Genomic DNA, 144,179 nt, shown 5'->3' with positions numbered 1-144,179 from the left:
TGACGGCCCTGACTGACACCGAAAACAGCCAATGGGAAAAGAAAAAAGTTTTCCCCTGCATCAGGTAGCATTTCATGCCAAAAACACCTTTGTAAAAACCTATGTGGCACGCTATATCTGGCTGATTATGACTGTAAATTCATTGTATAATAAGTACTTTATTAAGTAACTTAAACGTTTTCCACCAGACTTCAAGTTTAGCGATGAGCTGTATTCCTCTTGCAGCGGTGGCTCATGATCATATGCGTCAAGGATCATGACAAAACGTCGGTAATTGAAAAGCTGGTAATGAGAACGGGTTCGGGGAACATACCACACAACAACTTTTTTAGTCAGACCCACAAAATGCTGTATGAGAAACATAAACACTATCACATGCCAAAGCGGAAGTCAGATGTGTTACTACCATACAGCATCTAGGACTGTGCCTGACTAACACTAAAGGCATAGACCACCCAGTAATCTAAATTTGTCAGCTGTTTAATAGAAAAAAATAAATCAACATCCCACATCATCTCATTCAACATTCCACATTGTAGATCCTGTAGGCTACTGGTCCCTTTACCAAAATGAATGGATGAGATGGGACTCATCTATAGGCTCAAAAGCCAAAGCTAGAGTGACTCCTATCTTTTCCATTAATTCAGACGTGAGAAACATATGGCTCCTATGGAAAAGATCCTGTAGAATATGGATGTATTTTTTTCTATTCTTTTCAAGGTAAGAAAACAGCTGACAAAGTTTGATTTTTGGGTGGTCTATGCCTTTAAGTAGCTGCTGGACTAATGTCAGTCTTCAAAGTAGCCTAATGCAAAAGATTCTATCAAATCAGTCTTAACTCTTAAAGTCAGTCTTAAATTGACCACAGATGTTTGAACTAGATAGCTAGCTACTTACATTAACCTACTGCGTCTCCGTTGGCTTAGACTTTTAAGTAGACTCGAGCCACTGCAATGATGGGAGTGAGGACGAGACGTTCAACTAACGTCAAGGTTCAGAAATGATATGGTCCACTTAAGGGGTGTCAGACCCCCCCTAATCCCCCCAGAATATGAACCCTATCTATCTATCTATCTATCTAATCACAGTGTAGTCATGACTACCAGATGCTCATGTTCACAGTCGGGGGAATCAAAACTACTTCACCCAGTAGCACCCGTGTCTCTCAGCCTGCCCTAAAATAGGGTGTTGCTGGGGTGTCAGAGGATCACACCCCTGTATGCTTCCCACCTGCTCTAAAACCCACCCTATACTCCCTCATATTGCAACCACACACACACATGCATACATCCAGTCAGAGTACCACTAGACAAAGAGCACAAAGCACACAGGTGATGTAGTGACACATGCTCCTGCCACATACTTAACATCTCCACCTCCAAAATAGTGCAACTGCAGGTCTGTCTCTCTCACAGCGCTACTATTCATAACTCATTCATTTCCACTCCCTAACAGATAAAAGCAGCTCTTAAACTACAATCCTTCACCCAATATTTATCCAATCTGACCAAATATTATAATTAATGCCTCTGTCTCTCCTCTCCTCATCTCCTTCAGGCCAATATATTCCCCTCATCTCCCCTCCCTCCCACCCTGTCTAACCTTTCAGTGCCAAGTTCACAGATAGAGAGAAAGTACTTCCTGTGAGAGGCCGGGCCGGCTGCCAGAGAGACTGATCCACCAATCTGACACGTTAATGAGATCCTGGCCCATAGTACTGGAGTGTCAGGCCTCCTTTGCTGCAGCATCAGCCCTGCCGTGACCTGCAACACACAAACACACACACACACACACACACACACGCACGTCTTTACTCATATGTGTAATTTTTTGACACGTGCACACACACTCAGAAATATAAGCACACATGAATCTCTCTCCACACACACGCACTCTCTCTTTGAGATGGGGGTTCAGCTCCTTAAATCTGTCTAATTAAAACACCAAATCCCTCTACTCCCCTCACCCACCAACCCAATCCTCACTTCCCAGCCACACACACACACACACACACACACACACACACACACCACACCCCACCCTCCTCCATCCCCACTGCCACCACCCCCGATTCCGCAGGAGAAATGATTATTAGGAATTTAATGGGGGAACATTTCCCATCCCACACCATCTGGGGCTTGGGAATGGCACAAAATTTGAGGATGCTTGCCGACGTGGCGGGGAACATTATTTTCATTTTTCTTGACTGGTGCTCGGCTTTTCAGACATTGCAGGAAAAGGCTACTGATTACAATAAATTACCATAGTATATTACAAAATATTATACATATACAGATGAATTTGTGTTTGTTTTTCTTTGTTTCTGTTATAGGTGAAAACTTTTCTCAACTTATGAGATGATTATTGTCATTCTGAAACTTTATCCCTATAGAAACACAATGTTTGTTTAGCACTAATTATGACACCACATCTCAGATTGCAAATGCACCTCTATACGATAGAAATCCCCCCCCCATTCCTGTCCTTCACCTCCTACACAGAGCCGGGCCATATGCTCCTCTCTCTCGCTCCGCTCTCTCCCAATACTTCTTTCTCCCATCGTTCGTTCTGTCTCCACACATCTTAATGAGCTGCATGAATGTTGGGGTACGTGTACACGTTTGATCCCATGCTAAACTGCTGCACGCCGCCGTGTGGACCCTGTGGGCGTGACCCCCCCCCCAACTCCTCCTTAGCCTCTCTGTGAGGCTCCAAGAGGGATTTGAATCCACTTCTCCTCCACACGCATGCATACATATACATGCACACACAGTCTGGTAGAAAAAGCATTAAGACTGACAGGGTGAGAATTTGAGTGAATGAGATAAATAAGGCCTGGTGGTGAAGGACGGGGGGCTAAAGAGGTGATTTTAGGGCCCCAAAGGGACCTCCAGTAACCTGGTCTTTCAGTTTTATGATGATACAGAGGAAGAGAAGGATGAGTGAGGGAATGAAGACAGGAAAACAAGACCTTTTCGCAATTAACCCCCCTCCGATGTTTCTTATTTTCTTCTAAGAAGAAGAGTTGAATTTGTGATTTCCCAGATCTGCTGAATGTTTCTGTCTTGACTGCTGGAAACAGTTCACCAAAAGCAGCAACATTTATTTCATGAGCTAAACCAACATGATGCAAGTCCCAGCACAGTTTGAAATTCTTTGCAGTTGCATCAACAGAAGAGAAAAATAAGATGTTGTGCAACTTATGTGGTATTCATTCTTTCTATGAAAAGCTTCCATTAGACTTACTTTGTGTTTCCTGATTTTCTTTTGTTGTTGTTGCTCTTTTAACTTTCCACAATTAAATTAGACCTTAGTTCAAATGTTTGCAAAGCTTTTACCTTAATTTCATGTTTATCTGTAAAAATAATTTATTATTAATAACAATTAATAATTATATCTATTATATATATCTATTATTATATTCCAGTGGCCCTGGAATTACTCTCTACAGAAAATTAAAGAGAACAAGAACGTCTAATCTCTAATCTGCTGTGATGTTCTTTGTCATTAGTTCAACTTCTACAGAATTTAATGAATACTGAAATAAGTTCCTCAGTGGCTCATAAGTGGCTTGCCAGGGCTAAGATTGAAACTATTGTTCTTTACAAGTGTCATTCGTGTGTTTGTTACTGTTGTGAAGATAGACTCTCCTTTCTCTAAAGTAAATACAATAGCAGACAGGCCTGCAGGCCACTTCTCAAACTCAACTTTTCCTAGCTCACATACTATTTCTCACATATGTCATCTCCTTAGTTAATCAGAACATTTCAAAAAGACAGTCAGGGTTCATTACAGACAGGTGCTGAAAGTTGTTAAGGTTTTTTGTGTCCTTACAGGTTTTTTGTTGCTGTTAATTTTATTTTTATAAAAGTGGATGTACCAACTATCAATAGTCACAGCTTAAGCGTATGATTTTCTTTATATAAACGTGAATGTTGCTCCTGTGTTGTTTTAAAATTAATTTATGAATTAGGGACACATTTTATTTGGGACTTGGATAAAAGCAGGTACTTCAGTCAAATGTTTAAATGATCAGCATCTGACTGGCCTACAGTAATGGGACATAATGCTCCAAAACTTAGCATGAACAAGTGCTGTTCCTCGCGCATTTACTCTTTCAACTTTTCCAGTGATCGGAGTCTGGATCAAAAAATAATGAATTGAACTGTTTTCACCAGGTTTTGATGATGATGCATTTAGGAGAAATCAATCAATCAATCATCATTTATAACAGGATGTGAAACACAACTTAAGCAGTGAATAAACCAGCTCAAAGAGACACCGATATAAACACAAACAAAAATGACTTTCTCCACAGAAATTCATTAACATCGACTTTATCTTTCTTCCACTGATTATATCAGGTTATGTCATATAGTCCTGTGTACTACTAGTAAAACCGTGAGCAACCTAACAAATAGAATATAACATAGGTGCGTATGCCTTCATTTAAATCCTGGTTTTTAGCGTCAAAGTCAAATGGATTTAAAAATGCTGAAAAAAGAAACGGACTTTCATGTTTGTGTGAGTTTGACCACCTTTAACAGGAGATGCTGCATCTCCGGGGATTACCAGTTCCACTTCTCTCCTACAACTGGGAGGACTGGGATCAGTTGTCTGTGCTATGGCTGACATCCAACGCCTCGTGGGCATTTTTTTTTTGTCACAAATTGGCCATCTGATCGGCTGAAATTAAATCAATTTATATCGACAAGCCTCGTTCGATAAAGAATTTAAAAGACTCTGAGTAAGATTTGCATAAAGTTTCACAGCTTTATATTTTAACATCAACCGTTTAATTAATCCTAATTTAAATGAAGTTAAAACATTTGCATCGTTAGAGAAAATAATCAGTATTGATTTAAGTGCATTTTTACGGTTTGAAACTTAACTTATGTTGCTTCAGGACTAATAGAATTAACAATAGGCCTCATACGTACTGTGTCACCACAACCTCGGAGGTTATGCAAGATTATAAAAGGATTCAATTTCTCAAAAATAAATAAATAAATAAATAAATAAAAGTACGCCCGGGGCGTTTTTATCTTGATTTATTTTTCTAACTTTTTTTTAATCGCTGTCCGCCTGCTGTCGATCATTTTCACAGGAAGCTGAGAACCTGGGCTACAACATAAAGCCTCTAACAGCCTCTTTCATTTTATTGCGACAAACACATCACAAAACATTAACACATTACTTCACGAATATTTCGATCCATAACGAGTTTTCAGGAGTGTGTGCGTGCGTGCGTGGGTGTGTGTGTGTGAGAGAGAGAAAGAAAAATGTGAAATATTGTCCAATAATCATTCATCATTCGGGTAAAGTTACAAAAGCAACATGATTTATGAGTACAGTCACCAACATTGTGCAGAAATACATGAAGTGCATCACAGTTGCTCTTCAGCAGGAACAAGGAAGTGTAAAAAGTTCACATCAAACTATCCAAAATTGTCATTTCGTTGCATATTGATGGTCATCATCTCTTTTTTAAGGCATGTTGTTCGGATTCATATAGTTTTGAAACTTTTTGTTCACTTCACACAAACTGATTTTCCTTCCAGTCCTCGACTTTCAGCTGCGGTGAAATATACAACAATGCAAACATAAACAAACTTTAAATGTAAGGAAATTCACATAAAATGTAACACTTACAATATGTTTTTATAATATATTATCCACATTCAAATGACGGACGTATCATAAATAAGCTTAAATAAATAAATAAATAGCCTACAATAATAATTTACATTCACCTCGTTACCACACTATTTACTGCAAATACAAATGCATTTAGTTTTTAAGTTTTTTCCCCACAACTTATAGGACCAATTCAGATGACATCATCACCAGGTCTCCTAAACACATGCACGTCTCCAAACTGTTTTTTAATAATTAATTTTGTAGTTGTCATCATTTTAATTAGATATTAGATTATGAGAAACGCCCTGTGAGAGGAAATATACATATATAATTTTTTTTATAAGCGAAGATTGCATTTGGCTGCCTTGCATAGCTCAATTGACCTTTATTGCTAACAGACTGAATCTCTGAACTCCAATCATGTCTCAGCAAACTTCCCTGATGAAGTGAAACGTCTTTTGATTCTTCTTCCCCGGTTGTTTCATTTAGCTGATTTTATTTCGCCACGAAAACCATTTAACTGACTGCTGTGAACCTAAATAACCAGAAACATCTAATTAATTTTCCACTATATCCGCTTTATCTAACCCACATCATGACCGACATCTGCAGAACAGCCATTAACAAACAAATATAGTGCATTGTAACTGTAAACAATTTGCTTAAAATCTGCATCTTTAACAAAATAGTCTACATTTGTGGTTTCCCCCTGGAAAGAATTATGTGGCAGTGAGCCATTAAAATCTTAATTTTTCTTTAAATGAATCAGAAGATTTGCCTTCAGACTGAAGTCATTTGTTTCGAAAGCAAAGGCGTTCTTGTTGGGTGTCTTTTTTCTGCCTTATGTCGACACAAATTTTGAACAAGAATTGAGAACAAGTGAAATCATTATATCTAATTTGCAGACCTTTACCATGTTTCAAAGAAAAACAAGACTGAACATTTAACAAAAAATGACTTGTTAAAATGGGCATTTTTGCAGTGCAGCGTGTCTGGAGTCCATTTCGTTCCACTCTCGACATCTGCGGGGCAAATTGCATCGTTTTTGAAACTTGAACTGTGTCCAGCTGATTGATTAATTGTGGAAAGAGCCATTAACTTCCCCTTGTGCTTGGAAGGACTGCCTGCGGACGTGCAGATCGTAGGGGAAACGGGCCTCTGGAGAGACTCGGTACATGGAGTTGTGCGCAAGAGCCGTGCGCCCTGGCGCACTGCAGTAGCGCATGCCATAGTGGCTGCTTTTGCCGTAGTCTGGCGGATCGTCGTGTTTTAGGGAGAAAATCCCGTTAAAGTTCATCGGGGGGCTCAGCTGGCCGTCGAAATGCGGGCTCCCGCCCTCTGGGGACGGATTCTCGTAGTAGGGCTCGTACGCGCCGCTGTAGCTGTAGTGTCTGAACGGCTTGGCGCTACTGTCCAAGCTGCTCCCGCTGTGGCCGGGGGGCGTGTTCATGTCTGAGCCGGGGTACGAGTACATGGCATCGTATGGCGATCTGCCAGAGAACATGACCTCCCCGTTGTGGTCTGTTAGGAAATTTCTCGCGTTCAGCTGCAAACAACCGGCCACCAAGTTGGTTGTGGGCTGAGATAATCCTTTGCACAAAGTCTGTACGAAGGCGAGGAGGTCCGGTCTCTTCCCAGCGCTCAGAGTCTCTGATAGGGCCCAGATGTAATTTTTAGCCAGTCTAAGGGTCTCAATCTTGGACAGTTTTTGAGTTTTGGAGTAGCACGGCACAACTTTGCGCAGGCTCTCCAGCGCGTCGTTCAAGCCGTGCATCCGGCTGCGCTCTCGGGCGTTGGCTTCCTGGCGCCGTACTTTGGACCTGTCATTCGGCTCCTTGCCGTGCTTCTTTTTCCGGGGCCCCCGCTTTTTAGGAAGCCCGTCCTCATCCTGATAGTCCTCTCTTTCGTCCTCCTCTCTGTCGGAGATGTCGTCCTCGGCCTCCCTCATGTCTGAGTTGGACCTGTCTGGGTTGTGTTGTCGCTCCTGCTCCAGGCTCTCAGGTAAGCTTTCACGGGGATAATTGGCACCAAACCGCGGCTCACACATCATATGAGAATCCTCGAATGGCAGTGTCAACATATTTCCTGTAAAATCAAAGCAAAAACATAAACTATAAGGACAACACCGACGTCTTTTGAAGGTTGTCAGTTAATTACCGTGTGAATGGGTCCTCCCAAGAAGAAGAGGAACGAATTGGCAAGCGAGGCCAGTGTCACAGCTTGCTACCCTTTCAAAGACACTCAACTTCATTGTCTTTGGACCTTTTTTGTGCTGCGCTTTTTTTTTTAGCTAAAGCGCAGCACAAAATCCCTCTATACACATTTTAAGCAATACATCTAAATTCTAAAAGGTAACACATGCATAAGTAACAACAATACTAACCTCTGGTCAGCGTGCACCGTGCATGTTCCCAAATATCTCCTCTGAATCTGCGCTGCAGCTTCTTCTCTTGCAAAACACAAACCAGAGGAAAAAGCTTCAACCTGCGCACCCTCTTTTCTCTGCTGCGTTCTGCTCTTCCTTTTCCTCTTCTCTCCCCCTCACTCTCTCTCCCTCTCTCTTCCCCTTCCCTCTCTCTTTGAGGAATGACACTCATGCCAACAGCGGGTACCCATACCATCTGCCGCTGACGTCTTGTGGCAGCCGAGACCACGTGCTCAGTGTCCCATGGGACCTCCATTCCGTACCGATCATCTGGCAGCTACGGTAATGGGCACCGGGAGGCCCGCGTTTACCGTCAAAAACACAGACCGGAGAGGGATAACAACTAATATCTGCATCTCCTCGTGTAAGAAAGATGAATTAATGTCTTTTTGTCTGGAAAAAACGAGGGGTGTGCGAGTCTGCAGGCCTCAACAGGTGAGACAGACAGGCAGACAGATTTCATATTAGAATTAATGAACTCTGAAATGTATTTATTCAAGTATTTGTACATAGAAATGTAATAATGTAAAAGATGTAAGACACACACAGTTAAATACACACATAGCCCACAGTATAAAGCATGTGAAGGGGGTAGAAAAACTGAATCTTGTGCAAAGATTCAAAGCAAGATAATTAAATGACATTAAATTAAACCAATTATAAATGCATTTCTGACAGGAATAATAAGGAAAACAAAAGGCATGTTGGGACCAAGAGGATTTAAATTATACAGAGATATACTCCTGTCTATTAACCCTGATGTTCTGTCTGGGATCCTAGAGACAGCGGGCCCTCTTAAACAGCTCAAAAACACACCTAACACTGTTTTATCATCTTGACTTTCACAAAGTTTTTTTATGAGAATTGCTCATAAACATGATTTTGAACTGTTTCAGAAAATGACACACTACTTGTAAAACAATGTTAAATACAACTGACTTCTGTTTGCTCTGTATCTGTGATTGCTGTTAAGTCCTTTTTATGCAGCACTAACCCGCCCCAAACACAAGAAACTTCTCTATGTAGGATAATAGTGAAAATGTATTTGTCTACGAATGCCTTTTTTTGCAAACAAAAGGAATATATTTGTTCATACACAGCACATAGTATTGTCAGTATTTTGTCACTTTCACTTTTGTCAGCCCAGTTATCATTTCAATACTTTTCTACATATTGGACCACCGTGTCCATAAATATTACATTCAAGCCCTTTAGTGGCCTTTGTAATGTTTTTCTAACCTTAACTAAGCACTTGTTTTTACCCAAACCATGATCTTTCCCTAACCCTAACCTTCAAATCTTGTTTCTGCTTAAACCAACCAACCTGTAACAAGTGCATTTAAAACTGATTTATTTTACAGTATTTACAGTGATTTTGTAACATTTTTGGAAGGCACAAACAAATGATGTCGTCCTGCCGGTAGGGGCGTCTGATCAGTCCTCAACTCTTCTATATGGCTGGTACAAACAACATATTTTGTTGTTTAATTTGGATGACTTGTTTGGTTTTAATAAGGTCAGAAGAAAAGAAAGTATTGTTTAGAGAATAAAAATAAAAAAAACCAATCAGGAAGTTAAGCCAATCTCAACAAAACACAAGGGTTGACAGACAATGTGGTATATTATATAAAATTAGGCCTGCACATAACGATTAGTCTCATTATCAATTCATCTGCAGACCATTTTCTCGATTAATCGATTAAATGTCTGGTCTAAAACAGTGGAAAATGCGACACACATTTTTCTCTGCATTTTTCCTTGTTAACGTCATCAAATGTCTTGTTTTGTCCAACCATCAGTCCAAAACCCATAGATATTCAGTTTAAAACAAAGAAAACCAGCACACTGGAGAAGCTGCAACCAGAAAACTTTTGCCATGTTTGCTTAGAAAATGACAAACAATTAATCGACTAATGTTGCAGCTCTATATGAACTAGTTTAAGAAATTCCAGCAGGCACCTGACATGCAGAGGATGGTGTGAGCATACCAGGGGGGCGTGCACAGTGTTGGTACCTCAGGACCGTCGACATTAAGTACACCCCATGGAAAAGGCCCAGTGGCACGCTGCCAAATCCACACTGGGGCACAGCTGGCACTTGATATGGGTATATGCGCTCCTCAGTTATGTGGAACACACACACAAGTGCACACACAAACATATGCCTGTGAATGACCTTGTTGCAAGGAGAATCAATTAAAGCAACTTATCAATCTCTCTATATTGGACATTACAAGACATCGATCAGCAGTATATGGGCAGCGGGTTGATTACACCTGGGTGTGAGTTCAGATCGCACAAAGGTAAGATAGCAGGTTCGGCTGTGACAATGACAGCGTGTACACACACTGGTGACTGTGCATACACTTAACCTAATGTGTGTGAGACAGAGCACCAAACATGTGTTCACAGGCGAGTGTGTGTAAGCGTGCATGTGGACAAAACACATAACTGTACATGAATACACCCAAAAATACACACACACACACACACACACACACACACACACACACACGGACACATGAAAAATAATAATAAAAAAATAAAAACACAGTCCCTTCATCACTGCCTTCCCCCAAAAATGCCTCAGCTGGTCTGCTGATCGTTCTGGTCCAGCGCGCACACACACACACACACACACACACACACACACACACCAGCATCTGATGAGTCAAACTCCCCATCTCCAACTAATCAGTTGACTGCACTAATTGCAAATGCAAATATGCAAATTTATATTAATTAATTACTCCACTAATTAGTTCTCTTGTCTTTTCAGGTAATAAATCATGGTGTGGTTGAGAGAGAAAGAGAGAGACAGAGACATGGCAGTGATCTTTTGTCTGCTAGAAATCCTTGTTTCAGGTCTGAATCTGATCTTGTGATGTCGTTTTGGACGATTTTCATTAAAACTGTGCTGGACTGAGACTCCTTAACTTTTTTTTCACAACAATTCTAACCTAGTTAATTATTTCAATTGATATTTTATGTGTCATACTTCAAGGGTGGAAGCATTGTAATTTGAGAGGTATAACAAATAGCAGAGGTTGGTAAATCAGTGTGTCTCGCTGACAGTTCTTGCCTGTCAGCTCTTTTAATTATCACATTATCAGCTTTTATAGGCACGGCGCGTGGTGTAGAGCTGCAAATGAAGGCGCCACTGATCGCACGCTGAGTTGCAAGCATTTCTCAATTGATGTCAGCAGTTAAAGGGAGTTCGTGTCTGGATGATGAGTGCGGGGTGAAGTGGTTGAGGATATAGTAATGGTGTGGTAATTACAACATGATTCTGTTCAAAGTCTCATTCACTGCATGGCTTTAGAGTTATTTCTTATAGGTAATTACTTTAGTGAAACCCTGAGAGGAAGAAAAACGCACCAAAGGCAAAGTGTGTTTTTTGTTAGCCTGACACTGACTCTGTAATGAGAGTTCTACTGTTAAGTTTCAGTTTCTCAACGATCTAACAGCTCTCACTATTTATTTTGCAATGCTTTGTGTACAAACAACTAAAGCCAACACACAAAGGCTAAATAAGGAAGTGCTTAAGCAGTCCCAAATAAGTGCAAATAATTTATTTTGAATACTTGTTGATACCTAATACCCAGGTGAATATCTCAGTTGCTGTTAAATAATTTCAGATTCTTGTTCTCACACCATAAACCTTGTTGGCACATTTATTGTCTTTATTTATAATAAAATGCTCCCAAATTTCTGACATTTTGATTTTTTGCAACACCTCAAGTGTATCTAGTCTTTTCCTTTCCTTTATTTAACCAGATAAAAGTCTCTTTGAATCTTATTTCAAGAGAGATCTACGAAGGCTGAAGAAACTATGTTTCAACAATAAAACAGGCCATATTACCAACCCTGTCTCCTAGAAATTACATTCATATACTGCTAATTAGTTTTTTTCAAATACATTTTACAAGAAACATGATTGCTGCCTGGATTATGTTCACCATGGCAACATTTCTTTCAGTGAAATACATGCTATGTTGTATATTACGGAAGTCTTAGGTGTTCGGGGTGGATTGGGGACATTAAAACAGTCCTTTTACACTGGAGACTGGAGTTCACTTCCTGAGTTACACGTGTGGTTACGTTCAGACGACAAAACACCTTTGGCTAAGGTTAAAGAACGATTGTGGTTAAATGCTAATAAAGTAAACACTCCTTTCAGATACTGTTTTGCTGTGAGCAAATATTGTAGAAAACAAATGAAATGCAATGTCAGTGAACGTTTTGAAGATACGTTCAATAAGAAGATTTTGCAACTTGGCAGATAAGTTGGTTAAAAACATTTCCTCATTTTGTTGATCATCTTTCTATAGCACTAAATTGTTTTCCCAATTACGTTGTAGTCGCTGAATTATGTTCAAAAGCAAAATTTTTTCGAGCGGATGCTACATTTATCCACCACACAGGAGTCGTAGAGAGGAGGTCGGGATGGATGTTGGGTGTACAAAGTGCTGGACTTTGACACCACAGTCCAGAGTCCTGACTGTGGTTACATTTAGGCAACAAAAGCAGTGTGGTTAATGTTGGGGAAAGAGCGTGGTTTTTAGTTAAATGTTAATAAACAACGTTGTGTCTCAAGTCACTGTGGACTTTTTCTGTATTAAACCAAGACCATGATCTTTCCCTAAACTTAACCAAAGTGCTTTTGTTGCCTAAACATAACCATAAAAAAGTTTAATAATAAAAATAAAATAAAAAACAAAATCGTTGACCAAGCACTTTGCCTTGAATAGACCAAGAGTAATAAACTTTGATTATTTCAAGTCCTACATTGTTTCACATGTGTCAGGGCATTTAAAAACTTTTGTTGCTCCATCTGAACGCAGGGACCTTACGTTTGTAAAACACCATGAGAGCTCAGACCATATCTGTTCACAGATTTATATGATGGAAACATGACTTTAGGAATTTAGCATTTACATAAATTTACCCAACAAGTAATCAGAGTTTGGGTATAAGACATTTTTGAGGTGTGTTTAGTGATAATCAATAAGTAGTACGAAGAATAGACTAATTTAAAAAAAATGTGAAATTAAGTCTACATTACATTCATTTATCACACGACTTTGTCCAGAGCAACTTACAATAAGTAAATGAAGATAAATGTCATCAAGAATTGAAAGTGTAACCTGTGTTAGAGAAATACGCAAATGCTTTTTTCCCTCTTTTTCTGAAACAAGTGAGATGGAAGTGCTAGCGTGAGATGTCGAAGTGAGTCGTACTTTAAATGTGACCTCGATTCAAAACAGAAACATGTTGTAAAACACTCTCAGCAGTTAAGTTTTGTCTTGGTTTCTGCTGTGAAACACATCCAGCAACCCCCACCCACCGAAGGCGCACATGCGGCATGGTGAATGTGCAGAGGAGGGCTGAGGATTGTGGGACTGATTACCAGAGGCCAGGTCCTGGACTGGTGTCCTCCAGCTGTGCTGTTCTACCCAATTAGAAACTCCATATGCTGCCCCACTCAGCTGCTGAGTGGCCACACCTCCCACCCACACAGGTGGGAGCACGGTGTGTTTCTCTGTGTGTGTGTTGCTGTTGCCTATACAAACAACACAAACACTGGTGCCCATTTGTGTTTGGATCCAAGATTTTATAGCATAGTGCAATATTATCACCTCACAGACATAATTTAATTTTGTGTGATGGTTTCTCTGCTGCACTACTTTTTTAATCCCCAACTCATTTCTTTACACCCAAAGTAACGCCACTCCCTTGATAAGAAACACACAGATATTTAGATGGGTGGCATGGAAGTGCTAATAGTATTAAAATATGGGGATATGAATAATGGATATGTTTTTGAAGATGTATAATGTAAAGATGTTAGTCCCATTTTCAGACAGAGATGGGATGCAGACGTGAAATGTTGCTGGAGGCACCCGTTTGGTTTTCAAAGCACAATCTGTTCGCACGCACTCAAAGTGGCTGTGACAATCTGTTGTGGTTTCATACCCAGAAAGTGATAAGAGAAATAAAAATGTGTCAGATATTATATTTAAGTAAGAGCCACATCTTTAGTTTTATATATATTAAATGTATGATAAATTGACTGCACTGTAAACCAGAGGAGGTGGTGTCTGACAACAGTAACCTACAGTAACTATATACTGTGTGTCAAAATATGTGAATAAAATGAATAAACACATTATTTATATTCTCCAAAATGCCTCTAACACAGCTAACACGAGTGACATTTTCGCAGGTATTGCTCACAAAGAGGTACATAAGGAAACAAAAGGGTTTTTTTGTTGTGTGTGATTCTACCAACTTTTACGCATTTTTCATAGCAGGCCTGTTTTGTTTTTTTTCTCCAAGCATGAAGATGATTGACAGTGCCGTAAAGTTGTTTTCTCACCTAATTGACACTCTCAGTGTTGATAGGACATCTTTCTTCCTCTTCCCTTAATAACTGCCCTCAACTCCCTGTGGCCTGGGTGTGTTCGAAACCACTTCTCGTTCTTAACATAGCCAAGAGTTAAGAGATAAGAGTTTTTAGGTTATTTTTTCATTTACATCAGTGGCAAAGATTTTCGGTTTTGCTGCCCATAAAGCTGTTTTGTCACAGCTTAGCTTAGCATAAGACTTGAAACAGGGGGGAAACAGCTAGCCTTGATCTGTCTGAAGGTAACAAAATCCTCCTACCAGCACCTCTAAATCTCACAAATTAATTATTGATTGTATCTGTTTTTTTCTCAAAATGTCTAACTATTGCTTTAAGGTTAAATTTACAAACAAATATTTAAGAACAGATTTGCATGTGTGTTTGTGTCTTTCATGTTCTTATATCCCAGTGGGGACTTTAACGTGAATGCACACTAACCCATGGGGACTTGTGTCACCGTGGGTGGAGACTGCTTTTTGAGGGTTAAGACTTGGTTTCAGGGTACAGGTTACAATTAGGATACGGTTAAGGTTAGGGTAAGGGGCTAGGGAAAGCACTATGTCAATGATTGTCCCCCACGGGGATAGTGAAACAAACGTGTGTGTGTGTGTGTGTGTGTGAATTCTCCAAATTCCTAACCCCATTAATCGTACTTGAAACCTAACCTCAGCCACCCCAGTCCTTATTCTTGTCATCGCTTCATATAACAAAGTTAACGGAGTGACATGCCAGTGCGTTACCTTTAGTTCTTCATTCAGTCCAAGGACAACACTGGAAGAGTTGTTGGGAAATCTTATCCTAACCATTCGGTAAGTCAATATCCTGTATTAATAGAATAGTTTGACATTTTGGCAAATACGCTTATTCGCTTTCTTGGAGAGAGTTAGATGAGAAGTTCGATACCAGTCTTATGTCTGGAGCCAGGAGGTGATTAGCTTAGCTTAGCATAAAGACTGGAAGCAAGGGGGAGACTAGCTAGCCAGTCCCTTTTCAAAGTAAAAAATATACCTACCAGCACCTCTAAAACTCAGTAAGTTGGCATTCAGACTGAAAACAGTTCTGTGTTAAATCAATGCAACGAACAGCCTTGTTGGGAGCACATTGTTCAAGGTAAGAGATGAATTACGATTCAGGAAGTCCAGTTCAAGTAACAGATCAATGATTTGGAAGTCTTATCAGACTCTAAAACACTGCTCTGTGGTTTATAATATTCAGTTAGCGGTGAAGTATGGGTGTTGGATGCTATTAAACTGTAGGTGTTAACATAAAACTACCTGTAACACGAACAAAGGATATACTAAACACAATCAAATCAAATCAAACCAAACCAAACCAAACAAACAAAATCAAGCCTTCCCAGAGGGAGAGAGGGAGCCATCTTGGAATCAACCAGTTTATATAGGCTCCCAGCAGGTGAGGCCAGCCCCTCAATGAGGTGGGAGGTGCCAGGCAATCAGAGATAACCTGAAAGAGGGAAGCAGAAGCAGGTCAAAACAGGTACTCTCATATGGCTGAGGGCCATCATCTGAGACATCATTTTACAGCTCTGCAACGTTATCAAGGCAGCAATTAATTTATCTTTTGTTACGATGATCACCATGTAAACAGTAGAAATACAGTGCTCTCATTACAAGGTAATCTACCTGGAATGTGTGTTTACAGCGAATGTTGAGCCTGGTTCAAATTTTTTTCCTCAATGTCTTTTTTTGTTTTTCTGCTTTGTTTTTCTTGATTAACTGTTGTCAGTCAAGAACTATTACTCTACATAACTCCCCCCAAAACCACAAATTGTCCCTTTTACATGCCTGTTTTTGTACGGATTAAACAAACGGGATACCACATGTCAATTTGTGGGCTTTATATGAGTTTTTCTGTGATTTTTTTTAACTTTTGAGATAGCAATGCTAGCTGTTTACCCCTGCTTCCAGTCGTTATGTTAACATAGGCAAACTGCCTAGACAGACAGACACAAAAGTGGTGTCGGCCTTCTCATCTAAATCTCAGCAAGAAAATGAATAAACATACTTCCTAAAATATTGAACTATATTTTTAAGGAAAAAAAACAGCAAGAAGACTGGACACAAATACTGTATGTGAATACCTGTAAAATATCATATGACCTGTTGAGTTGAATCAACACCTCTCTGACAGCCTCAAAGAAGACAAAAAAATTAATGGGTGCTTTAAAAAGTTGTTACTGAAAGGATATTATGTTGGACTGTATTCATGTTATTGTTTCTACCCTCTGTATCTAAAAGGTTATGTTTTTCCTACAGGGGTCTATATGTTACAAAAGTTTAAATGAAATTGTAGCTTTAAAAAGCTTTTCTGAAATTTACGTAATTTTTTTACGTAAGTCCTTAAGTCCATTAAGTTTTGCATTCCCTCTGATACATAGAGAAAGGCTGAGCTGTATTGTGATACAGTGTTATATAGTAGACCCCCACTGGTTGTGACCACAGTGTGAGTGGGTTGACCCTCAGTGTCTGAGCAGCCAAGGCTGAGGGTCGACCAATAAGAGAGCCAAGGCTATCATTACAGCTACAAAGATAACTAACGGAGCTAGTGAACCTGATTGAGACAGACTGTGGCTGTGATTCACACTAACTGTTGTAACCTATGGATCAGAGGGAACGCAAAACTTATTGTGAGGAAACACAAAAGTAGTTCTGAAAACAAATCCCACCATAACCCTTTGGGAGCTCCGTAAAGTTGTGCAGAGCAATTAAATGTTTTTCAATTAAAGTGAAAATGAAAGATGAAGAACTGAATACATAGCGAGACAATTCACCCCTGGCTGTTCAGTGTAACTCCACCTACTTCTCCACTCCATCAAACTCCATTGTAACGTTGCTTTAAATATCTCAACATGACACCATGCAATCCAGTTTTAGCAAGAGCAAGCAACATGGTGTTGTGGTGTTTAATTGGTTTGAGGTTGATTCAAAGGGAAAGTGCTGCATGATGAATGGCAGCTCAAAATAGTCAACGCGATAAAGAAATGAAGTATTATTACTGATAAATGGAGTTTTAAAATCTTTGAAGTTCTTTACTAGTGGTTATGTGAATGTTGCTGGTTCTTATTCAGCAGCCAATAAGAGGTGTTTTTCTGTCGATTTCTTGTCATTATGGTGAAGTATCACAAGGGTGGAAGAAGTATTCAGATCTTTTGGTTAAGCAAACATAGTAATACAACAATGTAAAAAGTAAAAGTCCTGCATTCAAAATCTCACTTAATTAAAAGTACAGAACTATTATCAGAATTGTACTTAAAGGAACAAAAGTCATAGTTCTCATTATACCGCATGTTATATATATTATATTTTTAACACGGATGCATTAATATGTGAGAAGCATTTTTGTTGTTGGTCGAGGTGGAGCTGATTTTAACTACTTTATTAAGTATTGGGCAGTTTAACTTGAAAGAATTCAATCTCATGAAGACATTTCTGTCTGTAATTAAGTCCTAAAAACCGTATGTTTGCATCACAGTAAGACGATTTCAACCTGTTTTTAATTCAAATCAACTTGTTTAAAAAATGTTCTATGAGCAACGGTATCTTGAAACAAAACAGTTTGATTTGCGTTTAAAACATTTAAACTCAGGATTTAATTCCAAATGACTTGATAAGAGGGAGATTTTTTTGTACCGCGCAATGTATCATATTTTAGAAGCTAATCATATGATTTGTATGAAAACTAACAGTGGTGGAGTAGTTAAGTAAAAAAAGCAAAGATTAGAGAAATGTCCCAAAACTGAATAGCAGTTTGTGTAGCAGAACTTTGTTTTTTCTTTTCTCTCCTATTAATCATCTCACACCCCTCAGATTTATCTTGAGACCCTTTGGAGGGGCAGACCCCAAGGTTGGAAACCAACATAACTGAATAAAAAGTAGTTTAAAAACAGCTCCACTTCAACCAGCTACGACAGTTAAATCCTATTTAAACATTGAAGCATCAGTGTTAACAATCTCATAATGTCATGTGGTGCACTTTTACTCAAAGAGTAACACCTACGCGTCTGTTTACAGGTCTTGGGGTGTACTGCTGCTTATGTGAAGACCGTATAAAGCCGTTAGTGTCTCTAGAGGGAGCTGCGTGAAGTCTGATAAATTGCCTCAAGTGATGTCACTTAAAAATGATAAAAATCTGGCGGTGTGGAGTTAAAAAGAAATAAGTTTACCAGCCCTCTGTAGCCCGCTCCTCATCTCTGCTTGATGCTAGCAGTACTAGCATAACACACCAGAACCTCCAAACAAACTGCCAGCGGTCGAGCTGCTTTGTGGGTAATGTAGGCGTCAGGTTTTGACAAGGAAGAAGAATAAAAAAAGATGATATCTCTGATTCTGCAGCATCAATTGTGATGTTTTATTTTTTAAACTGTCCATCTTGAGTCTGACAATAGGCGTGTTCGGATCAAACTGTTCTGGGGAGAGAACTACAAACCTTCGAGGGCTTTTTTCTGATTGCATTCGCACCGCCAATAAGAATGCTGAAGTGACGTAAGCTGGCCAGCGGTTGGTATAGTAACGTCACTTCTGCACGTTGTATTTCCCTCATCCTATATACGCTCAATAACGCCTGGACTTTGCTGTCAGTCCATTTGTTATTTTTTTTCCATTTACACAGCTAACATTTTACACAGGTTTTAAAAAATGGCGTTTGCCGGTGTTGCATTGGCTCGTGTTAGACCAATCACTGTACACCTACGTCGCACACCTCCTCTTGTGCTGGGAGAGTATCTACTCTGAAGTAGGAGCTAAAACAGTCCCTCAAAACGTCTTTCTAAGAACTACGATCGTTCCCAGTTCTTGCAGCTGTTCTTAGAACTATGAAAATGTTCTTCTGGTCCAAAAGCGCCTAATGTTATAGAAGTGCGATGCTAAATGGTGAAGTTCTCTTTTAAGTTAAGGATCTGAGTACTTTTTCCACCACTGAAAAATAACTTGTAACAGATAAACATAGTGGCGTAAAAAGCACAACATTTCCAGAATAGAAGTATAAAGTAGTATAATGGAAATACTCAAGTAAAGTACAAGTAACTCAAAACTGTACTGATGTACAGTACTAGAGTAAATGTACTTAGTTACTTTCCACCACTGGACGCTAATGATTTAAGTGAGACTTTATTCTAAATTAGCTTCTGACAGTTTTGTAGCTGGAATATTTTTGTGTTTTCCATAATCCGTCACTGCTATGGAGCCGACTGGAGCGAGTGCCACTTTCGCAGCAGATCTTTGTCTGGAGGCATCAGGGAGCTCAATGCCTTCTGCATCATCTGCTGCGTGTCACAATGCTGGAGCCATGATGGGGGTCTGCCCTGCCCCTTGAGCCCACCTGAGGGGGTTACATTTGGCAGCCAAGGCTCCTCACCTGACAGGCTTCCAGAGAGGAACCACTTGGCTGCCAGCAGAAATAGCTTCCTCCTATTTGGAGGTCAGCCCCCAGTCAAGATGAGGGAAGCTTGGCTCTTTAAGAGTTGGGCCAATTCCCAGACACACTCGTGCCACAGGGCTCTTTGATTCTGGGCTCTCGATCAGTGACTCTAAATAGAGCTCTGTGCTCTTTCCAGTGGATAGACGGGGTTTAATTTTTATTAAACAGCTTGATATGCAATGTCTGCTTTACATGCTGCATGATGTGGCTGTGTGTAGTAAAGTGGCGAGAACATGCTGTCGGTTCTGGTTAGGTTAGAGGAGGCCAGTCATACTGTAGCCTTCTTGGGATGACAGCATCAGATTTTTTTTTACAGTCTTTGCTTTGAAACAAGTTAGTTAATCGATTAGTTAATAGATAATTGGCAACTATTTTGTTAATTGATACATTTTTATTAGTTTCATTCATTTTTCAAGCAAAAATGCCAAAAATTCTCTATTTCCTACTTGTCAGATATGAGGATTTATTACTTTTCTTTGTGTTATTTGATAGTAAACTGAATATATTTGGGTTTTGGAGTGTTTGTTAAAAAAAATAAGCTAACTGCAGACTTCACTTTGGGTTTTGGGAAATTCAAATGAAGTTTTTTTTTACTATTTTTTAGCATTTTATAGAACAAACAAGTAATCAATTAATCAGCATATTAATGAATGAATGAAAATAATCTTTAGGTGCACCCCTACTTTTCTTACTGGGTATATTGTGTTTGGGTGCCTCCACATTTGCATGCGTCCATATATTATACATGCGTCATGTGCAGTTGAGCGCATCCTTCCCACAGGTGTGTGGCTGTTTTCCTTTTGATGAAGGAAAAACCAAACTTATTAGCAGGTCCAGGTAACATCAGAGCAGCCTTTCCCACCAGTGGCCGTGTGATTAAAATCACATAGAGTGAGTCTCAGGGAGCCGGGTAATGAAGGGACAGGCTGGCGGATGCCTTCACACCCTCCTCTTCCTCCTCCTCATCCTCCTCCTTCCCCTCCTCCTACTCTTCCTCCACCAAGTCATACTGGAGCTCAGCCCGAGCCTGGGACAGGAGGTGGGGTGGAGCAGGAATAGCAACACTCGCATAAATGCATGGACAAACTGCATTTGCATGTGTGGGAGCAATTGAAGACCTAGACATACATGTTGTCTATTTTTTATGCTCAAAATATACACAAAGTCATGAGCATGAATCCAAAAAAATACAAACATGCATACACACAAGAAAAAGAGTTGATGTATCTGTAAATGTGCTGTTACGTACCAAAATGATGGAGCAAGCATCACAGGACACACACTCGTATCTATCCAACCACCCTTGACTGGAGTTCATAGAAAAATTACCTCATTTGCACATTTTATTTCCGAGCAGATTGACTATTTAATAGAATAATGACCAAAATCAAAAGCTCTGTAAATCAACAGTGAGCCAAAATAGAAACACCCCCACAAATCTTACTTTGCAGCCTCACAAAATTCCTCAGTCACGCCAAAAATAAGCATTAAAGGCTCTTTACAATACTGTTGATGGCTTTTGGTTACAGGCAGTCCCCATTCTCATGCCTGGCAATGGTCTTTTATGGCGAGGGACCTAATACAAGATTTCTGTTCTAGTGCAAACACAGTGGCCATGGGCACCAAGGAACAGCTGCCGTATAATTGAATTAACATTCGCCTTCTGCTTCGGCACTCAGCGCTGTGCTGAGAACTCATACACATCCCTCCACGAGCTCCATCAACCTGCCCATGAATATGCATGCTGCTTGTGATAAATATGCGTTCTGTGTTTAATGTTTGTGGAGCTGCATATATGCTGGATAAAGAGCTATACGCTGACTATCTTGGGAGAGTGACGAGGACATACATCCAGTCTGTTGATCAGTTTTAGTGCTGCAAGCCCTCTGAGGCTGAGAGCTGTGATGTTGTGGAGCTTTGGTGTAATCTGAAGTCTAATGGAGACATCTAGTGGATTATTGACTGAGAGACATGTTCATGTTACAGTACAGTAAATACTACAGTCTTGTGCTAATTCTTGTAATAAAAGTCAGCTCGCTTGCTCTTCAAAGATCTAATGTTAAGGCCTGAATCCCACCTGTCAATCTACCACTGGCTTTGTTTATATAGTGGTTAAAAATATTTTCTTATTTAGAAACCTGTAATCTGAATTTTCAATGTAAGGAAGGCCAAATTACACAAAAAAAGTCTATTTTAAAGGTGGTTTAATCTAATGAGGTTTAAATGTTATTATATTGTGAGCTATTAACAGTGCAAGTTTAAAACAATAGTTTAAGAACCTTTTATTTCACTTTCAAAGCAAATTTTTCATGTTTATGTTAATCTCTTTGAGCATGTGTCACAAACTAAGGCCATGATAAAAAAAAAGGAGACACACTAAAGACATAACAAAGTTGCAAAAAAGCATGGATGAGTGCATCAGATGTCTGTGGTGTAGAGTGGGCATGAAGCTGGGAATGGTGTGTGAACGTTGAAAGAAACAAAAGGGACTATGGCCACAATAAAATCAAATGGATGCCTGTGGGGGAGGAGGGAGAGAGTGAGTCTGGCTCAGGTGTTTCAAGATGGCACTGACGACCCACCTGTAGGACAAAAACATCAGGAGCGCGTTCAGCCCTGATAAAACATTTATTTAAACGGAAACGGTGGTTCGTTGAACACGCTGTTGTGTTACGCAAGCGTTGTATTTAATACTAAAAAGACAGTAACCTTGAAAGCTGTCCAGTTGATTTGACTACATATTAGCTTCAGCTGTCCTTTAACTATTTTCTGACATTTTACAGACAATTAATTGATTAATTGAAAACAGAGTTGCAGCCCTACAGTAGATCCTTCACAACTCACTTGCATCTTTTCATCAGACCCTCCCAGTTTGGTAAACACCTACATCTTTTAAACTCCACACCCTTACTTTGTAATGAAGAACACAGAAGACAACTCTTTCCACAGACAGATCTTTATGTGTAAAATCAGCAGAGCAAACCCTTTAAATGTGTCACATACTGTGTTGTTGTAGGAAATGAAGACAGGCAGACATGATCTGAGCCCTTTGAGTCCAGATTTATTGATACGGCTGTGCAGTCACAGAGCATGGTGGCACACACGGCCGCCTGGCCGGCATGGGACAGTAACACACACATGCATGCACATACATGCATACACACACAACCCCCCCACACACACTCTCTTACTCCCTCTGACTGTTCAGGGATGTAGTGAAGGTTAAACGTCAGGCGGTTTACTACTGTTAGCTGGTTTGACTACCCACCTTTTCTTAATTGTTTCATCCACTTTTTAGGCCGATATAACTGTCTATAATTTGACCTTCATAATATGTCTATTACTGTTTTATATATGTAAACATATTCAGTTGAATCAGCCTCAAAGAATATATAAAACATATGAGAGTTTGATCTTTAAAATGGAAAAAAAACTGATCTGAAATGTATTTTCTTGATAATGTTTTTGGTGGTGAAAGTTGTTTACCCAGCTTTATACAGTCCATCACTTTCTGTTTATCTCTCTCTCTCCATCACACACACACACACACACACACACACACACTCATCTCATCACAATCTCATCGATAGAGCAGGTCACAGTGAGGAGATCAGAAATGCACATTAAGTATTTTTCGGCAGTTTCTCACACACACTCACACACACACACACACACACACACACACACACACACTTTACGTCTGTCTAACCTCAGTCACTAGAACAGTTTGAGATTAGTCATTACAGAGTGATTCAGACTAAACAAGTAAACAAAGCATTAAACAAACAACAAATAATCTGTTCCATAGTAACCATTACAAAACACCATGTTTAGAAGTCTTTACATGTCCTAAATACAGCTATGTTTCTGATTATGGTTGGTATAAAGTCTTGTTAAATATTCATACTATCACAATAGCAAATGAAAGATAGAGCAAACTACAAGACTGTACATGTTTTGGTCTCTTGGTACAGAAAATATATTCTGCTTTACCAAGTACCAGGCAGGCTATTTTGAGGACACAATGAGTTTTTGTTGTATTCATAAATCTAATTTACTATGATTGTTACACTTTAAATTTACAGTTTTGAGTTTTGAGCCACTGTAATTTTTCTGACTTCAGAGTTGGTGGAATAAAACTATCGAACAGAAACACAAGGACAAATATAACCAGAGAGGAAAGACAAAATGAAAAAGAAAAATTACATGTTGAAGACATACTTTTTGGAGTAAAAAAAAAGCAGCGAACGGTACAGTGAAACAAAAAGCTATACAGCTACGAAACAGATTTTTCTAAATGAAAAAGAGCAACATATACCATTATAAATACTATACTTCTGCAACATCAAACTCCTGACTTAACAGACAGACTTTCCAACAATGTCTAAACTAAACGTCTTTACTCAAGACTCTTTAGTGTGAATTCTTGTAGGAAGATATTAACTGGTTTGTTTGACTGCATCTGGATCAGCACAGATTCAAATGACATCACAACATTTGTTTTCCTACGGGTGAAAGGTGTCAAATGGAAAGTACATATATAGGCACACATTCAGCCAGCTGGCTTGCTAACCACTGACTGTATTTTCTAGGTAGAAAGTAGTATGTGGTTACATAGCGTGACAAACTGCTTTATATCTCAGCACGATACTAAAGTTCCTGTTTTAATATAAAATGGGGAGCGTGTATTAAAACAAAGAGACTAAAAAATAATTCAGAATTCCTACATTTTTATATAAATGTTTGTGTTTTTTTGAACCCCCTTATATACTATATGTATTAGTATATGTAGCAGTATACACATGTACAGTATACTTATAATAAGCTTAGAATGTGCCAAGAACTTGATCTTGGCACAATAAACTTTGTGATTTTCATGCCAAAACATAAGGAAACACTAAATAAAAGTGCAAAAGTTTTAGGGAAAAACATATCAATCATTATGCAAATACTGCCAAAATGCTTCTTTTCTTCCAATTACACATAATAAGTATAGAGTAAAAGCTGAACCAGTGTTGCAGAGGTTCAATATGTTATATGCACATATGCACAGTAAGCAATATTTGCATCTCCTATACACAACATAACAAGCCGTAAAAACCTGGCAAACGACCAAGAAGCAGATACAGTTTAGACTCAGCCTCGGATGCATCACAAAAGCATGATGGATTTAACTGGCTAATAGGTGTACGAGCACACTGTAAACACACTGATTAAACATTACACCAACAACCTCTAGGTGAAGCTGCTGTAACATAACCGTACTGCAAAATAAAATAACGTACATATATACGATTTTTCTCAAATTCTAATGAAACTAATGTAGACTTTTTGCTACAGCTTAAATACATATAAGAAGGCATCGTGAAGAAGTCTTTTGACGAAGAAATGACATACAGTGTGAGGATATTAGACACATCTATTGCATGATTCATATAGGACATAACAAATGCAAAACAAATGAGAATGTTACAAAATAAAAGGTAAACAAAAAGATTTTTAAATATTACAAAAACTTGAATGCATTCGTGTGTGTGTGTGTGTGTGTGTGTGTGTGTGTGTGTGTGTGTGTGTGTGTGTGATATGTTTGAAATGCAAAAGTTGCATTCTACTTCTTGGACATTTTTCACTACAATATCTTACATTATATCCACACAAAAAAAACATTGGTGGATTGTGGATTCATAGGACATTTACTCCTCCTCAGATCCATACATATACAAACCTTCAATATATACAGTAATGAGGACAAAAACACACAAAAAACAATATAAACCTGGCTGCAAGGAACACATTAGAATTGCACAATGTCTGAGGAAAGCACTAAGACAGTAAACATGTTAAGGGCAAAAAAAATTAGCCACAACTGGTGGTAAAAACAGTTTTTTGTAGTAGCTTCAACAAACATAAGAGACTCCCAACAGGAGTTAAGTTTTTAGATAGTGAGGATTTGTATAAGTACTACTTACTAGTTAAATAGTACTCATATGCTCTACATACTGTGTAGCAGTTATAGTCCCTCTTGATATACATCTGCACAATCTGTTCTGCATTTCCCACAAATCTGCACTTATGTATTATTCAGTAAAATAAATTGCTGTGACACAAAACTTTATGTCTCTAAATAAATGTTTTTTATCAGACTTGTGTTGACAGAAATAACGCAGCAGTGAAAAGTAGGACGTGTACAATGGCTACATGTTTGTGGCTGAGTTAAACATATGACTTAGAGCGAAGTTAAAGATTGGCAAACTTAAAAAAGCAACATTTTCGGTGTCAGTCTTTCAAAAGCTCCTCTTCATCCTCACCATCGTGGCCGTCATCTTAACGTCATTAAATCTTCTTCTGTACCCTCTTTATCAGTAAGCAGGAAGGGAGGAATAATGCACGTGAGCAGAGCCACAAGCTCTGCATAAAAGGACGCGGGAGTATAAACATGGTTAAAAGTAATAACAGTAGATCATGGAGGCAAAAAGGGACGTGAAGGTGTCAGTTTCTTGGTGTCCTGTAGAGGGCGATGCAGTCCAACTAATGGACTTCCCTCTGGTGTGAGTCTGAGTTCTCCCATCTGTGTAAATGCAGGTTCAGGTCGACAGCAGCGCAAAGATGCAACAGTGTGGCCTTGATTCTCCACAGCTCCATTATTCCATCTCTACCTCTGCTTTGGGAAAACAAAAAAGGGATATTAATAATTTAGGTGAGATTATACATCAACAAACTAACAATGTATTGTGGGGAAATCTCCATGAATTTCTATTTAATCTTCTGATCAAATAACAAAAAGTCTGGTCCTGTTTTTCACATGATTAATAAGTTGTCTTCAGCTTATTAAGTATTCTTTAATTGCAGGGGAAAACTGTTTACACACTGCAACAGCTACATAGGGAAACAGTATATTCCTCTTAAAGCAGAGTAGTATTTCCTTGCAGATGCTATCCCTCCATATCCAAGGTCATGAAATACACTCAGTGCCAGTTTATTAGGTACATACAAGTGTTTCTATTATTTTGTCCACCACATTTATATCAATGAGGGTAAGCCAAATATCAGAAACACCTCTCTATATAATACAGCCCCACAAACTGTAGCCTCCAAAATGACCATACAGTTGAATCAACACCTCTCTAAAACGGTTTCAATAAAAACAGAACATTACAACCTTCATGAAGGGAGGATTTAATAAACTGGCAACTGAGAGTAGACACTTCAGTTTATTTTTTTTGTCGACCGTCGTGGGCTGCAGGAATAAACTCACCATCGACTCCTTTGTTTTTGTTTTCGTCACTCTCTGGAGATTCAGCTCCTTCAGACAACTCTCCTGAAAAGTCAGTAAAGTTATTTGTCATACTGACGCAGGTACATTCAGTGGTAGCAAACATGCACTCTATCCAAACAAGGCAATGAAACCCTCAAAGCATCCTCTCTCCTTAATGAAACATCTTCAACCTTACTGACCTGCCAGTGGGTCTCGTCATTACAAACTCATGCTGTGCAGCCAAACATTGTTCAAACACACAAGGCCTAACAAATGTTATAGAAATACACATATATCCTACAAACATTGCATTAATATACGCAGCCCCCAAAGGGTCACAGTGGGAAATTCTTTTATGAACTATTTTTGCGTTGCCTTGCAATAAGTTCTGTTTTTAAGTTTTTTGAGTTCTCTCGCAATATTTTTTGCATTCCCCTGATCCATAGGAACAGTTAGCGTGTTGGTCCAGTCCAGTTATAAGTTATCAGTTTACGGCTGCATTTGTAGTTGAATCTATGATGCTATGGATGTGGCTACGATATGGTAGCTGTACTGTGACTACTCTTTACTGCTCCAATTAACATTTGCCAAGAAAGCATCGTTAAGCCACACAGGATTTGAACACGCGGTGCTTCTATCACATGTGACAGATGTGTTACCACTACACTACAGGAGTTCAGGAATACAGTCGCTTTAATACAACACTCCAACGGCCAAAGCTATGTCATCCCATGGTTACAGCCACAATCGCCAGCGACAGCAACAGCAAAAGGTCTACTATATTATACTGTTTCATAATACAGCTCAGCCTTTCTCTATGGATCAGAGGGAATGCAAAACTAAATACGAGGGAACACAAAAGTAGAAAAATAAGTTCAGAAAAATAATTCCCACCGTGACCTTTCGGGGCTCCGTATTAATACACTTGGAATTATTTATCAGGTTAAATGAAGTGAATGGCTACTAAAGGTTGGGATAAAAATCCAAACTGTTTCACTGATATTATCATGAAAAAGGGTGGAGACAGGATTACAGAAATGTTAACTGTAGCTTTAATGATCACTTAGGTATGCAGAATTACTTCACGTCAATGTACTGTATGTATAACCCATTTAGTGAAATGTCACGTCTTTTAAAAGCGGACCATGCTATGGGATTCCACAGTTAAAGGGCTGTACCATTCTGCAATGGAGGATTCTCGTGTGTGGCGCTCCCAGGCTGTGCTCCCTGCTCTGTTTCCCCTGTGTTACCATCCGGTGGTCTGCTGGCCTCCGTTGACTCGGGCTCTTCCCCCTCCAATTGGTCCTCCTTTGGTTCAGGCTGTTCTGATTCTGTGTGGACCTCCTGCGGCTCCATAGCCTCTTCCTGCTGGGCTTGCTCCTCCGCTTCCTTTTTAGCTCTCTCCTCCGCCTCTGAGGTCACATGGAGTGCGGAGGCAGATTAGCATGTATGTGAGTGTGTGTCCATGTGCATTAATTCACCACTACTTTAAAGCCAATAAAGGTTGAGAAAGGTCATTGGACCGTTTGTGCTGTTTCTGACCTGATATGAGGCAGATCTCTAAAACCTCTTGATGAGTGTTAACTTAAACCTGCATTAACTGAGTTTTTGGCCACTTGAGGGCAATGGAAACAAGCGGCAAACATATTTAACACCTTTTAAGTTAAGCAAACAGTTGCCTATTTACACATTCAGCAGTGACAGAGCTACATTATCATTCATTTGGAATCGTGTTTCTGGCTACGTGACAAACGGAAGTCCAATATTTACTCTCTGTTTAGCTCTGTTTTGGTAGCCACTTTAATGGTCCTGGTTTCTAACAAGGCACACTTTATGAAGGGCTTATATATTGTAATAATTTATAGACTGTTAATAAGACTTGGGCAAAACATTTGGGTTGCCAGGTGGCTGGAGTTTATCCTTTCTATTTGGTAATAAAAATTGGTAATAAATTGATTCTTGATGAATTAAAGAGCTAGCTAAAAAGATAAAAAAGTGTCATGCAAGAGGAGGATAAATACCAACCACAGGACTTTTACACAACCTGGCAACCTAAATGTTCTTATTAATGACTTATAACTGATGTATAAAGCATACGTATAAAGTTAATAGTTTATTACAACTTATAAACCCCTTATAATGGGTGCCTAATTAGAAAGTGGTACCAACTGAATTAAAAAAATATTTAAAAAAAACTGATGCATGTGGACATACTGATCACTGTGTATCCCACAAAAGCCCAAACTAATACAGGTCAGTTAAAATCCCCCTCTGAGTGAGCTAAGAGCGTTGCAGCTTTATAAGCCAATTTTCCCAATTCTGGTGGATCTCGTGATCTGTTTGGACAGATCACTTTTACCAGGGCATTAATGCTCCCAGAGTCCCCAAATCACCTCAATTTTACTGTAATATATTTTTGGTTGTATGGATGTACCGTACCTTTACTAGCCTGTGCTTTCCACCTCTCTCTATTCTGATAAACCTCTTCATTCCACAACGCCTTGAAGTTCTTCAGGTCCACCATCAACAGAGAGCTTTGTCCCGACGAGCTGCTGTCGGAGCCCGTGCTCTTCACACTGTGCCTCTTGGCCTCATCTGAGCTAATACTGTTCAGACTGGACAGAACAAAAAATATAAGGTGAAGGGAGTTAAAAGTTAAACAAGACTAAGAGTCTTCAGCCATGCTAGCAGCTCTGTGCGGCTGTATTGACACAGCTGTGCTTTAGGGTTGCCAACTTCCTGAAATGGAAATATGGATGGGGTGGGGGAGGTGAGGGGGTAAGGCAAGAGAGAGTGGAACAGTCGAAACTGTTGTTTTCCCCTACTTCACTTTTTGTGTAGTGGAACATAACATGACAGACAGGCTGAGGTATCAGTTTAATACAGAACACATCTTTTAGTTTCCAATTACGGGATGATTCCGTATTTTATGGGACAGTTGGCGGGACTACTGTGCTTTAAACTAAATGCTAAGCATGCTAACATGCTCACAAAGGCAATGCTAAAATGCTGATGTTTAGCAGGTATAATGTTTACCATGTTCACCATCTTAGTTTAGCATGTTAGCATGCTACCATCTGCTAATTAGCACTAACACAAAATACAGCTGAGGCTGATGTGAATTTCATTAGTTTTGCAGGTATTTAGTCATAAAACAAATATTTGTATTTTTTACTGAGCTTGATCCACACTAGGGACTAAAAGTCAGAATATCTTGCCCCCTGCTGCTTCCGTTTTGACCATTCTTCTTCAAATGTGTCTCGTGTGAGTACCCCAACTTTATGGAAGTGCAATACTAAATGCCTGGAGTACCCCTTTTAGTGATGACCAAAGTTATTCCAATTCATCACATGGGGTACATGAATGTCGGAACCAAATCTCATGACAATCAATGCAATGACTGTCAAGACATTTCACTCAAAACAACAAATTATCAACCTCATGGTGGCTCTAGAGGAAAAGTCATTAGGATTCATCCTGTGGGGACCATTAATGTCTGTACAAAATTTCATGGCAATCCATCAAATAGTTGTTGAGATATTTCTGTCTGGACCAAAGGGGTGCACCAACAAACTGACAGACCGAGATTGCACTCCCTTTGTGATGGCACTAGCTTGGCTAAAAAAACACAAGCTTTCATATTCAGAGGCAGAATGAAAGAAGAAAGAAAGGAAGACAGGTAGATAACCAGAGGCAGACAGCGAGAGCAGACATAGTTACAGATGACTGAAATCAGCTATAAATGCTGTGAAGACACAGTCCAAGAAAACCCATAAGCGCCCAGGTGTGTATGTAGACAACGAGACAAGTGGCAACACTATCTGAGATTTCCACTTGGTTAGCTCTGACTGGAGGCCTACTGAGTGATGCTAATGGCTGCTGTTGAGGAGAACAGGGAGGCTGATATTGATGTGCAGGTGCAACGGAAGATGCAGAGCCAGACTCCCCAAGTACTGCTTTATTTTGAAATGAGCTCACTTTAAAAGACATAAATAGCAGACTCAGATTTTGTAAATGATCTCAATCTGGATAGTTTAAATTAGTAACGCAAGAGGAAGTGGAATGTACTTTTTTATTTGTTTGGTTTCAAAGCCCTGCACATACCTGATTTAGTATTTGGCTGGAGGAAAAGTACTGGGCCAATTAATTACGCCAGTGGAGACAAAATCACTTCCTTTTGTTTCTCGAGAGGCTGTTGTGTATGCCAATCCAGCACTGAGGACCATTCTTGATCAGGGACGACGAGGCGAACTTGACTAGCATCTCTAAAATATCAATTTCAAGGTGTGCGGCTCTGCCTGATGAAAGGTAAAGACATTTCTACGCATAGAAATGGATTACTCATGGAAGACTCATCTGCTGTTTCTCAATACCTCCATTAGATATGCTGTTATTGCAGTGGAGCTGCTGAGGTTTAATCACGTCATTGAGTGAGCAGTTACTCAGAAAGGTATGAGAAGGAGGATGAAGGGTAGAAAACAGTGCATTTTCCACTGTTGATTAACCAGGCTGGTTGATTAAAATTTACTCAGATTTACATACCGTCACCCACTTCCATCTGCTCAGTCCTGCTACTGAGCAGAATATAAAAATCCAAACTTTTCATTCCCAAATGATCTCTTAGAGAAAGTGCTGCAGCTCACCTTGAGCGTCTAAAGCCGGCAAAACCTGAATGGGAGGCCTCGTCTATGAGTGGCTTGACGATGCGATCCGTCATGTCCGTCAGCACAGTGAAGGTGGGCACCACGATGAAGTCTATGAACCCTGTTGACAAAGATATCAGAAAATTCAGAACATAATGTCAGTCTCTGCATGTTCACATTCTTTATTGAAGTGTTTGAATTGTTTAATGCATACTGGGACAAAAAGAAGCCCAGAAAAATCTGTTAGGCTGTAATGTAATGTTGAATAAGGCCACAGGTATTTCCAGAATGCTATAAAATGAATTATCCAATCTGAGACACAAATATAATTAAGTTCATAGGTGTTAACACAACCAAGGACTAATGTTACCTTTTGTCCCATGTCCCCCTCACTTTTCAAAATCCTATTTTCGTCCGCATCACTTTTAAAGTTTCAGTTTGATTTACTCACTAAAATCTCTCTAAACAGTGTCATTAGACTGTCCAGCTGCCAAAATGCAGATGGGAGAAGCTCTGAGCTGATAAAAACATTGATGTGCTCTCTGTCACCTTCAATTACTAACGTGCACTCACTGCTATTAAAGGATTGGTTTATATTTTTTGCCTATATGTGCAATGAAACTATTATTGGTTGCTGTGATGTTCCCCCTGTACGTATTGGCTGCAAAGAGATCCCTTCCTACTGCTATTTTAATGTAAGAGATGCATGTGAGTGTTTAACAAGGATACAACCTATCCTTTAAGGTTTACAAGCAACAACCTAATGCTTTCAGACTTGTTGCCCTGGATTTAGCCTTTCAGGCAACATATAGGCTTCCCTGTCTTCTTGGTGGTTGTTGGATACTGCAGTCACTGCTCAGGGACTGAAAAAAGTCCTGCCACCTCCACTGCATGTTTTTCAGGTAAGAAATATGTATTAATTAAATTAATAAATAAATGAAACTTTTAATCTATGGTTTTATTTACATTTACATTCAATATTTCTCTTAAAAAGACTTGAAAAGCATTGATCATCAATCAAAGATAAGGCAGTAAAGGACAGAGCTCTTTGTAGAAAAGATTCAACATTGCAGCAATTTACATTGCATTTCTAATTTTCTTACTATTATTATTCTTGTTATACTACCATTATCATGGAAAGCAAAATAACCAATAATTTGTTATTTGAGAGATTGATATAAATGTGTATAAATACAGGAAATAGTACTGAGTGCTATATAAATACTTTTACAAAAGAAACTTCATTTTTCTCAAATAAACTCACACTGGAGCAGAACTTGTACACCCACACAGACAGACACCATTATGCAGGTGATGTATGTAAGGATGGAGGAGCCACTCACCGATCTGGGACTGTGCCACCATTGTGGACTTTCGGTCACAGAGTGGAGAGAACGGCAAGCCGAGCTCTGCTTCTTTGTCCCCCTGGAAATACAGCAGCTTCCTCAGTCAAAATCATTCTCAGTCTTTGGTTTCTATAAAAATGTACCCCACCCTCCAGGCACACACAAACACAAACACACACAACTGTCTGACACTCATAAACACACTCACACTACACGTACACACCGCCACCATACACCAAATGCTCACACTTCTATCAACAGGCTTTGGACTTGCCTGGACGCCGCCCCGAGTGCTTTTGGGCCACAAATGTGTTTCATTTTCTCTTCTGATTTGTCACAAACAGATGAGATGTGGAGTCGGGAGGCAATGTTCTTTAGTGAAGCTATTTATCGGCAATTCATATCCCGAGAGACAAAGGCCTTGTGAAAGCAGCCACAATAACAATAGCACAGATAATGAGAACAATGTGGATTAATAATGGAAGAGATGAAATTGCTGCATTGTTTTATCAAACAGGTTATGTTCTACATTTTAATGTGCTATGGTGCTTTGTCATGGCATCATTATTAAAAATGACAAGAGCCGAGTGTCTGCAATTAAACTTATGAATATGACCATATATCTTACTAATGTGAAGTGCTTTGGGGGGGTAGAGTTGTGTCAAAGCAGAATATTAAAACAATCATTCACTAATATCATCATTATTTTATCTTGGAGTTACACTGCAACTGTGTGAAAGAAACCTAACATACATGGGACTAAATTGGAAATGTAAATAGCTTCTGTTGACATCCATCCGGCAACCAGTACAATCCTAAGCACCAGCACCAAAGGAGTAGCTAAAAGCAATGTAAGTGTACTATTTTGAGAAAAGATGAATCAGCTCTACTTCAAATCTAGTGTTTCATCTTTTGGCAATCCTAAGAAATCCTAGGAAAACAGATCCTTGGACTCCACAGCTGGAGCAAACATGGTCCAAAAGTCCTCAAAGTGATCAGAAAAAATATTAATTTTCAAGATCTAAATTTCATGACAACTGGGCTCCTCTGATGAGGAAGATCATGTGACACGATCTAAAGCTGAAGAACACCTACTAAATTGATTGTTTTGTCAACACCATTAATAAAGTCTGCATTTCGCTCAGTTTTCCAGTGCAAGGGCCCTAGAATTTTGCAAGTTTACTTAATGGCATCGTTTACTGGAATCATTAATCTTTTTCTTTTAACCTGTACTGCCACAACTAGTCTCGTTTTTCTGCCTGAAACTGTTTTTCAGAGATGATGTTTCAACTGTATGGTTGTTGTAGGGGCTGGGCAAAATATTACATTTATTGTAGGGCTGTTGTTTCAGACTTCATTAGTTATAACTCTTTGTACCTAATAAACTGTAAATTGAGTGTATATTGCAGCTTTGTATATGTGACCAGCTGAAAAGCATGCCGTGTTCTCTCTTTGCATCTGAACCTCACATCTTCACTGGACCAGCCACTCATGATTTACTCTGTGACCTGCCAGGTACACCCACTCACCTGTCTGAAGAACTCCTCCAGTAGGGAGGTGGTCCAGCGGTGGTGGAGGTCCCAGCTTTTGGCCGGGTGGCTGATGTCTGCTGTGTGCAGCAGCAGGGACAGCGCTTTGGGCTTGTCAATGCTGCAAAAGAGAGAAGATACACAATATTAAAAGCTGCAGTCCACCAGAGAATATCATTCATTTACTGTGTTGTTTTCTTAAATGGTCCTGTATACTGGCTTTTTAAATGTTGAGTGTTGTTTTAAAGTGAATCACATTGTATGTGATTAGTTTTAACTTAGTTTAAACTAAGTTAACTAATGAAACTAAGTTAACTAATTGAGTCATTGTAAAAGTGAAAACAAATCTCTACAAATTGATCTACATTAAGTTTGAAATAAAAAAAAATAAGACACACCTAAATCATTACGGGTGTAGTTGAATGGTTTTTGAGGTACCATAATAAGTTAAATTGAGATCACTTTTTGTGTAATCAATTTAGCTTAAATAGGCTGCTTGGTCAATGTCCTGGCAAAAACTACATCATGAAGACAAACAAACATTCCAGATCAATCTGCAACAAGGATATTGGAAAATACCATTCGGGAGAAGGATACAAGAACATTTCCAAGGCACTGAGTGTCCCTGAAGGCAGTAGGGTCAATCATAAAACAAAAAATGGAAAAAATGTGGCACAGCTGCAAATGTGTCTACAGCAATCGGACCACAGAAATTGACTGTCTGTGCAAGTACAGCACAATAAAACATTAAAAATCCCAGGAGGGTTAATACTTTTTTATAGACATTGTCCTGTATATGCTCAGTATGGTACCAATACGGCCTAGTTTCTGGGTTTCCACCAGGGTAAAAATGTGTCCACTTCGTGCATTGAAATGTTAATAAAATTGCCCACCAATGGCTGTTATGTTTTTAGACTTAAAATTTGTTTAAAGGATATCCACTTGATTTGGCTAACTCCATTTTTACACAGCACAAGGACTGTAGATTTTGTCCTCCATCACTTATATTGGACTTCACTTCACAGCTGGTATGGACAGGGGGAGCACTCATAACAACCAGAAACTAGGTCAGTGTGCATGGCTATTGCTTTAAGATAGACTTGAAAAAATGCGAACCTATCCTTTAAGTGCAACATGTGCACAAAGAATTTGAACTGGATAAAGTTACTAAGACACTATAGGAAAGGAGTGGGGCACAAGCTGCAGGTGACAATGTTGCAGGATATCACATTTAATGCAAAGCAAGGTGAGTATAAACTCACCACTGCTGCAGGCTGCCTAATTGCAAAAGATGTATAGATGTCAGATGTGCAAGATGTAAGGACCCTCAAAACATGTTATTGCAATGTCTGACTGCAGTAGGGATCAGTAGGTAGGTTTAGGATAATTTCTACTTATAGATATAAAGCTGGTGATATATACTTTTTCATCCTGTCAACAAATCCCATGAAAAGACCAAAACCATCAATGTGTCTCTTGATAGTTTTTGACTTCCTACCCCGTCTGTGGCCCCAAGCCCATTGGTTCCTATTGAAGACTTAAACCTTTATAACTCACACATACATAGTTTCATTTTTGGTAATTTCTTAAAACTAACGTTACTCACACAGGAGTAAATAGTGCATTTGTTAGGGACTATTTTCAGGGGTGGATTAATACACATTTGGTAGTGAGTGTTCATGACAGCAGTACGGTGTATGTGGGATTGACTCAAAATAAACTAGTGTTTTTGTTCACGGTAATAAAGGAACATGTCACCCTGTACAACAGTGTGGCTCACTGATGTGTTTTTAACAGCTTTTGGGCAACAATGGAGCTCTATGGCACAGAGGACAATACTTAATATTGTATTATTGTGAACAGTTCATTGTTGGTTTTGGTCTTTGTTGACAATAAGACATCCTTTAAGTGTCGTGATGGCACAGATCTAATGGAGGTACCCTCAAAATGTCAAACTGATGACAGACAAGAAAAAAAAATATGTCTCTACTAATGCCCATTAAACAGACGCTGAAATGCACGTCTATAAAAACACACACACACAGCCACCTAAAAACACAGAAACACCTCCATCAAAAAAAAAAACAACTCCTTTCATCAAACTGCCTTCATTAGGCTAATCGGTTTCCTACACTGGAACACAGTGTAAAGATGCTTCATCTCACCTCATCAGACATCAGTGGTGTCTGAGGTATCATCTGATAACCATATCAAAATATCATGTTTAATGGACTGATGCATGAATGGACAGACACAGACCAATATGGAAAATAGGCACACAAATGAAAACACACACTTACACAAAGCTACACACACACACACACACACACACACACACACAGCACAAGGTTAAACAGAGGTGAGAGAGACTCGCTCAAATTTCTCCTCATTCCATTTGTGGCAGATTGGGTGTTAAAGTGCACTCTAAGCAGGCCTGGAGCACACTGGTTTGAAATTACTTCACATCAGAGTCTATTCAGCATTACAGCTTCCTGCAGACTGCAATCTCTCATTCATGTGCGTGTGTGCGCCCTATACTGTAGCTTGATGATTACCTTCCAGTCAGCACTCTGGTTTTGAGGTATATTCACAAATATAGGAAGCATAATATTGTTGATTCCTACATATGTTCTCAGGTAGCTGCTTATCTCCATATCACTGCTTTCTGAGCAGTTTTCTAGTCGCGTTGAGTGCTGTGCATTATCACAGTGAAAATAATGTGATACAGAAAAGCATCCTCGCGAGGGAGCATTTCCGCTCCACGTGCACAAATGCAGTCCCGTGAGCATAGGGCTGTGACTTTCAAGTTGACTTTTGAGACATTGGAGGCATGGATGGAATAGACAGTGGCTGATGTCTCCCCTCCTTTGATTGGTCACTTTCAACACCCACAGTCTACGGCCTCCTGTCTCTGACACCTTTTTTGGTGGCAGAATCATCAAGAAGAAGATGTCAGAGAAAAAAGAGATAAAGTAAGGAACAGCCACCTCTACAATGCCCTTAACACAAGTAAATAGTGCATAATCAAAATGTAACAAAGTATCGACCGCAGTCGTATATATCTATGTAGTTCACAACTGCTACGAACACATGTAGACCCAATGCATAAGTTAGTTAAGGTCAGTGCTAGCAACTGCCTGTCTTTAAATATGTCAGTGATCAAACCAAACAGCCAATCAAAGGTCATGGCCAGTATTCAAAGTGACCAATCAAAGTTGGACAGACATCAGCCTCTGTCTATTCCATCCCTGCCTCCAAAGTCTCAAAAGTCAATTTGAGGGCCCGCTACGACCTGCAAGGCAAAGATAACGTGACAGACGAAGACTAATCAGCAAAGAAGCAGATAAAACAACTGTCCTTGAAAAATACAACTGTCCTTGAAAAATGCTGTAATGCTTAAAAATGTTTACAGCAAAAGGAAATGCTGCAAACCTTGTTAAACAACCTGCCACATTTCTTTACTCTTTCACCTCCATTTAGTTTTGACAAAACAGTACCTTATCATCACTGACTTGTAGCAAGCCGCCCTGCCTCCGTCCAAATATAACTACGATTATCAGATTTTGAAAACCACATTATCCCCTCAGTATAAGTTACTGAGGGGATTTCCCTTCATATTATTTAATGTGTGGGTCTGTTACCCAGCAAAGCTCTGTTCAGAGCGTCTGGCTGAAGAAGATAATGCAGAGGACAGAGCTCAATGCCTTATAGTAAAAACATGAGCACTTTCAGTAACACAATCATACCGAAATGAATCCATTGTAAAAACTTTTTATAAACAACATTGTCAAATCCACAACCAATGTGGCCTCAGATTGTTAGCTCACACAGCCAGTAGTGGTCAGCCACAGGTAAACGTGCTAGCAGCTCAGCTCATTAGCAGTAGTGCTAGCTCCCTCTGTCACGTGACCTTCACCTTGCCGGTCGTATCGGACCCCCAAGAGCTTGTCATGACCACTCCTGTCACATAAGTGCAAAAATAATAATATAAATGAAAATACAATACATGCTAGCCTCCTTAACTAGTTTAATTCATCTTGTGGTAAACAATTTAGTTTAACTACACAATATTATATGTGGAGCTTCGATCACATCTGCGATTTGTGCCCCTAACTAACAAGTGAGCCTGATTAAGCATACACGAAGTGTTGCTCACTCTTCCACTTGCAAAAAATGCTTAAATAAGTACAGAAAAGTTTTAGAGTTGGTCCAGAGCTGAGGTTTTTGGTGTGCTCCATTTTTGATTCTTCTCACATCACCTGCACTTGACCAGCACCGGTCTGAATGATACCACTGTGCAGAGGATTTTCTCAATGAAATTAAATAGATTTGCCAACTTACTTAGTGACTGTAAGTGGTAAAGAAGTATTTATAGCTGCTATTTATGTTTGTATGCATGCATTGCAGAACAGGATTGCTGGCAAAGACAATATTTTATAGTTTGTGGAAGGCTAATATTTTCTAGCTGGTCATTGTAGCCTACAGTTTGCCAGCAAACCTGCCAGCAATATTTCTGCCACCGGCTGTTTTTCACCGCAGTGTGCAAATAAATTTCACCATGCCAACTCTGGTGTGACTGCACTATAACTCTGCTGCAGACTTCCAGCACAGAAACACAAACTATCCTGTGTTTGTGCCTGAGAGGGGCTGTAGTAACACCCTACTATATACCTGTACTGTATAATGCACAACATATGGTACTATTTGGCAACAAAATACTCATTCCATTTGTTTGTTGCATTCCTATATGAGTACACCCTACAGGGCAGGGTTAATTGGGTTGTAAACAGTGGGTGGTTAGTAAACGGTGATCCGATGGCGGGGTTAATGAAGATGCAAATTGCTCGGGTGAGGGCAGGGAGTGTAAACAGTAGTGACGGAAAAGGCAACTGACCCCTCAGGTTGTTGTAGGAAGTTCTTCATGGCCTTAACCTGCTGGAAGTGGCAGGACATATCTGTGGCCAGCACCATCTCCACCACCAGAGCCCGCAGCTCTCTGGATGAAAACAAAGGAGAGAAGAAAAAGTAGAGGAATGAGCCATGTGCTGTATAATGAACTGTCAAACTCGCGGGTAATAAAAGCCGACTTATTTCGGAAGTCGCTAAAGTAAATGAAGGCAGCCAACACAGTTTTTGAGAGCTATTTATAATACCTGCTTTGACAAGTCCCCGCTTATGCAATAAGAAATCGGTTTGCAGCTGTCTTCTTTAATGTATTATCACACATAACAGTTCCATTTAGTACAAAGTTGTTGGACTTTGAAGGTAATCACAGTTGTTAATCTAGAAAATCTAGAAAAATAAGAGATAAGTTCACTTTGGGCTTTGAAAAGGTGATACGTGCATTGTGAAACTGTTCTGCTTGACCTGCCTGCTTTCCACCTGTCATGTCTGCCTCTCTATCTGTTCTCTATTACATCTCTGAGTTTTATTTTCTTTTGCTGTCACTCAGCTCTTTCATTTTTCTGTCTCACTTTCTCTTATTGTCTGTCTAAGTATATATCTCACTGACCTCCAGTCATCCTTGGAGAGGTTGTAGAGGATGTTCATCTCATCGTCATCCTGCAGTAGGCGGTAGGCTGCGCTGACATGGTGACTCTCCAACACTGAGCGGTCATTGTACAGGATAGCTGTGTCTGACCTGTCAAAGAGAAAAAAAAATTGTCTAAATTGGAAAGAGCAACTTAGAAAGAAATAATGGAACCCTAGATGTTGCTTCTTCAATTTATCAGTAAAACGTGTCACTTGAATGTGATCAGTGTCTGTTGCTTATACACCAGATCTTGCACAGACTTCAATGTGGCTGAACTCTGACCTGCTAAATGTGAGAATAATTCATGTTCTTTATATGGTCTTATTTATTTATGTCCACTGTATAAGGGAAGACGCTCGAGGGACAAAATCAAATAAAAAACAACAAAAAAGTGGAAAAAATGGATATATAGATATAAAGGATATAAACAAAGCACTCCATAACCCCCAGAGAGTTACTGAAAAATGACTACAGCTAGTAAGACGTTTGTGAAGATCAAGATTAGATAACTATCTGGTTCAGTGCGAGTAAGTCTGTGAATTTGTTTGAAAATAAGGCATGAATGAATCATGTATAAAAAAGTACATATTTGGACAACATTATTTATACAAAGTTTTACAAGTTCAACTTTCTGATTTAAAGGAATCTGGACAATTTTATGAAGGGATGTAGAAAATGGACTCAACTAATTTTTTAGTATGAAAATAAGGATACATAATAAAGGGTATGGAGACAGTGTTTGTCAACAAAATTAGTAACTTTCCTAATTATAATATAACAAAAGGTTTCTTTACAATGTGTTCTCTCTAACTCAAGTTCTCAAAGGCATGGAGTTTGGAGTTCATTTGGAGTCCCATCCTGCCCAAGTGTTATTACTGCTCTTTACTCAATGTAAACCCCCCTTGCTGTAAATTAAAACATTGATCAGGTGAGTCAGTGCCATGCATTTTTGATTGTATGATCCATTACCTTGTCTGAATGTGGAAGTTGTTTGTGGTCCCCGTGTGCTCGTAGTCGTGCACTGCCGCCGCAAAGATCATGGCAAAGATCTCAAGCTCAGTCAACCAATGCTGGAGGCAAAGGAAGAGGAGAAGAAGAAGAGGAGGCAGGAGGGAAGCGGGAGTGAGGAAGCAGGGGGAGGTGAGGATAAGGAGGAGAAGGGAGATATTAAGAGAAGTATATAGAAGAGGGAGCAACGAGATGGAAAAGACAGAGACATCGACAGAAAAGAAGGGAGGGAAAGTAATGAACACAAGAGGAAAGAATGGACAGAAATTAGAGAAGAGAAATGAGAAGCCAGTGAATGGAAAAAAGGGGAACGCAGGGAATGGTTCATCACGTCATAAAGATGCAGAGGAGAAAAGTGATATAAAGGATGCAGACAGAGGGATTTGGCATGAGGAATACATTACAGTCAGGGATGAAAGGAAACAAATGGGGAGGAGAAGATAGAGGAAAGGTCAGCAAAGCAAAACGGAAACTTTAGATAAGTCAAGCTCTGTTGAGAATCACATTTTAAACTGTCATTTTAACACTCCTCCATGCTCTTTTCCTGATAAAGTGTCTCAGCCTGGTTTGTCACTGTTACCAAATATAAATGAAAAAGTCATGCTCTCTCTTAATTTTATTACGAGTTAATGCTGTCACAAGGGGAAAATACACATCATGCTTTCCTATTTAAGATTTTTTTTAGGTCAAGTTTAAACCTTTTAAGGAACGATTCGTGACTACAGCAAAGGAAAGGATGACGTGAAAGTAGCAGCAACTCTTAAAAGAATATCTCAACATTTTGGGAAATATGCCTTGTTTTTTTGCCTCTTTTCAACTGTGTGTAGCAATTATATTGTATACTGGCATTATATTTGCAGTGGGTCCAAATGTCGACCATTTCTTTCCCCGCTGTTGCCATCATGTACTTTTCTCATCACCGTTTGACGCTGGCCAAGCTCCTACAGCCATAGGGTGCGGCTAGCTCCAGGAAGCACAGTCGATATTGGTGACTAATCAACGGTGGAGGATGGGGGAGTCATTAAGAACAGGGGGGCGGGGGTTTGGGTGGGGGCAAGATGGCTGATCCATCCCTCAGTATATTTCCTCATGGGGCCAGCTTTATGAATGACCTGTTGATTGTTGATTTAATGGAGTCTGGAGGGCCTGCGAAATGATAGATTCTCCTGCTCTCCCAGGAGCCCATGGCTCTAGCAGTAATGTGGTTTACTCCACAAGGCACTGCCCAAAGAAACACACCATGTCGACAGCTGTCGCAGCCACCTTATTAAGGTGATTAAATAAAAACACTGGAAGCGGGGGCAGCCGGCTGGTTTGCTGGTTGGGGACTTTGAACTCGGCTTTAGCGAGGCTAGTGGTTTTATTTGGAATGAATGTAGCATCAGAAATGCCCTAAAGTCACTCCAGTGGGAAGGAGTGAAATATAGGTCACCAGATGGAAAAAGAACAAAAGCAACATGAAATATGAAAAGCAGAAATGAAGCAACACTATGGCAAGTAGACAGAAAACAATTGACTTCAAATGTTGAGACAATAAACATTAATAAGTTTCACATTTTGACAGATATGATGGTTGATGTTCTCAAACCTGGCCTGAGTAAGATTTGGATGAAATGCTGATTTTCTTTGGGTGTCTTGTTTGTTTGTTTTTTCCTGAAAGAATGGCTCATGGATTCTCCAAGTAAAAAACTAACCCATATTTAGCAGCTGCATGTCAGCCAAAGCTGCAATTAGGCTGGCATACAGCAGCTGACAGAGCTGTTCTGAATACCATGTGGATAAAATCATCTTGTTTTCAAGACTAAGCTTTCCCACTTAGAATCAAACCAACGCCTATACAGTATGTTCAGTGGGTTCTGTAGGTTTTTAACAGGAGGGTGAACAGTCGATCCTACTCACCACCATGCCAGTCTTGAGTAGCAAGTAGTGTACAGTCTGTGTGACATCAGCAGCATGCATCAGGTTGTGGTAGGGGTTTTTATGTTTGCTGTATCCCACTTCTAGGGCCTCCACAAATGACACCACCGCAGAGATCGGGATCTGACAGCAGACAAAGCAGCAGCAAATGACTGCGAGCTAAAAAACACTGCAGACAGTAAAAAACGTATTAAAGCTATCTGGTGATTTAAATGATGAGCACAATTTGAATGAATGCACAGTCCCCTCAGCATCTGAAATTGATGTCATCATGGATTGTGAATCATTTAGGCTACTGCAGACTACGATTACTTGTTCATGTCAGCTTCATTGCCCGTGTCATTTACTCTCAGATGCTGTCACTTCAAGTGGAGTGTCCTCAGCGAGAAGATGCTGCGGAAAATGAGCTCCACCAGCATCATGTGAGATGAAGTATGTCCAACCCCCCTCATTATATGGTCATTGTTGAATTACAACAAAACATCTAACACTTAAGAGACTACAGAAGTGAGTGGTCTATTAAATCATGCATGAAGAAGGAGAATTGTGAAGGTTCTTGTGATCTCTACTGAATATTTTTACTTTCTCCTTGCTTTAATGACACAAACAGAAGGCATAGCAGTGACCAATGGTACGTTATTTCCTTTTGGCTTTACCTTGAAACGACTAATGAGGTCGTATCTTGTGAGCAACTCGTAGAATATGAATTTAAGTGCATGCTCCCCGCTGGCCTCATTTAGGGCGAACACGTCAAACGACCACTTGTCAACATTCTGTGTGGGGGAGAAAAAATTCAAATAATGACGTGCTTCTTCTCAAACAATGTCTTCTCCAGAAACGCTTGCAAAACAAAAAACTGTTAAGATGGATGGTGGTGCAAGTCAGTTTCTTGTGTCTATGTGTGTACAAAGTTATTTCATATCTGTGTGCATCTGCATGGATATGTGTGCACATGTTAATACCTTAAGCACAGATATGACAGAAGGGGGGTAGCTGAGTCCCACCATATTGGAGGTACGTCGGTACATCCTGTTTGGATGAGATAAAGACATCAAATGCACGTCTGTTTACTGCAGTGTAAACAGACGTTACCACACTGGCCCCAAACCATAGCCTGTGAGGTTCCCCACCAAGAGTCACTATAAACCTTCAAATCAGCACAACCCAGTGTGAAACTGCTGAAAAGGTTAAGTTGAGAAAAGGCAACAGCACCCGCAAGTCTGCTTTTTTCACATTCAAAAGGTTTTAGGCTTTGTCGAATATGAGGGATAGAAAATAGATTCATTTAATCACAAAATGCAAAACAAGCTGTGTAATTCTCCATGAGATTAGTGGAATCATTAGAGTCAACTGGAAGGCAGCAAAGTTGGTGTACACTGCCCAACATCTCAAAAACATAGAGGAATACAACACAATATGCCATTATTTCAAGAGTAGATCTCTTACAATAGCTTCCATTTTCATTTTCATCCTCCCTTTCCTAATCTTTCTTCACTGTAAATATCTGAAAACAGACTGCCCTCTGTAAAAACAGATTAAGAAAGATAATATCTTACATGTTTGAGGCTTACTGATTTGAACAAATGCATGTTGCATGTTAGTGTGTGATAAAGCACTGCCTTGGAGAGGGAGCTGTTTGTAACTCTGAATGATTGTGCTTAGCCAGGCTTGCCAAGACTGTGATGATGTATGGTCGACTCAGGTGAGTGAGTCACTGTGCAGAGGATGCACACATATTTCCAACAGATTGAAATTTTAAAGGGCCATACCAGTTATGAAACCCAGTTGTAGTTTTTTAGAGTTTTGAATCGTCTTCTCCAATAATGAAAGCAGACATTTGCTGTATCACTCCTATATAATAATTTACTCTAGAGCGAGCAGTAAATTGACACTTGCAGTATGAATCATTGTTATTTTGCGCCATCACTGACAGGTGTTTTGTCGTGGAACTGTAATTTTCACATCTATAAAATGCAACACTTTGCACTGTGTAATTGTTTGCAGTAGGTACTGTACGTGCCATGGACACAATTTTTTTTTGTTCCATTGCAGGCACTATACAATGCATACATTTGAAAAATATTCATCACAATATCCTAGAACACAATGATTATAGTGATTATTGTCTTGTTTTGTTCAACCAACAGTCCAAAACTCAAAAATATTCACTTTAGTATGAGACCAAGAAAAGCAACAAATCCTCTCATTAGAGAACCTAGACTAATCAATGAATGAATGAACTAATTGTTGCAGCTCTACACTATATAGTAAATAGAAAGTGATTTTGGACACAGTCATTGTGCTCACTGTGCTGGATAGAAGCAAGTTTCAAGTCTCTACATACACATTTTGATTTCAAACTAAAATGAACTCCACACAATTGCAGTAAATGCACTGAAACGTGCAAGAACAATGTGGTTGCCCATTCATTACGCAAGACCAAACTAAAGGTGTTGATAGCATTGCTTTAAGTTGCTCTGGCCTCCAGGCTACATTTGTTTGGGTTGACCGATAATAGCTAGAACTTCACTAGAGGAAAGATAAAGGTGATAATCCATATGAATTATTTAACATCAGTGACTACCTGCTGGTATATGAATATGGCTGTGTGCTTGTTCATTACACACACATTTACCTCTCAACAAATATGCCAGCCTGGACGGCGTGGACGATGCTGCGGAAGCGAGGTTTCTCTTCATTGCGGCGCAGCATAAGGCCCATCTGACGGGTGAAGGTGGAAGCCAGCCAGTCCCGCACCTCTGAGGGCACAGACTCTGACTGGATGTCACTGAGCTCATCCTCTGTGTCCACCAAACGCCTGAAAGAAAGGAGAAGGGAGGGATGTAAGGTAAAAGACAGACACATAGAAAAGAAACAAAGGAAGGGAAAACAGACAGATGCAGAGACTAAAGGCTTACTAAAATATTAATTATTTATCATAGCTCTACTTTCACAGGGGGATCAAACTCAAATCCCAGCACTGTCCATCAAATAATATCACCTCTTATGTAACATCAAAACATCCCAAGCCTCTTGAAACACCATGATGGACGTATTTGAATCCAATTGTGTGATATAATTCTCCACAGCTACCATGTTGTGTTGACATGTAGGGGGGATCAAGAGTAAAGCCTGTGGGTCTCCACCCTCTGAACTCAATACATGTTCTTATGGCAAAGAGAAAACATTAAAAATAATCATGGTCAATCATGGTGCTACATGGATTCTACACCGGACTGCATTTCATCATCCTCCATCCTGGAGTGGTCATGCCATCGCTGTCCCTAATCTGGTGACGTGAGGCTTACATAATTCCATAAGCCTGGTCATATCTCAGATTCTGGACCTGCATTCATCTATTGACATACATTGACCTAGTATATTCCCTAACCGTAACCATACCTTAACAATTATTTGCCATAACAACAATCTTTCCAAGACCATAGCCAAGTAGTTTTCGTCGTCTAAACATAACCATCGGAGCGGCAGATCAGAAAACGCGGTTTTCACTTTGGACTTTTCACTGACAAACATATGTTTTGTTATTATGTTGTTTAGGGATGAGAAGTTGTTGACTATACATACCATTTGCCCACATAAACATCATATTTAGTGGTGTAAGAATTATTAAGGTCATTTACTTAAGTAAAAATAGCAATAACACACTGTATGAAATACTCATTTCGAAGTCTTGCATTCAAATGTTACTTCAGTAAAAGCACAGAAGTAAGTCAGTGGTGTATTGTATTAACATGTAAGCAGTACTTAAATGTCATGGTCAAGGTGGAGTTCATTTTAACTGCTTCATATACTTTTGGGTAGTTTGATATATAACAATGCATCATATTTATACACTGATGATATGTTTTTTTTGTCTGAAAAGTAACTAGTAACTAGCTGTAAAATAAATGTAGTGAAGTACAATATTTCCATGTACAACACGTACCTTCGTACTTTAGAGTTAGGGTAAGATTAGCACCATATATACAAGTTAATGGTTAAAATGAAAGTTACAGCACAGGTCAATTGCGATACTAATGACAGTCATCCATTTTCCAAAGTCTGGCTTTTGTCAGTGCTGCACTGTTGTTCTCAATAAATGAACCATATCAATACTTGTTCCAAATAAGAAAGCTGTTGTTTTCTTACCTTGTCTCCTCAATGTAAACTGATTCCAGCACCGACGCCGCATACTCAAGGTTTTTCTTGAGGTCAGTGAGGGAAGCCTCTCCTCTCTCCAGTTGCTTCACCAGACATCTTAATCTAAAACAGAGATTCAACAGTCATTTAACAAATGGGATTACTCCCCTGCCATCTTGACATGATGAATTAATTGCTACTGATATTGGATTAATCTTGACTGGGTTCCTGCACACTATAGGCAATGATTTTTTTTTTCTGTGAAAATAAACTTCACAAAGTCACAAAGTGGGACAGCAATAGACAGCAAACAAAATACAATTGACCAATAAGCTGAATTTAATTGTGGTCTTGGATACACTCCATCCACATAAAGGTACAAACTGGCCAGCAGTGAGCCAACAGAAAACTAGAGAAAACTCACCTTTTCAACTTTCAATATATTCAATATACTTTCCCTTTAAAAGAATAAGTCACTATGGACCAAAAAGCAGGGTCTGGGTGGGACATATTTACACTTCATACTCCCATGTCCCTTAACTAAAAAACTTCTAGTTCATTTAAGCTCTCATGGGAGTCTTGGTCTCATTCTTTAAAAAAAAACCTATAACGTATAACTAATCAAGTGTCTTGATTGGCATATGTATAATATTATCCAGCAGGCCTTTCTCATAAGAGACATTCTTACTTGTCAAACACAGGTGTAATTAATAACACTAATAATGGCTGAATTCCATCTACATGTGTCAGCTCCAGGGCTCTGGTATTGTGCACGCCGGCTTAGTACTAGGACACTTAATTGGAATGAAGCCATCGTAAATGATGTTAGTTCCACCTGTGCTTTTCCTGCTATGACAAGTCAAAATGACCACTGAAAGGTCTTTTTCAGTCTAAAAATTGCAGATCTTTGATGTCTGCAGACTCCGCTTGGACTCATTTGCATGAGTTGGCTATTTAAAATTAAAACAGCTTTAATATTGCAGTTGTAGGTGCTCCTACTATGTGGCTTTTGACACAACCTCATTTTATTAGATTTTCAAGTCAAGTCAAGTCTGCTTTATTGTCAATTCTTCCACACGTACATTACATACATACAGAGAATCGAAATTGCGTTACTCTCAGACCCCCGGTGCATACAGATAACACTAACAGATTTCCTAGATTTCCAGATTTTCCTAGATTTCCTGCATAAGTGGGCCAGTGTCACTTGTTTTGCCCTTGACTGGCTCATTTTCTGTTTTTGTAATCTTGAGCAGTCCAACAATAATTCGTAAAGACAATAAAAAGCATAATAAAGTTATTATAGCTTTCATGGCGGCAGAAATTTGTAAGCATTTGCTGGTTTTGTGCACGAGAGTTTAAACATTCACTAAAAAAAAAAATCCTTTTACTGATAACTGCCACATATACCAGTTGGGTTTATAAAGTGGTATACGTACAGTTAACTGATTTTACATTGTGTCTATAAAATTAAAATAAGTGTAAAGTACAAAGTGGATTTACTGGTTGATGATAAGTATGTACGGTATAATAATACAATATATAGGCAAATAGGCCAGCTCCATAGCTGGAGTTCAGGGTCTTTGATGTGTGTTTCTCAGACTTAATAAGTGATGTCTCCTGTCTGACAGCTCAATATTTCACTGAAAGCTTGACCTGTAGGCGCTCTGATATCATGGTGCTGAATTGTGAGTTAAAATCACACAAAAAAAAATCTCGGCATGTGTAGCTGAGCTGTCATGTTGTGAGAAACTAAAACGAGCACCCAACAACATCTTCTCTGTGTTAGATTTATCAATACTGATTCACTTGTGGCTATAGACCAATGTGTGTAGTGTTATTCCAAATATTCCCAAGCCCTTGCAAAAGCCCACCAAATATAGCACGAAGAGAAAAGCAACTTAACATCAATTTCTGCACACTGCAACCTCTTGCAGTATACCACCTGCTACTGTGCTGGAGGTCACACACTCCCTTTCACAGTGAATGCCCACAGAGGCTATGCTTGTTGTTGAATTATTAAGCAGAAAGGTGGGAGAGTAAGAGGTTTTAGATGCTCTCACTGATTACATTCCCTGAAGTGGTTGCAATTTTTACCAAGTAAAGGCTCCAAAATGTTTCTGTGAAGATGATTAAGGAAAAATGTCTCAATATAAATATTCCTGGATGTAGTTTGGGCCATTATTTTTTTATGGCCAAAGTTGAGGTTGGGGCCTGAATATATTGTATGTACAGCAGTGAAACTCTACACATTACTAGATCACAACATTTTCTACACACCAAACAGATTTACATATCTTTTGAATGCTGAAAGAAGCCCTCAAAAATAGAGGGTCAGCATGCAATCTAACTTATGTCTATCTGGCTGCAAGGCTTCAATGTGAACCACTGACATTCTGTCTTCTGTGCATTAACATCAGATGGGAAATGCTGAAAATAATCTGAGTACATGTCCACCTCTGCAAAAGAGCCACACAGTCATAATTTCTATATTCATGCAGACATGTCTGGCAAGATGTTTAACAAGACTAAAGGCCAATCCACATGGAAAGTGTTTTTAGAAGAGTTTTTGACCTCCATCTCTCGTCCTGTCTCACAGAACAGATACGCTTTCATTTTATCAAATATATCACCTCACACTGACTCTGAGACACATACGCGTCCCCGGGACCCCCTGCGTTTTGTTGCACTTTGAGTATTTTTACTCTGGCACACTTAGTAATCTCCACAGACAGCTGTTTAAACCCCACAAATCTCCTGCTATGTTTTGAACGTATTAATGGTATCTGTAATGATTGATCTAAGCTCCCAGTGTCACTATGAGCGCTCTGGTTTCACTATAGGCACTAGTGAAAGGCAATGAAAATGAATCAACAAATAAAAGAAATGCTGATTTGTTCCTGCTGAGCCTGTATGAAAATCAACATGGCAGACAGAGATCGGAGTCGGTGCAGATTGAACGGACCGAATGCGTCAGTAGTGCTTATGCGCCACTCACATTTCGCTTCAAATGTGGATTCCCAAGTAAGAGTCTACAGCCATGCTAGCAGCTCTGTGAGGTTGTACTTAAGCACAGTGCTGTTGATGTTTTGAATGGAGCTGGAGAGGACAGCCCAGGACTAGGGGCGATGGAGGAGTTATGGATGACCTGTGCTCCATTAGGAGAGAAAGGGTTTAAGTCAAGAAAGTCATGGTATAATGTTTACCACCACAAAGTACAGTTGAGGCTGATGGGAAAGTCATTTGTTTTGCAGGTTTTGGTCATAAACCTAATGATGGTGCTAGTTGACAGGGGATCACCTCAGTTATTACAATTCATCCTGAGGGATAAATATCGGAACCAAATTTCATACTGACCCATTCAATAGTTGTTGAGACATTTAAAACCAAACGAGTCAACCTGCTGGTGGCATTGGAGGAAAATTCAGTAGTCAGTAGGATTCATCCTGTTCATATATCATATCAACATATCAACCTGCTGGTAGCAGGAAAAGTAGGGGATCACCAAAGTCATAAGGATACATTGTCTGGGAAGCATGAATGACTGTAGAAACTTTCATGGCAATTCATCTGATAGTTCATTTATTGCAGAGATATTGCTGTCTGGACCAAAGTGGTGGACCGACCAACCAGCCAACAGATTGAACCTGCCATCCCTAGAGCCATGCCACTAGCGTTGCCAATAAGAGACAGACAAACATTTGATATCCTTGCATGAACAAGATGAATCTGTTCCTTTAAAGGGACCCTGTGGAGTTTTCTTGTAACAAACAAGTTATTTTTTTTAAAATCAGTGTTACTCACTAAAACGCACAATGTGTATTCTTGCGGTCTAACAAATGTGTCGAGTGCATTTCCTTCATCAAAAAACAGGTATTTTTAAATCCAGCATTGTTTACTAGCTTGCTGTCTTCTCCTTCACTGCCTTTGCTGGCACATTGCAACATATCTTGCTGTGTTACCACCACCTGTTAATCACTGGAATAGCGTGACACCATTGGTAGGACTGGGCATCCTTGTGATAAACAAAATGAGGACCCACTCATAGAAAAACAGCTCCATAGCGTTACTAGAGGTCTAAAACTCCACACGGAACCTTTAACTATGACAACAGCTGCTTCATGTGCTGATATCTCTCTCTTAAGCTACTGACAGTTATTTTAAGAATCATAAGGAAGTGAATGGATGAAGGATAAGCTGCAACTCTAGAATCACTGCACATGTGATTTGGTTGACACTAATGATGGTTATTAAGAACATCTGTGTGCCAGTGAGCTTCACTACTAATACACAAGAATAGAAAAAAATACCCTACCTCCCCAACGCGTCAGACTATAATTCACCATACAATGTTGAAATGTGTTCTGTTGGTCATTTGCTTTGACTTTACATCTTGAATAGCAATGGTGCTGGCACACTGTGTTAAGTGTGACAAGTTTGTCTCTAGTCAGTGCTTCTGTAAAAAAGCTTTGTCACAGGCTCAATGCTTTTGTTTGGCTAACAATAGACTAAACTGAATGCCCATTCAATTTTTGTTCAATTGAAAGATAATTTACCAGAGAGGTTGTAGAGAAACCAGGAGGGATTTATAGTGTTGAGATGAAAGAAGACTTTTTTCCTTATATCCCTTTGTGTTGCAGGTTGCAGGACAAACATGAAAATACGACATATGTGAAGATACAACCATTCAAAAATCAATGATGAGCCAAGTGCCAGAACAAAAACAAAACAAAACCAAAACAAAATAGGATCATTTAACCTGCTGTCATTATTACCTAGTGAGGCAACACGCTGGGTTAATAGCACGGGTCAGGCCCAAAGTAACTCCTGGGCACAGAGCCAACTGGGAAATTCAGTTTAAGCCAGAGAAAAGGCAGCACACTTAATGGCGAGGTAGTGAACTAATTTTATCAATTCCATTCATTATCGATGTCTCACTCTCGATTCATGGCAAAACAGCTTAATCTCTTATCAAAAAGTAGTTTTCAAAGTGCTCCATACAAACTTAAAGGGAATCTAGTTTTGTGAGCCAAACAAGTTGAATCATATCGATTAAAATTGTTAATAACAAAAACAAAAATTTAAAAGAGAAGTAAACAATAAAAAGCACAGACTGAGGGGATTGGGACATACTGTATATAAACATTACAGCGTATAGGATGCAAATAATACTTTCACTTGTGATTCATTATTGATTAATCTGTTGATTATTTTAACAATTAATCGTTTAGTCTATAAAATGTCAGAAAATTGTGAAAATGGCAATCACAAATTCTTCAAATTTCTTCCTTTGTCCAACAAATACTCAGAAATATTAAAGATATTCAATGTACAATGATATAAAAAAGCAAATCCTTACATTTGACAAGATGGAACCAGCAATTTTTTTTTTGGCATTTTAGCGTAGTAAATTACTTACGATTTATAAATTAACAAAATTGTTGACAATTAATCTTCCGTCAATAATAATCGCATAATTGCTTCAGATCTAGATGCTTTACATTTCAAGAAACCATTTAGTAAGTACTAATGAAGCAGATAAAGTTATCCAGCAGTAATACTGTAGAGTAGCACAGTGCAGATAGAGATATAAATGTAAATACTGGCACTGGTGAAGATATTAATATGTGTATATAGAGAGTATTACCTTGAAATAAATTAGCTCAAACTACTATCCTGAGAATATTCCTAATACATATACATGAGATACAGTTGGCAGTAGTGATAAATACGGTGAAGGCACTGGACTGAGTTGCTACTGTATGTAAATTCCAACATAAATACAGCACAGACGTTACAAGCCGAGACTGGCAAATATGGCAAAAACATCAATGTTTGAAACATACTGAGCATATAGAAGCAGAGCAGAAAAGTGGTTTATAGACATTTTGACTTTTTCTACAGAATTTTTTTTTGTCACTGTTGGAATCCACTCTAACCAACATGAATTCAAGCTGATCACAGTTGCTGTTCTCCCTGAAAGATTAAAATACAAAAACTGCTGTTTTCTGTATAAGATTATTATTGTTTGATATGGCAAAGATAGATTTTGGGTGGAGTACCACTTAAAGGGTAAGCAGGGAGGGGAGTGGGTCCTCTCCTTAAATCTACAATCATCTCCACAATTTTTAGTGCATTACTTTGAAATAATAAAGAGTCTAAAGATAGTCATATATTCTGTACGGATCCCTCTCTGACAAACTTGTGAGTTGGGGCTGTATAAATAAACTTGTTGTGGCTGCACCAGAATACAAGCAGCTCAGACTCCTGTCTTGTTTCCATCTGAACAACACTGTGTCATCTGCAAACTTGTGTAGTTTGACAGAGAGCTTATTGGCGTTGCAGAGGAGACAGCTCATAGGCCAGCTCCATAGCTGGAGTTCAGGGTCTTTGATGTGTGTTTCTCAGACTTACTATGGGATGTCTCTTGTCTGACAGCTCAATATTTCACTGACAGCTGCAGCCAGGCAGGGTCAGTAAAGCTTGACCTGTAGGCGCTCTGATATCATGGTGTTGAATTGTGAGTTGAAATCACACAAAAAAAATCCTGGCATGTGTACTTAAGCTGTCATGTTGTGAGAAATATAGGTGCAGTGCCATGTTGAATATGTCATCACAGACCTTTTGGCTTTGTATGTGAACTGTAAGTGGTCTAACACTGAGTCTGTACTGACTAGGAAGTGGATTAGGACAATATTCTCAAAGGTGTTTTCACTGCAGAGTAAGGGAAAATGCATTTACAAGAGGATGAGAACCTAAAAGCAAAAGGCTTGTGATTGGAAAAGTGATATTTTGCTTTTAGCAGAATATACATATTTGTTTGCATTTTATTTTTTATTTTTCCAAGTCAAATATCAGTGTTCAGGACTGTTTCAGCTCTGTACTTTTAAACAGAATTGCAAATAGACATTAATCATCAGCTACAATCATGTCAACACCCCCTTTTCCCCCCACTAAATTGACAAATTCCAGTGGCCGCCAGGTTAAGCAGGCCAGTGACAGAGTGTGGCAAAGACATGAGCCTCCAGCTGTCTGCCTCTATATCTGAAGATGACAGATTTATTTGTTTTCCCTTATAGGGGTGAGCAGAGAGCACAGAGAGGAGATTAGAGTTGGAATTCAGGTTGGGAGCATTTTCCTCCTCTATTTTTATTGCCTCCAGTTCTTTGGCCTCAACTGACCTGCTCAGAGAGAAGAATGGGAAAGAAAATGAGAAGACTGGAGTGTCAAACTAGAGACACCCTGCAGTGTACAGTGGAGCTCCACAATGCTCAACCTCTCGACAGCTGTTGTGACAGTCATAAAATGAACATGAAAAAATAGGGAAATTAAACAGCTTTCTCCATCCTCTAACAATTGCTTTGTTACTCAAGCAAAAAAACAACATTACCCACTGGGAAAAAAATGTAAAAATCAAATGTATCCCATTCTGACCTAACTCGTAATAAAAACAGGTCCATTTCTGCTTTGAGAAGCCGCAGCAACAGTCAGAGCCTATTTTCCACACAGCAGAAAGCAGGGGAGGGGATAAATGGGGCTGGTTGAGCAGAGGGGAATGAGAGGACTGCCAGGACGCAAAATTCGGTCACTATCTGTGTTCCAATGACATTGTAGCCTTGACGGTATGTAATCAATGGCCTGGGGTCAATGTAATCACTCGGGGAGATTAGCTTGCTTTCAGGGAACACACACAGGTTTTGGGACTGATAAGCGGAACAAGGCCTGTAAAAACATAATGACTCAGTTAAGCCCGTGGTACCACATATTCTGCAGCCTCTGCCATGATTTGCGACTGCAATGGAGAAGAGGCTCCTCAATAAAATACTAGAGTCCTGGGACATCCACATTTTTGCAAGCCAGATGGGGCGAAGCAGGAATCTGAGGCATGGTTTAATCTGGAGTTGGCCTCTGATTAACATAAAATAGCTCAGTGATAGACCTGTTTTCTACTGATTGTGGTGAACTTTCAATTGTACTCTATTTAACTAATTGGTTTTCCTCAAGAAATGGCTTGTTTATGGAAGAGCACTGTGATGTATTTGAATGATAGAGAGCAAAATGTTTAAGTAATCGTATCATCTTTAAATGATTCTTTACTTTATTCTTTATTACTTCTATAGCAGTTTTTTAGTCTGCCCAACAGTAGACAGGATTTAAAACAATTGGGATCCAAAGAGAAATTAGATTTAAAGCTGACAGAAATTCAATTTGCAGTTAATTGATAACTGATTAATCGTTTAAGTAATTTTTCAAGCGAAAAACATTCTCTGGTTCCAGCTTCTCAGTTGTGATGATTTGTTGCTTAATCTTGTCTTATGTCATAGTAAACTGAATAACTTTGGAGGTTTCAACTGTTGTTCAAACAAAACAAGACATTTTAAGACATCTGCTTGGCCTCTAGTAAATTGGTCAATTTTTACTATTTTCTGACATTTTATAGACCAAATGACTGATAATAATAATGATAACGAAAATAATATTTAGTTGCACTATTTGTAATGAGAAAAGTTTTCAATTTTATACAATCAATGCTTTATTCTTATGTGTTTTCTCGGTTAGATTTTCTGTCAAGATAGCTTGCTAACAGTCAACACTGATATCTTAAAATTGAGACCCTATCATGCGCACATGATGTGCCATAGGTCAGCATGAGATATTTAATTCCACAGTTTGAATTGCATTACCACACCACATTAAATTAACTTGAACAAGAATAAAACCAGGTGATTTTCATGTTGTACTGAAATGAATAAACATTTTCAGCAGTTATATGAAGAATATATGATTTATATGGAATAAAGTGATTTTCTTTGCAATTCCAGATATTCTCTTTGGATTCAGAAACATCTCTGGTACAGACAGTACAAGCCAGTGTGTCCTGTTAAACTCCTCCCTCCTCCCTCATTCTGTGTTGCTGTGGAACGTGAGCTAAGTACCTAAATTGTATGTAAATACAAATGTTAATGTGACACCCACACTGAGCGTTGGTGGCCATTCAGTTTTGGGTGGGAACAGCCACAGCAGGCTCAGGCTGATAGTTCCTGCTGCTGCTGCTAGCTCTAATTAAAATTACAAATACTGTTGCAGTGCAAGCGAGCTGCACTCTCTGAAAAATATTGGTAACTCCTTCAAAAAGTTCCGATATCTGTTCTAAACAAAGCCTTTCCCGTGGGAGGTTGCAAATGACAGATGTGACAAGAATGGTGGGGGACAGAAGAAACCTTAAAAAAGATCAGTGGTTGGCTGAATGCAGCCCACTCATGTCATAGTCTGCCAATCAAATCTACAAGATGAAGTAAAAAAAAAACTTCAATATCGCTATGAGCACAAAATAAAAAAAGAGAGAGTCAATCCTTTGGATCAAAATCCTTTGTTCATATAGTAGAAGGTGAAATGAATTCAGTGGTTTTAATGCAACAAAGATACAAACAGAAAGACTACATGTGTCCAAAATATTGTGGATGAAAAACAAGATTACAGACATTCAGTTATTAGACCCTGTAACATATTTACTGCATATTCTTTAAGTATCCACCTTTTAAGCACCAAACAGAAACCCTGGAGCTATTTTGAGATACCACGCAGTCATTTTTTTAGAATTTTTTTTTCACTGAAAAATGAACAAAATTAGCAACGCTGTATTGCATGAATCACTCAAAATGTGCACACACTAAAATTACATGGTCAAACTTGGACCCATTTTGTATGTTTAGTTTTGTTTTATGGTCTTGTTTTGCTTTGTCGTTAGGATTGTGGGTCTTTGTTTTGTTGATGCGGGAAGTGTATATGATGTAGAATTCTATTTCTCTATTGAGAAATCTAAATAAAGTCTTATAAAAGGGTTGTTTTGATCTGTTGTTGGTGCTATTTTTTAAAAACTATATTCTCGATGGAGTCTTGTGCACCATAGCACCCATTTGTTTTGGTCTAAGTCAGCGACACTTAATGGCAGTGAATGTTGCTTACAGCTCCTTTAAAGCTGTCACAAATGAATTGTTAATTGTACAAAATGATGACAATTTGACATTCACAAGTGCAAAGGCTACACTATAAACAATACTGTAAGTAACAAATAATTACATGTATGTTTAAAGAGTAGATTAGACCAGTAGATTATAATCCAAAAGTAATACAAAAGATAACACTGATTCACAACAGCCCATTGTCTTGGGTGGTTTACTACTCTTGGGTACTGGGTAAAACTGACCCAGTATTACATTGGTTCTGTTTTGACAAAAACTGGGTCAATTTTGGAGATACAAATAACCAATGTACCAATATATACTAATAATGTGCCGAGATTGCTAAAACACCAAATTGTGTAGCATAAAACAGACAACATGCCAGTATTACACAACAGTATTACCACTTGACCTCAACCTTGCATGTCACCACCCTCAGTATTCAGCTCCATGTAAGGCTATAAAGATTTTTTACAGCCTTTCATGCAGTTGTGGAGCATTTGAACTTTGGTTCAAAGCTGCTCCAGGCAGAACCCTTGCATAAGAAATGTCTTATTTAAAGTGGATTGTGAAGGGCAAAGAAGGTCGGCTCAGCCCCCTAATTCAGCTACTGTAAATTCTCCGTCTTCGCCCTGATCAAATTCAGGTGTCTGGTTTGACCACTGGATAGAAGTCTTTTGACTCAGCTGGTTAGTAAACATAAGGAGACTGTGTGGAGTTTTCTTACATCATACTGCAATATATCTGGTTATGAAGTTCAAACTCATTCCAACCATTTATTTTTTTGATGCCATTTGGAGCCCATAATGTTAAAGATTGCTTTGGGCAGTTTTATGAGGTGGTTGTTTTCTGAGAAGTGAGCTTATGAGATGGAGTTGTGTACTTATACATACATGTATGACTGTTATGTAAAACAGTCTGAGAATTTTCTCTGTGTTTTGCTCATTCACTATATCAGCAATATGACAAATTTTAACAAAATACAAAGAATAATATTATAGAGAGATAGATACACATGTGCTCCTCTTTTTATGTATCCACGGTGAACATACAGATATAAAGCTGTAAGAAAACTGGCTCCCGCAAATTCCAGCCTGCACACAATGACTCAATGAGAGGCGATGGACCATTTGGCAACAGCAGAGGGTGGGTGTTTGATTTACCAGCAGCCAAGTCATCATTTTAAAAGGTTGAGCATTCATCTGCCATATGGGCTTTTATTGTCCCATTTAACTCTGTATGTATTTCAAAGCTCCATGTGAAATAAAGCACCATAAATTCATACTGCAACCCAAGAATCTTAACTCAAGTGCAATCAATGATATGCAGATAAGGTTTACTTCGCAGTAGATGATAAAAACAGAGACTGTCCTCACCCAAGAGATGACACAAATGGTTGGTTGTTCAAACGCTGAAAACAAAATTCAGTTTCTTGGGTTTTATCTCTGTAGTTTTGGCAATTGTTTCTATCAGTTCTGATAACATTGTATTCTCCAGAGTAATTGTTATGTCTGGGAACATAGCAACATTGCTACAATGATGTCTGATGGAGCAAAAACCACAACCAATCAGACACTTGTGAACAAGCCAAAGTTTAGCCAAATAATCTAAACTACTTTATTTGTAAGTAAAACCAGAAGTGAGCACACCCAAAATGTCGGTATGCCCCCCTGCAGAGGAAAACTATAAATGAGTACAACTACAGGATGGATGGTAGGTCAAAGTTGAACCAGGAAGTCTGTAAACTGTGGTGGATGTTTACAAGGGACAGTCTGGGTAATACTTTTCTCATTTGCCTTCGTTTTTTCTTCTTGTGCCATTGGATTTTGTTTAGGCAATGATGGTGTGTGCCGAGATCTCAGCTCTTAACTTGATTGTATTTGTAATAAACTTTTAAAACTGGAGTTTTCCAGACATTTCTAACTTTGGCGCCCCCCAACTAGGTACTGCGGCAGACAGCAATGCACAAAGAGTTTCCCCTTGGGGATCAATAAAGTATTTCTGATTCTGATATTTCTGATTCTGACAACACTACACACATTTTCACCCTTCTGCCTTCCCTTAAAATCAAGCCGCTTTTCTCTCATTGGTTCACACTTAAAATTGATCATTCGCTGTGCTATGTTCCGACCTATCATTCTTATTCAACAGGATATACATCACATTAAGCAAGTAATGATACTATTTTATGGAACCATCATCCATAGGCACTAGGCATAAGGTACTGACAAATGGCCTACTTTGTGGTTTAGGTACTAGAATTTGTTGGAAGGATGTCCTTTAGACCAAAAACTGTTGACTGACAAAAATTTCCTAATGATCAAAATTTTTATTTTCATTACCATCTTAAAAAAAGATGGCTTTTTAATGGATAGTATGGCGCCTTATCTTCCATGCAGACTGATGACATAAAGAGAGAACATTGAGTTTTGACCAAAGATTATAGAGACTAATATATATAATATAAATGTGGTGGGCCTGTTTAAGTATGTGTGAGTGGTTGTACTGTTGTATGTGTGTTAATGAGCAAGTGCGTATGTATTTCTGTTGTGTCTGCAAGAATCAAAAGCCTTTCTAAATCCAAACTACATTTCCTTTAATCCCAGTAAGCAATTTGTGAGTTCTGGGAAGTCATTTGTTCTGCAGGGAAATAAAACAAAGCCAATAGCTTAACTGAGCGAAGTCAGTCTGCACACAAGCAGTATAACAGGACGACGACAGTCAGCAATGCGTCACAGAAACATCAAACTTTGTGTACCTGTATGTGTGTGAGTGTGTACCTGTATGTGTGTTCTATGTGTGGGTGTTTTGGTCTGTATTTTAATAGAATGATTTAGGCCTCATGTGACAGAGTTATGTAGCTACAGTAGGCAACACCCACTGGAGCACATAAGAGCATGGCCAGCAGCCAGAGGAAACTCTGAGAGCTGACTAATCATATAGAGTAACACTGCTGGCATTACTGAAGGGAAACTTTACACCTGCTTTGAAAATACTTAAAGGAGGGATATTCAAAAATAACCTGGTGTTAAATAAATACACATATAATTCAGTTAATTTAGAACAGTGATATCATCAGCAGCAGAGTTTGATTTAATTTTCATCTCCCCCACTGTATGATTAGGAAAATTGCAATTAACCATTTTGTTCATGGAAAAAATAAGTGTTCAAACCTTGTAATTCGAACACATGTTTCAGATAATTCACCCAGTGCAAGTGGATTTGGGTTACTCTCAGGATTAAAATTAGAATCATTATGAGATTAAAGTTTCAGTTAGAAAAGGTACATATACTCTGTAGACCCTGACTCCAGTGATCCAAGAAATTGTGTTAATATATTACTAATTAATATTAATAGATAAGTGTCATTGGCAAAAAATTTTGAGTGAAGGAAGCAAATCGTAGAAAGGTGGTTAAGGTTTAGGGCAACAAAAGCACTTCGGTTAAGGTTAGGAAGAGATTGTGGTTTCAGTTTAAATGTAATTTTTAAATTTTTAAAGGTCAACACATCCTCTCTAGTGCTTCACACCACTTTTGACTTTTTCAATATTTAACCAAGGGCATGATCTTTCTCTAACCTTAACCAAGTCCAGAAAAATCATTAATCGCACATTAATTGCTCCGAGCAGATATTGTTGTTACAACACTTTACAAAATAAAGTATGCATCTCCTCTCTTTCCCAAGGTGAAATCTGCATGAATATACTTACTGAGAATAACACAAGTCACCAAACATGCATGAAGCCTGAAAAAGCAGACATGGCCAATTAATACTGTCTTTCAACGACGCATGCCATTAATTAGCAGAAGGGGAAAAATGGGTAGCGAGGGAGTGGAGGTCAAATAGAAGCAAACAAACTTATGGTAAAAATGCGGGCTCACTGGAACGTAGACACCACTGCAGTATCACATAATTAAGGATTTAATGGACTCGCTAATAACTGTACTATTACCCGCCTTTCGTTTTACACCTCAAATGATGATGAGTTTGAGTAACATATTATGGAAAAGGGAAAATGTTTTTGAAGTCTGCTGCAACAAACCTATCCTTTGCTGCCAGAGACACAAATGTAGTAGGCCCTTTATTCAATAGAAAGGAGCAGTATGGTTCATTCATAAACAGTATTCAAACTCTTATTAATGCAAGTTTATGGTATATATCTTATCTGAGTAATTAAAATGTGTGGTATGCTTTAGAAATTAGTCAGTAAAGTATACCAAATTTGTAATATCCTTGTGTGAAATCTAGGTAAAACACTGCTTCTTTAATATGCTAAACATGACACTTAACAGACTTTATCTGTATTAACATTTTTTCACCAAACCCTAAAACTTTTGTTTGCAGGAACTGTAGGGAGTACATTATCTAAAATCACCACAGCGAAGCTTCATGTAGTTCATATTTGCATAAACAGCTGGGAATGTCACTGCAGAACTCTAATAATGTGCCTGTTATTCTCTGTTATACTTGATTAGCAAAGCCAGCAGAGTAAAGCAGCTCTATCAAACATTCAACACGCTACCCCACAGAAACTCGAGTCTGTTCAAATGCAGACAGTTAGATATCTGAAATTACAGAAACCTTGGTGTGTAATCAAAGTTCAGTGGCTTGACACGAAACAACCCAACTGCACTAATTGACCTCACCGAGCTACAGCTCCTGTCACTCCAACAATTCATGTGGGGGAATAATAAACATACACTCATGGAACATATCCCTCTCTATATAGTATATCTCCCACTGTCTCTGCAGTATGACACCTTGTACCATATGTGTCAGTGCAGTGTGCACTCTGAATGCACTGACAATATGTCACATTACTAAAACAAATTCTTGCAAATTGATTGTACTGAGTGTTTTGGAGGGCTATGAAATTCAAGCATTAAATTGCTATTGAATCACTGACAAATATCTGAATTGTGGCTGATAATTCAGAGTTGTGAACAAGCCTATATTTGACTTTAAAGATACAGTAAAATGGTGTGAAAAACATTTCTTACTCATTACTCCAAAGAGTACCTTTAATTATTGAAAATAGTGCTTTTTAATATTTTGGGTTGTAAAATCAGTCTCCTATGTCCCTGGTCAATTTTGTTTGGTCATGTTTTGCAGTTTATTCAGTGTCTCCAGTTCATAACAAGGTCATTAAATGCCAGTAATTCACTTACAACAATCTAATAAGGTAAAACCAAATTTTCAGAGGTCGTTGAATTCCCATGTCAGATGAGTTATGCAAGCTAGAGATTAAAAAAGGATTTCTGTCTGTCTCTGTCAGCAAGACACACACTCACACACATACAGTAAATATACCCATACACTCACATAAAGTTGTGAAGCTGCAGGCAGTGGTAGAGTTTGCAAAAGCAATTTTGAAAGCATTCGTTTCACTGCTTCAAATCCCTGCAATTGGCTTCATGTACACGTATGGACAGTGTGGAAAAGGGGTTCCTCCTCCTCAAACTGCCACCAGGGTGCCCTTGAGGAAACAACTTAACCCCAAGCTGCTTCATTAATGCTGTTCAGTGGCCAACAGTAAAACAAAACTGTGAAACTCGGAATCAGGAAGCTACCCAAAGTCAAATGTGTGTAACGACATGAATGTTAAGTAAGGTGTTGCTGAAAACACAATATTCATACTTGGTAAACCCCAGAACTAAGTGGGTTAAAGAAGCAGCTCCCCAGTCACAAATAACAACATACTCACATTCTACAATTAGATCTAAGTTGCTGTGCAACATGTGAAACTTCTTAATGATCTAAGAATAGCAATCAACCCAGGAACACTCTGGTTTCACAATCAGAATATTTTTAGGAATCTTTCCAGCACTGATTAGCTAGCACCACACTGGATGCCAGCATCAGGTGTTATCATTGCCAAATGCTACTGCTAGCTAATGATTTTAAACTGGATTTCTTCCAACCTGACGGGCCCATGTGGGCACAACTCAAATCTCTGAACAATAACAACCAATCTAGGGCAATTGAGATGTGTGAAAAACTTTTCTTGTGCTGTGGAAAGTGAAGACGACTTGAAGAGCAGTTAAAAAACACAATTACAGTTGAAGACTTGGGAGTAAATAAGGTGAAGTAACACAAAGCACAATATGAACAAAACCATCACAGGCAGATGGAGGAAGGCAGGTCACAGCAGTGGCAGACAACACGGAAGAGAGGACATTCACTGATCTGTATTTGAGCAGGTCACAATCAGATGTGAAGTCATTTCCTCAGTTGATCATATTTTAGATTAAATTAAATCGGACAGTAATTTGCCAAAGGGCTATTTCAGCAGCAAGTAGTGGGATACAATAATGGGGTACAAGTGAGCATGGAGTACATAAATGATTAATGAAAGCTGAAATCTATAACACTTTTTTAGATTCATTAATATATTGTTACCATTTACTGCATGTTGGTCACAACAAAATAATTGTGGTTGGAAATGCTCTCCCTACTCTGAGGCTGTGAAAATGCACCTGCGAAAGTGTCTCTGCGGACCTACGCAGAGAGGGGAACACCCCTATGGACCTCCAAGATGTCAGCAATCCATTGTGCGGACCTACATGTCCAAAGACTTAATGGTTGATCAAACTCCCACCGGGAGGCATGTTTGAAACAGAAAAGAAAATACATGTAAATGTGTACTAAATCCAGTATAAAAGAAATAGCCATGCGAACATCTCCGAACAACCCCTGTGCATATGTCCCTACATGCAGCACTGATCCGGTTTGACCCACCTATAGAAAAACAAGCGAGTAAATAAATTATGTTTCATCAATTCATAAATATACAGTTCTTGATAAAGAAAATGGACATTTTTAAAAAGGCAGACATTGATTTCCTTGATGTTTTCCTTTGTTTCAAAATTTCTAGAATTATTATCCAGTGATTGTAATATAATATAAGCTAAATTATAATTAGTATATGGGAAAACATGGTTCTTAAACTTAATAAACTGAATAAAAAGACAAAACACACATGACACATGAGTGTTGTATGGATGGCAGCATATATATAGCTGTTTTTGGCCAAAGATGATGATGATGATTGCACCCAGCATAGTGTGACAAGGATAAGTCCCTAAAGCAGGGAAGATACTTCCCCCAAAATGAAAGAAAATGAATGATACTGTTGGAAAAACTGCCAAAGAGTGGACCCCCCTCCTGGGCTAACAGGTGCCTGATGGCCTCGCAGCGGCCTCAAGAGACACAAACTGGGGCTAACATTTATAAACATGTGCAATCTCAATACCTGTAATCCCAATTTGACTTTGTTCTTCACCATCACATTTTGTAATGGAGGCCTTCTTTTTCAACCCAGTCCCACATGTACAGATATCCCTGTTGGTCTTCTTTTTTGCTTGTGGGACTCACCTCCCAGATAGTATTGTACAACTGTTGTTCTTTTTCTTCTTTTTCCTTGATCCTCCTGTGAAGAAACCAACAAATTTCTTCTAGCCTGAGGACTTCTTGGAGTTTTTCTCCAGAAACACCTATCTTGCTGTTGCTGATGTCTTCGATCTGCTGACAGGTGTTCTCCACAATCTACTGATGGAGTCCCTCTTCTTCCTCCTCCTTTGACTTCCCTAATTTGGGATTTATGGCCTCATCCCTTAGGAATCTCTGTTTTGCTGCACTGCTCTTTGAAGTCCTTCATTTTAGCTTGAATAATGTTGTTCACCTTGTTCTGTGATGCTACCTCCTTGCTGAGCTCTTCTTTGAACAGATCGTCAAAGCCTTTGAGCATTTTGACTTCTTCCAGCTCCTGGCAAAGTTTCTCCTTCATCTCAGAGGCCTCAACATACAACTTTTAACTCTTTCCTGCTTCTTTATCTGCTTCAGAAGCTCTCTCAGCTCTTTTCTGCTTTAACCATGAATTTCTTGTTGTAGGTTTTTCGACATGTTCTTGTCCTCTGACTTCCATAATTTGAGATTTGACATTGATAATCTCATTTTGCTCTTTAAGCAGCCTTTGAGCATGTTGACCTCTTCAAGCTTCAAACTAGAGATTAAAAAAGGATTTCTGCTTTTTCTCTCTTCTTCCTCAGTCCTCTCCTCATCCTTCACACCACCCTGATAGCAGCCTTCACTTCCCTTGCTTACTTTCTACACCTTCATCATCTTTACTGGTTCTACTCTGTCTCCATCACATCTTCCTACTCACTCTCTGCTAAGATGCCCCTACAAACATGAATAATGCAGGATCGAACTAATCCTTTTAATATTATATTTTACAAGCATCCTAAAATTGTATTACACTTATAATACACAATAAAACAGACATGATAAACTAGATAACTAGACACATTTGACTTAATGTTGACTCGCTGGAATTGTTTTTTTCCTGTTGCTTTAATGAGACAGGAAGAATGACAGCTAATTTCAGTGTAATTTCACTTTAGCTTGCTGATGTTGTTACACGTGGGAGGAGTAAAGCTTATGTATGTGTTTTAGAGAGATGGATGCATTTACACCTCTCAGCAACTGGCTATAATGCACCTGTCCATTGGATTGCAATCCGTCTTGAATACTTATTGGATGCATTTAGACTTTTTTGAGAAGGTATAGCACTTGGAAAGCCCAAAACTTAAATTACTTAAGTGTAAATCCAGTCAGACATACTACTGCCTTTAATTGAATACTAACATTAAAAGAAAAAATATACTAAATAATCGTTATAAAGTCCTGCTGGTTGAAAATGCCATCGCAGTCTAACTTCATCACTGCAGGAAATAAGATCAAATGTTCTGTTACAATACAGTACATGGTCAGCTGATGACATTTCCCCTGCATACCAACAACAGGATAAAACAACCTTATAAACCCTGATGTGGCTCCAAATGGTAGCTTGTTGACACATCTGGCCTTCCAACTTGTGTTTTCAATAAACTGCACACACTGTAATTATGTTTAGTAATTTGGTGATACTCTCAAAGGGCACAATGAGGCAAAGAATCTAGAAAACGGTGAATCTAAGATGTCTAAAAACAGGGTTGATGACACTTTTTGAAATATGCTGATGTGAAACAGTATGTGTATAATTATTAGAAAGCTTTTCAAGTCCACCTTTATTTGGACATGTATGATTGGAAATGTAGACACTGCATGCATTCCAGCTTTAACGAGATATACAAAATATTAAAAAATAACAATCACGGCAAGAGAACATATGAGACATAGGAGAACGTAAGAATGCTCAATGTTTAGTGGGACTCCAGCTGGGAAAATCGACTTTGACTGTCCTTTCATTGGCAACTTGATTATGTGTGTTATCTCATGTAGGAGACAAATAAAGACCCAGAAGCCCTGAGAACTGCAGATATGTTGGTTACTGAACAGGGGGACTGGGCTGACATAACCTTAAACTGTACTTACTGTAAAGGTAGTCACATCCCTGAAGCAAAATATGGCATAGGTGACTTGTCGATGGTTAAACACACACACACACACACACACACACACAGATCCTTGTGAGGACCGTCATTGACATAATGCATTCCCTAGCCCCTTACCCTACCCCTAACCCTAACCTTAACCTAATTCCAACCTAACCCTTAAAACCAAGTCTCAACCTTCAAACAGTCCTTTGAAGTTGTGAGCACCGGCCAACATGTCCTCACTTTCCAAAAATGTCCTCACTCTGTAGGTAAAAAAGGCGTTTCAGTCCTTACTATGTATCAAGTACACACACACACACACACACACAGGGCAGTGAGCTAACTCAATGACATAGGAGAGGTTGAGAAAATAGCGCTTTCAATTAGATTATTTGTTTGACTCAAAGCCAGCACAAAATAATAACAGATAGAGCATAATGCTCTCAGTCTATCAGAGATTATTACAGCAGTAATCCAGACATAGTGATAGCCAATTATGGCTGCCTCAGTGTTACTTTGACAATGAGAGCAGGTGTACCAATACAGAAACAAAGGCTGTATCCCAAATACTACTACTACTACTACTGTCCTACCCTCTTAAGCTGAAAAGGGGAAGGTTATAAGGGAACAGATATGTTTATTGAAATCACTTGTAGAGATAATTAACTCTAACACACAAAGAGTAAGAGACCATGGGAAATAAAAAGAGAGGGAGGGGACATGATAACACAGCTGCCTCTGTCCTTGTCCTTATCACACACACACACATGGACACACAGATTGATCAATAAAAGCTGAAAAGTGGTGCATTGTGGTGAGTGAGGTCATCACTGGTCTGTCCTTCAACCCCTGGACAAACAAGGACACCAGAGTGCACTTTATTTGGCAAGGGGCCACATCACACAACATAGACACGCATGCACATTGCACACACACACACACACACACACACACACACAGAAAGACCCGGCAATCGCAGCCTTTACTCCCAATGAGCCATTTTTCAGTCCAGTTGGAGTGCCTCAAATATGGGCTTTTCAGCACCCACAACACAGATAAGTGTCCCTGGTAAAATATGAATTATACCAAGTTTATGCTTAGCTTTCCTACAGAATTCATTGAAAAACTCATAAAAAGACACCTCTTGAGTTAAGAATGTGTTATTCATATGTCCTTGGGTATTGTGTATGCAACTAAACATTTACCACTGTAAACCTATATGCAGGAAAGCACAGGAGATCATACTGAATCTTATTATGCGCTCTCCAGCTCCATAAAAATAGGGAAATGTAACTGAAGTAGAACATAGTTTTTTTTTATCTTTTTTTTTGTCAATAAAATCTTCTCGTTCCAAGCCAATAAACTAGAAGGAGAGTACAAATGAGTACATCAATAATTAATAGAGTAGTTAAATAATTTAAATAGTTTGTACAAAGTAAAGCATTAATTTATTTTCCTCTCCTATTTATCATTTCAACTTTTCCTACTTTCTTGATCGTAACACATCATTCATCTATTTCCCATTTTCCCTAAAACATCATATTTCTCTTCACTAAATGAGACTGAAATGCCTGAGCAGTAATGAAATCTAGTTTAGTTTTCTTTGTTGCCTTGCTTTGTTGGAGCAAAAAAGGTGATGCAAATTCACCCTAAAATACCTACTTTAACACTTACGAATGATGTATCTTGCACTTCTTAGTACATATTAGCGATGTATTGTTCATTTATATCTGGCCCAACAACAAGACAACAAGATATTATAATGGCAACAACCAAAAAGTGCAAAACAGCAACCGGAAATAAAACACACTGTCAACACTCATAAGTAACATCTTTAACCAAAGCGTCACTACTTTAAATAAATGTATTAGTGTGGATAGTGGGTGGGAGTGGGACTTTACTCTAACTTTGTTCTCATCCACACCTGTCAATCAGGTGTCTATTAGAGTATGCACTGTATATTATCTTTAGATTCCACTGTCAGTCAATAATCACACACGGAGATATCATCACTCAATGTTCCTCAAGAAAACACAGTGCAATGCAGCCACAATACATGTTGAGTAAAGTATTTTTTCTGGCCTTGGAAAAGTATTGCCCTTGTACAGCTGTGGGTTATAAATATGTAGGTAAAGAGAGCTATAACTTCAGGCCCATTCTCTGGGGGAGTCTAATGTCACGCTGGGTGATGTAGGAGATCACTAACTGAGATAAATAAACAACAATAAAAGGGGAAGGTACACAAAGTGGGAAAAACAAGTAAAGTAATTCCTGATATTTACTTTGGGCCAAAAAGTAAAGTATGTTAATTGCTGCTTTTAAAAGACTGCAGCAACACTTTGGAATATATTCCACCCACTACTAACTTTTCACAAAATGTAATGAGAGGATTAAATGGCACCCAGAATTACACCTTTTTTTGCCTTTATCATTAAGGCTAAAAATTCAAAGACATGCTGCATTATTCTAAATGTCAGAAAATGAAGACTTGCAGCTCTATAGCTAGTGTATTAGTTCATGTAAATAATAAACATGCAACCTAAACGTCTTGTTTCGGGAAAAAGACATAAGAATACATAAATATGGTCCTCCTTCAGTGGCTGTTGATCAGTATAATCACTGAGACTTTAAACTATTTTGTCTAGTATACTTTATACTAGTATTTTGTTGTGTTGGGTCGTATAGATTTTACTAATACTAAACATTAACATTTTGTTTTTACAACTAATAGATTGGCAAGCCATGGAATAAAAGCCAAGACCATTTTACATTGTCTAAATGCTTTCACCTTGAAAAACAGAAAATTCTCCTATTATTATATTATTCTACCTATTATAACATAATCAATACTGAAGTGGCGCCATGCAAAACAGTTTGCTAGACAGATATAGATGGTTTTGATGCCAGTTCTCTCATTGTATCTTGGTTACATAAAGCCACATTACCTTTCCGAAGGTTTACATGCCACAAAGAATAACGAAATAGGAAAGTAGGGGGAAAAGCAATTCCACCAAAACCAAACTATCCCTTTAAGCCATCTAGAAACACCATGTCTCCATCAATCACCAAGGTTGGCAAAATTAGCATTCCTTTTATGACTCAATTAAGCTTCATTATGTTCAGCAGGAACAAACAGTAGTGTGGAGATGAGAGGATTGTTGAACTCACTGGAGACTCCTCTCCATCTTCATGTCTTTGCTGCTACCCTGAAAGCCACTTATTTACTTCAGATTGTCAGACTGGGAAAGGAGGTCTCAGTTAGACACTCCAGTTTGATGAGAGGCACTGCTAATGAAGTGTGTACTATGTTAGAACCACCCCTCGCCTTCTACACACACATGAAAACATACACTTTACATCTCATGAAAGATCCCTTTTAGTTGTATGTATGTCTCTCTTGAGGAAGCTAGAAAGTGCAACATTAAATTAACATTAAATGCTTTAAAACAGCTGTTTTAGGCCTGTCAGTATTACAAAATGTTTTGTGTGCACCTCCATCAGTAGCTTCTCCCAATTTGTCTCCTATTTTTCCTCATCCGTGGGAGTGCAAATGGTGTTGCACATGTGGAGCACAAAAAAGAAATAATACTACTTCATATTGTCTAATGGTCCCATGGTGTGTGTGTGTGTCCATTCATTAAGGGGGATAGAAATGGAGAAAATACATAATGACTCAATCTGCACCAAAGTAGTATTTGTCACAGTATTTTTATAGGCTAACTATAGGCCCAGTCTGACTGAAGAACCCCCTATGGTACCAGAACCATCCCACTACTTGTCTTGTTGGTGACACTATATTTTAACCCCCACTATTTAGCATTTATAGGCAGTATATAAACAATTACATTGTTTTAGTTCATAACACACTATAACACACCATAATGTATAGCTAGATATTAGCTTATTGCAGCTTATACATTGGTATCAATCGCAATCGCAGTACAGAAATGAAAAATCCAAAAATCCAGGATAGGTCAGGTTATAACAGTGGTAAGCTTCTATAGTGACATTTTAAGTGTGTTGTTTATTCATTTATATAAACATTTTAAAATACTATAAAATACTTTAAAAATAATACTTGATGTGGCTGAAAGTTCTGAAAGTTAAATCTACAAAGTGGACCCTGAGTTAAGATAAGCTCTTGATGCAACAATTTGATCCATGCAGATCAACATGAGCTAAAGCTGCGCTTCATTACTATTCTAAAACTGTATATACTGTGCCTGTAGTTGGTTTAGATTTTTGAAAAATCTGCTGATTTAGAAATAGAATCATCCAAAAGATAAAAAGCGACCATTTTCTATTTTATTTAAAAAGCATCTTTATCTGAATATGCATTATTCAATACATTGTATTTCATTATTATTATTGTTCATAAAAAAGTAAAAGCCTCCAGCATGGCGAGATCTAATCATTTCAATATCATGTTGTGATGCAGCATAATGTAACTCTCCTGCTTTCTTTGTTATTCTCTGTAGGTTTATCGACCTCTTGCACATTGTTTTCACATTGTCACTTGATACAGTGTTCTTAAATTAGAAGATAAGACAAACCCTGCAATAAATACTATAATTTTTGAATCTTATAATGTTTAGTTTTGTTGGAAATTCTTCAGAGAATTGTTGATTCAATTTTATTACACTGCTCCCCACACTTCCTATTCCCCAGCAGTTTGGTGACAAAACAGCATCTGGCAATACTAGATTGGATGAATTTTTGCACCCCCTCCCCACCAGACCAAAACTTCCCCCAAATCATGTCCAGTCCAGAAACAATGTCCATACACATAAACCAAGGCTTCACATCAAGTTTTCCGTGTGATGTACTGCATAAGGACACTTCTGTTTACATGCAACCCCGTCTCCTAGAAGTTACGTTTGTATACACCTAATTAGCAACAGCAAACATGTTATGAACATAATGCTGGCGGAAATTGCATTTTTTCTCAACATAATGATGAAATGTTACTAAATATATCTGACAAATCGCAAAAATGTTGATACTAAATGTTCATTTGTTTTCCGCCAAAATATCCGGTCTTGCAATACAATATCGGCTGGTAGTGACTACAGCATTATTAAACTTTTTTATGATTATGTGACTCAGGATGCAAATTCTCCCGCACTCTGGTATCAAAGTCCAGCGCTTTGTAAGCCCACCCCGACCACCTCCGTACGACTCCGGTGCGGTACATAAATGTAGCTCTTCTACAGCCTACTTCCATAGCACTAGATCAATCTCATGCATTCTTTCTGACTTTATCCAGCTCCTGCTTTAGCAAGAAAAGCACATTTTGCAGACATGGTCTTTCACATTGGTTATAACAGAGGCTGTGGGCCACAGAAGGTATTTGAATACACTATATGTGATGTCTGCGACTCCCACTAGGACCGCAATGACTGAGTTAGCTGGAGATGAATGAGGTGAGGTGATAGATAGCTGAATGGAAAGAAACACACATACACACAGATGGGTGCTGGGCATCACACATGAATACACACATTCAGCATACAAAACACTAGAGGATGCACACATATTTATATGTATGAGAAATATTTTTCTCTCTCTGAAATACACAGACTAAAAAATAGTTACACATTCCTACTCTATCTCTCCATCTACCTGCCTCCGCCCTGGGACAATACCCTTTGGACAAACACCCAGCAGGGACCAGGGTCGTTAGGTTGGAGGAAGGGATATAAACAACTAGAATAAGGAGACAATCTGTACCATAAATCTGCAATATTATCTGCTGCAGGCGGCAGGAAGGGGAAGCCTTGTGAGCTGGGCTGGCACTAAGAAAGCCAGTGACGTTTATGTTCTCTCCGCCGTAGCCTCAACTTAGTATAAAAGCTTATCATTTAGGCTTTGTAATCAATCTTTAGAATAGCAATACACTTAGCTCAATAATGTCCTTCTGAGGTAGGCAAAGAGGGAGAAAATAATCAGTGTGGATGCCCTTTGCCGCAGAATGAAAATGCATCACTTGTGCATACACTACGTCCTCTTATGGTGTTACTTTAAGATAAGGAAAGTTTTAAAAAATCAATTTAAATCAAAAGCGATTTGCCTCATTTTGTGCAGCTATTGAGGGGTATTGTTTGGCCTGAATGGAAAATCCATGACACTTCAGTAGATAGAGGCAGCTGTTTGTCGATATGTGCGCATGTTGCATTTGTCTTTGAAATAGTTGCATGTGTGCCGGTATTGTATATCAGATAATGTGTATCTCCTATATTTTTTGTTTGTGCATGTGTACTTATGCACAAACTGAATGGTGTCTCTCAGCACCTGCGCGGTTTAGAAAACTGCGACGCAGAGTGAATCATGCTGAGATGGTTACCTCAGAAAAGAAAAGAGCACCTGATGTGGAGTGGAGGGGAGGGAAAGGGAAAAAGATAGAAAAGAAAGATCAGTTGAGAAGAATGTAATTAGCCAAAGCTTGGATATTCATTTGAGCTGGGCAAAATCTAATCATTAGGTAGTAGGAGAGAGGAGGAGATGGGGTGAAAGGAGGAAGAAGGAGGAGAAGAGAGATCGGAGGGAGAAAAGAAACGAGTGAGAGGCATAAACATCAGTGTATTTGTGCTGTAAACTACAGCAAGAAAATTAAATGCAAAATCACAACAATCCCCCCCAAAGTCAAAAGTAATAGTTTTATAAAAAACATCCCAAAAATTAGATAAATAGAATTATTGATGCACTGAGTTGCCTACTCATATACAAAACATTTAAGTTAGCCAGTTGAAAGAAAGGTTACTTAATTGAGCCCCAGAGTGAGCGTTAAGTGACATCTGTGCTTCTAATTATTATTTTTAATTGATTAACAGCGTGTATCATCTTTATTTTTTAATTCATTATCTGAGCACACCATCATCTTTATTGCCACAGTAATCTGGTCTTTATTGCTCAAGAGACAATTATTTGTTTGTTTTACGAGATGTGGTTGTATTTGTTCCGTAGTCAGCTAATCCAAACGTGAAACCAGTAACAGTAGTGCACTGTTGCCCCAAATGAATCATCTCCAATAAGTAGCCCAATAGCTGCGGTGACTGAAAAATGGCCCAGAACCACAGAAAAGAGAGACAGAGAGGCTTGGGTAATGGCATCTAACGGCTGTTCTTGAAAAGCAGCCAATGCCTGGAAGATTTGCTCCCTGATGACCGACATTAACCAAAGAGTTCAATTTTCCCTCATGACTCTCAGCCTGATATCTGTCCTCCTCTCCGTTGCTCTTGCTCTTTTTTCCCCTCTGTCAATGTGGTGATTTTCTTCATTTACTATTCCCTCTGTTGGTATTTTTATGCAAATGTTATTTTTCTAGAATTAAATTACTATCATGCTATACTACATGGACCAAGAGCTACCTATATATTATCCACATACAAACAGAGACACTGCCACTGCCCCTAAATCTCAATATGTCTGTCCTGCACAAACACGTGTTTACAAACACAGTTTGAGTGCCCGAAGACTGGAGCAAGGTAGAGGAGACCAGGCTGTAGATGCCTGAGCAGCCTGAGTCATTACTGCCGCTGAAAACATGTAGCCCTGCATAGCTTCCAAGGCTGCAATCCAAACAAATGCAGCAGCCCTGGTAGAGAGAAAGGAGACACAAAAACTCTCACATAAACACACACACACACACTCAACAGAGTTGGCAACTGGGCAGACTACATAAGGCCATTTAAGGCTGGAGGCTTGCCTGGATCAGATAGCAAAACACTTAAAGCTTTTAAAAGCTGGGCTTCAAGAAGTGACCACTGTAGCATATTTACAGGCTTAAGTAAAAGCTTGTTTCATTCAGTGCAGTACTCAGGTGCCTGTCAGGGAATACAAAGAGATACACAAACCATCTACTTGTTGCTATGTTGGTAAATAATCACTGTAAGTGGTGGTGCTTGGGCAATGCCTTTTCTGTAAACATAAGAGAAAGTGCTGTTTTGTTTTTCTTGGCAAGTAGATTGAATCAAATTGCTCTTTGGCACATTCAGAAGCACAAGCTTAAGCAGAGACGTAACACATTTTGAATCAACTGTTTGCTAAACCCATCCCCTGATCAGCAATTGTCCAATCACAGCTTAGGGTTTCTCCACATGCCAAAGCGGTGTGCATGGGGCTGTAGTAAGGTTGATATTCACGTTTGGAGGACAGTGTCTTTTTTTTCCGAAAAACAAAAGTAAAAGTGTAAGAAATGGATTAAACAATGTGTCTGTCTGTTCTAACATAAGCTGCAAACGTTAGCATGTCTGGCGAACTAGTCCAAGAGTTAGCATTTCATTAGCAGACTACATTAAATGGTAAATGGAAAATGGCTACATTTATATAGCACTTTTATCCAAAGTGCTGTCCGGGATGATAAGAGTGCAGGCAACGTTAGTGGCTTTGTCTTGCTCTTTAATGGATTTAAATCTGAACTCCAGCAACTCCTGCCAAACTCGATACTGGAGATAGTAACCGAGCATTACACTTTCCAAACACATCGGTTAGTCCTCACCCTCAAAGCTTTTTCTCTTCAGTAACTGAAACTTTGAAACTAAGAACAAAAAAGCATAAATCTAACATCTGTCTTGCTTTTGCAAGTATTTAAGATAAGTATTCAAATGGGTTTATGTTAGAATAAAAAAATAGTCTGATACATTTTTCCTTATCATACTGATCTATTTTTTCTTATAGTACTCATAATATGAAGGTTTACTAGCGCCACACTGTTGTGCACAATACAAGAACAATGCTGTTTCTTTATGTCCATGTTTTCTACATGGATCATCAACTGGTAAGGATGCTGACTATTTGCTTGGAAATCAATCTTTTAGCATGTTATCATGTATGTAGTTACCAAGTGCATATTTAAGACCCTTTTACAGGGTTCTCATTTTAAAAGAAGTCAGTCAGAGACAGCGTTTTCCAACAATTCATAGAGCTAATGTTAGCCTACTTAGCTAGCTAGCTAGCTAGCTACAGCTGATAAAATTTGCCAGTGTTAGTCATCATTTCAGCGAGCAAAATCAACGGTCGTAGACTAGAATCAAGCAGCCTACTTTTGTCTACCTCTGTCTGAAATCATGGACCCATTGTTTCAAAAATTACTAAGAATTTAAATGATCTGCCACCATTCAAGTTTGACAGGCATAGCAACAGTAACTAAGGGGGGCGTGGCTTAGGAAATTGTCAATTGTTGAAAGAGAAGAGCAGATCACAATAGTGACCATGTGATCAAAAAACAATAATCAAAATAGTAACAGGCAAACTGTTTCCCGACTACCACCACCACACCCACATAAAACACGCAAACAAAGGCCTCCACAGACCATCGTTCCTTTCTTTACAGCCTTTCTTCCATCTCTCTTCCAGCTCCCTTTCCACACAAACACTCCTCTCTCCCATCCCTCCATCCCTCCATCTGTGAAGAGGGCTATCTCTCCACCCATCTGCGTGTGTGAGGGGTTGTACTGGTGTGTCAGTAATGACAATGTCCCAGTGTTCCTCTCTGCCAATTAGCCCGGCCGTAATTACACAGACACACATGGAGCTGTCAATCACCCGGCTCCTCCACACAGGAACTCACCCACCCAGCGGAGAGAGTGAGAGAGAATGAGAGTTTCCAACAGCTAGCTCTATACCACTCCAAAAGACCACATGCTGTGCCAATAAGTAGCATGAGGAGAGCTTCGTTCAATTACTCTAACTGTGCGGCAACCCCATGAAACTGCATTAGAGTGGCGCTTCGGCAACCTATTTTTGTATGAGCTTCATTTGTGGAGCAGTTACAATTTCCTATTTACTGAGTTAACACAATTTGTACCAATGCATTCTCCAGATTATAACCAGGCCAGTTGTTGATTCAATTCAACTCAATTTTATTTATATAGCGCCAATTCATAACAGAAGTTATCTCATTGCACTTTTCCTATGGAGCAGGTCTAGACCGTACACTTTATAATATTATTTACAAAGACCCAAAAAATCACACTATGAGCAAGCAGTTGGCGACAGTGGCAAGGAAAAACTTCCTTTAAGAGTCAGAAACCTGGAGCAAAACCAAACTCAGGGTGGGCAGCCAGAGAAAGATTTAACCGGTGAAAAGAGAAGTGGTGTATTGTATGTAGAAATAAACTGTCTCTAGTGTTAGTTTAGTGTTATTCTAAGAGACCGTAAAATCATAAAGAAAAATGGTTGGAAGATATATTAAGTAAACCAATGCTGAGAACATACTGTGTTGTTAGGCACATTTACCATCCATGTCATCCTTGAAGAATATTGTCAAAAAATCCCATGATTAAGACAAAATAATGGGGAAGACTTGTATAGCTTATTCCTCTGTGCCATAGCCATATTAAAAACCATCAATGAGCCACACTGTTTGTGACATGTGACATGTTCCTTCATTAAGATGAACATGGGCATTGCAGTTTATTTTGAGTCAATCCCACATACACCATACTGCTGCTGGAAATACTCGCTAGAGCACCAAATAAGTATCAGTCCACATTTAAAAATAGTCCCTGACAAATGCACTATTTACTCCTGTTTGACTTGTTTTTAAAGTTCTACATCTTCAATAGGACAAATGGGCTTGGGGTTGATTGCCACAGACAGGGCAGTAAAGTCAAAAAGTATTAAAGACACAAAATGCATTGTTGGTTTTGGCCAACCCATTTTCATGGGATTTGGTCTTTTGTGGCCCCCTGCCTTTGGTTGAGAAAACTAGATGTTTCCATTCAATCCCAGAGGAGAGCAATTGATTTGGATGAGGATAAAAATCTTGAGTTACGCTTTTCCTGAACATGCCTGTTCTATGTTGAATGTAGACTACACGCATTTACTACCAAAACATTGGACTCCGTTTTTGCTATAGGCTTACTAAAAGTGAATGAAAGCATTGTATGTTTAATTTTAACACACACAAAAAGTCAAAGTTTTGGCAGGACTTGGACATCCAGTAGGTATGAATATGATCCTAGAGCTGCACAAAACTTACTACAAAAGGACAAAACACACAAGGTCTCTTGGGTCCTAAAGCCATAAAATATGTCCTTTGCATCAGAAAAAATCCTCACAGGGGAAAATTAAATGAATAATGAAGGATACTGATTGCATGTTTCAGATCAATTCAGAAACATCTTTAGCAAATTATATTTAAATCTATATTACCCACTCATCCAGTGGCATTAATGAATCCCTGCTTTTGTGCTATAAATGCATTCAAGTCCCAGTTAATAGAGGGCCTGATTTTCCCTCAGCATCTCAGACAGAACTAAACAAATGAAAGTTTCATAATAAAGACGATAATATGCATGGCAGTCGAGTTATGTTCTGTGAGTTGATGTTTGCGTCCCCATAATTTCTATCCATTAGGGTGCCAGTTATCTGGTAATGACGATGAGTTGACACTTGAATCAACACAAGAGTGAAAGTACGAGTACGAGTGAAGTACAAGTGAAAGAAAGAAAGAGTATTTGTGAATGCATACAAGTGTAACAAGGTGTGCTTGACTTGTTCAGCTAAGATCTGTGACCCTCAGGAATTATGGTGAATGAATAGAGGGTATAATAATAATAATCATAGCAATAACAATAAGAACTTTTATTTAAATTGCACTTTCATAGCAAAGAGTTACAAAGTGCTTTGCAATGAGGAAAGAAAAAAACAGGTAGGAGTAGGTCCAGGATGAGGTCCAGGGATGTAGGAGTGTGGGAGAGCAGAAGGAGGAAATCCAGAAATTATAGAAGAGGAGGGGGAGAAGTAGGAGGAGAAGGTGGTGGGAAGAATAGAAGGAAGGGTTGAGGAGGAGAAGGTGGAGGTCCAGAGTCCCAGCAGCAAGTCTTACCTCTGGGACGTCTTCTTGTACTTGCGCCTGACAGAGAAAACAAACATGAGGATAATGAGGCATCGACTGAAATGTTACTCTTTTTACTATTTTTCTACTTAACATACTTAACATGGAAAGACAGAAATAGAAGACATTGGGCCTCATGCAAGAACCACACGAACAGATTCCCTCTGAGCATGTGCAAGTGATTTAAGAGAATTTGCCGCATTCACCAAATTTTTCTCGTTTTTAAAATGTTCTCTTAGGTATAAATGAAATTCATTATTGGTCCAGACCTGTCGTACGAGTCATGTACAAATAGTCTCTCTCTTCACATGGGAAAAAAACACTGGTTTGATTTAAGAATCATGATGCCTTAATCTGAATGAATTTGGAGTTAAAATATGACATCATGACAGCTAAAATATATTTATTTATTTATAAATTAATATCCCGTTCACCATATCATTATCATCATGGTGTGCCAATTTACTGAGAGGTTTGGGAAGTTTTTTTCAATTTTTATGATTTCATGAACTTACACAATTCAGTAGTTTAAAAAATTCTCTGCGTCAACAGCTGCCTCAAGGTCTTTGTGCAGGTCGCTGTCTGATATCATGCTCTGTTGCACCTGACTGTAACATCATCACCTGCTGTATTCTATTGTCCATCTCCGTCACGTCCCCATGACCACCTCTCCTCTAAGTCATGGACCTTTTTTTAGCATCTAACTTCATGTCAAACCATTCAGTCTTTATTTCTGTCAGTACAGCTCTGTTTGGATGACGTGTCGTTGATAGCTTGATATTTTCTAATTGTTTTGGGCCCTCTAATGCAACTACTAAATTTGTTTTTTGTTTTTTTTCGTGTGCTGATTTCCAGCAGCAAAACTTGAAGCTCCCAGGTGTTCTTCTTTTTACTCTTTGGTAACAATTTTCTGAATAAAACTTGCACACAAACAGAGTACAATAGGTAGTCGTATCCAGCTATTTTAGGTGTTGATTACGCAAATGATCATATGTCATGAACGCACCTCTACTGATGCACAGGTGGCCTTTGTTGAGTTGAAATGAACGATAAGTTTGGTGAATCCGAACTGGAACAATCGTATGAACAAACCACACAGAATAAATGTAAGAGGTGAGAATACGAAAATGTTCTTGCGTGAGGGCCAATGTGCTTCCAACAATAGATATTATCCCAAAAAATAAAAATAAGCAACCAGGAGAATGCTACTGGATCAAATGTGTGGATTTAAAGCAATTGCTTGATTGCAGTGGTTGTTTGCTTTTCCTTTTTGGTGAGTCAGTCTCAGCAGTCATATTATTTAGTTGTGTTCACAATGTAAATCTAAAAAGAATTCAAATACTTACAATCACTAATGCAGATGAAGTACACACACACACGCACACACACACACACGTATACACACGTATACACATATACCACTCCACTCCCTGACATCCCACCCCCTACTTTACTACTATACACATACACACACCAGGAACCTACACAGTCACATTAAAATACACCTACCAACACTTACCCAAACATTTGGCTTAAACACACCCACACTTGCATGAAGAGATAACAGCATGGCTCTAAAAGCTGAATTCATAGACACACATGCACTTAAGGCACTCATAATAGTGAAGTGGAGGGAATGATGGACCCTCTGCCACTCGACTACAGACGTGGATTTAAATTCCAGTCAGGCAGAAATTCAAAGCACTTGGCTTGATTTGTTTTCTGTATCAATCTTTCTTAGAGCTCAGTGTAAAACTGCAAGCTAAGGAAGTTAGTCTCCGTTAAGAAATGTTAAGAGCTACTCCATGACTAGAAAGAACGAAAGATTAGATCAATCATTTGAGGTCCGTCGAGCAATTAGAAAGACATGAAGTGTCACAGTCAGATGTGTTGGGAGTTACAGAGTAAAGGATACAAAAAAAGAGAAGGGAGGAAGAGTTTTAAGAGAAGGATATAGCAAAAGCACGTAAGAGACATAAATAACAAAATGGGAATCTTAAGGTCAGGGAGAAACAGAAGTATTCTCCTCACCTGCTCTCCTATCCTTCAGCTCACCTTTTGCCCCTTCCCCCCCTCACTGAGCTTGCTTTACATCCAAATGTGTGTGTCAACAACACAGAGCTTCTTCTAATTAGAAGGCTTTAATGTAATGTCCTTGGCATAATGAGGATGTGGGTTGAAAGGGGTCATGGAAATTCCAGGAATTATTGTAATTATAAAGGCCACAGAGAAGTTAAATGTAACCGTGTTCCAAGTAATTTTTAGGATATTTTCAAATATCCTAACTGGGATAAATTTTCTGTCTGGATGGCTAAAAGCAGCTTGTTTTCCTTGGATTATTTTATTTTATTTTAGTCAGTGCTTCACAAATCAGATTGTGTCATAAAGCACTCATCTGGCCACCTTGATCCTGACCAAATCTAAGTTGCCCTTCCCTTAAGGGAGCTTTCTGTGCTGAACTGTTCAAGTGATTAAATAATTCATTGATTTCCATTAATCAGTGGTTGACAGAGAGGTCGGGTCTGTCACAGTGATTTCATTCATCAATAGAAATCCATTGGAATCCATTAATCGATGAAAAAACAACGGGGCTATTTGTCATAGGGAAGTAATAAAACACAACACTCTGTTCATGCCTTCATCAGTGGATGTCACCAGGCTTTAGACTACGTCATTGAAGGTTGAGCAGAGGGAAAACTGTCCAAAGCAAATGCTGTCTCTGTCTATCCATGGATGATTGGTGTACTCTGGAGTACGCTGTGCCAGAGAGTGCTGTGATAGCCATTCAGCACACACACACACACACACACACACACACGCACACACACAAATCATACAGCTGCCAAACAAATCTCCTAGGATAAACTGGCAGCCCATACAATAAATGTCACCAAGCCGCCATGTACACTCTCAAACACACATCCAATCTATCATCCACACGAGCACATGCACAATCAACCTTTCCCAATCGCACACACACACATACATATGCTGCATACTGTCGATCCCTTCCTATGAAACACACAACATACGCTGTATGAAGCGTCAACATCTGTGGGGGCTGCCTGTTAGTTAGAGCTCCTTCTCTTCAGACGGAGGCTCTTTGTGAGATTAAAGGCTAATGTGATCTCTGACACGCAACAGGAGCCCTCAGAGCACCCAGCAGAGTGTCGCGTATCTGTGATGTTAAAAAAAGGCCCTGGCCCCCGTTACATTCATCTGACTCACTATCCATCAAATTTCCAAAAAGACAGATGGTTATGATAGGGATTTTATGACAGTGACCAAATTGAAGAGACAATGAAGCCATCCGAGGAAAATAAATGTGGCAGAGGATGATGGTGGGCTTCGGACGCAGGAGAGAGAGAAGCAATAACTAATCATGGAACAATAGAAATACCATGAAAATAACTAAAAATAAAACTGAGTGATGTGAGAGGAGAGGAAGGCTGATAGATGAACTGCAGCCCCATGCACGGTTCATTCACTCAGCCGTCGTCTGTGGCGCAGGAGGAAACTGCATTTCATTCAGACCTCCAGCAGTAGTATTAAAGATTTTTTTCTAAACAACCTTCCTAGCCATCTCAATCCCCCTGCTGAGTAAGAATGATGAGAAGTGAAAATGGATCAGATATAATTTCCACTTTAACTTGCAAAGACAGTGTGTGGGGCTTTCTTCTCAGGGCGAAAGGTCATAGAGGTGTTGATTGGTTGGTGGATGATAGAAAGTAATATTGTAGCATTTTGGGTTTTTAAAAAAGTACCTCCCTGAAGACACTGGGAGAAATTAGAAATGTGAAGCTCGAGGAGGCTTTTGTATTATTTAAAGACAAATAGTATGGGTGCATAAGAGGCAAAGGACAAAATATGTCAGCAGACAAAGAGGAATTTACTTTACCTCAATATCTCAACCGAAAATATGTACATTCAGTCATTCAAGTCCAAATTTAATGTCCTGTTGCATCATATTTCTACATCGACAACAGGTCATGTATTACATGTGAGATGCAATAAAAAAGGGCATCTGGCATGAGGAGACCACCAAAACATCATAGCTTCCTTGCCTCTTTAAAAACTCCTGGTGCATGGGAGTAAAAAAAGTACTTCAATTGACTTAACATAAACATGCAATAAGAGTGCAAGTGTTAGCAACCCTCCCTGGGTTAACACTTCAGCTCTGATGTACTTTTCCCTTTCTTCCTTGCTGGCCAATAGAGTAAACAAACCATTCAAAATAGTTCAAAGGAAGTAGCTCAGAGCTGTTTGGTTTGAGCAATTCTAATCTCTCTCCCTCTGTGTGTGTATTTTTCTTACTTCTTTAGGTTTTCGCTCAACTTTTATCAATCGGTCTATCCTTTGTCCTTTCTCTGTCTCACACACACACACACACACACACACACACACACACACACAATGCAACTTACACATGCTGTAAACAAAATCAGTGTGAGGTCAACAAATCCAGGCTTTTAGTATGACACCCAAGCTCTATCCTGTATCCTTCTTGTGTGTTTATCAGAATTTATCTGCAAATTAAGCTATTACAGCTTAATTTTTACAGATTTTATTATTACAGATAATTTCACACATAAACATTAAAATCTTAATTCAAACATAAATGTAAATCAGAGGCACACACACATAGCATTGCTTCTCACACACTTGTTGAAAACCGAAAAAGTGGATGTACTCACAGTCCACGGAGCCTCAGCCAAATCTTTTCAATCTGTTCTGGCTGAAGGTACTTCAGGGCCGTGCTTTCAAACTCCTCGATCTCTTTGGTGGGAGACTCCATGTCAGAGGCTCAAAGAGTTCCGGATGTGCCAACAAGAGATAAAAAAAAAAAAAAGTTTAATCCCTCTTAAGTGTAAACGGTGAGGAAAACGCAACACAGAGTAGAGAGATGTGGTGATGTGGTGGAACCCAGGACGTGACCGAGGCTTCCTCCTTCTTCATTCACATTAGCACCCACAACTGCGACAAATCGTCCGTCATCCTTCCCTTTTCTCTCTTTTCTCCTTGTTTATGTGAGAGAGTGTGTGTGACTGAAACTCAGTAACACTCAGCAGTGCAGTGCTCAAGCAGCTGTGACAGTCGTGAAACAGCCCAACTACCTCTTTCCTTTCTCCCTCTCTTGTCTCTCTCTCTCTCTCATGCGTTCACTTCTCTCCCGTGTGAGCACAGGGGTCCTGGAGCCGTGCCATGCTCTCCCAGCAACAACGGGATGCAGACGGCAGGGCAGCTCAATCCGGGATTAACGCTCACTGCCGAGCTCTCCACACAAGAGGGAGGGACTAGAAACACCACCAGTCAAAGAGAGGGAGGAGTCTGGCTGATAATGAGAAACCATGTTCTGTTTCATCCACTGGAAAACCAGAGGGAATGAGGGAGGAAAAAGAGTGGAGATGGAGAGGAACGGGGGGGCCTTTAGGAGAAGAGATGACAAAGGTGTGAGTGCCCAGCATTACTGTAAGAAACTATCAGGTTAAATAAAAGATTTTAAACAGGACCTTTTTACGCAAGATGCTGCAACAATGACACAGTTTTTCCCCCTCATTCATAGTCACTTTTACACAAATGTGCTTTTTTCATCAGGAATGTAAAGGTAAATGTCATCAAGCAAATACAGACTTCATCAGCAGTGTAGATCAAAATTCAAAGTGATGAAAACATTTGCTGCAAACGTGACAGCTTTAGATCTGTGATGTATTCATCTGGAAATGTAGATAATACATATGCTGTACAACATATTAAATGTCAGAGAGGATTAAATAGCAAGCAGACAGTGCATTGACACTGATTTGACTGAGATTACTCTAATCCATTGAGCGCATTTGGGGCCATCCCCCCAAATACAAGCATTGTAAGACATATTATTCTCTCTCTCTCTTCTTTTTTCTCTCTCTAACATACACACTACAGCATTCAAAAAACAGTGTTGTCCTCTACATTTTTATAGGTGAAAATGTCCTTTCTGCTTCATTTGCTCAGATAATGTGGCAGTTACCAGGCCAGTTTCAAATTTAAGACGGTCTTATGATACCCACAGCCATATAAGCCATCACGACGCACCGGTTCCTGCACATGTGTTATATTCCAAGTATTAGAAAAGCTGCATCAGTAATTGCATACTGAATACAGTAGGTGCTGAGTACTCTAGTTTCTGCTTTCTTTTCTAGTCTGGACATTTTCTTATAATGTTCAAATTTCTCCTTTATTATCTCTGTTTTTCATCTCCACTAGTGTCCTGTGTACTGACTTATTATTGTCAGTAACATGTAAACATGTAAAGCACTAAGCTAAGCTGAAAGGTGCTATACAAATAAAGTTTGATTGATTTGATTGTTATAATAAACCATTACGTTTTTCAACCTCTTTACTGAGGTACCAGTAAAGAGGTAGTGATATCAAAATTTTCGGTTCTCTTTCACTGCCTGACAAGAGAAATGACATTATATCGCAATGTTAGAAATATATTCTGTACAAACATCTATAACTTCTTCAGCCCTTTCTGCTGTTTTTGTTTCTTCTTCTCCTCCTTAGCTAGCTCCTAGCTCACTGAATGTCTAGTAAAAACCCAGGAGAACATACAGCTCTGTATTATCATTTTCTGCAAGTTCAAAACTTGCCAGGATGACTCAGCCCAGAACCCCCTTTCTACAAGCCCCCTACCAGACTCTTAGGTCTTTCAATTACTTGATGCAGGATGCAGGGATAATGCCAGGGCGCCACCTCAAAGAGGCTCCTGCTTTCATCTGCTGAGATGGGTCCTCTGTGAGGAGCGAGGAGAGAGGTCTGCCTGAGTGCCATGAAGCCTGCTGATGTTGTCTTCAAAGGCACACTTATCTATGTCTCTTTCTCCCTCTGTCTTTGGCTTTCAGTTTCATTCTCTTTCTGGCTGCCTTTTTTCAATCTACTCTAAAACGCTGTTTTCTCCCTTTTTGTGGAGGTATGCTGGCGAGATCTCAAGCCACAGGCAGTTGACAGATCAACTTGAGGTGAAACCACAATAGTAACATCACATTTCACTGCTTGCTGTTCACAGCTTTCCACCCTAGGGACCTGATGTAACGTGTCATCTGTATGTGTAAATGTGGGACTGAACAAGGTTAAGCCTGTTGAGAAAGGTTCGGTCATAAACAGTGCAAGGACTAGGAGGGTCAATGTAAGCTGCATTGCACTCAGAATTGTGTGTTTATGCTGAAAAAGAAAAATACACATACTGAAGAAGATGTAGTTAGAAGTTTACAGCAGCTGATTTTTGATTGGAAGGCTGTGATAATTAGGTAATACAAAAAGAAAATAATAATTTTCCAGTTACCTCCACCATATCGCCACACAAGAACCTCAGTATTGGATGATTCAGCATAACCCGAGATGATTTACGTCCAATGACTTTGGACTTTCTCGCTTTTTCCTATATCTGCGCATGGCAGCTACAGTATGGCTAAGGTTTGGGAAAGATTGCGGTTATGGTTATGTGGTTATTATGGTTAATGTATGATTAAGGTGTCAGTACGCTTCACCTGAAGTGTCTGTAACCTGCTCCCCAAAACCTTTCCAACACAGGCATTGGGGGTGGGGTGCAACTGACGATTTTTGTAACTTTCTGAGACCAACATTCACACTCACTTTACACAGTGATTGGCCAGGTGTGTGGAGGGGAGAAAGTAGGCATCATTCGATAAGTTTCTTGCGAGCTATCTTTTTTCATATTTACAAACAAGTGCAGCAATATGACTGCCTTTGAAGAAAGATTGTCCGAACGTGTGCACCATTATCCCCATAATTGAACGATTATTGCCTCTCCACCCCTCTCCATGACGGCCGGCTTTTCACCACAAATTCGAGTGTGGCCTAATATCACTAAAGAGTTAAAGAGAAAATATTTATAGCATCCCACATTCACTAGGAAAATAAAAAATAAAATTCTGTGATACATAAAATAGCAGGATCAAAAATGTAGCCTTGTTGAGAGAGATGTGGCCCCGAGCCTTTGCACCCAAGGAATCTCAGAGAATACTTTAATTACATTGCCTTCTGATGAATGAAACACCTTGCGGAAAAAATCACAACTGTGTTAATGTGGCGTATTTGGACCACTGGATGGTGAGAAGAACAATACAACAATGTTGAATATGTGATGAAATATTAGGAATACACAGAGGTCTTTTGCTTGTTGCCAAGGAATCTGACTGCAAAATTGAGAGTAATTAGCGTTCTGAAGGACACGTCCACACAAAGTCACCTGTTAAAACCGAGTTCAAAGGAGGAGAAGCAAATATAGTAGAATGTGAATAAAAGCTTCGCCTTTGGGGGGCTACACAACAATAATATATGTCTGAATGAGTGATTAAGGAACAGAATGAAGTTTACACATGCAGCCAACATTTGATTTAATTTCAAGACTGCTGAACCAGCACAGAATCCAAAACTGATTGGGTTCCTTCACATAATGATCATCAAAATATGTCCCTGATTAATTACTATCACAATAACTGCTCACAAAAAAGACCTAATGAATCAAGTCTCGGGAAAATGAATTATTCGTATGACTATGACAGAGGGACTGGCTGGAAAATGACGCTCTGCTAAGGTATTCTTGTCACTGTGCTTGGGCTCCCTCAAAGCTCCCACATTGAAATCAAGACATTAACAGCCCCGGCCATTTGGAGGTACATGAAAAATTCAAATCTCATTTAAATTTCCAGGGAAGTCGATAAGGATATCTATGCATCAAAATAGCAATCGCCTTTGCGGTAATGACCACATTTTGGTGAAGATCATTTATCACAAAATATGATTTCCCATCTATACTTAATTTCTCTTTTTGTATTGGATGCTGTGGAGATGGAAGGATGGGTGGGAGGAATTTAGGGCACCCGGCCATAAAGCTATATTTATTTGCAGAGTGATGGAGTTTATATATATATATATATATATATATATATATATATATATATATATATATATATAATATATAGTTTATAAATATATATAATATATATAAAATAAGTTTAAAAAAAATAACTCAAAATAGAAAAAAGTAGACTTGCCGTTACAAATACAAATAAGTGAGAACTATATAAACACTGCAACAATTTTTTTTAAATGAATGTAAATGTGTGTGTGTGTGTGTGTGTGTGTGTGTGTGTGTGTGTGTGTGTGTGTGTGTGTGTGTGTGTGTGTGTGTGTGTGAATGCATGGGTGTGCTGTGTGTGTGTCTAGGTCCAAACTGTTACCACAGCATGAACTGAGATTTGGTTACTGTAATATAATGAGAAGAAGAGAAATAAATCTGATTGACAAGAGCTGTGACACTGTTTACAAAAAAATAATCTTAACTTTTGAAGTAAAAGGCGTGAAATATGTGGCATGTGAACACAAGGAAGAAAAAGTTCAGCCTACAGACTATTTGTATTCACTTATCTGTGACATTAAAGTGTTATATGATTTTTAGCCACACTAGCTGCTATAACTATTGGATGAATTGTCATCAAATTTGGTACAGACATTCATGGTTCCCAGAGGATGAAATCTAATGACTTTGGTGGTCCTCTGACTTTTCCTCTAGTGCCACCACGAGGTATCATAACTGACAGTGAAAGCAAAGATGTTTGGGTTAATCACCAACTGAAACTGATTGTGATACAGGCTTTGGGGAAAACATAACATTAACGTACCACTTCTGTCTGACCTCCACAGTGTAGACAGGAAAGTTATGCAGAGTAGTGAATTAAACCCAGCAGGAATTACTTGCTATTTTATGATTTAAATCATCAAACCCCATGATTCCTTGCTTTGTAATCAGAAGAACGCACCATTTACAAATCTGAAACATTTCGGTCAGGAAATCGAACACCAACAAGAGATCTTCGGGGTGGTGTGTAACCAGATCGCCCGTTCTTTTAGCTCATAATGTGATCGAAACATGAGGATTTAATAATAATGGAGATTTAGGTATGTAAAATTGATTTCATGGTGAAGAGGCTTGTGACTTTTAGTTTCCATTTTTCATAAGTCTCAGTTTGTTGTTAGAGCAGATGATTACAGCACAGAACAGAAAAGACGTCTTGCAGCCTGTTAAAACTGGACAAAATTTGATCGAATAATTTAAGTTTTGTAAATTATAACCTTTATTTTAAAGGGATTCGATGACTATATTTTCAACATATAACCAGTTCTAAAGAATCTTAGCAGAAGTACATAAAAATCCATACATTACAGTGTTATTAGCGGGTTTAAAAGTGAGGTGCCACCGCAGTAATGGCGGCTAGTCTACTTCTGTCTACAACCCAAATTTGTCTATATGTAGCAAATTTCATAAAAATCTATTCACTGATTGCCATGAAATTTGCTACACATATTCAAGGTCCCTAGAAGATCAATACTAATGACTTTGAGGAGCCTCTGACTTTTCCTCTAGCGCCACCAGCAGGTCAAAGTTTTCACAAATTCAGTCCATCTACTTGATGGATTGGCATAACATTTTGTAGAAGGATCGGATGACATTTAATCTAGCGCCAACATCAGGTCAAAATTCCCATTTGCGACCATGTTAGCATACTGACGTTAGCATTTAGCTCAAAGCACTGCTGTGCCTAAGTACAGATTCACAGCTGCTAGCATGGCTGTAGACTCTTAGTCTAGTTAATCTGACACCAACCTCACAGAAACAGAAGCCTGATAAACTAACGGCTCAGTGCTTATTTATAGTCAACATGTTAGCAAACAATTGCCCACATTACTACTACTTTAGCAAGCACAGAGGAACATTATTATCTCATTTGAGCCCATGTTTCTAGCCATGTGAATATAATCCAATATTTACTCGCTCTTCACTTTGGCTTACTAAATGCTCAACTGTCCTCACTAGCCCCTGCTTTACGTCTACTATCTACCATTCACACTGGACAGGTAGATTACAGTAGTCTGTCTGAGCTTGTTAGTTGGAAACGCTTCCTATGGTTCCAGGAAGGGTTGGCTGAGGGCAATAGTGAGAGCCATTAAGAGGCAATCGTATAGTCTAAATACAGACTAGATAACCCAAACAAAGATCTAAAAGCAGATTAAAGGTGTAAATAGCTGCAGAGCTGGGAGTTGCAATTCATTTGCAGTGGCAGTACTAACAGCCACTTCACAAAATAAGGAGTTATCTGACTCATTGTCAATATCAAAAATAGCAAGTCCCCCCTCCACTCAAAAATGTGTTTTAGTTCTTGTTACTTCACTTGCATGTTTGGCCTTCACAGTGCAGAATGATTTACTGATGTCTCTAGATGGTTTTATAATATATCTGCTGAAGGGGGAAAGTTTCACTGTGCTTACCTTAAATCTGAGTTTAACACCTGCACGTACAAGCATGATTTTGTGACGTCACATCCAGTTTGGAGGCTGATCATGGTCCAGTATGCAACTTACAGTTGCATACTGGTGTGTGATGTGAAGTGTGATGTGGATACTGGAAGCCTCCAGAGCACATTCACTGAGAATGGACTTTACAGTGAAGTAGGAGGCATCTTGTGTTCAGTAGTTAAACTTTTGAATTTAAAAATGTTTGTGTATTCATAGATTCTGGATTTTTCAATGAAGGAAAAGTAACATATAATTTTAAGAATCTTTAACAAGTTAATTTAACTTTTTTGTGGAAAAAACATATCAGACACAAATTATTATTCAAATAAGAGCAACAGTTTTGAAATGTGTTTCATGAGCCCCGAGCAGTGAGAAAAAACTCACAGGGGACAATATTATCCTTCATTGAAGGTAAAATTCGGTAATATTTGGCCACACCCAAATTTAGATGGCCAATTTGCATGTAATGTCCTCAAAATTCATTCAAAAGCCAGTTTTCATGAGTATAGGTTATTATGTCTACTTTATGTCTGTTTGATTCTCATGCTAACTTGTCTGTCGCCAGCAAATTATGGCCACCATAAAATAGTCCATGATAGAGTGTCTGTCCTAGAGTTCACTTCAGGGTCAAGGCTCAGGAAACGCCACACTTAATGTAACTCACTCAGCTCAAAGTGATGAATAGCAAATTTATGCTGCACAGATAAAAAAAAACCTTGCTGCCCCCCAGGTGCCTCCCAGCCTGTAACTGCTCTGATCCTATTACTGTATTAACCCGACAATAAGATGTGTGCAAAGCCCACAAAGAGCGGCTTTCAAAGGATGTCATGTGGGCAAAGTGAATACACTATTATTGAGTGAGGTCAGGAGTTATGAGGTAAGGTTGAGGGCAGATTCTAATAACATGAACTGATTGTCTCACAGCAGATGCCAATGCAAACATACACTTTAACCCTTATCTGGAAAACACCAAAATATTTTATAATATTTGTTTTTTGTTAGCGCTTTACACATTGATTTTATTTCTAAAATGAAATATGTTTATATTCCATTCACCTTTACACTTGTAAATATTAATAAATTACAACTCATATTTCATTAAACCAAGCTGGAAAAAACCCTCATGAGCCTCTATCTATACTTTAATCAATAACTAAAAAAGTAATTTTTTTAGTGAAAGGTTGTAGGCTGCACACAAGGGAATACATATTGATCAAAGCAAACGTTGGGAGCTTTTATATGACCCCAAACAACATTAATATTCAGCATGTATAGCTAACCTACACAAACGTGAGTTCATACTATGGGCAACTCTGCACAACTCTGAACTCTGGATAAATATGTCATTAGATGTTTGGCACCGTTACAATTCTTATTTTGTTGTTGACAACACTGCCCATTCTTATACAGTATACAGTGTATAAAGTGTATAAAAGTCTAATCCAGAAATATGTGGCAGACAGCAGTGATACAGCTCTTTAACATCATAAATGTGAAGTCATGCCTCAATCATTCTGATAAATAGCTCTGCCATTTGCCCATGTGCTTCCAGTCACACTGGCCAGTGGAAGCTCATTAGCCGGTTAGTGAGGCTAGTGATGGAGGTTGTTGCTGCACAGCAGATGTCAGTGGGGGTCTGTGAACCTGAGGCTGCAGCCAACGGAGGGGTCAGCCTCCAGAACAGTGGGCTGCCACGGAGGAGACAGCCGCCGTAATCAACTGCAAAGTTCACAGCGGCACACCGCATCCAATTAACCAGCAGATAAATCACACAGTGTCTGAGTTTCAGCTGCATGTGTGCATGACTGTGTGAATTTAAGTGTATCTGTGATTATTCTGGTTATTGTATGTCTATTTGTGTTATAGCTTTGATGCTACTGTGTATAACTCTGTACAGAAGAACAAACTGCTGGAAAAAAAATAGTTTTTTGTGGACATGTGTTGAGTGAATACTCAATTTTAAAAAGGCTGCTTTGTCCTCAAAATGCACCAGTCACTGAAGCTTCTAGTCACCTTTGTAATGTTACTGGTCCTGGTTGAATAGTCTTTATTAGTGATGAATTTTATTTACAAGAGACATTTTTGTTTCTGACAGTCACTAGGTCAAGTTTCCATCCAAATGTAGCGCAAATTTTAACAGAATTTTCAGAAAATCTGCTAAAGAAAATTAATGCACGTTTAAATGCACTACTGTTGTGCTAGTATTAGGAGTTGGGCGCATCGAGATAAACAGTTGGCCTCACAAATGCTCCAGTCGGGTGCCATTAAACCATTGCAGAAGAAGAAGGCACAATGAGATGACTTATGTGGTAGTTTGCCACCTTACCTCCTCCAGCCCTGTGTTCTCTGTTGTTTTCCCCTTCCTCATGTGGCTTGTGTGTCCCCCAACGTGTCCTTGGATATGTGTGTGTGTATGTATGTCACCTGGTCTGACTCCGTGGGTTCCACACCTGCTGCTGATCACCGGCTCACCTGGCTGCAATCATTCATCAGTCTCCACAGTTAAATACCAGGCTTTCCCACAACACCAACGCCAGATCGTCCACGTACACTAGTACGACCACTACGTCACGGCTCCCAAGTAGTTTCAAGATAAGTACCGACTATTGAGTATTTTTGATATCTCGTTCTTATTCTGGTCTTTGTTCTGCCACAGGGTTGTTCTGTGTCGGTGATCACAGTCATCTCTGCTCCTGTCTGGATTTCTGTTTGCCTGCCTGCCTCTCCTATGCTCCACTGTGTTTCCTCCCATCTACCTCTCCACGGAGCCAGACCCGGCTCCGTGGAGAGGTAGATACCGTCCTGCTCTGAGTTGGGGTTCCCACTGACGGCCAGTCTCTGCCCTCCGCCACCAGTCGACGCTCCTGGGTTACCATTACCTTTCCCGTTTCCTGCGGAGGCTACACAGGGAACTCCGCCCTGAAGATCTCCCCCCCCCTTTCCCTCTCCGCCTTTTGCTTGGCAATAAATAGTGACTTTAATCATTATCGCTCGTGTGTTCTGCATTGTGGGTTCTACCCTTAGTTCGTACTACACGACAACTTAATTAACAGAGCGTCAGTCAAACCTCAAACAAACAAACGATGTGGAAAATGTGATGGAAATATGGCATTTATGTTTGTTTCATGTATTAATGAGGAATGTTGCAGTCTGCTTATCGGTCCACAAAGATCTGAAGTTTTCAACACAATTTTTCATCACTTCAGTGGACGTCAATAGTCACATACAAACAAGTCTGTTTTCATTGCACTATGTCATATTTTGCTTTTATTAATACACCAACTTCCACCTCGGCCAAGAGGAAAAAATGTTTTTGCCATATTTCGACATTTTATTTTTTTCAAATTTCCTGCATTTCCACTCAGGTGGTGTTATGTGCAAAAATATGCATAAAAAAGGTGGATAGAAACTTTTATATTCTTGCTGGCAAAAATCAAGCAGTTTTTACATTTTACTAGGTGACACATAAATATGTTCTAGTCCTCATCAATCATTACTTAAGTTATTATGCATTAATTACTAGTTTTAACTTGTTTTTTCACTAAGACCTTTGCAGCTACACTGTTCCTAATTACATTATCAACACGTGTTATTACAAGACATGTTAATCATACTGTTGCAAGCTTACCATCATATAAAAGCTGCTGGTTCCTAGCCTCAAGTCACAATGGAACATTCACAAGTGTTGAATACAAGAGCAATTAGTTTCTAATAAAAAGGTAATTTTAACTAATGAGAAATAACTTAGCCTTTTCATTACCTGTCTATTGGGACCAGAATGGAAATAACCCTAATAGCTTTTTGTGCTTTTACCCCTTTAAAGGTTTGGCTGTCACAGCAGAGTTGTAATTTTAAATAGAAACGAAAATCAATCAATCAATTAATCAAACTAGAGAGGCGAGCGCTGATGGAAATGATGGTGAAGATGCTGCATTCAAATCACATGCTGATATCTAAATGAGAACAGTTAAAATGTTTGTCTGGTTCATCAGGGAGAAGGGAGACAATTTAAAAACATTTACATGCTGTAGCACCTCATGGAAAATGTGAACATGAAGTTAGTCACTGTTGCTATTAGTCGTATCACATATAAACTGCAAATGGTAAAGGTGATGGGTACACAAATTATACTAAGACAGAAGTAAAACATTAGAGTTACAACTTATACTGGTAAACTCATACAACGCAGTAACTAGTACATTTACAACAGCAGCTGGCAGAACAGAGTTGAATTGTCACACTGTATAAACAACATAAGTTGTTACAAGGGTACAAGTGGCAAATTGTGAGTGATTGTGGACTTTGGGGTAAACAATGACAATACAGTCTGCTATACATAATCCCATTCACAAATATCACCAGTTTTGCCTTCTGCATGAAAACCCCATACTGTATAGCCCACTCAATAACTAGCAAATGCTTTAAAATGCATAAGGCACCCCTAATGAGCAGAAACACCAGCATGACACCAGCCACACAGATGAGTCAGCGTGTGTTTATACATTAATGGCTGCATATTGTTTTCTGTCCTTGACTAAGCGTGCACTTGATTGTGTTGTAGCAGCAGATGTAATCTTAAACCAATTTCAGCAGCTGCTATGTGTCTGAAGTATTAGGCAAACACTCAAGCTGATCTGAAAATAGATGGGAAAAAGGTAAAAAGATAATCACAGAGCTTTGTAAAGTGAGGGATGACTGGAAAACTGCAACCAGCTGAGCACATTCAATTAGCCATTAGGATTCTTGAAGGGAAATGGACTGTGGAGTTTCATAAAAATAGTGGAACACTTTAAAAACACAATCAAATTCTTCAAAATTTCACCATATTCACTTAGACCTCAGCAGACGTTTACCTTCATTCAACCCCAGTTTATGACAGTAAATAGCTGCTGTCCTTTAACTCACTCACTCCTGTCCTGCCTGCCACAGATCACATGATCCCTCTCCGTTCTCCAATAAAATCTAATTATCATCATCTGGAGGATAACAGCCAGCTCTGGCCTCAGAGGTGACACTGTGGTTACATCATTTTATGGATTACTGCTAGTTCTGCATCCATTTAATCACCTTGTACCATAATCTAACCATTTGTCATTCAGTTGCAGATCCCCACTACTCCCTGTGGATTTGCCCTCTATTAACCACTGTTGGCCTGGCCGAAGCCTTCCCCTGACATTAGTGGGACTTCCCAGACAAAGGCATAGAGAAGAAGATGGCTGTCTGTTGAAGTGAGAAGTGTGAATCATATAGAACAGATGCAACAAAACAAAAGAGGTGAACTAAGCTGTTCTCTAGAGGCCACATTTGCTTGTAAATCACCAAATTCATCAGGTGCAATCACTATGTGCTTAGCATTTGTTCCCTACCCTGATTAAAGTTAAAGCTATGTCTTAATATATATGACACTGTCACTGTCTCTCTGGACAAATTAACTTTTTGGATCTATGGAAGGTGAGAGTGCTTTTAGCTGCTCTGCGCGGATTGTGTATTTCTTTAAAATCTAGACTGTAGCTTTTATATGAAGGAACCGGCTGTGTCCAGTCAAGTGGAAAATCACTTTCTCCTTGTCACCACCCTACTCTGGAAAAAAAAGGGCCTGTGTTCTGGGGTAGACTATGGCAGAGAACAACAGCACTGTAATTTGAGACAGAATAGAGAAGCACCAAAGAAGAAGCATGTGTTACTACAGTGAGACTTTGGAAAGTAGAAAAAGAAAATCAGACAATTTCCATAATCTCATGCCAAACACCCATAAATTGTGAACCTCTGTGAATGCTTACTACACACAAAAAAAACAGGCTCTCCAAATCGGTTTGCCATAACTCCCTGTCTATTTTGCATACAATCAAAAGCTTGTTATCGCGTACTAGGTGCATTTTTAGATTCTTGTGACAAATGCTCACTTCTCACCTCCTGCGGCATTTGTAACGGTCTCCAGAGGCATCAAGGTTAATTGGAATCAGGCATTAAAAGGCGTTCAATATTCTAAAAGTGACAACAAATTATGTTAATGGTGGTTTGAAGTCCTTGTTATCAAGGTAGAATCAATCATGCCCACGTCCCTTGACGTCAGCAGCCATACATAGCAATTAGCACCGTGTGTGTATCGAGAATGTTAAATGTCAGACAGAAGACTATCCTCTCCATACAAAGCAAGCAGAGGTTCTACTTTAAATCTAAACAATAATCAAGTTCACATTAATCCAAAATTAAGTCCAAAAATACAAAATGAATACACAATGCAGTACACTTTGCCTTGTTTCCTCCCAGTATACTAAAAGGAATATCGATTTTATGTAAATTACACCTGTGTTAGATAATGAACTGGACATAGCTGTTGATGTCCCACCGCAGCCTGACACAGGATTTACTCCAAGACAATTAACAAATATTAACTTTTTGTTTTTCTTTATTGCTGAAGCAGCCTGACAGCAGCAAACCTGATGGCCGTTTTCTCTGTGGCATCTGGTTCATCTGCTGCAGGAAGATCATCAGCCAAAATCTCTTCAGGACTTCGTGGGTCATTCAGCGGGGGCTTCTGCTCTTTGCCTTTGATCCCCATCCCCGCCGTGATGGCATTCCACAAAGCACTCTGTGACTTTGAACCTGCAAAAAAAAAAAAAAAAAGCCTTAGTGGTGTTACAGTCATTTTGTATAGTGCCATGAATCAAGCTTTCATTTGTTTACCAGGTGTTTTTTTTATCAATTTTTTAACAAAAAACAGAATTATTAAATCTCCATTGAAAGTACCTGGCTTTCGGGATCTCAGTAAAAGGGAGTAAGAGAATACAAAGGTGCCTTTGTAATGCTGCCCCCATGTGGATGTATGCTGTCAATGCTAGTTTAACTTTAAAAGTAACACACTTACTACACAGTAGGAAAGTACTACAACTACTACTACTACTACAAGTAGTTGACTTTTCTTTAGAGGTGGGTTTATCAACATTTATCAGCTCATTAACAATTTTTAGATCCCCATATTTTCACGAACTCAGCAATTACAGATTTCAAGGTGTCGTGTAAAGTAAGTGTGTCATACTTTTGTATTCTATTGTAAGACAATAGAGAGCACCACCTGGAATATGCTGAAAAGCTAATCATTGATAATTTAACCATATTTTCTCCCAATTTTTTTACCTTCAGTAGAAAGCATTTCCTAATGAAATCTATTGTCAACAAGGTATGTGGGTGGATTATGGTTAGTAACAGTAAAATTATTTCTGGAAAATCTGGTTGCTGAGTTTTTTTAATGGATTTCTGCTTCCATAATGAAATGAAACTCTGTTTCACTCTATTTTTACTGAGGTGGCCAAAATATCTTATTAACTCAGGGTAAAATGACCCTTTAATACTTTGATCTGAAAGATGAAATTAATGAATTTAGTGAACTGACAGATAATGTAGCATGACTAATTTAGAGTGAACTTTACACTTACGTGCAAAACTAGCTTGTGGTCTGGTGGCGCTCTCCCCATCTTCATTTGCCACTGGAGGAAGAAAAATAGATGAAAGAGAATCAAGTGATGCCAGAAAACATGAGTTATGTACATACTTACTTACGTGAAACTCTTGGTCACTCACTGGTTACCAATGACTTTAAAATTCATCTGTAACTTTTGTTTTGTTATTACACACACTTGTACTGTGTTGAATACTAGAAATAGTAACTAAAATAGCTTCTGACATCTGAAAACATTTTCCTTCACATGACCTAATATGTGTTTCAGGTTATTAGTTTAGACTGTTGTGTGCATAATCACACAAACATATATCCTACATGCTGCACAATTCATTTTAATGAGACTCTCCACATCATGCCCTTATGATGTCTATATTATATGTCTATATTTTTGTTTATTGCGATTAAACAGAAGGGATGGAGAATCTTGTGCAGAAAAAAAGCAAATGTTTAATACAGACAGAGTCAGGAAGGTCATTAACTGTTCCATTAAACCCTAGAATTGCCTTGAAGTGTGATTTAAGTGATTGTGAAAGTACTGTAATTGTTGCTGTCACTTCAGAGACTGGTGCCCTGCTGGAATCGCTGCCCACTAAACACTGCACACAGCATAGTTCACAGAGAATGGTGAAATATACACAAACATCTAGCAGCTGTGCTGAGGGCAAAAACAACTCGCTGATGACTGACATGAGTGCAGAAAGACAAGACTATATTAACAAGTACAGTATGGAAATAGCAACTGAGTGCTACAGTGTGCAGAAGGGTATCTCAGAAATAACAACTTGTTGTACCTTGAACTTGACCTGGCTGATATACAGCATCATCTACTGTAAGAAACAGAAGAAGATAAAAGGCACATCTGAACGCTTACACTGCAGAACTCTGAACAACTGTCCTGGTTTTTGTTGTAACATGGCATGATCAGATTTAGTTGTTGAGAGCACAAATGGGTATTAAGTATTGTATAACACTACAAGCTTGAAGAGGTGCATGCTTTCACTGCTGCGGTCAATGTTTGTGATACATTTCGCACTGGTTGTTGAGGCCTAAGTGCCTATTGGCCACTAGATGCTGGCTCCATTAAACTCAAGAAAAAAACTTCGCTCTAACAATAAAAGTTTTCCACAAACAGTTAGAAACTCCACAGGTTAATTAGTGTCATGGTGGTCATTTTAATTTCCAAGTTTCATTCAGAGCAAGGTTAAAACTGAAAGGTAAGTGTGTTTTGAGGAATGTTTGCCTTCAGTCTTTAATGTCATTAACCACAACTCATCTATTGAATCAACCCCTCCCAACTTAGAAGCTAGAGAGCATAAGAAAGGAGGTGGAGCTGCCATTTTGTTTAATAGTTTTAAAATGCAATACAGTACAAACTTTTCTGATGACGTTGCTGAACTGCTGTCATCATCTGCATTGACTTTGACTGTGTAGCTCTTGTTGGTGATGTTAACATTCATGTTGACAACCCCCAGGACAGCAGTACTTAAGAACTGTGTGGTATTCTGGATAACTATGGACTGACCCAGCAGAACAAAACATCATGTTGAAATGTCACACTGGTATCGATAAAGCTGAACAAATCTCCAGGTGCATTATGACATCTACAAAGAGAGACTTCGCATTTTTAATTTAGAACTGAGAAATGCAAGGGAGTCCTTTTCTGACATCGATGCCAAAAACAACAATAAATGCACGTGCCCTATTTGCTTCTGTTGACAGGCAGACAAACAATGTATGCACAGGATGAGTAAAATTTATCTTTCTTTTATAAAAAAGTATCATGTTAAACTAAAAAATTAACCGTAGCCCTTACATGATTACAAGAGTTTGATGGTTTCCTAGTTGGTGACAGAGAGCACCCCTAACGACATCACAGAGGCACTCACTCTGACCCTCAGCTTGGCCCACAGTGGGACTAAATCCAGGATTGAGATGAACATCTGCATGCTCAAAGCTTAATGGATGTTCAGGCTTATCCCAGAAAGGTCATGTGACAATATTATGGCCTTTGTCAACCCTGAGAGTGACGTCAACCCTGAGGATCATAAGAAAGAAAATATCCTTACACCCCATCCTGGAGATCTCTGAGATAAAAGAGCTGTCAGAGACACAATTTCCCAAAACCATTTTCTAATTGGCCCACCACAAATGCCCAGTTGTCTTCAAATAAAGACCACAAAATGCTTCAATATTCTGTTAATGTAATTAACATCATCTACACTCTCCCACCCACCTTCAATTCGTGACCCAGTAACTGTAGTTCTAGTTTTGTCTTTTGTGTTCCATGTGGAGATTGCATTTTCCATTTGTGTTCATGAATGAACCTTTACAGGCAGCACAGGAGCAGATAAGAACGACCTTCAGTTAAGCTTGAGGTAGTTCTACAGTCCTTTTCTATATCATTTTCATATAATTTCTACATTTATAAAACATTATTAAAAGTCTTACAATGAACATCTTATTGTGCAAAATTGTGCTGTAGAGGTGCATTGAGGCTCCTCCTCCTCACGATAATGCTTTGTTAGAAAACATGGGCATGTTTTAATGTGGGATATTCAAGATGTTTGTGTATGTTTGTACGCCTTATTAAATCTCTCCCACTGGCAGAGCATATAGCCTCTTCATCATCTTCCTGTGATGAATAGAAGCAATATTGTTTGATTTAGGCTTATAACACTTCTGTGTACAGTTAATTAAACCATCTGTAACTGTTGGAAGATGAACATGGTTAGATGAAAAAGTCAATATTCCAAGTTTTGTCAAAGTTACACAGGGGTTAGCTCAGGCAGCAAATACTGGCAATACAAGATTAATGTTAATTGTAAATATAATAAACTTTTTATGTTGGCTCTGATGAGCTGCCAGTGCCACCAGGGATGCTTTCAAACTGTTTCAAACTGAGGCTCAGCTCTCCTAAACCTGTAAACCTTTTTGCTGTTGGCCAGAGTGGAGTTTGAACTACATTTTTGGATTTCTTTTTTATTTGCTGCCAAGCATGCTTTACGTCCATCAGATTACAGATGAATAACTAACAAAATGCACCTTAGTATATACCATCCCAACCAATTAACCATCACGATGTTTAAGGCTGCTAAATGTTGACACAGTGGACTTTGTTTTATATTATATAACTGTTGTAAACTTAGATGATGACACAGTTGTTTTTCCACACAAAGTTCACTGTTGTTTTCACTGCTGCTGACATACTACTATTTTCCAAAAGGTATGTCTGTAGACTGCATACACATTCATTATTATTTGTTGCTCCACTGGAGTGAAATAGGAAGCTCTGCTCTTCTTTTCACATTGTAAATCGTTTTATTAGCGCTCAACTGACAATGGTTTTTAAAGTTCATAGTCAATGAGCTTTAGTCAGAATAAACCTACTTAGATTTGATAGAACAAATTCTTGTTTGGAAACCAGTTTAGGATTCATGGTTTGTTACACCACCCTCTATTCACTGCTGTAGACAATACTGATGAAGACAAACCTGTAACAGCATCCAAAAACATTACTTACATAGATTTAATTGTTGTCTAATGTTAGTCTGTATACATAAGCTGCACTCCACCAATTTTACACATAAAGGTCAGTTTAGTACGAGGACTATTACTCAGCTCAGTTTTCACAAAAGACATTATACAACAGAAAGCCAATAAACAGAAAGCCTGAGTTACAAGCAGAGGTTGTGGAACTTGAAAGATGTGGGAATTTACCAGGCAGAGAAGGTCTAAAAGATGCCCTTGGTTGGATTATGGGAAATGTAGGATTCAGCAACAAAATAAAAATGTATGCAACATGTATGTCATCAGACAAAAAGTACACCATGGTCTCACCATGAAAGCAGACATCCTTTCATGTGTATAAAGTCTGTATGTGAATCGGAACATCACCACTGTGTCAATTGAAGAATGTTTCTATCAGGGTGCAAAATTAACTTTTCTGTCCACTCAATAGATTACCATTGGTTTTTTTTGGCTGGTGAGTGAAGCAAATCTACCAGCCACTTACATATTTTACCAGCATTTGGCTGGTGGCTGGTGCTAATTGTGTGCCCGGATTTTATCCCTTTCTGCCTTTAGCTGCTTCTTCCTCCATGCATTCCTCCAAGTACTAATTAATTCAACAAAATTAATTAATTTCACAGCAATCACTTTTAAACTACAATATTTTGACAATCTAAACATGGTTTCAGTAATTTGGGGAAAAGGCATGTGAGACAAAACAAACAACATTTTAATCATAGTTATTATACAATGTGTGTTTGGCAAAGTTCAATGTGGCATGTAATTCCATCATATATCATTTGATGAGCTTTACTTTGGTACATTTGATACATTTTACTTTTCATAAAATGGACTGACAGTGACAGACAGATGTTGGTGGTGCTGTGAAATCTGGACACCAGTACACTTCATCAACAGACTGTTACTACTGTTTGATACTGTATGTTTTAACTATATTTTGTTTTATTGGGAATTTTTATTTTCTTTATTATATGTACGCACAACTCCCAGGAAAGTAGTGTTGACACTGAGGGGATTATCCTGGTGAAATAAAATACATTAAATTGAATTAATTGTACATAAGTTGCAGCTCAGTTTGAAAATTACAACAAATTAGCAAAATGCTGCCTTTGGGAGACTGCTGAAAACAAAAAAAATGATAAGCCGAGAATGCATGAAATATCAGTACATGGAAAATGGAGAAACGGTCAGTGGGGATTTTCCGTGATCTCAGTCATCAATCTATGTTTTACACTCATTTCAGAAGTTTAGAGAGATATATTGGGAAAATAATTATCTGGGAGAAGACCAATAATCATGCGTCAGGTGCAGACAGTCTTTACTACAATACAATAGAGCCTTGCTTGCCACCAAGCAAAAACTGTATTTGTCATTACAAAGACACAAATTCAGACATAAACCAAAGAATACACAATCTTCTTCTGTAATTTTGCTCAAAGTACAAGATTAAAAAACTTTGAAAGATTACACAAAACAGCAATGTGTAAGTTAAGAGCGAAAAATGCAATTAAGAAAACACAAAAAAACATACATGTACACATAAAACAACAAAAGACTGAATGCTCCATACCACTACAGATGAGCTGAAAAGTTAAAATCTGTTTTCTCCACATGAGCTAACACACGACAAAACACCACAGCTGGAGTCTGAGCAGAGGCTGCCAGCTACAGTAGAGGCTCAGAGTTTAATAGAGGAGTGAACACAAGGTGTCCAGCCAGGCAATGAGGTACAGGCGCTTAGGAGTCACGCTTCAGAAGAGGTGATTGGCAAAACGCTGTGCAGACTGAAACCTAGGCCCAGCGAGGCCCAGCGAGCAATTGATTGTGACACTTGTAGGTTACCATGACAACATGCTTGTGGATAGTATGGTTGTGATATAGGCCACGTGTGATTGTGGAAGGTTTTTAGAGGTAACAGGATATATCCATGCAAGCAGAAAATCCAAAGTCTATTTTCTGTGGGATCATAAAATCTTTTAGGGCTGCTTTTAATGCTTTCAAAGAGATACCTGGAAATTATTTGAAGGTGTCTCTCTTCCTGTTTTTGTGTCCTCACACCCTTAACACTGAAACTTTCCCCTTCTTATCAGTGTATTCATCTGCTAAATGCTCCACTATGTTCACCATTTCATCATTTTATGTTCACTGTTTGGGGATGGGCAGGTTGCTTGGCTTTATCAGAGCTTGCTGAAAACAGCTGCCTGCTTCATCTGAAAACAAGGTTGATAAGAGCAGTGAGAGGGAACCGAAACAGTAAAGTTACAGGCTGTAAAACCAAAACAATGAGCTGAAAGACACTAAAACACTCTGTAAAGCTGAGGTGAGGTAATAAGTTGGGTGATAATTCCCTGTGTGTAAAAATAGTCATCTGGCCCACATAACATAAAAATATTGATTAGTGCAGCTTTAACAAATTTCACAACATGATTAAAAATATATTTATTTTATATATATATATATATATATATATATATATATATATATATATATATATATATATATATATATATAAATATAAAAACAGTAACTATCCATATATTGCCAGCCCTATTGCATCCTGAATGAGAGCATAATTGAAAAGTTATTCAGTACTGAAGTTGACGCTTGTATCAGTGGGTTGAAACATACAAGTTTTCTGGATATCTGGCCTGGACCCAGCAGATGTCGCAGCAGGTGGTAACTGTCAGCTGTGGCAAAACCCCTGCTGTGTACTCCTGAACCCAAAACCGGTATACCGGTTTCATCACCATCACTGGTGTCACGTTCTTCCACAACATGGATTTTGCTATACCGTCATTGCCGTGATAAATGTTTCAGCATATTAAAACTAATGTGCTTTTCTGTGGCTGAGATAACATGCAGGTAGAGAGCTACGCATGTACTCATAGAAGTCAAGTTACATCCAGTAACTTCTATTTTCCTTGCTAACGCCAACTCCGGTGTTGTGCACATGAAGACGTGGAAGCTAATGTTATAAACAAAGCATGCCAATGTTGTTGGCTGCAAAAACCAACACAAAAGTCTTAATCTACTCCCACCATCCAAGGAAGTGAAGACTCAGTGGATAAAATATATTTTTGATGGAAATGTCCCCACAACAACTGAAAAACTCTTGTTGTATGTGTGCGCTAAGTTGACCATTTTACTTCAGACTGCTTTCTCAACGAGGGCCAGTTCAAAGCAGAATTTGCTTCAAAACTGAAGCTCAAGAATGGATTGATACTGACTTTAAACTTAAAAGCTGTGAGTTTAGCCATTTTTATGTTGCTTCACTGTTTATTTTGCAGGATAGCCTGTTGAACTTGCTGTTCAAGCCAATTAAATAACCAGAGTAGTAGGATGTGGGCAATTGTTTTTTCACATCGCTTTTTGTGGAGCCCCCTCTGCTCTCGCCGGTGTTATGTCCCACCTGGTTTTCAAACTAACTGGTTCCCGTACGCCTCCACGTGTTGTGTTCACCTAACAGCAGATTCAATTTCTTCTTTGGTAGGTGGCTGTGATGTAGGGCTCACTTATATAATCACATTTGCTGCAGTAGAGTTGCAACTTGAAAATCAGCAGTAATATGTTTGCGAATGTCTGACGAATCTGGTGACAGAGGCAGGTGTGTGTGTCTGTTGCTGCCATATGTAAATGTACTTGATAGTCCCATGGTACACTGACTATTGTACTTATATAATATACTTTGGGTTTTCTGCCAAATAAATGCTGTTGAGATGCCTAATACTACCCCTTGTCTAACTCTGAGAACGAATCGCATTACATTTACTAATTAACCTACATTATGGGGCAGGCTACACCTCCCAAAACACATGTGGGCCTATACCTCATTTTCATTCCTATTTGGAGTCAATAAACACATAGCGTTTTAATCATTTTTTCTTTCTTAAGATATGTTACCTTACATTGCCAAAAGAGGTAGAATTATGTTTTGAGTGGAGTATCCCTTATATTTTTGTAATACAATGATATAATACCGTCACCGTAAAAAATAAAAAAAAATACTGTGATATAAATTTTAGGTCATATTGCCCACCCCTACATGTTATTAGTCTTAACACTTTAAATTTGTCAGTGGTTTCAAAATGTGTTTTCTTTTGTAAACAAAGAGAGCTTTATGGTAAACGTTTTAAGCAAACTTTATATTTTACTATGGTTACTAAACAAGACTAATCAAGAGTAACACAGCACATTTTGTTTTTGACACACTTGACATTAACACTGCTGTGTACACAACAAAGCTACTGTATCAAAGAACTTCTCATAAACTACCACCAGATTTAAGGACACAGTTCCTCTACAGTCTCCAGCACAGAACATCTTGACATCGCTCTGTTTTCAACACTGTTTCAACACTCGCTTCTGAGAGTTTTCACAAGTGATGCAACAAAAAACAAGGCAAGTGGCACATAAGTTCATCAACACGCTGGTTGTCAAGACAATAGAATGAATTCCTGGTGAAGTCAGCAGCACACAGCTTTAGTCTGAAGCCCCCTTGTTTCCATGGTGTAGTTACATTACAGAGGCAAGCATCAACTTCAGTAGAATAGACTAATGTGGCGAGTTGTGCAGAGAGGCTGAAAATATGATGTGTTTACGATGTCGGTGTGTTGGTGCCAAACGCTTTATGGATCTGCCTCACGCTCTCTCACACACATGTATTCTATTCTTTCATGCATCTAGCTCACATGTAAACACACTTAACCTTTCCTCCAGCTCTGCCTACCCTGCAAATTCTTACCTATGGTAATGTTGAAGCCGTCAATGCTGAAGGTGGCACTCCGACCCTTCCTAAATCGATGCTTCTTTGAGTTAGCTTCCATTGCTTTGGCACCTTCCGGTCACCCTTGCGCTTTTTAATCTGTTTTAACGTCTGTCAGTTGCAGTGTCTTGTTTCAGTTTGCTTCGGTAAAAAAAAAAAAAATGTAGTCCTCCGACTCCAGTTAGTGCTGAGCGCTGGAGAACTGTCAAAGACTCACCACTTCTCGTTACAGACACCGAGTTGGATAATTTCTCTCAAGTCCTTCTCCACCCCCTTGTCTTTGTTGTACATATTTTTTTTCCCTCTATCCGTTTCTCACACCTCAACAAGCTCATTTCAAGGAGCTTATGGCTTTTGATTTGTTTTTCTTCTCTCTTTCTCCCTCCACCCCTCCCTCCCTGCTTTCACTGCTCATCTCTCTTCCCCAAGAGGTGCAGTAGGTGTGTGTGGTGGGTGGCGGTGGTGGTTGTGCTAGTGGTGGATGGGAGGAGAGGACATCTCTAGAGGTCTTTAAATGAACGTGACTCCTCCTACTGTCAAGAATTTATAGCAAAAGCATTAGAAGCTCAGAGTTGGTATAACACAGGCCTATTGTAGTCTATTCTAGTTTTGCTCACACACACTCACATACAGAAACTCTAAACTCATGTTGTGCCACACATGCACTGATGCATGAGCACTGAGAGGAAAGAAAAAGGTGGAAAGAAAGATAGCGAAAGAGTGATTATGTGTATTATGTCAAAACTAGTTATTAAATCAGTGCCACCGCTTTTCATTTTGCAGGGGTTATTTACTCGAGCACAGGAAGATGAAGGCCATTAACAGCATACATACAGTTCTTTTGAAAGAAAAAATCAAGCTCTACGTTACCCAGTTGAATGGTTACATTTGTAAGAGCGCACAAACCACCTCAAAATCATTTATTTTTTCCTTTTAAATGATTGCTGTAAATGACACTGAAGCAAGGACACTGCTTTCTTCGTTATTTTGAGTGTTATCCTGGAAAAATCCTGCCTTTGTGCTTATTTAAACTTATTTAAACTGCCTTTCCTTTACCCAATACACATCTCCTCACCTATACACATAAACACACACACCTGCACACACCAGATCAAGAAAGGATAAAAAGCTCCCCTTATTAGCACTATCTGACATTTAGCTATGGAATTTTTCGTGTTTCATTTTCCCCCCTGATTACTGTCTGTGAGTGCTCTTTATGAAAGCTTCTGGCTTGTTCTCACACCTTCTACTAAATTCAATAGATCTGCCTATTTAGCAAGAGCACAGATCAGAAGACAGAATGTCTTTTAATTGTCATTTCATATTTAATCTATGTATAAATCACTAGTGTACTGCTACTATGTTTAGTTCCCTGTTTTTGTTGATCACTGTTCTATGATATATGAGAAAAGATTACACTTTATGCAGAACTGCTCATAATTTAAGCTGATATTGGCCTAAGTATGTTCTTTGTGTTTGTCCCTCTCATTTCATACCTTGAGCTACTTTTCTAATAATTCTAATAATTTCTAATAATAGCCATGATCAATGATGTAATTTACATTGAACACCTTTTCTATTCATGCTCAGTCACATCGCAGTTTTGGCCAAGCCTGCATAACTGGTTAGGTCTCAAAATGAAAAAAATCCCACCATTTGACTTACTCCAAATTCTAGTTTATACAGATAATCTGAATTATCTGACATAGTTAATATTATTATCATTATGGATAAATATCACACTCATTCACGCAAATGGAAAGAACAGAAACCCTTCTTAACTTGGTTTATAAATTAGTAATATTATTTTTCATTCTTTACGGGCACTAGCTGATACACACCAGCCAATACAAAAACTATGTCACGCTATGTCTCGTGTTTTGACCAAGATATTGTGTATTATTTAGTGAAGTGTAAACTTATTTTATTTAATTATATTTATGTTCATGTACTTATTTATTTATTTTTGTTTATGGTTGTTGTAGCCTTGCTGTTATTTAATTTGTGTTCTTTTTCTCTAGGAATGCACAGTAAATTTTTCCCCACTAGTATTTTGTATCATAAGGTTAAATAAGGTTCTTTAAAAAAATAAGTAATTTACTTCAGTGGCATGTAATACAATCTAAGAAATGTGACAACAAAGACAAGGGATTTAGAAGCATTAACACATCCCCACTCTAATAAAAGCTACATGATGTCTGTGTGGCTACAAATCTCAGTGGTAACACCTACTTGCAGTCATACTCTGGTGAGTGATCAAACATTGTAATGAATGTGTAAACAAGGACATTGTCAAATAAGGACATACAGTATGTAAGTAATGCATGGTTTCTAAGTGATGTAGCAGTAAATGTGTCTGAGGAAAAGGAAATTGATCACAATCAGCTCTATCCAATTATAACACAGCCAGTTTGAGTCACTCAGTGCAGTTCCAGTGGACACATTATGCACATAGAGATAATTACAGTCCATCTCATTTTGTTTGCAAGCTACAGTACGAGCTCTTTATCCTCTCCATCTCCCGTCACCCTGCTCTCCCCAGCCTCCAATTCATACTGTATGTAGCAATTTGTGAGGATCCTAATTTTGTAACACTCTCACTGTGTAACATCAAGTGCCTGACTGTTCCAGGGTTTGTTTTTATGTTGATGAGAGCATTTATGGGAATACAGCAACTTTATTATTCTTTCCTTTTGCCAGCAGACTCCCAGGTAACAATTTCTTTGAAAGGCTAAAACTGGTTACAGTGTGCTTTTTAAGCCCTTGTCGGCTACATTTAAATATGAACAGCCTGTTGAGGCCACAGTTGTGTCAATATGATTAATGATATTATCATACTACTGCAGAGGCCTGTCATCAATATTAAATTCATTCCTGAATAGTGAGTCTAAAAGAATGTGTGGAGGTACTAAAGGGCAAGATTTTCTTTGAGAGTTTATTCCATGCAAGTAGGTGTCTGTTCAAGTGTCTATATCATGGTCAAATTTTGCTGCAGTATGTTCAAAGCTTCCCGTTTAATGCATTTGGGGTTATAGAAGTTAGAGCGGAGATTACATAATACACTTAACTGAAAGAGTGTGGTTATGCTTTTATTTTCATGATGCTTTAGAAGGCTACATGATGTTCTGCAACTATATATATTTCCTTGTAAACTGTGACAAAGCAGGCTTTTCACAGAACATTCTGTGAAAAGCCTTAATAGGTACTAAGGTAAGGATGGTGGAGTTGTTCAGCAGTTGTTTAAACACTTCAACAGCAAGATAATTACATTCACGGACAGAGGAGGATGAATCCTAATGTTTATGGTAACCCATGAGCTCTCCTCAAGTGCCACCGTGAGGCCAAAGTTTTCACCTATAAAATTGCCCCCAAATAAATTGGAAACTCCCCAAAGGATGAACAAAAATTAGCACGTATATGCAGGTTTTTTAAATGCGGGTAAAGCCACAAAAAATAAGCAATTGACTCCTTTCCCATTGCCATTAGACGAGTTTGCCTTTCTGTTTTTTTTCCGATGTGTCAAGTTCAACGTCACCAACATGCTGGAAAACAGGTTAGTAAACAGTAGAAAGCAGCATGGAGGCCAGTGACAATGTTACGGTGGTTGCTGTGTGTAGCCCATAGACTGTATAAAAATAAGGTGTAGCCGCTGCGCTTCTTGTTTAACAGCACCGTGCTAGTTAGGTGACGGGTGTGTTTACGGTGTTTGTGTGTTAGCCTAGCATGCAAATACTACATAAACATATGGATAAGATGTTTATAGACAGCCGCAGATAGAAAGAGTCGCGCCAAAAAAGGAGTGAAAATCATGTTTCCATCACTGCCAATCGGAGCCAGAGCCGATAAATACCCGTGTCTACTGCAGAGTCATTTGACCCAGAAGTGAATGCCGATTGTACCCTTTCGAAGACCCAAAGCCAGATGTTAGCAGGTGTTAGCGGGTTTTTTGTCCAGTGTAAAAAGGGTATTAGAATGTTGCGTTAGTAACACATTAGCCTCAGACAGCTAGTTTAATAGTTAGCTTGGTTTGCAGTCAAATGATTGCAGGAAAACTAAATTCACAAATCACAAATCAACAAACACAGCTATAAAAAAAGAGTGCCAGATAATGCTCCAACAAGGGCATTTGGGGATTAGATAAAAGATTGTTGTCAGTATTTGCTTGTTCACAGATCTGACCCCATGGTGGATGTAACAATGTCAGTTAAACTGTAACTGCTACAGTAGCCAGTAGCGGTTGCTATTAACAACACAGTGTTCAAATGAAACCAACCGCTGGTGGCAGAATAATGACAGAGAAAGAGAAAAACAAAAATCAAATACATTTTCTATGATCATTTTATACAAGACCCCAGTTGTTTCACACAAGATTACTTTTACAGATGGTGTGTGCTTTTCAATTTTAATTTACATGCAATTACACATTTTTTATTAAATATATAATTTGATGCACTACTTCCACTATAATTATTTGTATTCAATGTGTTGTTTAATTAATGTCTTATAGTTTTCAATAAATCTTCATACCGCCACCCCTCATAATTGCATTGAGCTAATTTAATAAGAAAGGTGTGACTCGGGGCTGCTGATACAGCATGATAACACAGATACCAAGTGTGTGCCAAGAATTTTGGTTCACACCTGTCGAGCACACAATATATAATCCAATATATGTTGGTTTTAATTCCAGAGCACATTTCAAAAGGAGCATGTAGTACAACTGTCATGGTTTGAGGGCTTATGTATAGTATTTCCTGTTTTATTTTTAAATGCTCTTTTCCCCTCATGTGTCTGGCAGTTTTACTTCCTGTCATTGTTTGCTTTTCCAGCCAGTTTTAATTGTTTGCTCCGCCCTGATTAGTTTCACCTGTGTCTCGTTATCGCCTTTCATCTGAGTATATTTAGTCTGTGTGCTTCGCTTGTATCTTGGTCAGATTGTCTTTGTCAAGCATCCCGACCTTGGTACCTGTGTATTCTGTTGGATTTATCTTCTGTTTCCTTGGACCTTGGCTGGATTTTGTTTTTTATGTGTTTTTTTTTGGATTTTGTTTGTTGCTTGTTCCCTGGGACTTGTTTGCCTTAGTTGGACTGCTTCCCTGGTGTTGACTATTGCCTGCCTGATAACCCTAAGCCTTCAATTCCTGATTAAATCATTGAACTGCACCTGCTCTGCCTCTGTGCATGCGTTTGGGTCCAATCCCTTGTTTCCCCTGCTGACATATTGCAACAACAACAGCTACTCTGAGAGATTAATCCTATACCCATACATCTGTTGATTCTTTGTCAAGATCCATTTTCTTCAAGGGTCAAAGCTACATCACTGTAACTAGGCAATGGAAAACCTTTTAAGACATACATTGCACTGAGGATGACAAGTGGTTAATATGACAAATAGCACTCATTACACTAGTGTGGTTTATAGTATGTATACTGAAGTTATTTTACTGTATTATATTCAGTGTCTGTTTTCCTCACCTACATCTGTGGAGACAGTGTTGGAATAATGCAAAAGAGACAGAACTCATTCAGTTTTGATGGGATGTTTACAAAAGGAACAAAGTCTGAATTTCTCGTAGCAATTTTTTAAAAATTGTTTTTGAAATAAACTTTGTTGTTTTAACAAAACAGATGCTACAATTTATTGTTGGCACAAAACCACACCTGCTTGTTTTTGCTCTGTCCATTGATTATTGCTCAACCTTTGATCTGTTCATCAAACACCAGGACAGGCCATCACCAATAGACATTAATTCTTTGTGAAGATAAAGGGGAGGTGAGGACTAATTTGGGGGATTAGAAATAGCCTCTTGCACCAAATTAATCCCAATGTTTAAACAGTCCCAGTTTTATTTGTAATGAGTAAAGGTCCCATCCAATAAATCTATATTTAAATTATGTGCTGACTCTCAGATAAATAAATTATAAATGAAAATCACTACAATAACTAACCGGATTATACATTTCCTAATTTTCTGGACACTGACAAACTGACATTTATTGTGTAATTCATCCAAGCATAACATTTTTGGGGCTTTTTGATTGTGTAATCTGTCCCAGTAGTGCACAATGATTCAAGACAACTATACAATCAGACAGAAAAACAAGCTCATTAGAGGTCTCCCCTAGACTGTGGAAGGACAAACACTTTGTCAGTCCCCACACCTCTGTCACCACAGTGACACAGTCATGTAATTAAGACACACATGGTGCCAGGGAGCTTACCTTTTCCCTTGCTAAATACTCATTAGTGGCACCTTTTAAGGGTAATGTTAGCCTGTGTTAGAAACCTGAGGGAAATGACCTGACAAAACAGAGAGACACATGAACTGTCATCTGAATCCTGCTGCACTAAGACCGTGAAGAAATGGGGAGAAATAAAAGTCATGAGCTATATAGCGCACAAGTTAAGCTAATGACTTTTACACCAGCATGGTTCCAGATCAAAGAGGCAAAACCAGTTGGGTGTTAGGTCAGCAGAGCAAACAAATGTAAGCCTTTTGATTAGAACCAGGCATCTTACACACACCAGACATCCTACTCCCAACAGACCAAAGCAACTAATCTTTTTTAGACGGAGTCAGAAAACGACACCAGTTCTGCTCTTTTTATGAAAATGTCACAGATGTAGTATAGGAGACACAGTAGACTGCAAATTATTACACTGGTCACAGAGGCCATACAGCAATGGAGCAGCTCATACACCAGAGCTAAACACTTGCCATGTGTGTTGATTGTAAAAACCTTGAGGTCTAACAAACATGTTGAATGCATTTCCTTCCTCATAAAACATTTTTCTTAAAAGTTTGAAACCTGCATTGTCTATATACTAGCTAGCAGTTCTTCTTTTCTGCCTTTCCTGACACATTGCTGGATTTCTTGGTGCATTACCGCCACCTGTTGATCAGTGGAATAATGTGAAACCACAAATGGGGACCCACTCATAAAGCATTGCTCCATAGCGCTAATGGTGGTCAGAAACTCCACAGGATATCTTTAGGTCAGGAAAAGATTGTGAGCATGAGTGAGTAGCACGGATGTCAACACTGACTAGATGTATGACAGCAAATGTGAACCCGATCCACCCATGTTGAAGGAGCAAAGTTTAAACTTTTCACTCTGCTACATGATCATCACACTACTTCCTGTACCGACACAAAATGTTGGTATTGAATGTAACTTGCAAATGCAATTTAGTTACATATGAGCATAATTCATATGACAGGGTTACCAAAATCTACACTAAAGACAGACTAGATAATTTTCTGGTTCCTTATTTATCTCTTCCTTCACTTGCATCTTTTCCTTGCTCTATAGGTCCTCCTCCCACTGTGAGGCAGAGATGAAAGGATGAGCTGTGAAGATGAAGGAATAGATTGAACGCATATTTGCCATACGGGGCACACTTGCTGCATCTAGTGTCATAATAAATTTATATCAGTTACTTATTACATATGTCACAGCTGCATCACATGTCACTGGGCTTGTAATGGATTGTTTTGTTATCTCACAGCTTGGTGCTTGGTTCGGATGACGTAATGTGCTTTTGTGTTGAACATGAAAGAAGAAACTGTTTTCATTAATTTTCTCACAGACAGAATGTGACGCGAGAGAATAAATTGTGAAATATTAATCATTTTTAATCAATTTAACAGTTTGATTTGTAATGTGCCACTGATTCACATATAAACACCAAACACTATATATCAAGGGCTTTGTCAGTAAAGATCATTCAAACTTTGATTGAATTTGTAACTGCATTTTACACAGTCAAATAACCAGATTATAGCCATTGATGAGCAGACTTTTAATAGGCTTGCTATATTATTAAAATTTGAACACATTAATCATTAGTCATTAATTTGTGTTGCCTCTGTACGGTATTATCTTTTTACAGTCCCATTAGATCAACTGTAGTGTCCAATTACAAAATAGATTTCCAGCCCATAGGCCAGCTGATGCCTCTTAAGTTATCAATGAAGAATACATTGTCATATAGTAGTAGATACAGTAGTATAAATTAGTCTGCCATTCCAAAAACACTAATCACCTATTACATTGCCCACAATATGAACACATTTATGAAGGGTTGTTCACACATTGTTTCCTTCAGTGCCTGATGTGAAGTTATACATGATGCCTTTCTGGGATCCTCATAAAGATTTACTGTTTAATAACTTCATTATGTTGAGCAAATGTTGGTAACACTTTACTTTATGTCCCCCTGTTTAGAAATTATAAGCATAAGTATATAAACATTTAATAAATGGTTAATAACACACTATTATGTAGTTGTAAGCAGAGATAAGGTTTTACTAATGAATTTTTCATAAACTATAACTCATTCTGTGGGCATCCATAAGGTGAGGTTGGTGTATAAACTGATAATAAATGACAATATAGTAAAACACAGTTGTAATAATGGAAAATATGGCTTCATAGGAAACATTATGTTTGCCGACAAATACTTGTACATTAATAAACACTTCTTATATCTGCTTAAAACTATATTATAGTGTGTTATAACCCATTTATTAATTTTTTATTATATACTGGTTATAAATGCTAAATAGGGGGCTTAAAGTAAAGTGTTACCAAAGTCAATTTCCAAAACAAAATGGAAAATAAAGAAAGAAAAATCAGATTTACTTATTTATTTTATCATTAGCATGTTATTTGTTAATGCTTTATTAAGAGAAAATCTGTTTTTTACACTGCTCAAAAAAAAGTGGCACATTGTATGCGTGCAGTAAATTAATTATAAATGTTCTGAAAGAAGTCTCAATGATTTCATCCTACAAGACTGCAGATCTGGTACAATATTTACCCTCACAAATGTGTGACACTACAGTCTCAAACACAACTTTACTTTCGCTGTTTCTCATCCAAATGTGCTATCTAATACTATTCAGTATGACGCTATGAAAACGGCTCTAGCTCCTTGTATGCCACGGGAAACTCTCTGAATATGACCTGGTTCTTGTGTCAGTATTAAAATCAACAGCAGGGTAATTGCAGCAATTCAAAATCCCTATTATTAAAGAATCTCTCCAGTAGTTTATATTTACACTTGACTGTATGACTGACTGTAAGACATTTCCCATGAAGTTCCTGCTACACTGGTCATGTACTCTGGGAAGCTGAAATAGCCTTCACAGTGTTTCAAATGATCCATCCATCTTAATTGTGGGGTTGTGTGGTCTCATTTGGCATGACAGCTCAGATAAGAGCCATGACCTAAAGTTATTAGAGCTGATGTCAAACTGTTCTCTGTAGTTGCTTAACTTCAGAATTAAGCAGTAGTTGAGATCTCTATACCACAGGGACAGTCTGACACTGAAGGGACCAAAACAGATAAGCTGATCAGGAGGTAGGTGTCTGTGTTTTGTTCCTCAGGAGGAAGCAGATGAGTGTACAGTCAGGTGAGAGTCAGGGAGGAGACTCCTCAACACACACGAACATCATTGGGGACCAGGGAGGAAACCCAACGTGACTCTACACTGTCATACAGTCATGGAAACGCCACAGTACAGATGGTATTTTAAGAGTCCACCAGGGAGAGGTATTTTCCTCTGGGACATATATACAGGGAGTGGGAACTAGAGGTGACAGCAGTGAAGAGAGTTCAAGATAAACAGGATGAACTGAAGGAAACACTGAGTAACACAAAGGACAAAACTGTAAAAAAAAAATTAAAATGAAATAAAACATTAAATAAGTTTAAGGAATAAAAATGTTGCATTTATAACAACAGTTAAAGGGAATTTTTACATGACCTGCACCATTGATTTGAACTGGACTGCGCTCATTTACGGTACACTGCTGGGAAAACTTTGTACCATATCAATCACAACTCAACAAAATTTCAGTTTCACGTGTTAATCTGTCTTGACTTGCCTTGAAAAAAGACCAAGTGTAGGCGACCGTTGGTGATACAATTAAATTATTGGAGCTTAATGCACGGTTCACCATGGCCAGCACCTATATTCTGGTGTGTATTCACCAGTCAACTCGTGCTGATTACGTTGTAATAAAAACAACATAACACATCTCTGCAAAATTGCAGCTTTCACGTGTGAATTTGTTAAAATTAATAGGAGTGTAATTTGGTTTATTTCAGTCTGGGGGACAACTCGATCATCAAAGAGATGCTTTGGTAGTGGAGATATGTTGCATTGAGGCTGGTCTTCAAAGAGCTCAGTATTCATTCAGTGAATACCTTTTTTCCAGTAGCATATTCACAGCAGTCCTCTGAAGTGACCAGTTGCTCTCATCTACAGATAAATTCATGAACTGAACCACAGAGATGTGCAGTATAAAGTAACACAACGGCTGTATTTGAGGCCAAGATGCTCCCAAAAACTGAGAAATGTCAGTTTCATGAGAGAAGAATAGAAAAAGTTTCCACCGAGTGACCTACTGAGTGGCCATCTGTCACCATGATAGCCTACTTTTATTGGCATTCTTTTATTGGCAAGTACACTGCATGTCAGTGGTGTAAAGTAACTAAGTACTCAGGTACTGTACTTAAGTACAATTTAGATACTTTACTTGAAGAATACTTGCAGTACAGAAGCAACAAGGTGTACTTAAAGTATCAAAAGTAAAGCCACTCATTAAGCAGCAAAATGACCCAGGTTAGCTTATAACTGATCTATAAAGCATTAGTACGTTATTTAATAACTATTAACAGAACCATTAGCTTATAAATTTTATAAAGGGTACCTTCTTCGAAAGTGGTAACGTAAAATTTTGAATGCAAGACTTTTAATTGTAAGGTAGTATTTCAACTGCGTGTAAAGTGTCAGTGTTACAGTATATTATTATATATTTAACTGTCGCAATTAATGTAGCCTATTGATATGTAAGTGGTACTTTACTGTTTATGTTGTAGTTGCTGATGTGGAGCTTGTAACTTCTCCAAATACTGTATCGTTTCAAGTAGGCTATAACAATGCATTATCTTTTATAAACTGATGTGTTTTGTATGATAATACATGATATGATAAGTAATTATAGCGGTCAAATACATGTAGTCTGAAATGTAGTGAAGTAGCAGTATGAAGTAGTATAAACAGAATGTAAAGTAGGCTACAAGTACCTCAAAAAGTGCAGTACTTGAGTAAATGTACCTTATGTGTTTGTTACTTTCCACCATTGTTTATTAGTATGCACTGGTGTATATGATTGATTTTTTGCAACAAATGCCCATTTCTCCAACGGGTGTGTAACGTTTATGTGACAAAAAAAGAAAAAGTGGACGGACCTTTATTCCTCCTCTCACGTTACATGCTCAGTAACTGATCAACTCACCGCTCTGTTGACCTTCAGAAGTCTTTTTCTTCGCAGTTAGTTTGCCGCCGTCGGAGTCTTGTCTGCTCAGCACCTCGGACAGCGACTGGCGGGAACTCTGCCGTCCGGTTTGGCTCGCGACGGTAAACCGCGCGCTCCTCTTCCTGGCCCGGTCCGATTCCGGAGCGGACTGGCTTCTCTCCGGGTCATGGTTCTCCGGCTCTGAACCCACTTTCACCAACGCGTTTCTCGTCCTTGTTAGAGCAGACGTCACCGAGCCCATCACCAAAAGAGGTTGAAAGCTTCAGTCGGAATCGGTTATTCTGAGTTTCATTTTACTCAAAACCTGTTGAAACTCCATTTTAGTTCTACTCGCCAAATACAACTAACAAAGCGCTGCGGGGAAATAACACCCACCTCTGTCATTCACAAACCGTTAGCTTGTAACTTAATTTTAAGCTTATTTAACTGACAGCAAGATACCAAAATGATTAAAGAACCGGAAAACAGAGTTTAAACGGATCATGTCGGCATCTCCCTCGACTAGTGTTTCCTCCGACAGACACGTCACATGGAGAAAGTTGCTCTGTCGATAAACACACCTATCTCTCGGGGCAGGCCGGCGAAAACAAGCGACATTAATTAACTGGCGAGTATACCGGATTGTTAAAATGAGCAGAAATCCAACTGCACTAACTTTAATAGGCATAATATTGTTTCCCTTCGTTAAAATCACGTTTTTAAGGTATCTGGGATATGTTATCGCGAGATTTGACCAGGGTCGCATAAACTACTACATTAAAATGTGATTTAATGAAGTTTCTGGCTACTTCAACGTAGCTTGCTGTAAATGACCTACCACTGGCGGTAGTTCAGTTGACATTAATCACCGACAGATGGCAGTCAAATACAGCAGGTTCTCAGCAGGTGAATTCAGCGTAAGATCATTTGATTTGTGAATCAGTTTTTAGTCAGAACTGCATTAATATCTGTCCCCTTTAATCGACAAGCCAGGGATATCCCTGTTTTGTAGACTGATTCTGACCAAACCGTCTCTTATTTTCCATACTTCTACATTAGATCTCATTGGGCAGCATCAATGATCTTGATATTATTTTAAACAAGTGACCTGTGAACTGTAAAGGATCATAATTTTGTGATGATAAAATGTAATTTTTCTTATTACTTATTTTTTTACTGAATGTTATCAGTTTGTACTTTATGCAGTGGTGGAAGATGTAATCAGATCCTTTACTTAAGTAAGCGTAGCAATACAATAATGTAAAACAACTCAATTACAGAGTCCTGCATTCAAAATCTTATTTAAATAAAAGTACAGCAGTGTTATCTGCCAAAATACACTTAAAGCATCAAAAGTAAAAGTACTCAGCAAAACGATAATATAATTCAAAATTATATTATCATATTATAATATTTGATTGTTATTAATGATAACACTTTAAGCTGGTTGAGTTGGAGCTAATTTTAACAACTTTATATACTGTTGGGTAGTTAAATATATCACAATGCATCATTATTTATGAACCAATCATATGTTTTACATGTGAAATCTTAATCTAAATGTTACTATAGCTGTCAAATAAATGTAGTGGGGTAAAAAGTAGAATATTTCTCTCAGAAATTAAGTAGAGTAGACGTATAAAGTAGCATTATATGGAAATGCTCAAGTATCTCAAAATTGTGCTTAAGTACAGCACTTTGTTACATTCTGTCACAGCGCATATCTTATTATGCGACCTCAGTGTTTATACAACATTTTGATAGTATTTTGAATAAATCACATGTGACAGATCATCATTTTGTAATGATGAAATTTTATTTTGTCAAGCTTATTACAATTGATATTTACTTATTTGTATATTGTTGACAAACAATGTTATCTAAAAGTCAATTTAGCAGCCGTTCTGGAGCTTTCAGTCATGTTGCCTGATCTTCATCATTAGATGGTGTTTGCTCAGCTGTCATGGACTTGTAGATGTTCAAATTTCCTTTTTTTTCTGAATACTTACTCGTCCGTGTTGGCTTAAAAGTTGAGCTTCAAAGTTCACTCTTGACCTTGGAAACAGCAGTTGACAAAACTATCTCACCTCAAGGTCCATTTAGCAGCTGTAATTAAGCCTTAATATATTTTAAATATATATTATTATTAAACTATAAACACCAAAAGTGTGACACTGCACTCTGAGTTAACAGTTAATTAGAAACACCTAATGTATTCCAATACAACAGCCCTGCAAAAAAGCCTCTTTGTGAAGCTTGTAACTTGTTTTTGTTGACATTGTGTCAGAGATGATTTATTTAACTCGGGTAATTTCATGTTTAGGGCCACAGTTAGTGGTGTTGTTGCACTGGATTGTATTATGTTGTGTGGTGTTTCTATTACGTTGTCTCTCTTGTGTATGCAAGTGCCTTTAGGTTAAGGGCAGCAGGGTGCGGTGAGCTGCGAGATTGCACATCAATCCGAGGACCTTACTGAAGCTCCTGAATACGAAAGAACTGTCCTGCAGATGTGTCCTGAATCCCTACCACCTTTACGATGACCTCCCTTTAGAAAGCAGTGATTGGAAAAGAATTTCCCTACATATAAGTACCCTATCAATATTACTTGCCTGACATAATGCATGTCAACTTATCTGACTGTCAGTGAGGACAATATTTTATTATTTTAGCCCTGCCTGAATCCACTCATGTACAATGATAAAATGTACGTTTATTCTGGTCTTTGGTTTCTTATATCTGCTTTCAAAAACATCTACATCATACAGCTGGACAACTTTGTCTCCAAATTAGTTTTGCTTCTTGAAACAGCCAATGCATGTAATGTTTTTACCTCATTGAGAAAAATTAAGATTTTAAGACTGATTGCACAATTGAATTACTTGCAAATGTGGACGTTTTTACATGATGACAAATTCCCCTTTTTTTCATATGAAGAATTGTTTTACCTAACGCTACTTTATTACCATAATGTGTCGCAAAGTATTACACCTTATGCACAGTACTGAGTTACGGTCTTAATGGTTTATTGCTGCGTACAGGCAATTGTGACATCTTTAGCATACAGGTTTCCTGGAGTGTGCATGCTGTACTGATCAAAAACACTACTTTGGTTACAAAGAAAGATTTTTGTAGACCTCAATAAGGATTTCTATGTTGTGCTGATTTCATTATTGTGTCTAAACAAATGTGACAAAAGATAATACTTTCAGCAGAGGAGGAAGCAAAATACAGTCTGTGTCAACTAACAGGCTTACTGGTTCATCACATATAAAGGCACTTTTAGAAGCTGTTTGCTTTTTGTGTGTTGTTGGTTTGTTTGCTTGCTTGTAGCCCCGGTGAAGTGTGTTTCTTCATATTGCTTTAGTTGATTGTTTGGTAAAGACAGAGACATTATTACTCCATGTCATCATGGTTCTGGGTTGATTCGTTGATCACCTGAACAAGGATGGAGAGGACAGAGAATAGGTGACGAGTTGTGTGTCTGAGCTCAAATAACCATCAGAAAATTACTTAAGTGACTGAAAATCACTTGAAGTGGATTCTACCTGACCATCCTGGGTCTCAATGGTCTTGATCAGAACCTTCTTGGTTGTTGTTGTGCTTTCAACATGAGGTCTGGAATCAATCATTGTTTCTAAAAAAGAAAAATAGTTTGTTGTATTATTAACTGGCAATATAATAACCAATACAAACATTCCTGCTGTGAAATCAACATGCAGAATATGATCCTACCTCTCAGGTTTAGAGACGAGAAGTTTGGCAGAGGGGTGGAGATTCTGAAAAGTACAGTTCACAAATCAATATATGTTGTTGCATGGCATGGATGTTCATGTGCATATCTGTCAGCTTGACATTGTGACTGTCCTTTTTGAAGATACAAGGTCATCCATCACCTGCTCTCCTCTCCTTCCAGCAGCTTCCTGTAGGTGGCAATCTCGATGTCCAGGGCCATTTTGACATTTAGGAGGTCCTGGTACTCCCGGAGGTGACGGGCCATCTCGTCCTTCATGTTGTGAATGTCCTCCTCCAGACGGCCAATGGTGTCCTGGTAGCCGCCCGTCTCCTGGGAGAAGTTCTCCTCCACCTCTCTCATCTGGCGCTCCAAGGACTCATTCTGGGACAGCAGCCAAGAGGGAATAAAATGACACTCAGGCAGTGAAAATAACTCATTTCAAATTAAAATAAAACACAAGAGTGATTTTTTTGCTCTGTGACCTGTGAAAATAAACTCTCCCTGGATATTAATCTTTGCTGTGTCACTGTTCAAACGCATGCATCTTATTTTCTGAACTTCTTGTGCTCCATTTGTTTGATTCCAGCTATATATGGATTGAAAACATTGGGGGGTTTTCTATCATTATCTTGTATACATCCGTGTAAGCCTGAAGTTGCATACTCACAGTTCCTTTAAGGGCATCCACCTCACAAGTAAGTGCCTGCACTTGGCGTCTATAGTCATTGGCCTCTTGCTTGGCCACTCTCAAAGCATCATTATTCCTGGCTGCGGCCTCGGTGAGGTCAGCAAACTGGCAGCAACAGTGACAAATATAGAGAGAGGGAGGAAAAACTGAGAAATCAACTGTTCAATAAATGATGAGTCAGAGGTTGAGGGAGAGTGAATATGGCAGATAGCATGAAGCATGTAAATTATGAAAGATTTGGCCACAAAGGACACTTGCAGGCGTGTGTGGTAGTTGAAGCAGTTTTAAGGCAGCACTGTGTGCACTACAACCCAATGTTCAAAAGGTCTGTCTTCGTAGCTGCTAAATGCTCCATAATGTTCACCAGTTAGTTGCTAACTTAGTCAGCCATTTGGTGCTGGGCAGGTAGTGTACAGTGGATTTTTACATATTCTTCGCTCAAACAGCATTAACAAGAGCCATGAAACTGAACCAAAACAGGAAAGTTGTTGGCCAGAAAACCAAAACAAAAAGCTGAAAGACACTAAAATGCTTCGTAGAGCTGAGGGGAACTGCAGAGTCAAGTGACAATTTCCTGTGGGTTTCGTCACTACAAGTAATCACTTTCACATACAAGTAGTCATGTGATCAATTGTTAAGATAAAAAATATTGAGCATAGCCACTTTAAATGTTATGGCTCTGAAATGTGCAGAATGTGGGATTATATTCAAGCTGTGGTCCATTTATTATGTTGCCTTTGAAAAATGTTTTGAAAATTTTTACCTTGGATTTGTACCATTCCTCAGACTCATGGATGTTTTTGGAGGCCAGGTTCTCATACTGCAGACGGACGTCCCTCAGAGCAGCTGTCAGGTCAGGTTTAGCCATCTCCATGTCCACCTGCACATGCTGCTGCTGCTGCATCTGGTTCTGCAGTTCCAGCATTTCCTGCAATAGAATCAATAGAACTGGCATGTACAAATACTTTTTATTTCTTTCCTACTCAGATGACATATGTTGAGGACAGTATTATGAGTACGTAGACAATTTATTTTAATGTCCTTGCGTATACTTTTCTGTGACTTCCCTAGCCTGGCTGATTTGGTACTCTGGGCAGATTAACAAATACCTCAAATTATTTGGCCCAGTATTTATTTGGGTGCCTTTAGCTTGTTAGGCAGTACATGTGCAGTGTTTCTGCAGTAAACTGAGTCAGCTTTAGACACAAAAAGAGGAAGCTTACCTCATCATGCAGCTTCTTGAGGAAGTTGATTTCATCCTGGAGTGACTCGACCTTCCGTTCCAGGTCCAGTCTGGCGAGGGCAGCATTGTCCACATCCTGTGTTGTGACACTGACTCTTAAGGTGACTTGTGAAGGTGACATGTATTATGCATTATGTGTCTGCTGACATAGAAAGAAAATGCTCTTTCATATGCTGTACAGGCACACTCACACAACACCCATGTACACAAAATGATCCATTGTGTAGTGAGGCGAGGTCACAAACACACACATCCAATACAAATCAGCTGTAGACACGTGTCACTGCAGATGACGACTAGGTGTTTTCTCGTGATTTTCATGTGTTGTATACACTGCAGCACCTTTCAGGCCACAGTCCTTGACTACATCACAGGCAGATTGGCAGTGGTGGAAAGTAAGAAACTAAGTACATTTACCCATGAACTGCACTGAAGTACAGTTTTGAGGTATTTGAACTTTACTTAGTATTTTTATATTTTATATACTTCTACTCTACTATATTTCAGAAGGAAATACTTTTAACTCCACTAAATTTCTTTGACATTTATTGTTACTAATCACTTTTCAGATTAAGATTTTACATCAAAAACATATGAGCTCATAAAATATGATGCAGTGCTTTGCTCCTAAACTACCCAGTAGTGATTAAAGTACTTAAAATTGGCTATATATTGACAAATTACAACATTAAGTAATAATAACCAATAAAACAATATATTATTAATAATATAACACTCTGAAATTAGTGTTTCAGCATAATGCATAAGTTTAGTTTTGATACTTTTCAGTATAATTTTGCTTACTTTACTTAAATACGATTTTGAATGCAGGATTTTAACTTGTAGTGGAGTATTTTAGACTAAGGTATTTCTATTTTTACTTAGGTAAATGATCTGAATTCATCCCCCACCACTGCAGATCAGCAGAATGGGGTTTGCCAAATTGAGCCTGAGGCCACTTACTGTACAATAACAAGCAAATCAAACTCTATAGCTGCATGCCTGTCTGTCCTTACTTCTGGGAAAAAGGTTCAACAAAATTCAGTGAGACTGTTTCCATCCCAGTATAAAGGAATTTGATTTAATAAAGGAGGCACTGTATTCAAGAGGTCCTTAATCCCATTTGTTATTACCTAACTGCATTCTTAAAGTGAAAATCTCTCCTGGTTCTTTTGGATGAAATGTAGTTATTCCACTGGAAGCTCTGTCACTGTGTGGTTTAAGATACAGTAGTTATTGCATCTTACATTTTATAACTTTACTGAACTAAGAATTAAGCAAATTGTCTCTTATGAACAAAAAACACTATCATGTAAATCATCCTACTATATTCTATTTAATTCCATTCTATCTCTCGTATGTACACACTCGCTGTGGCACCACACCGCTGTGCTTTGTCAGGGCGTTGGCAGGCTGGTAATTGAGGTATCAGCAAATGAAGCAGCTTTGCCACTGCTCTAATGCCACAAACAAAGTGTGCTATTCAGCAGGGTTTCCCAAACAGGCCCAGGGCTGGAAGAGTGACTGTCTGCCTGACTGGGCGAGAGCAGGCTGCGGACCCTGCATTGTTGTCTGAGTGCCACCATGACAGGCCACAGGGACTTCCTTCCTGCCATTCATATGTACAAGGTCATGATTGTACAATGTAATGATAACTTACTGCATGCCCTAAAAAGCACATGATCACTGGAGAATTTATGTTTACTCTTACATCCCGTATATCTATATGTCTGCAGATATGCAAATGCTCCCAATTTTTTTTCCTTTTTTTGTCTTTTTTTTTGCCTATTTGAAACTATTTGCACAACTCATCATCACTTCATTATTCACCATGAAACCCAGTGATAAGGAGCAATCTCCGACAAGCCCATAATGAGGGAGATTATTATGTGCTGCTGCCCTCCCAGATCCAGGCAGCTGGGATCACATGGTGGCTTGTCTTCTCGCTCTGATAACCACATTGGGTCCACACTGTCGTTGTTTTTGTGTCCAGCTCATTCAGTGTGACCAGTCAGACTTAAAAAGATCTCCGCTCATTGCAGGCCTGATTTAACTCAACAGCCACAACTTGGCCTTTTGTACCAGGCCAGGGTCAGTTCTGCTCTACAGTTATTTCGGATCATGGCTAGAATCTGCTGTTGTGCCATCAGAAGACTGCATTCCTGTCTCTGCAGCTCATGAGCAGTAATTAGATAGAGATCCCATAGGAGGGAAACTGGGCAGTCACGCCACATAATTTATCTATTTATCTAATCTCTTTAACATCACTTGTCATTAATTTAAGGTTTTAAACCTTTATATAACCAGGAATAGCAGGGGGAGGTGGGGCAGTGGAGGGCTCAGGAGCCATCGGCATATTCTGCTGTTGAAACCTAAGGTCCCCTATTATCACTCTCTTTGCAAAATTCCTATTACAAAAATATAACAGAATCAGAAATTTGCCTGATGACAACAGTGTGAAACTGCTTTATTTCATAACGTGAATCATAATGTACCTGTCTGAAGCTCTGCATGTTGCCCTCAGCCTCCTCCCTCTGGGATATCTCATCCTGCAACCTGCAAAGACCCACAAAGAGAAGACATTTTATTTTAACAGCCTTTTCCACCTTAAAAGCTGCCGTGACCACTTTTGGTGCCTCCCCAGCTGTTTGCCTTGTCTTCCTCCACTTCTTGTTCACGCTTGAACACATTTCAGTGAAAGACAAACTTCACTCAGGCACAAAGCTGCGGCAGCACTTCAAGTTCAGGTTTTGCGCAGTGCCTGGCATACAGACAAGACACTGAGAAAAGTCTAGTCTGTATTGAAATCTATATAACAAGTTTATAGATAATAAGGGGGCATGTATATATGCTACTGATAATAACTGATCTGATTTAAAGGCCTACAAATCATAAAATCTGTATGGAGTTTCTTTCATCACACAGAACAGAGAAGCGCCACGCCTCCTACTTCTCTCTCAGCCGGTCGATGTCGTCTGCCAGGTTATCCCGATGAACTTCCACCCGGGCCTTCTCGTTGGTGAGCTGGTCCACCTGGCGCCTCAGCTCCCGCATCTCGTCCTCGTACAGATCTCCGACCCGGGAGGTGCCTTTGCCCCGCAGCTGCTCCAGCTCCGCCAGCAGGATCTTGTTCTGCTGCTCCAAGAAGCGGACCTTGTCGATGTAGTTGGCGAAGCGGTCGTTGAGTGACTGCATCTGCGCTTTCTCGTTGGTGCGGTTCGTCATGAACTCGCTGTTTATGGCGTCTGACAAGGAGAAGTCCAAGTTCTCAGAGGCCAGTCGGGGCATGGCCGCGCTGCTCCGGAGCCTTTGGGTCTTCGCTGCGTAGATGTTCGAGGTGGAGGAGAGACCGAAGGATACCCGGGAGGAGCGCACCGGGCTGGAGAACTGGCGGCTGGAATAGCTGGTCCTGGACGCGGCTCTCTCCCCGCCAAACATCTTCTTGTAAGAAGAATGTGGAGCTGATCTATAAGACATCTTGCTTGTTTCTTTTCACACAATAGCTCAGTGTTGCTCTAGTCCCGACTGCATCAGCGGAGTGTGCCTGGGAAGGCGTTTCCTAAAGCATTACTTTTTTATAGTCTCCTCCTTATGCAAATGAGTCAACGGTGACTTGAGTGACACCTTAACAATCCAATCAGAGAGCGAACCACACAAAGGTTGTCTTTCAGGTCCACAGCAGATCCCGGATCAAACTAGGCCAAACTGTTATTGCGCACCATAAAGTAAGGGTATGTGACTTCTGGCATTTTCTGTCACATCAAAGATCCTGATGTTCAACCTTAAACCTCACTGTGCACGAGCTGAAATCACATTTGGGTACACTGGTTTCCTAAAAGTACAACAGCACATAAGTGTCAGGAGATGCAAGTTGGGCTACTGATAGTTCTTTAGAGGATTTCTTTTGGATGTTTGCCAAATCTGTCCACTAATAATAGAAACCCCCTTATGGGTCTGATCTCCAAGAACTATATAAGCTCAATTTAATATTTATCAAGACACAGAAGATTAGAATTATAAGATTTTTGTGCATGTGTTACTCTGGGAGAGAAAATGGTTTTCCCATGGCGACATCCATGTCAGAAAGATTTCATCCTCACTATCCAGATTTGACACAATGCAGTGCTGAGAATTGCTTCCTGATATCTGATTCATTCATTTAATCAATTTCTTTCTCTTCTTAAGAGAACACACACACACACACACACACACACACACACTCCACATTTTTACACTGCAGGGGTTTGTCCTTTTACAAGTTTTTCAATCAATTTTGTGAAGCACTGTGTCATAAGACTCCTCAATAAATTGCCACCCACCCGTGCTAGTAGTTTGTTATCAACTATGGCATGTGTGCATATTTATGTATGCATATTGGAGCATATTATGCATGCAATTTATTTTGCTGTATGTGGAATGCTTTAGTGAGAAAAACAAGTACAGTACATGTGCAAGTGAGCAGCTTCACAATTATTAATCAGGTTTGGAAAACATTGTGCAAGAGACAGAACGCATCCAGGCCGCCCCACTAATCTATTACACACATAAGTCTTTGATGGTCACACACTCAGAGAGAGAAAACAGAGAGGAAGACAAAAGAGGTCGGGGTGGGGTACAAATCAAAGTCATCCAGTACCGGCAGGTTTGCCGCAGCCTTGGAGCATATGTTTTCAGTTTCTTATTAGTCACCTTTTCCTCAGATTGACCTGCAGCAGATAATAAACATAGATGTCGGAGGAGGTCTTTCTCTCCCTGTCTGTCTGTGTCTCTTTCCGACTCTCGTCTCTGCATTCGGAGCTGTCTGTGCTGCAGTGCTGCTGACCAGCTGAGATTCAGTGATTGTGAAGGGAGACGCAGGGCAGCAAAGCTGAGCCATGCAGTGATACTCTACACCTCTCAACCACACTGCGCTGGTGCTACTGGGTGTTCTGTGCTCTTTACAAAAATGAAAGAAGTCAGTAATCATTAATTTTGGTTTAGTGATGTTTGTCGACTTGATAACAGCCCAAATGCACAAATAATTCTTTTACAGAGATTTTCACATTTTTGCCTTGAGGGTCCGGGTGGCTGCAGTAATTTGAAGTTGGCATGTTGTCCCTGAGATATTACTGTGCAGGGATAAACCCAGCTACTCAGGGAGCTGGTCTGATCTTTGTGAGGCATCACAGGTTGAAAAACAAAAAGAGTGCAGCTTCAGATGTCAAACTATAGTCTGGCTTTGTCTGAGCAAAATGGAAAACAAGTTAAGAGGGTTTTAGTTGTATCCTTATTGTCCTTGTCCTTAGTATGTTTGAAACAATTTAGTTTACTTACAGTATTTGCAAGATCAACAAAAGATTATTTTTGTAACCCATATATTTACTTTTAGTTTTTCTGCTGTGTGCTGTGGTGGAAGAAGTATTCAGATCACCTACTTAAATAAAAGTAGCAATACCACACGAAAAAAAATGCTCCATTACAGTCCTGCATTCAAAATTAAATACTTAAATTACAAGTACTGATAACAAAATGTACATAACGTATTAAAATTACTCATTATGCAGAATGGCTCCCGTCAGTGTTATATTATTATATTACTAGATGATTATTATTGATGTAATAACATGTAATCAGTACTTTAATGTTTTAATTGGTCCAGATGGGGCTAATTTTAACTGCTTTATGTACTTTTGGGTAAGACGGTGTAGTCCCTCATTCGTCCAGGAGTGTTCCATCGTAGAAAAGGTTTCAGTCGTAGTCATCTGGACACTGTTTTTAGAATCAAGACGTTTCGGCTCTCATCCGGAAGTCATTCTCAATTGTGAAAATGGTCTGAGAACTCAGAAATGTAAGCTACTCTGTGTTACTTAGGCCCTGCCCTCAGGGAAGAGTCTTCCTGAGTGTCTGCTGTTTACCCTGCCTAGTTTCACCTGAAACTGACCTTCTTTTGTTTCCATGATGGCCCAGTAATCAGGCCTATTGTTTTCTGGCTGCACCTCCCTCATCACTGTTAAGTACCTGATTAGCATATGATTGGCTTGACTATGGTGTTAATACACTGTGGTAAACAGTTAGATGGAGCAGCCTTTTTTCACAAAAATGGCTTCTTTGACTCCTCTTTCAAACCAACTCTTCTCTCAGGACAGTAAGGTGAAGATTCTAAGTAGAGAGAAGAGTTGGTGAGGGAGAATGACTTCCGGATGGGAGCCGAAACGTCTTGATTCTGAAAACAGTGTCCAGATGACTACGACTGAAACCTTTTCTACGATATTTTTAGTAGTTTAAGTTATATTAATACATCATATTTTATGAACTGATTATATGTTTTTGTGATAAATCTTAATCTGATAGGTAACTAGTAAAGTTCAATTAAGTTTAAGAAATCAATTGCCTCAAGTGATGTCACTTGAGTCAGCATCAGTTTGGTGGGGTGGGAGGGTGTGGAGTTCGATTAAACCTCTGTAGCCCGCTCCTCATTTCTGCTTGAGGCTAGCAGCTCGAGGATTAGCTGCTACTACCATAACACATCCGAATCTCCATATGAACTGTTGGCAGTCGAGTTGCATTGTGGGTAATGTAGGCACCAGGTTTTGACTAGGAAGAAGAATGAGTGGAAGGACAATATCTCTGGTTCTGCTGCATCGATTTTGATCCTTTTATTAAACTGTCCATCCTGAGTCCCACAATGTTATCGAAGTGCAATGCTAAATTGGTTGAATACTCTTAAGTAAAAGTAGTGCATTGTAAAGTAAATGTATTCAAGTAAATGTACTATTATTATTAGTATTAGCAGCAAAACATTTAAAAAGTATTAAGAGTAAAAGTACTAATTTTGCAAAATGACACCATTTAGAGTGTTATATTTATATATTATTGGAATATTATAATGCATTTATGTGTAAGCAGCATTTTAATATTGTCAAGGTGAAGCTACAACTTTATCCTATTTATCCTTTATCATATTTTATGATGTGTAACAATAGCTGTAGGATAAAGTAGTGTAAAACGTATAATACTTTCCTTCTGAAATGTATTGAAGTTAAAGTATATAGCATGAAATGGAAATACTCAAGGAAAGTACCTCAAATTTGTTGTATGTACTTAGTTACATTCCAACACTGGTGGATGAAGTATTTAGATGTATTGTCAATACACAATACACACTGCGAAAATAATCCATTACAAATAAAAGTCCTGCATTAAAACGGTTACTTAAGTCAAAGTACGTAAGTATAAGGAACAAAATGTTCTTAAAATATCAAACGTAAATAATGCATAAAAATTGCACCTGTGAGTGTTTTGAGTTGTAAGTAGCATTTTACTGCTGCAGTTGGATGAGGTGGAGCTAATTTTAACTAAGCATTATATTTTATGAGCTCATCATACAGTATGTTTTGTATGCAAAATCTTAATCTGTAAAGTAAGCTGTCAAATAAATGTAGCGTAAAAAGTAAAATATTTTCATCTGAATTGTAGTGGAGTAGAACTATAAAGTAGCATGAAATATAGTACAGTAACGTACAAGTAGCTAAAATTTCTACTTAAGTACAGTATTTGAGTTGAAGTAATAATTCTTTATTAGCATGGGACTTAAATGAACTATACAACGAGAAATAAAGTGGCCAGATAAACACAGACGCAATAGTTAAAGCATAAAAATATTATTATTGTGCAAATGCACCAATGCCAGTGGTGTTGGAGGGCCCACACAGGGGCCCCAGTATGAGTAAACAGTGGAACCTCATTACTAAAACCAGCAATGGAAATTCACATGATCTACACTCACTTAGAGGCAGGGGGGCTGTAAAAAAAATCCTGCTCCCAGGCCCATTATGAGCCAGCTCTGCCAGTGTTGGCCACAGAGACAGACAGAGGAGGCCGGGATTGTCACAGACAGAGCAGGGATTGTGTATTGCTGATCTGTCACCTAACTGCAGCAACAGAATGCAGACAGTAGGCCATAATTATTGTTTGTAGCCCGGTGTTTGCCAGTGCCACAGTTTGGGCCAAATAGCTCCCATTCTTGGCAATGTTTGGAATTTATTGTATGGTCCTTTTACTTTTGTTGCTGAGGTTCCTGTTTCTCTCCAAAGCAACAGCACTGCAGGAGAGCTCATTAAAAAGATTGAACAACAGGACTAGAAAAAGAATCAAATAAGACACAACATCAATCAGAGTCAGTCAGTTTGTAATGGGACAGGGAAACAGATACGTTAAATCTTGTTTGTGGGTGTCATCGCTTCAAAACCGGAGGCGCTGGGCAGCAAAAAGGCATCCTTTGTTTCATCTCCCATGATGGTGAATCACAGACCCGTGCACCCAGTAGCCATAGCAATTGTCCTCAACATTATTTACCAGGGCTGAAACCCAGACAGAGACAGATTCAGGGGCTGCCCTGTTCACAGAGATGAACTCTTACAGCACATTTGTATTAGATTTAGATTTATTTTATTCATAAAGTTGGTGAAATTAGTGTTTATAATGTGCAGTTTGCAACAGCATGTCTCTATCTTACATTAAGTTAAGTACATTTTGTTTAGCTCTTTTTTTGGTCTAATAAATTGGTTGACTTCTTTGTCATGACATGGCAGATTTAGTGGAGGGAGTGCTGCAGCACAATGTGTTTGTTGCGCCCCAGTGAGTGCATGGAGATCTGACAGAAGTAAATCTAAATGTGAGAAGGAAAGGCTTAAATCTATGCCAGGGGGCCCCCAGTGAGCTTTTGTCAAGTCTGAGTGTGTGATGATCAGGTTATTATCAGAGGAGGAAAATAACTAAGTACATTTACTCAAGTACTGTACTTGAGTACAATTTTGAGGTCCTTGTACTTTGCTTGGGTATTTCCATTTTTTTCTACTTTATACTTCTACTCCACTACATTTCAGAAGGAAATATTGTACTTTTTACTCCACCACGTTTATCGGACAGCTGGAGTTTCTGTGCTAGGTACAGATTAGAATTTTTCATTAAAACATATGGTATTGTTATAAAATTATTTAATTGTTAAAGACTAAATAAGCCTTTTGGCTTATAACAAAAAAAGCAGTGTCTAGTTGGGGCCCCTTGTCTATGAGTTGTTAGCAGCTCCACCAAAGACATTTCCCCTCTAAACTTCTCAGATGGCTTCATTTAAACAACTTTTCAACTCTCAAATGTTTCACAACAAAGCAAAGAATCAGTCCAAAGTCCAAAACATGAATACAAATTTGTGTATCGAAACCTAGTTTTGTCTTCTTTTCTACCCCATTAAACATCTCACAACCCCTCAGATTTATCTTGTGATCCCTTGAAGGGGCCCAACCCCTAGGTTGGGAACCACGGGACTAAACTACATAACTGTATATGAAGTAGTTAAAACGAGCTCCACCTCGACCAGCCACAACAGTTAAATGCTGCATGTGCATTGATGCATCAGTATTGACATTAATAATGACATACATAAAAACCTCAGTCGCAGGGGCCTTTTTACTGTAGAACAAGTTCTTTTACTATTGATAATTTAAGTTCATTTTGCTGATAATACTTCTGTACTTTTACTTAAGAAGGGTTTTGAATACAGGACTTTCTCTTTTATTAGTACTTTTACTTAAGTTAAGGATTGTGATACTTCATCTAATGCTGGTTATCATGAGGAATTTTCATTTATTTTAGCTGCAAGTAGTTTTTCTTGAGCATACTGCAATTTAAGCACCAGCTTTTCTGTCGCTGGTCAAAAAAGAGCAGAGTAAGGATGGGCGTTCATTTCGGGGAATGGAGCTTCCGCTGGATACCTTTCAACCATAGTAACAACAGAGGAATTCAACTGCAGGGGCTATTTTCCAAATCTCCATAGTGACTGACAAAACCCTTGGAAAGTATCCAAAATGGTCACTTTGTAAAGACCTCTCATTCACTCGCTTTGTCTCCCTCTTTCTTTGTCTCTCTCTGTGAATGTGTATGTTTGCGGGGACTGAATGGGTCAGGGACAGGGAGGAGAAACAGGGAAATAATAACTTCCCAACATTTGCCCTTTGTCATTAGCATAAAATCATCATGTGGAATTTGTCAAATATATAGCGTCAAATTCTCAAATGACCCGCTGTCATTTGGTCATACCTATTTCAGGGATAATATCCTCTGGTCACACATATTTTAAGCCAGTTTGTCAGTGACCATCACATCACAAATGTCACTTACATATGCCTGACTGCATCAGGGGGCATCACTCAGACCGACAAGACAGCTGCAGATGACACTCACACTCACCTGCCTCAGGATGAGTGGATAAGAGTGAGACAAACCCTTCAAGTGCGAAGAGTAAAACAAAAACGTACACTTATGATACCTATTCATACCTCACCATAACACGTTTGTTTCCAAAATCACAATAATATTGAGTTAAATCATCTTTTTGGACATGATTATTTAAAGAGATTTGAAAGAAACCCCCTGTGAGTCTGGGCTGAGCTGGAGTTGGGACTTTGACACTCTGTTGGACTCTTGTTCCAAGAATAAACAGAATATTGTAAGCCCACGGCTCATTCAGAATTCACATGCTTCTCTTAGTTAATAACCTTATGAAAGTCAAATGTCACCACAGTCCAGAGATGCTTCTAGGCAATCATCATAAATGGGATTATTTTCACCAGTTTCTATCACCACCCACCCAAATGTAATTTCTAGAAGACAGGAGGTTTTAGGGGGAAAAAACTCAAATACAAAAAAATGTATTATGTTTATAAAATTGTGGTACTGCAATTATCTGTAGTAGCTATAAACTTGAAACTGGGCTTCAGTAGTGAATTTACCATTCAAGTAAATTAAGTAGTCCCGAAAGCAAGTTTGTGATTCAAATCAAACAGTGAATTAAACCATTAAATCAGATCTTCTTATGCAAAACTGTGCTATTAAAATGAATTCACAGCTGTTCATAGTTTCTGTTTTGTTTTAAAACCACATACGATGTGTTTCTTCAGCTGTGCATCCATTAACTTTTATAGACTTAAAAGCACAGAAGTCCTGAGCTACATACCCAGCATGGAGGCTGAATATAGGCAGTAGTAGTAATTTTCTTCAGGATTTGATTTTTGCACAGAATTTTCACCCACTGGACCATTTGAGAAATTCTTTTCATAAACTGATTAACTGTATGTCTAAAGAAAGTCTAACCTGAGATGACATCTACTGTATTGATCTAATCAGTTGAACGTCTGCCCAGCTTTAATCAGGTGGTGCTAGATTAAACCTGCAATAATTGTTTTGGCCACTTGGGGGCAGCGGAAACAAGTTGTGAACACCACATTGACATACCATCACCTTTTAATTTGATATGGCGAACTTGTTGATTTACATGCCCAGCAGTTAGAGAGCAACGCTATTACTCATTTAGAATCGTGTTCGTGGCCACCTGATGTATGTAAGTCAAATTTTCAATCTTTTTTAGCTTTGTTTTTGACCTTGACCAGCTCCTGAATGAAATATCTGTTTTTTAGTAGCCTCATGTATTAGCATAGGTAATATCCGGGTCACAGGGGTAACCATCGGTTTCTCTGAAAGCCAATTAATGTTTGAAAAACCTAAAAGGCTGTTTAAAAACACTTACCGCTGTTTTAACGGTATTTCCAGAATCCTCAAAGATTCTTCAAACCATCTCTGTTATCAACTCTGTTTCCTATCCTGGTAGCCTGCGGGCTGCCATCTTTGTTTTGATTTGGAAACGCAACTTGGGAAACAGGATAATAATCTTTTTTTTTATCTTTCAGCAGACCGAATATTATATCATCCAGACGGTTTTAAGAGTCTTAGGGGATTCTTTAAATACTTTCAGAAAAACCGTAACAGTTTTTAAACGACATTTTTGGTTTTTCCAAACATCGCCAGTTAATATCTTTTAGAGAAACCATGGTTACCACTGTGACCCGGATGTATGCGCACAAACTGAGGCTAGTTCTTTAGCTGCTAAATGCTCCTCCACTATGTTCACCAGCTAGTTGCTGACTTTGTCTGACGTTTGGTGCTGAGCAGTGTACAGTGGGTTTTTAGAGCATTTTCACAGAAAATGACGCTGTGAGAGCAGTGAGAGTGAACCAAAACAGTAATGCTGAGCTGAAACTCACTCCATAAAGCAGAGGGGAGGTATAGATTCAGGTGATATTTCTCTGTAGATTCATCACTGTGAGCGACCCCTTTCACATCCTCATTTGATACATTACTATTATAAAAATATTGATTATATCTCTGTTAAGTATTTTATTTTGATACAGTAAAGAAGTAAATTCAGTGGGAAATGGGAAAACACATTCACAAATCTGATCAGATAATTTTAGTACTTATTACTTATTTAGTACACCATTTAGTACTTACCAGTCATGTTTAGTGCTATTCATCCTGTGAAAAAAGCTAACTGTAATGTGTAATGTCCTCTGTGGCTCTGGAAGGAGCTTTCCAAAGTCTGAGCAGGCAGGGAGGGTCTAACAAAAGATGCTATTGAGTTGTGTTATGGGAAATGTGAGATCCAGTGTTTTTGGAGCCTGGCCCATACTAAGGACTAAAACTCACGATAGCGTGACCATCGATTTTGACATTTCTTTTTTAAATCCGTCTCATGCAAGTCACCCAACTTTATAAAAGTGCAATACTAAATCACTGGGCTAACCCTTTAACTGTTGTCGTATTGCAACTATAAACACAATTAAAAAATGAAACATGGTTTATTGAATATTCTTACAGCCAAAAATAACATTTTGTCAGAAGCTGCCTCATAATTAATTTTGTTTTGACAGAATAATCAGTTCTCACTTCAAAATTGACATTCAGTAGTCCTTTGTTAAAACCCTGAGAGGATCTGCAGAGCAACAAAGTGAACACTATAGTTTCCACAGCTGACTTACGAAATAGTAATCCCTCAACATGCATTGCAAATTCTGGAAGAAGCAAAACAAGCAATAAAATCTGCTTTCCTTTGCAGATACAGTCTTTCTCTGATGTATTGCATCATATTCAATAAGAAACTAATAGTACTTGTGGTACTTGTAATAATAGATAATACAGTGATGTTCAGTCAAGAACATTGAATGGGTAGAAAAAAGTTGTTCTTATTTGCTGATATTGTTATATTTTTGATTTTGTAATTATTTTAATGATGTGATGGATCTCCTCAGTCAGCACCAAAAAGACAGCATTGAATGTGTGTAAACTTACATTTTTGACTACATTCAAACACAAATAAGAGGCACAACTCTCTTCAATCACCACACGTCTGTAGGTCTGTTAGAGCTGCAAGAAAAGTTTTTGTTCGTGATTATTTGATGAAACACAAAACATTTCTGGCTGCATTACAGCAAAATAATCATAGCCAAGACTTATAGCACACGCAGGACCAGCATGTGTGAATATTTCTGTGAAACGTAATGTCCTGCTTTTATAGTATGGGACAGTATTGGCTACATCTCATGTGTAGTGTATCAAGGGAGTCTTGTGCTTGCAGTACCCCCCCTCCTCCACTAGATGTCCTTCTTGCCTGTGTCACAGCTGAGGACTCCCCCTCAGGATGCACTTTTCTGTCTGGTATTTTAAACTCAACTGATGCAAATGAAGACAGACTACCATTTTTATTTGCCCAGCTTTTGGAAGTATCAATCGTAGGTGACACTCTAAAGCCTCTCCCTTTGACACTGCTTGTATCTTCTTTCCTACTTTTGCCACTGGAATCATCCAAAAAGGGGTCTGAGTCGCTTCCATGTGGCATGTTGTAGTAGGTGCACTTTGGAGTTTGAGGCTTTGCCATCTCCTCAAGCTCTGATGAAGATATGGCTTCAAGAGGGTTGTGCTGGGTTTTATGATGAGGTGAGGAATCCACGCTAGTGTTCTCCTGACCTGTATCTATAGATGTGCTGTCTACATTACCGTACATTCCCAGGGAGACTGGAGGAGATTTTCTGATGAGGTGATTCTCCTTGAGTAGCCATCTACCTTGGTCGATCAAAACCCCATCAGTTGAGTCTATGTCTGAGGTGAAAGAAATGCCCTGTGTGACCTCTGTGGCAGGTCCGGCGTCTGCCTTTTGTGAGCTTGCAGCACTGAAATAAGACAGATCCTCCCTTGAGACTTTAGTGCCTGAGTCGAACGAAGATAAACTTCCTCCACTTTTTAATTGGGAATTTTGCGAGACTTCTGAATTGCTTGCAACGGAGAGTTTGGAGTTAGCTCTCTCCACATTTGTTCTCCCATTAGAGATATCAGTCTTATGTCTGCAGGCTGGAGAAGGTCTCTCTGAAGCCTCTTCTCCACTCTCTGTGACAATATCTACAGACTCCTGAGTTTTATATCCACCACTCTCCGACGTTTCTGGCCTGTAATCAGATAAATCTGAGGTGATCGGGCTCGGGAGACGCTTTAAGCCGTATAAAATATCCTCTCTACTTTTTGGAATAGTAGTTTGTTTAGTTTGTATAACTCGAGCATTATCTGGCTCTATCCTGATGTTCCCCTGAGCGTCATATGTGAATATAAGTGAAGAGGACTGTAGGGCAGAGTTAACAAAGTCAAGTAATTCCTGTGATATTTCTACTGGATGTGGTAGACTGCTGCTCCTTTCCCCGTGATGCTCCCCTCCCTCGTCTGTTTCAAGTTCATTAACAGTGTCTGTTCCATTACCTTTGTCATCCTCACACTGACCCTCAGAGGAATATTTAGTTGATGATTCAGTGTTACGTTCTGCTACCTTAGTATCCACAGTTGCCTCCTCTTCACAGCTACTCTGCTGCTGTAAATACGAGGCCTCCTCTAGTAGGTTTTTACAATCCGTACTGGCAGCAACACTGTCTGCATCATCATTAACATTTTCTTCCTCTACCTCATCCTTTGATTCTTGCTTTTCCACCTGGTCTAACCCCTCATTTAACTCATAACTTTCATTTTCTTCTTCGTCATCTTCCCTCTCCTCTTCATCTTGCATTTGTCCTGCTTTCATGTTTTCTTCAATCTCTATCTCCTCTACAACTTCTTTCTCTTCTGCTGATTCTTCCTCAAGACTACTTTCTGTTTTCTCCAGCTCTTTCCTGCTCTCTTCACCCTCATCACACTTTTCTTCCTCTTCTAAATTTGTGTCAGTTTCGTCTTCTTCCTCATCTGTAATCACCCTGTCTTCTCTATTCTTAACCTCAACATCCTCACCATCCTCCTCATCCTCTTGTTCCTCTTCTTGTTCTCTCTCTTCTTTCTCCTCATCTTCCTCATTGTTTTCCCCACTAACCACCTCGGTTTTGTCCTCTTCCTCATCCTTTCCCTCAACATCTTCTTCATTGTCCTCCTCAATGTCTTCCTCCATTTCCTCTTCCTCATTGTCCTCCTCAATAACCTCCTCCTCTACATCTTTCTCAGTAACCGCACCTTTTTTGTCTTCCTCCTCCTCCTCTTCAATCAGACTTCCTACCTCCTCTTCCTCATCTTTCGCCTCAATAACCTCTTTCATTTCCTCTTCCTCATTTTCCTCAATAGCCTCAATATCTTCCTCTGCTTCCTCCTCTGCATCCTCAGTAAAAGCATCTGCTTCCTCTTCCTCTTCCTCCTTTTCCACTTCTTCAATATTTTCTACTTCCTCTCCTTTATCTGTATCCACGATAACCTCATCTGCCTCGTCTTCAAGCTCTTCCCCTTGCTTCTCCTCAGTTTCCTCTTCCTCCCCCTTTTCTTCCTCTGTCTCCTCAACACCCTCTCTCTCATCTGTCTCTTCAACACTGTCTTCCTCTCTTGCTTCTTGATCTTCTTCATCCATAAATCCCTCCTCTGTCTCTTCAACCACTTCTTTCTCTCCTTCTTCTAATATCTCCTCCTCTTCCTCCTTATCCACTGTCATCTCTTCCTTTGTCCCTTGCTCTACTTTCTCAACAGATTCCTCCTCCTTTCCACTTCCATTTTCCGCTTCCCATTCCTCCTGCCCCTTGTCATCCATTTTTTCTTCTGTCACTGCCCCCTCTTCTGCCTCTTCCTCCCTTTCTCCCATTTCAGTCTCTTCACCATCGTCATCATCTATCTCTTTTGTATCCTCTTTATCATTCACCTCCACCCTATCATCCTCTACCTCATCTAGTTGTTCCTCTTCTTTTTCATTTTCTTTGTCTTTTAGGGGCTCATCTCTTTCTGTCTCTGTTATTTCAGATTCTTTGGCCTGTTCAGAATAATCAGATTGCATTTTCTTTAAGTTATCTATCTCTCCATTATCATCACCCTGTTTTGTCTGAGTAATGTCCTTGGCTATGCAGGTAGTATCAGGCTCCGGTGATTGTTTTGTTTCATCGTTGCATTCTTCAACAAATGTTTCCACATCTTCCTCTGAGTCCGACTGGTTTCTTTCAGCTTCTACAAAAGTGCTCTCCTCTACAGGGTAAAAACTTTTAGCTTGTTGGATTGTTGAAGAAATCTCTGCTCTGAGGTCTTGCGGCATATTCAGTTCCTCCATCAGCTCATCAATGCCCAAGTGCTGAGCCTCAAATACCTCACCCCCTTCGGAGACAACATCCAGGGCAAATTCTGTTTCTGAAACTTTTGGAGACAGCGGTTCACTTTCAAGCCTTTCCCTCAAAATCTGGAAATCCTTCCAGTGGTCTCTGAACTGAGAAGACGCTCTGCTTTGCAGATCCGTCAAACTTGCCCTCTGCTCTTCCTCGTCTTTGATGGCAGAAATTTTCTGCAGGGATTCCATCATAAGCATGGCCTCAGAGGTGCTTCTTGATAGGTTGCCACCTCCCGGTGCAGATCCTGTTAGGTTATCTCGCAGAGTCATCACTGATAAGAATGACACCAAGGCTTTACATGATGAGCCGAACACTGAAGCCACTTGTGTTGGGAAATCAGGAAGGCTGTTGGACTTCTCAAGATTGGATGTTATGTTGGTGTCAGACGTCCCTCTGATGCACTGAATCGATGAACAGAGTTGCCGCAGGACAGGTGTTATCTTTGCTTTGGGACTTAAAATGTTGGACGTAGATGACGATGGTTCATTGTCAGCTGGACCGATGGCCTCTGCAGATTTGTGTGACCTCAGTTTGTTCTCCTGGTGTACAGGATCGACTCTAACACTCGGCATTGAAACACATAAACCTCTCATATTTTGTTCATTGTGCAGCAGAGCTGTAGCTGTTTCTGCATGAGAAAGAGGTACTGATAGACAGGAAGTTGATTTCTTGAGAGCATCACCAGGATAATACTCATCTAGATTACTCTGACATTCAGTCTTTTCATCTGATTCAGAATCACCGCCTATCTGAAACACAACCTTTGTCCGAGGCTCTGATTCATCTGTGATGGCTTCCTCAGTGTATGGCACTGGGTCTGGGCTGATTTTCTCCAACCAGTTCTCAACATATTGGTGTATTTCAGAGGGTGAAGGATTGAGAGAAGGCATCGAAAAACTCTCATTCAACTCTAAAGACTTTTTAGGTGATGATATTATGCTTTCAGTCATGGATTTGGGCTTGCTAATTGTCTTTATGTCTGGCATAAGTGATTTTTTGGGTTGAAAAATGTCTAACATGTTCTTCTTCATTTGAGGCCTTCCAGTTGAAGTATTTACATTATGGCCATTATCTTTAGCAGCTGCTTTATGCATGTTTTGTCTCTTAGGTGGGGTCACATTTTCAGTGTTAACTAATAAGGCTTGCTCTTTCCTGGGCATGTTTTCACCCTTACTCGATTTCCTAATGTGTGGCTTTTCTGCTCCTCTACTCTTTTGACCACTTTTAGCACTTTCTGATGAACTCAAACTCTTTTTTCCCACACTGGCATTGCTGCTGAGCTTGTCTTTAAACGAATGTTTGCCTTTTATTGAGGGGCTTACTATGCTTTCCTTTGGCTTTTTATCTGAGCCACTTGTTGAAGTTGAACTCTTCTGATTCCTAGTAGGTTTAATCATCTTTTTCATCTTCTCACTTTTAGAAGTTTTGTCTTTTTTTACTGTCTCCTGGGAGGTTGTTGCAGTTTGGGCCTCTTTCTCAGTCACTGAAGACAGATTGTTGGTAATCTCATGTGTTATTGGCTCTGATGACAATGATAACATCTCCTCCTTCTGTCTTTGTAGTGAGTCAGTAGTGGGTGGCTGCCAACTAAAATCTATATCACAATCATTGCTGGATGATCGTGGCCCTGAGTCAGTTGATGGTTTGCTCTCTGGCGCTGGAGTGGAACCATGAAAAGGTACACCGTCCGCGCTATATTCCTCATTTGCAAAGTAGTTGTCGTAGCAGCCTTGACTCTCATAAATATGCATCACAGTCTCTGTAACCTCCATCCCGTTATTTTGTATCTGAAGGACCTCCGCTACTCCTGACGACCTTATGGAGGAGTGGGAGCCTTTGTTGCTCGCCCCTGCAGACGCTGTTTTCCGAGGTTTTGGGATTGGCCTGTTGCTGTTGCTGCTGCTGTGTCTGACAACGCAGTATCCCTCAGTTGTCTCACCATCAGCCTTCCTTTCCATGTAGGAATAATGTCCCAGGGTGCTCTCTTGAACCCCTGACTCTGTCACCATCTTCACATTCTCAACAGACGCCTTCTTCTTAACATGCAGAGGACCAGGACCTGGTGTTGGAGTGCGTTTGAAACCTGTTTCTGCTTTTCCTAAGGCCGTGGAAGTGTAGCCCTCATATACTCGCTCATCATTAAAGCCGACACCCTTTCCAGCTCCAGCGGGATGGTTCTCCTCTTTCGATTCATCTTCACTGATGCTAGAGGAGTCTTTGGCAACGGCGTTGTTTGAGTCAGGTGAGCTGTTGCCCAACTCAGAATTCGAGGCACAAAGTGTCCTCTTGCTAAGGCTGGAGCGGCTGAGTGTGGTAGTCCAGTGGAGCATCTCCTCCTCTTTAATGGTCAGACGAACTTTCATCTCCACTGTCATGCTGCCATCTTGATTCACACGGAAAGATTTTTCTATGTCATCGTCCTGAGGTACAATGCAAGAATGATGCTCATTATCTACCCTCCCAGTTCCACATGTCTCCATGGGTGTGTGACGATGATTGACCTCTGTTTCAAATGATCCGTTGTGGTGATGCAGGTGGCCATTCGTGCTTCCATTTTGAGACTTGTTTATCTGGTCGACAATATATCTCTCAGATGATAAGGAAAAGTTCCTCGAGCCTCTTCCACTTGAGAAAGATTTGTTGTTCTCTTTAGTTGGAGGTGTTTGGTGAAAATACAGGTGTTTGTAAAAGAGAGGGGGAGAAACAAGACGAGAAAAAATAAGAAAAATATTTAAGGACATTATAAAAGCATCATGGAGTATTCATGTTGGTTTGGTAGGAATATTTAAATGAATAGTTTGACATTTTAGAAAATACCCTTATTTGCTTTCAAGCTGACAGTTAGATGAGAAAATGTATACCACTGTCATATGTGTCTACTATGTCGAGCTTCAGCCAGCAGCCGATTAGATTTAGCTTAGCATAAAGACTGGAAACACGGGGGAATTGCCTACCAGCACCCAGCTGACTGGACAACCAGCGAGGACTTCAGAAAATCACCGCTCTGGGCCAAGAAGAACTTTTCGTTTTAACACTTTGTTTTTTGTACAGATAAAAAATTAGATATAAGGGATTAATTAGTGATATTTAGAGGCACTAGCAGGTGGATTTTGTTACCTTTGGCCTGAGCCAGGCTAGCTGTTTCCGCTTTTTTCCAGTCTTTGTTCTAAGCCAAGCTAATGGTTTCCTGGCTCCACCTTCATTCTTATCGTATAGACATAAGTGGTATCAATCTTTTTATGACTCTTGGCAAGAAAGTAAATAAGCATATTTTACAAAATGCTCAACTATTCCTTTAAGGGGTCAATTACATTGGATTGGGGTCGAGGCAGAAAATTCAGTGATAAATATCTTAAAACCAGGACAGATAAAACTAAAAGTATCTGTAACAGCTAGATACCACTAGAAATAAGTGAGTAAATATGTTTGTTTTTACAATTTGGGTTAACTGACCCTTTAACAATAAATAACTACTGAATTTCACATATGAAGTACACTTTAGGACCATCATATATAAACAGTAGTGATGGGATTGTACTATCCTCTATCATTTATGTTACACTGATCACCAGCTGCATAAAATTTAAACTAAATAAGATGAAAGTTGCTGTGTAAGTCCAACCCAGTCGCCAGAATAAAATGTATCAATTGTACATTTCTGCAAACCACAGATACGTGAATATCTGTACGTTAAATCTCTATGTTTTAAACGCTGTAGTTAAAGTCTGGTTAGGTTTAGGCACAAAGACCAATTGGTTAGGAAAAGATCATGATGGGTAAAAACACCCGGTTTTGTTGCCATACAAACAGCCGAAAATGTCCTGACGCCTCGCTAAATATCTGACGTTATGAGACGTCATCTATACTACGTCTCAATGATACCTATTGAACAAATGTTGATTTGATGCGTAATAGATGTAATAAAAAGTACAGATTGCACGTATCTGTGGTTTGCAGAAACGTATACTTGTTACTTGTTACATACATGTTTAACTGCTTAAGTCTGCAGGCAAAATATATGCATCTATACAGCGAAATTTTTCAACTGTCTGTCAAGTTTTCGTTCTTTCTTTGTTTCTCTTTTCAGTGCAATTTACAGTAGTACTGCTTAACACTTACGAGCTGTTGGCAGCAACATAGATGGTTCCACAGTATCCATGTACATTACTTGTGCCATCTGGCCCGTTCTGTGAAAACTGTAGTTTCCTAATCTGAATGGCTCATTGCCTGCTGCCACAACAACTCCAGAGCACAGGATAAGTGTTGTGAGACCATCAACCTGAAAGAGGAGCAGAAACACTTTTCATTATACTAGTCACTTTCAATTGGTCACATACATGCACTTACTTTATGTATTGCATTCCTAGACACATGTAAACAGAAAAGAGACTTTCAGTTTGCAGTATCAAAAATTGCAGGTACACTTGACATTTCTTTGTGCCACATATTGTCCTAAAACAGACCAGAGATCACAGGTGATAAGGCATTTCTAGAGGAATAAGCATTTAAAGGTTCTCAACACTCATGTCCTTTTAACAGGAAACATGTTGCTGTTAAAGGATTCGTGGAAAGAGGGATTAAAGAGCGATAACTCACTAGGAGGTAGAGATTTTGATAGCACCTCTTAGCACTTCTTGGAATACTTATAATGTGTAAAGTAACAGGATAAAAGCCTTGATTCTTAAGGCCTCTAATATAAGTCACAGTGAAAATTATGTCTACAACAGTTATTTATTTTAGTTGTGCAGTTTTGTGTCAAATCATCATGGTCAGCGGTCCTCCACAAACTGTGGTGGATGCTGTGCATACATCTTGTGATTTCTTTATTTCGTGGGTGTTTTTGGTTCAAAGCTAAAAATAAATCAAAACCCACTTCACTAAAAGCTCTGACAGACATACAATGATTCCACAACAATAACATGTCAGTTCCATTAAGTGTTTCTTGATGGCATCCAAATCTTGATGCTTTTATGGACCCTTAGTTGAGATTGTTTTGTCCAGAACTATCAAACTCAACGTTTAAGCCAACATAAACGAGAAGCCCTAAAAGTGCTCAGACTAATGGATAGTTTGAACATCTACAGTTCTGTGACAATTGAGAAAACTCCACCTGCTGATGACCATATGATACAGTTGAAAGCTCTGGAACTAGCGAGTAAGTGGATTGTTT

The 144,179-nt window shown here is 39.0% G+C and overlaps 4 protein-coding genes and 1 long non-coding RNA gene across 9 annotated transcripts in view; 1 reads left to right on the top strand and 4 right to left on the bottom strand.

The window, feature by feature from the left end:
- Nucleotides 1-5,125: 5,125 nt before the first annotated feature.
- On the bottom strand, nucleotides 5,126-10,854 carry LOC122887198 (neurogenic differentiation factor 6-B-like). The gene is made up of 2 exons (XM_044220174.1): nucleotides 8,024-10,854; nucleotides 5,126-7,725 (listed from the first exon to the last, which is right to left on the bottom strand). Exons 1-2 carry the CDS (start codon nucleotides 8,319-8,321, stop codon nucleotides 6,716-6,718), a joined length of 1,308 nt encoding a protein of 435 aa, XP_044076109.1. The 5' UTR covers nucleotides 8,322-10,854; the 3' UTR covers nucleotides 5,126-6,715.
- Nucleotides 10,855-22,947: 12,093 nt separating this feature from the next.
- On the bottom strand, nucleotides 22,948-117,654 carry pde1cb (phosphodiesterase 1C, calmodulin-dependent b). Of its 5 annotated transcripts, none has more exons than XM_044219324.1 (18): nucleotides 116,874-117,654; nucleotides 97,248-97,298; nucleotides 96,252-96,417; nucleotides 47,287-47,400; nucleotides 45,773-45,955; nucleotides 44,100-44,166; nucleotides 43,794-43,910; nucleotides 43,120-43,260; nucleotides 41,182-41,282; nucleotides 40,192-40,320; nucleotides 39,574-39,675; nucleotides 34,680-34,800; nucleotides 33,148-33,229; nucleotides 31,805-31,925; nucleotides 29,601-29,776; nucleotides 28,340-28,573; nucleotides 27,162-27,224; nucleotides 22,948-26,567 (listed from the first exon to the last, which is right to left on the bottom strand). In XM_044219324.1, exons 1-18 carry the CDS (start codon nucleotides 117,133-117,135, stop codon nucleotides 26,548-26,550), a joined length of 2,250 nt encoding a protein of 749 aa, XP_044075259.1. In that variant the 5' UTR covers nucleotides 117,136-117,654; the 3' UTR covers nucleotides 22,948-26,547. The 5 variants fall into 5 exon arrangements, with proteins under 5 accessions (XP_044075259.1, XP_044075260.1, XP_044075261.1 ...); XM_044219325.1 differs by having other exon boundaries at nucleotides 22,948-26,564; nucleotides 116,874-117,644; XM_044219326.1 differs by lacking the exon at nucleotides 116,874-117,654 and adding an exon at nucleotides 105,543-105,946.
- A 2,221-nt stretch (nucleotides 117,655-119,875) lies between these two features.
- On the bottom strand, nucleotides 119,876-126,103 carry viml (vimentin like). The gene is made up of 9 exons (XM_044219813.1): nucleotides 125,488-126,103; nucleotides 125,033-125,093; nucleotides 122,518-122,613; nucleotides 122,058-122,222; nucleotides 121,274-121,399; nucleotides 120,767-120,987; nucleotides 120,606-120,649; nucleotides 120,419-120,507; nucleotides 119,876-120,308 (listed from the first exon to the last, which is right to left on the bottom strand). The coding sequence occupies exons 1-9, from the start codon at nucleotides 126,012-126,014 to the stop codon at nucleotides 120,267-120,269; spliced, it is 1,371 nt and encodes a 456-aa protein (XP_044075748.1). The 5' UTR covers nucleotides 126,015-126,103; the 3' UTR covers nucleotides 119,876-120,266.
- Nucleotides 126,104-133,656: 7,553 nt separating this feature from the next.
- LOC122887022 lies at nucleotides 133,657-140,941 on the top strand. Its single transcript, XR_006380457.1, has 3 exons — nucleotides 133,657-133,911; nucleotides 140,572-140,687; nucleotides 140,803-140,941. It is a non-coding gene; the product is annotated as an uncharacterized LOC122887022 (long non-coding RNA).
- Nucleotides 135,187-144,179, bottom strand: part of LOC122887020 (oxygen-regulated protein 1) — a 13,163-nt gene continuing 4,170 nt past the window's right edge. The window contains exons 3-4 of the mRNA XM_044219812.1: nucleotides 143,129-143,288; nucleotides 135,187-141,656 (exon numbers count right to left, since the gene is read on the bottom strand). Coding sequence (XP_044075747.1) covers nucleotides 135,916-141,656; nucleotides 143,129-143,288 — 5,901 coding nt within the window. The 3' untranslated portion in view covers nucleotides 135,187-135,915. The remainder of the gene's footprint in view (nucleotides 141,657-143,128; nucleotides 143,289-144,179) is intronic.

The sequence above is a fragment of the Siniperca chuatsi genome, linkage group LG13 (genome assembly GCF_020085105.1).
Source record: "Siniperca chuatsi isolate FFG_IHB_CAS linkage group LG13, ASM2008510v1, whole genome shotgun sequence".
Taxonomy (NCBI): Eukaryota; Metazoa; Chordata; class Actinopteri; order Centrarchiformes; family Sinipercidae; genus Siniperca; species Siniperca chuatsi.
This window is presented reverse-complemented; position numbering and strand designations above follow the sequence as displayed.

Excerpts from the sequence above, each read along its gene's own strand:
- pde1cb (XM_044219324.1), bottom strand. The coding sequence starts at position 117,135 with ATGGGCTCGGTGACGTCTGCTCTAACAAGGACGAGAAACGCGTTGGTG. Across the intron at positions 47,401-96,251 it reads ACAGAGAAAACGGCCATCAG|ATTAAGATGTCTGGTGAAGC; the intron begins GTTTGCTGCTGT and ends TCTCTGTTTTAG. Across the intron at positions 44,167-45,772 it reads GCTGGCATATTTGTTGAGAG|GATGTACCGACGTACCTCCA; the intron begins GTAAATGTGTGT and ends TCATCCAAACAG.
- viml (XM_044219813.1), bottom strand. The coding sequence starts at position 126,014 with ATGTCTTATAGATCAGCTCCACATTCTTCTTACAAGAAGATGTTTGGC. Across the intron at positions 121,400-122,057 it reads AGGAATGGTACAAATCCAAG|TTTGCTGACCTCACCGAGGC; the intron begins GTAAAAATTTTC and ends TGTTGCTGCCAG. Across the intron at positions 120,650-120,766 it reads CTGGAAGGAGAGGAGAGCAG|AATCTCCACCCCTCTGCCAA; the intron begins GTGATGGATGAC and ends TGTACTTTTCAG.
- LOC122887198 (XM_044220174.1), bottom strand. The coding sequence starts at position 8,321 with ATGGAGGTCCCATGGGACACTGAGCACGTGGTCTCGGCTGCCACAAGA. Across the intron at positions 7,726-8,023 it reads ACGGTGCACGCTGACCAGAG|GAAATATGTTGACACTGCCA; the intron begins GTTAGTATTGTT and ends TTGATTTTACAG.